The sequence below is a fragment of the Bos javanicus genome, chromosome 17 (genome assembly GCF_032452875.1).
Source record: "Bos javanicus breed banteng chromosome 17, ARS-OSU_banteng_1.0, whole genome shotgun sequence".
Classification (NCBI taxonomy): Eukaryota; Metazoa; Chordata; class Mammalia; order Artiodactyla; family Bovidae; genus Bos; species Bos javanicus.
In genome coordinates this window covers 25,461,699-25,596,864 of record NC_083884.1, presented here as the reverse complement: position 1 = coordinate 25,596,864, position 135,166 = coordinate 25,461,699, and the positions used below count along the sequence as shown (strand labels likewise).

At 36.5% G+C, this 135,166-nt stretch overlaps 1 pseudogene; it reads right to left on the bottom strand.

The window, feature by feature from the left end:
* Nucleotides 1-20,636: 20,636 nt before the first annotated feature.
* LOC133229272 (large ribosomal subunit protein bL9m-like) lies at nucleotides 20,637-112,038 on the bottom strand (annotated as a pseudogene).
* Nucleotides 112,039-135,166: the final 23,128 nt, after the last annotated feature.

The following is a 135,166-nucleotide window of genomic DNA, read 5'->3' as shown; positions in this document are numbered from 1 at the left end:
CTATCCTGCTCTTATTTATGTTTTTTTCTTTTACTCCAGAAAGCCTCAAATTACTATCATCAGTATTGTAGCCTCCCCCAAGGCATTACAGAATGCAAGGATCCTCTTAGCTTTGCCATGGATGTTCTTCCCCTATCATCCCGAGAATCAGGATCTTTCTTGCAATGGAGAAAGAGAAAACAGAGTGGCATAGTAGAAGAGTTCTAGGCCCAAAATCCAGAGGTCAATTATTTAAAATCCGCCTTTGCTATATTCCTATGCGCTTCCTTCTGTTTTGTTTTTCCTTTTCCCTCTGTATAATTTTTTTCAATGTATTTTTGATTTATAGACATGTTAAATAGTCATGACTTTCAATGTTTTCCTCTATCTGATCACCCTTGGGGCAGACCTTCTGGGCTGTTGAGGGGAAAGAGCTTGCAAGCTGCCCCCCTGTAGGTATCTATCTCCTCCTCCAGAGAGCATCAAGCAATGTCCCCGGGGTCAGGGACCGCTTCCAGTAAGGCCATTTTGTCTACAGTGTTGATTAGGCAAACAAGCCCTGTGATCCTATTACCCCTTTGGCCTACTGGTAAGGAGCAGCACTAAGAAAAGCCCAGGCACATTGCCTTGGGGCTGTTTATCAGTAAACAGTTTTGTCATTGCCTCCATTTTCTTGGGAAGAGCTGGTACCCAATGCGTCTTCCACTTAATCTCATTATTATTATTGTTTTTTCATCAGTCCCTGGGCTGTGAGTTACCACAGATATGTACACTTTGGGCTCAGGAGAATACATGGGACAGCAATAAGGGAAACAGTAGCACAGGTTACCTTACTTCAATGATTCTTGGCAGATGATCTGAGTGCCAAGCTTAAGTCTCCATAGATGGTGATCTCCTTCCTTTCCACAAAATTCACAATGAATCATACCTAGGTCTCTCCTGAGGGTATACAATCACAAATAATATCCATAGTGGCTGTCCCAAGCAGCTAGTGATGGTTACTAAGTTAGATGCAGCGACCAGCAAGCTCTAGCTTATCCTTGGTAAGGGGGACTCAGGCACCACCTGACCAGTTAAGGTGCTGTATTGCCTTTTTAGCTATGTGAGAGCCAAAAACAGACTGAATCTGAAAGAGCCCCATGCCAAGCTACAATGAACAATTCTGCTCTTGAGGATAAGATCATTTTAATGTGGGAAGAGAGGGTAACACAAGAAAAAGGCAACACGACACCCAACAGGCCAAAACACAAGTCCACTCTGCCAGCATTTGGCTGTTGGGTCCCAGGTAGACTGCCCTGTGCCATTAAACCACTCATCTACCTAACAGCAGTTAGTTCAAGTTGAGTGTGTGTCCTTGGTCATGGTTGGACCATTCTGTCAAAGGTTGTCATAGCTGCCTCCTGTTCATCCTGTTGGTGAGGGAAGGAGTCCCAGCGTAGTGCCAGAGGGATGGAGAAGACCAAAATCTTCAAGAACCCTCAAAGAATTTAGCTTTTGGTCAGGCTTGATTCAAGCCAAATTTGTCAGACGTGATGCTTAGATTCCTTGAAAAGTTTTCCATATTGTCTTCCAAAGCAGAATATTTTCATAAATACACTTTTCATAAATTCATGTGATTTGATGTATAATCATTTCCAACCACATTGCAGGTACTTAGTAACTCTTTCAGTGGGTACTTAGTAACTCTTTCAGTCTTTAAATGCAAGTCTTTCAGTTTTAGGGGAATTTTTCTGAATTATTTGTTTCATCATTTTTTCACCCTATTTTCTTCATCTTTTTTTGATTCCTTATTTGTAAGTTGAAACTCTTTCACTGACCTGTACATTTTCTTCACTTTTTCTTCCCTATTTGCTATATTTTAAAAATCTACTTTCTAGGAGATTTTTCTCACATTTGTCATCCAAGTTTCTATTGAGCTTGTTATTTAGTTACTTCATTATTATTTTAAATCTAAGAGATCTTTTTGTTTTCTGAATATTTCTTTTTAAAGCTATTTTGAACTCTTTCATGCAGGCAATGTGCTGTCTTGGTGATCCCACATTAAACTGGTCCTTCTGCCTTCCAACCTAAGAATCTCTATTTTTACCTCCTTAAAGAATATATCTCCTATCTTCTAAACAGAGGGGATAATTGATCACTTGCATGTGTGGTGTTGATGAGGGCAACTTGGAAGTCTAATGCTTCTTAATGACACTTTTGATCCTTCTTTTTATTTGTATATTCACTCCCACTTCAGAACTAATTTGTTCTATCAATTCCTGAGCCTTTGGAATTTTCTATGGGATAAATCAGATTTCTTCTTCACACTCTAAAGTTCCAGTTAAAGATTAAATATTTTCAAAACCACTGAGTCAATTATAGTTTATTGGTCTACTTCTAAACTTCCAAAATATTGTTGGGATTTCCCTATAGCTCAGATGGTACGGAATCTGTCTGCAATGCAGGATACCGGGGTTCCATCCCTGGGTCAGGAAGATCCCCTGGAGAAGGGAATGGTAACTCACTCCAGTATGCTTCCCTGGAGAATTCCATGGAAAGAGGAGCCTGGTGGGCTACAGTCCATGGGGTTGCAAAGAATCGGACATGACTAAGTGATTAACACACACACAAAATGTTGACACTGTTGTTTTTCTTCCTTATTTGTCTTTTATTTGTTCTTTTAGGTTTTACCTCTAATTTTTTTATTTTAGTGTTTTAGGAAGAGTGAAGGTTAGTGCATGAATTCATTGTTTCTCTCTCTTTAAATGGAACCTTGAAATGAACTTTGGGTTCATGAGTGAAATCTTATGAGTATGACAGAGAATGTCATGAAGATTCACTAGATTAGTGAGAGTTTGTGGGATTCTTGATGGTATATTTTTTGTTGTTACTAAGTCTGTATGGAGGGCACTGATATGTTTGACATTTGGTCACATTTGGAAATTGATAATCTAAATACAAAATATAAATAATTTATTTCTTTCATTACAAATCAATAAATGAGATCACAAAATATAATATATAATCCAATTTTCCCCCAAAGCAGCTATTATAATAAATTACTTTTCACTTTGATTAAAAACCATTTTATCCTTATCTTGAGATTGAGTGGAATTTTAGTTCAATAATGATAATATCAAATGTGATATGCATTTGTTATATTTGATATAGATTAGAATGGTGATTATTTATACAATTGTCTTTAAGGCTATAATTACACACAAAAATTCAATTTAAAGCCCAATAGAGCTTTTCTCTCATTACTTTGGTTTACTCAGCATATTACTCTAGTTTGAATAGCATCTGAAATTAGTGTCCAAATAGTATCAGGCAACTTGCAAGCTTCAGTACTTGAGGTCAATTTAATTACACTGTGCATGACAGAAACTAGGCCATTTGGGTATTGCCTTTGCCACCAGCAATTGACACCTGAGTGTTAATGAGCTGGTAATTAAGAGCTGGCACATACAGACACATTTTACTGTTTGGGACTAGGATAACCATATGCTACATAACTTCAGTGCTAAGTATTTTGTTAGCTCCAGTATTTACACAATTATGTTTGTGAGGGATTTATTTTTTATCTCAACTTTTTCGTAGTAAAAAAGGACAGTTATTTTAAAGATTTAAGGAACTGTACTCACCATTTCCAAGTTGTGAAACTTCCTGTAACTAGCGGGATTATAATTGGAGAGCAAATATTCAAAATAAAATAAACTTGCAAAATTTGTGTAATAGCAATTAAAGTTTAAAACCACATTTTCAGGACTTGTATTTTGGAAATTCTTTGGTGATATTAAAAAAAAGATACCAAAAGTGACTTAATCTGAGTATATCTAAGTGGGGAAGGCATCCTCTAGGATGGCCCATAATGATTTCTACCACCCGGTAATCACAGACTTGTGTTTAGAGGTTCACAAGTGTGTGATTATCCCTTCCCTGAAGGTAGATGGGAGGGAGCAATCCACTTCGAAGAGGGCTTCCCAGGTGGCGCTAGTGGTAAAGAACTCACCTGCCAGTGCAGGAGACAGAAGAAATAGAATGCGGTAGAGTGAGGGGATGTCACTTCTGACATTAGTTATAAGAGGTGATGGTTTCCATCTTGCGGACCTTCCTGTATCCTCTCTCACTCTCTGTTGGATTGCTTGTGGAGATGTCATAGAGGCAGCTCTGTGAGACCCAGATGGCAAGAGATTGAGGCCTAACAACCACCATGTGAGTGAGCCTGGCAGTGAACCCTCTCCCTCGGGTGAGTTCATCTTCAAAGGACACCATGGCTCCTGCCAAGAGCTTGACTGTGGATCTCAAGAGAAACCATAGTTAGGCGCATCCAACTTAGCTGCACCAAGAATTTTTAAACCCCAAAAATTGCAGGCTAAGACCCTGGACACAACTGAATACATGGTACATACAGACACACACACACACACACACACACACATGATTATGAGATAATAATATGCTTGGGGGTATATTTTTACGCAGCAATAGATAACTAATACAATATATAAGTTAGAATGCTAATGCCTGCTACACAGTGCTAAGTATTGATTTTTCTGTTGTGATGTGGCCATTTTCAATAAGTAATTTGTATAATATATTCATACCACCTCATTGGTTTCCTCCTCAGTTTTCAGGTATCCATCCCTCTTCTCCTCCCTATGTCACAAAAAGTCCCCATCAGTTTCTGTATTCATCTTCTAGAGGCTTAGGAAAAAAAACAAACTTCTTATCAGATAAAAAATGTATTAACGTTAGTGAATTTTGGTTGTGGGAATTACTTCTAATTTTCTTCTTTGAAAGAGTTTGCATTTCCATCCAACCCTCTGTAGGACATATAGCCTTTTATATGCAGATTGGTATAATTATGCTTTGAAATAGCTTTGAATTCCCTGTAGCTGAAACTGAGAACATGAAAGGCCAAATGTTATATCGAACTGAAGGATATAAAAGTGCACGTACATCAGTCCAAAATGAGATATAGAAATGAACAGCTCTTTACACAGTGATGTCAGTTTTTGACAGATTATTGAAGGATCTTTATAACTGCCGCGACTTCCTTGGGTAGGATGAAAACTCCGCCTGGGGATAGGCTTATCGTTTTGTATTTTTTATTCTTTTAGTACCAAGAGGTGAGTAGATGTTAAGAGAAACAAGAGAAATACTCTGTGACAAAAGCTTTAGCTCTTTTCTCCGAAGATGACACCTGGCCCCAAATGGTAAAACACAGTGTGATCCGATGATGGAATCATCTACCCAATCTGTCACGCTAGAGATGGCAGCCTAGATGAGGAGGTTACATTTTAGGAAGTCGATAGAAAACCCACATGGCAATCTTCACCTTCGAAGAGATCCCAGTGACAGACAAGGGCCTCCTCTGCACAGGAGGAGAGTTTATTGTGCTAGTGACAGATGCATCCAGAGGATTTAAAGCACCCGCATTCTTTCTTATCACCAGCAGGAAGATAAAAGAAACACAGTGAATTTTTGTATGTTTAAAACCTTGAAACCAACACCATGTTTATTAAAAACAGATTCTTAAAAAAACCTGAGTTTATACTGAAAGAGTATGTCCTGTGAACATTTAATATCCTGACTGCTACAAGTTAAGTGAAAGTACCTCTTAGAATTTTCTTTTGTATCAACTATGAATAAAGATTTTTTTCCCTACTTAAAGGGCATATCTTCTCCTGAAATTATAATGCAAACAAAAGAATGGAATATCCACCTCATCTCAGTTTGTAAAGTAGAAACGAATATGTCTTAAAATTGAAGATAAAAATGCTCTAAAATTCTGGTGTTTCTAGAATGTACAGATATTATGTACAATTGAAATTATAACAAGAGGGGTTAAAACATTGTTTCACGAAATATATAGTTCAGACGATAAAGAATCTTCCTTCAATGCAGGAGAGCCAGGTCTGACTCCTGGGTTGGGAAGATCCCCTGGAGAAGAGAGTGGCTACCCACTCCAGTATTCTTGCTTGGAGAATTCCATGGACAGACAGAGGAGCCTGGTGGGCTACAGTCCATAAGGTCGCAAAGAGTCAGATATAAATGAGCGACTAACACTTCCACTTTTAGACACTTTGAAACTATACTGATTCCATCAGAACTGAGTAGGTTATGCATGTAATACTTGTGTATTCAACCTAGTCCAGGAAATTTTACTGTGTTTGGCACTTTGCAAAGCAAACCACTTACTAATTTGCAAAGTAGTTGTTGAGAAAAACGTAATTGTTAATTAGCTCTGACACTGCAATTAAAATAATCTAAAATGCCTCTTTTCTGAAATAATCAGGATGAATTTGAAAACAATTAAAGGCTTTAAACATATAACTCAATGTAGACATTAGGTTAGTACCACTCTCCATTAACTTCAATAGTGTAGATAATATTATATACAGACAGTGTGTAAAGGACAGTATGCTGTCTCTGAAATTATTTAAAGCTGGTGTTTTATTCTAGTTCTACCGCTTAAAATGATGTGACCTTGGTAAAGTTTTGTAGTTAATTTGGAGACTGAAATCAGTTCTCATATCTAAATTAGGGTCATGAATTGAATTTAGTTGGAAATGATGTTAGACAAAACAATCTCCATTTTGTAGGAAGAATCTTCTATGTTCTGGGAAGGGGGAACATACTCATCCAATAAATTCACATGCATTTCTCTGTTCAGTGGAAGTTTTGGGTAGAAATAAAAACCACAACAGCCTCCCCCCAACTACATTCTGAACAGTCTACTAAAATGTTTCTAGTTATTAGTGATAGGGAATAGCAACTTCTACATTACACTGGCAGGTGTTACAGGAAAACTTTTCCTGACAAAGATGATAAAAATGCATTTCTATCACAAATTTTTATACAAATCCAAACTGTAGCGCAAACCAAGATAAGCATAGAGGACTTGCCTTAAAATCAAAACTAAGTTGCGGTGAAAGCTAATGTTTACTGGGTGTTCCATGTGACAAGAATTGTGCCTGTTATTACAACAGTTATGTGAAAAAGATGATCGTTTTAACCCATTTACAGATGATGAAACTCTGAGAAGCTTATATACTTGTCTATTAATTATAAGGGTAGTGAGTGTTGGAGCTGGGAGCTAACTTCTGCCTTAAGGAACCCTGCTGTTAGCTACCTTAAATAGTATGGAATAAGATAAAATAAAATGAAGCAATTAAGCAAATAATATTTCATTAGAAATGTACAAAATAGATTTATCATATACTGAGTTTTAAAGAGAAACTATTTTTAGATACATAAATTCCTCTCACATTTAAACCTCAAAGCCTTGTGATTTAAACAAAGCTTATGCTCCAAGTATCAGAAATGATAAAAAGACTTTAAGATATAAATGGTAGGTTGTATTACTTTTTCTCACATTTTCAAGCTATAATAGTATGTCTCACACTACACTGAGTGTGTGTGTGTGTGTGTGTGTGTGTGTGTGTGTGTGTGTGCATGCACGCTCCTGTGTAAAATGAGATTGGGATTGGATGGTCACAATATTGAAAATAAAATATTATAGACTAGCATATGATGGAGTATACCAGAGTAAAATAGGATTTAGAGATCTCCTTGTCTAAAATTCCTAAATCAACATTCAATGAACCCTTACCTAGATTGAAGGTGGGAGAAAAAGGAGTATAAGAATGTTCATTTTCAACAAATGGATGTTCAGCCTAATATTCCTTACAATTGACCACAAAAATAGTTTTTTTTTTTCCTACAAAATGAGCATATCAAAAGGAGAGTTTTGAGGTACAAACGTCAGGAAATGTTAATTTATCATTTCACATATTTTGTGGAAGAGGAAAAGCAAGCCCTGCGGAGTGTGAATTAAAGTCTTGTAGCAACCTAGTTGCAGAAATGAACTATCCACAGGCAGTGCATTTTATACACATGTCAAACAGGTTATAAAATTAGATGGTCTGGGTTAAAATCCATTTTATAATACTTTAAATCTGTGTGGCTTTTACAAAATCACTTAGGCAATGTTTTTTTTTTTTTTCTTTGTAATTTGCAGCTGTTGATTTAACTTTTTGATTTAACTTTTAACACATTCTATGTTTTGATTCTTATGAAATTTATATTATTGAACATATGTATAATAAGTGTAACATCCATATTACTTTTTTATTGTAGTACACTATATGTGTTTATATTATAGAAGTGAGAAGAAACATTACAAGGCACTTTGTGCTACATATTCTATATACCTCTTTTTCCTAAATCTTACAGACAGAGGTCTAAGATTTAATTTTGTTTTATGAAGAATATAGAGACTGTCCTATTGAATTTTTACCTTAAAAAAGCAAAACTTTGGGCACTACCTTAAAAGAATTTCATGTCTGACACACTAGTAGTAATCTGGCGGTAATTAAAATGGTGACATGGACTTTGAAATCCATGTATGTGGATTCTAATTTTGGCCAAATGACTCATTGTAATGGACAAACACTGACTGTTGGAGGATTAAATAAGTCCCTCTGTAAATAGCATTTTTAAACAATATTTGAAAAACATATCCGTTGGTTCTGATTATCATACTTGTAGCAATGATTTTTCTTCTAGAAGTCAAAATGAATCAGACCACTTATCATGGACTTAATAATGTCAGTGGTGTTTGAATTTCTACTGAAAGTCTTATTGGAGAAGAATATTGAAAAGAAGGAGATGGATTGTTAAGTCTACGTGAAGATAATAGAAACGGTTTATCAGTTTAAGAATATTTAAGAGTAAAAGAGAATCCAAAATGACTATAATTATGACAATGGTGAAACACTTTAGAATCTGTTTTTCACAAGTTTTACTTTTTCAGGAAAATAGTGCTTATCTTCAACTGACTACCTATTTCCTCCTCAATAGTACAGATTTGATAGGAGTAAGACTCTGATGCTGGGAGGGATTGGGGGCAGGAGGAGAAGGGGACGACAGAGGATGAGATGGCTGGATGGCATCACTGACTCGATGGACGTGAGTCTCAGTGAACTCCGGGAGTTGGTGATGGACAGGGAGGCCTGGCGTGCTGCGATTCATGGGGTCGCAGAGTCGGACACGACTGAGCGACTGATCTGATCTGATCTGATCTGATGTCAATAGGTGAATGTTATGTTTGAATTTTATCTAACTAGACCTTAAATAGGCTTCCCTGCTGGCTCAGACCATAAGGAATCTGCCTGCAGTGTGGGAGACCTGGCTTCGATCTCTGGATAGAGACCTTAAATGGGTTTTCCAGGTGGCACTAGTGGTAAAGAACCCACCTGCCAAGGTAGGAAATGTAGGAGACGTGGGTTCAATCCGTTTGTCAGGATGATCCCCTTGAGGAGGGCATGGCACCCCACTCCAGTATTCTTGCCTGGAGAATCCCATGGACAGTGGAGACTGGTGGGCTGCAGTCCATAGGGTCACAAAGAATTGTCCATGGGAGTTGGTGATGGACAGGGAGGCCTGGCGTGCTGCGATTCACGGGGTCGCAAAGAGTCGGACACAACTGAGCGACTGAACTGAACTTAACTGAAGTGACTTAGCACGCACGCACACCCTAAGTATTCATATAGAAGAGCTTTAGCTGAGTGTTTGGTTTGCAACAATGTTGACTTTCATAAAATTATTTTGTATTATTAACATACACAATTTCAACCACTTGAATGCATTGTTTTTATATGGTGTACAGGGAACCTGGCAATGCATCTATAAGATTATGTCTATAAAAGAAGTGCCATGTTTTAAAAGTTCATCTTAAGTAAAGGAATTATTTGGAAGTTGGGGACTGTTGAACAGCAAAGTTTTTAAAATATTTTGAATAGTACCAATGAAAGCAAAATTAAATGATTTTTATTTCCCTTTCTGCATATGTAGATAAAAAACTTTTATTGATATGATTTTTAGAAAATTGCTTAGTGGTGTAATTTCTTTAACATAGAAATACAACAAATACAGGCATGGGATTTATTTTTATTTTCACTTACTGATATGTTTGAACTCTCATAATTTCTAAAATCAGAAAATTTAAAAAAAAACGTTTTTACAAAGTTATGTGTAGAATATATACACCCATATTCCATATTTTAGGTGTTGCTGCTTCTGCTGCTAAGTTGCTTCAATCATGTCTGACTCTGTGACCCCGTAGACGGCAGCCCACCAGGCTCCACTGTCCCTGGGATTCTCCAGGCAAGAACACTGGAGTGGGTTGCCATTTCCTTCTCTAAATATTTTACGTGTATGTGTGTATAAATACATACACAAACATAAATATAGAGACTCCTGTGTTATATTTATGTATCTTTACACACATATATAATTTATAGATGCTTCATCAAATGATCTAAAACTATATCTATCATCCTTCAGAAACCATGTGAAAAAACAATGCTCTTTGTTTAAAAACAGATTATTAGTAATCAATGTGCATGTAATCAAGGCCAATAAGGATCTCTTTAAGACACTGATAAATTGTATTCATTATTTATTCTTAATTTAAAAAGGATTGAAAACACACCTTGAGGGAGAGGGGGGAATTAACATAAGCATTTGAAGGAATCATTTTTCCCCTTTCTAATAAGGAGCTTTTCTAACATGATTTACCTGATTAATATTTGATGTGAACAATTATCAGTGATAGCACATCATGTAACTATTTTTTTTCAAGTTTGAATAGTTCATGCAGAGGAAGAATGCACACATTCCCAATTCAAAAAACAAGAAATATGAAAACAAACATAAAACTAGATTTAAGAAATTTGTTCTGAGAAATATTTTTCACTAAATTTGGTTTATCTTACATAGTTTGTTAAATTTTATCAAATCATTTAACACATAGTGTAAATATTGCTCTGCAACCTCATTGTGGTCTATTTTCAGTTCCTTTCCTTTTCGAATGTTATAACTACTTTTCTCAAACCTGAAATCCAAGCCCGCCTCACTCACACCTTTCAGTGGACGATCTTACTTCTGAGTTCAGAGAAATAGTTTAGGCATCATAAAAAAAACCTTGCAACTTCTTCTAAGAGTCTCATAATCTCAACATTATCAGTCCTCATCCTTACATCTTAAAAGGAAAATTTATTTCACCATTTGTATTCATCATGACTGCTGGGATTACAAGCCACAGAGTGTCAACCCATGTTGCCTTAACAGAAAAGGACCACTTTGGCTCAGGTAACTGAAAGAGCTATACGTGGGTTCAAAGATTCAGATAAGAAAACAAATTATCTAATTCCAAGGCTGATGCAAACACCAGTGTGTTTAAGGTCATTTCTTCCTTCCTGTCTGCTTTCTTTGAAGTCATTCTCCATCTATCCTCTCTTTAACTTCCTCTCCAATGTTTTCTACCCTCCATATAGGGTATTCAAACTTTCCTAACTTAAAACTATATCCTTCCATATCTAGATTCATTTCCATGTGTATCAATACACTCACTTTGTTTCAATATACCCCAACTGAAGTACCAGGTGTACCTTTACCTCAAACCCTCAAGTTCAATATATCTGAAAACTAATGTCTCTCCTTGGACCCTACAGAACTTTTCCTGGGTGCTACTAACTTACTTCTGCCACAGAAGTGATTAAGGTATTTTTTAAAACCAACACGACTCATAATTTAATGTCTGAGTACCCTTGGCTTCTAACTCCTCGGGCTCACTGTTTAAGAATATTTCAGACTTCACTTCTAACTCATACAAGCCAAGGCCTCCTCTTCAGTTCAGTTCAGGCACTCAGTCATGTTTGACTCTTTTTGACCCCATGGACCACAGCACACCAGGCTTCCCTGTTGGGGGCCGGTGTGAGGCACTCCGCCCATGACAAAGGTCATGAGGAAGGAGGCTCGACATACGCAAAGGCGGGATCAAGCCTCAGGAGTCCCCCTGGAAATTCTTGAGCATCTACCCCCATAACTAGAGCCTGCCTACTTTACTACTTTGTGCTCTCCCCTACACCTCTGACTTTACGGGGGGCTGTCCCCCACGACCTCTTTTGGAGAAGGAGTTAACTTAGAGCTCCAGTTAATAATAATTCCTGGGCGTGACAGGAGTGTTTCAACCTACAAACTCCTCTGAAGGTTCTCTAGCCTGCCTGACAGGCTTGTCTGGCCACGTGTGATTGCTCACAGCCTCCCAACCGTGAGAGGCACGAGATGCTTTAAACCTTCTAAAAACAGGTTCCTTAGAAAAGTTAGAAAACTATTAGTATAAGTATAATGGGCTGATTAGAAATTGTATTGGTGAAGGGTTTTTGATTTGTTGAGCCAATGTTTGTTGCTAAGACTCCACATCCCCTGCCCTTACACACATTAATGAATATATAGAAGAAATAAGTATTAACCTTTGATATAAATCACATTAGACCTTAGGCTAAGTAAATTCTTTCCTTAACTAAAACCCACTACACCCTCACCCTATAGGAATGTAACTTTATTTGGGTGGCGTCTGTTTTAAGAATAATCACCCTTGGAGAAAAAAGTGTTCTGGTTGACTGACCACTGTCACAAGGAGAGGGTCATAAATTGTCAGCAGGCCCCCCTGGCCAGAAGATGATGTAACACCTCTAAGACCTCTGTATACATTTGTGTGAAGCACCTGACTTTAATAAAAGTCAGGACTGCTGTCCCCACATGACTTTTGTATAACATCTCAGTGTATAAAAACAGACTCTGGAAAATAAAGAATGGGGATCAGTTCCTCGAAATACTGGTCTCCCCATGTCTTTTTCCCTCTCAAACTCTGGCTGAGTCTCCATCTGTAGCGCAGAACCCACCAAACTTACTAATTTTGCCTGGGCTTCTAAGATCCGACTGGGGAGGCCTCAGTGTCTCCTCTCCTTCGGGAGAGCGGAAGGACGCCTGTGGCCTACATAAGTGGTGCAAACTTCTTGTCTTGAAGTTTTATTGGTCTCCCGCGTAAACCAAGCTACTCAGCCTCTTTTCTCCACTGAATTTTCCTGCTGAGCTATCCTCATTCTATTACTCTTTATATCTTTGATGAGTATTTAAATAGTCACCGAAGCCATCTCCCCTTCGAATTCCCTGGATCAGCCGGGGCTGGACCCCGGCACTTCCCTGACTATCATCAACTCCCTGAGCTTACTAAAACTTATGTCCATTGAGTCAGTGATGCCATCCAACCATCACATCCTCTGTTGTCCCCTTCTCCCACCTTCAATCATTCCCAGCATCAAGGTCTTTTCAAATGAGTCAGGTCTTCGCAACAGGGGGCCAAAGTATTGGAGTTTCAGCTTCACCATCAGTCCTTCCAATGAATATTCAGGACTGATTTCCTTTAGGATTGACTGGTTTGACCTCCTTGCAGTCCAAGGGACTCTCAAGAGTCTTCTCCAACAGTTCAAAAGCATCAATTCTTCAGTGCTCAACTTTCTTTAAGTCCAACTCTCACATCCATCCATGACTACTGGAAAAACCAAAGCTTTGACTAGATGAACCTTTGTTGGCAAAGTAATGTCTCTGCTTTTTAATATGCTGTCTAGGTTGGTCAAAACTTTTCTTCCAAGGAACCAGTGTCTTTTAATTTCATGTCTGCCATCACCATCTGCAGTGATCTTGGAGCCCCCCAAAATAAACTCTGTCTCTGTTTCCACTGTGTCCACATCTATTTGCCATGAAGTGATGGCCCAGATGCCATTATCTTAGTTTTCTGACTGTTGAGTTTAAGCCAACATTTTCACTCTCCTCTTTCATTTTCATCAAGATGCTCTTTAGTTCTTCTTCATTTTCTGTCATAAGGGTGGTGTCATCTGCCTATCTGAGGTTATTGATATTTCTACCAGAAATCTAGAGTACAGCTTGTGCTTAATCCAGTCCAGCATTTCTCATGATGTACTCTGCATATAAGTTAAATAAGCAGGGTGACAATATACAGACTTGACATACTCCTTTCCCTATCTGAAACCAGTCCAGTTCTAGCTGTTGCTTCTTGACCTGCATACAGATTTCTCAGCAGACAGGTAAGGTGGTCTGGTGTTCCTATCTGTTTAAGAATTTTCCACAGTTTGTTGTGATCCACACAGTCAAAGGCTTTGGCATAGTCAACAAAGCAAAAATATATGTTTTTCTGGAACTCTCTCTCTTTTTCAATGATCCAGTGGATATTGGCATTTGATCTCTGGTTTATCTGCCTTTTCTAAATCCTGCTTGAACATATGGAATTTCACAGTTCACGTACTGCTGATGCCTGGCTTGGAGAGTTTTGAGCATTACTTTGCTAGTTTGTGAGATGAGTGCAATTGTGCAGTAGTTTAAGCATTCTTTGGCATTGCCTCTGTTGGGACTAGAATGCAAACTGACCTTTTCCAGTCCTGTGCCCACTGTTGAGTTTTCCAAATTTGCTGGCATATTGAGTGCAGCACTTTCATAGCATCATCTTTAAGGATTTGAAATAGCTCAAATGGGATTCCATCTCCTCCACTAGCTTTGTTTGTAGTGATGCTTCCTAAGACCCACTTGACTTCGTATTCCAGGATGTCTGGCTCTAGATGAGTGATCACAACATCCTGATTATCTGGGTCATGAAAATCTTTTTTGTATAGTTTTTCTGTGTACTCTTGCTACCTCTTCTTAACATTTTCTGCATTTGTTAGGTCCATAATATTTCTGTCCTTTATTGTGCCCATCTTTGCATGAAATGTACCCTTGATATCTCTAATTTTCTTGAAGAAATCTCTAGACTTTCCCATTCTGTTGTTTTCCTCTCTTTGTTTGCATGGATCACTGAGGAAGGCTTTCATATCTCTCTGTGTTATTCTTTGGAACTCTGCATTCAAATGGGTATATCTTTCCTTTTCTCCTTTGCCTTTAGCTTCTCTTCTATTCACAGTTATTTGTAAGGACTCAGACAACCAATTTGCTTTTGGCATTTATTTTCCTTGGGGTTGGTCTTGATCACTGCTTCCTGTATAATGTAAAGAACTTCCATCCATAGTTCTTCAGGTACTATGTTTATCAGATCTAATTCCTTGAATCTATTTGTCACTTCCACTGTATAATTATAAGGAATTTGATTTAGGTCATACCTGAATGATCAAGTGGTTTTCCCTACTTTCTTCAATTTAAGTCTGAATTTGGCAATAAAGAGTTCATGATCTGAGCCACAGTCAACTCCTGGTCTTGTTTTTGCTGACTGTATAGAACTTCTCCACCTTTGGCTGAAAAGAATATAATGAATCTGACATCAGTGTTGACCATCTTGTGATGTCCATGTGTAGAGTCTTCTCTTGTGTTGTTTCAAGAGAGTGTTTGCTATTAACAATGTGTTCTCTTGGTGAAACTGTATTAGCTTTTGCCCTGCTTTGTTCTGTACTCCAAGTCCAAATTTGCCTGTTACTCCAGGTATTTCTTGACTTCCTAGTCCCCTATAATGAAAAGGACATCTTTTTTGGGTGTTAGTTCTAGAATATCTTGTTGATCTTCTTATTGGTCAGGGCATAGACTTGGATTACTGTGGTATTGAATGGTTTGCCTTGGAAACGAACAGAAATCATTCTGTCATTTTTGAGATTTCATCCAAGTACTGCACTTCAGACTCTTTTGTTGACTATGATGGCTAATCTCTTTCTTCTAAGGGATTCTTGCCCATAGTAGTAGATATAATGGTTATCTGAGTTAAATTCACCCATTCAAGTCCATTTTAGTTCACTGATTCCTAAAATGTTGACGTTCCTTCTTGCCATCTCCTGTTTGATCACTTCTGGTTTGCCTTGATTCATAGACCTAACATTCCTATGCAATATTGCTCTTTACAGCTCAGACTTTGCTTCTATCATCAGTCACATCCACAACTAGGTGTTTTTGCTTTGGCTCTGTCTCTTCATTATTTCTGGAGTTATTTCTCCACTGATTTAAAGTAGCATATTGGGCACCTATTTACCTGAGGACTTCATCTTTCAATGTCCTATCTTTTTGCCTTTTCATACTTTCATGGGTTTCTCAAGGCAAGAATACTGAAGTTGACTGCCATTCCTTTCTCCTGCTGGTAAGTCGCTTCAGTCGTGTCCGACTCTCTGCGACCCCATAGACGGCAGTCCACCAGGTTCCCCTGTCCCTGGGATTCTCCAGGCAAGAACACTGGAGTGGGTTGCCATTTCCTTCTCCAATACATGAAAGTGAAAAGTGAAAGTGAAGGCACTCAGTCGTGTCCGACTCTTAGCGACCCCATGGACAGCAGCCTACCAGGCTCCTCCATCCATGGGATTTTCCAGGCAAGAGTACTGGAGTGGGGTGCCATTGCCTTCTCCAATTCCTTTCTCCAGTGGACCGCATTTTGTCAGAACTCTCCACCATGACCCATCTATCTTGGGTGGCCCTACATGGGCATGGCTCATGGTTTCATTGAGTCAGACAAAGCTGTGTCCATGTGATCAGATTGGTTAGTTTTCTGTGATTGTGGTTTTCATTCTGACTGCCCTCTGTTGGAGAAGGTTAAGAGGCTTATGGAAGCTTCCTGATGGGAGATACTGACTGAGGGGCTAATTAGGTCTTGTTTTGATAGAGTTATCTCCTCTCCTCCTCTTACTGAAGGCCATTTCTAAGAATGTGAAGCCACTATCTCAACATAATATCATTTCCTTAAACTTAGAGGATAGAGCTGCTTGTGTTAAGAGAGGCTACTGTGATAGGAGGATAGACAACACAATCTTTGGATATTTAGGTCACCATTTCAACTACTGGTATTCCCCATGTATCTGTTTTATATCTAAGGTACTAAACTATATTTTAAATACTTTTACTGTGAAAGACTATTTAAACACCATTGCTTTAAAAAGTTTTTTTATTTGTTTATTTGTGACTGTGCTGGTTTTTCACTGCTTCTGGGTTTCCTCTAGTTGCAGTGAGCAGGGGCTTACTCTCTGGTTGTGGTGCACAGCCTTCTCATTGTGGTGGCTTCTCTTGTTGCAGATCATGGGCTCTAGGCATGTGGGCTTCAGTAGTTGCTGCACGTGGGCTCATCGTTGTGACTTGTGGTCTCTAGGGTGTGGGCTCAGTTGCTGCACTGCATGTGGAATCTTCCTGGACGAGGAATGGAACCCATGTCCCCTACATTGGCAGGCAGATTCTTATCTACTGCACCATCAAGGGAGCCCTGAATATCAGTGTTTTACTGGGTAAAATATAAACAACATCAGTTCATACTCTGTCCAATGAATTTAACCTTCCTTTTTATATTTTTGCCTTGTATTTTTCAGTCTAGGAACCCTGTATTTCCCATGGAAAACCCTCCCTCAACCACTTTGCCTTACACTTGATGTTCGTTTTCTGTGGAACATGCTCAGTCACATTTTTGTTTGGAGAACACCTCTTCATCCTTTACTCCTTTATGATGCAAGTGTTAATTTCTCTGACATCTTTGCCTTCTATAGATAGGTGTCTACACTTCTTTTACTTGATTCCCCTCTACTTCTTATGGAAGTGACATCAAAGTGAATCCCAGCATGATTTTTGCCTTTATGGTGTCTATAATCTGGAGATATCTGAGAATCTTAAACAAAACCGCTTAGGAATGAGTAGGACTATATACAAGCATTGTCTAAGATATGCTTGTGAGGTAAGAGCTTACTGAGTGAAGTGTATGTAAAGTTTATTGGAGACTTTTTTTCATAGAGATTAGTTCAAGTAGAGATCAGAGAAGACAAATGAAACTATATCAAGCATGAGTTGATTATCTTTATTATACTGTAATTTGTCAGTAATAATCTGTATGTTCTTTATAAATGTGGTGGTGGAGACCACCTCACTTTATTTTGTTGATTCAATAATGCCTACATATTAAAGCAATATGTTGACAAATGAACAATTTAATATAACAACCATAGAGGAATTTTAAATTATTTTATAAATAGTCATTTGTTGTTAAATATGTCAGTTACAGTCTTATCTACATACTGCCATCAAGTCAAAGCCTAAACTTTTCAGAATATTTAAATAGAAGGTATTTTGGGTTTCTCCCTCAAGTTCATCTAAAGTACTTGGGAAGTATTTTTCTATTTTTAGGATTTAGTTTGATGGTTGTGTTATCAATATTATTAGCTATGAAGAATTCACTGTTTTTTCATCTCAAATGTTTAGCAACATGCCCAGCATTTAGTGTACTTAGTTTAATAACTTAGTATACTTAGTATAGATAAATATAGATTGAAAGGCTTTATTAATGAAACTACTCAATTCAGATTGATGTTCTCCATTAATCAGAGAAGTATTGTACTTTTTTTTCATGGAATGCAGAGACCAATTGATTTGGGAACAGAAGGGATATCTGGAAAACTTTTCAAGTTAAGTCTTCATAGTGTGACTTAACTGCTTTTAATGAAATGTAAATTCTTCAAATAATTTACATATCTTATAGAGAAAATTGCACATGTTTGAAAACAGCTATCAAAAAATGTTCACTATTTTTTATTTTTCATGGTATATTTAACATAAAAATACACAAAATATTTGTGGTTGGGTTTTTTGTTTTTCTGTGGAGTCTGCATTTTTCAGTTTAGATGCATCTTGTTTTCTCTGATATTCCTCTATTTCTTCAGTTCAGTTCAGTTCAGTCGCTCAGTCATGTTCGACTCTTTGCAACCCCATGAATCCCAGGACGCCAGGCCTCCCTGTTCATCACCAGTTCCCGGAGTTCACTCAGACTCATGCCCATCGAGTCAGTGATGCCATCCAGCCATCTCATCCTCTGTCATCCCCTTCTCCTCCTGCCCCCAATCCCTCCCAGCATCAGAGTCTTTTCCAATGAGTCAACTCTTTGCATGAGGTGGTCAAAGTTTTGGAGTTTCAGCTTTAGCATCATTCCTTCCAAAGAAATCCCAGGGCTGATCTCCTTCAGAATGAACTGGTTGGATCTCCTTGCAGTCCAAGGGACTCTCAAGAGTCTTCTCCAACACCACAGTTCAAAAGCATCAATTCTTCGACGCTCAGCCTTCTTCACAGTCCAACTCTCACATCCATACATGACCACTGGAAAAACCATAGACTTGACTAGACAGGCCTTTGTTGGCAAAGTAATGTCTCCACTTTTTAATATGCTGTCTAGGTTGGTCATAACTTTCCTTCCAAGGAGTAAGTGTCTTTTGATTTCATGGCTGCAATCACCATCTGCAGTGATTTTGGAGCCCGAAAAAATAAAGTCTGACACTGTTTCCACTGTTTCCCCATCTATTTCCCATAAAGTGATGGGACCGGATGCCATGATCTTCGTTTTCTGAATGTTGAGCTTTAAGCCAACTTTTTCACTCTCCACTTTCACTTTCATCAAGAGGCTTTTGAGTTCCTCTTCACTTTCTGCCATAAGGGTGGTGTCATCTGCATATCTGAGGTTATTGATATTTCTCCCGGCAATCTTGATTCCAGCCTGTGCTTCTTCCAGCCCAGCATTTCTCATGATGTACTCTGCATATAAGCAGTGTTATTTTGTTTTCTAAATATGATTATGTAATTTAATCACAGAGAGAAAATAGGCTTCAAGCAGGAAATTCCTATGGGATGTCTTTTTTCTTTAAAACAGAGGAGATACTTGAACAGATACAAAAGCTTTAGTTGCAGAAGCAGAAGAATCAGTAAATCCCCATTGTGCTTAGTTGATTAAAAGGATAGTTGGGAAAGGCAAATAATGGCAACACCTCTAGAATGCCATAGTAAAAGCAATATTTTACACTAAAGGGGCTTTGTTATTCACTCCTTGAGTTTTCTTAAATAAACCTGTGTTTAATGTTTGGTTTTGCCATTTTCAAAGTTTGTAACCATGGATGATGTCTCAGCCTCTGAGTCCCCATGGGTAAATTTGGGTTTGTAGTACTCTTCTCCAAGCCTTCTTATATGGACAAACTATAAAGTGAGAACAATAAAACAGCAAAATAATAAACTTTATAGTAGAGTTTTTACTGTTTCTAGGATGTTGATGACAAGAGTGGTGATTTTTAAGTGAGTCACCATACCAGGTTCTGAGCTAAGACTTTGGATGCAATGGTTAAAAGGGCAGTTCTGAAAGTTAACCTCACATTCTAATGTTCCTATTACACACACATACACACACATACAACTCTTCCATACTTTTGAAAATACTGTGATGTAAACTAAGACTGAATTGTTTTCATATGGTCTAAATATTTCACTTTCTTATATCAGATGGAGCAGAATAATATCCTTTGCCTTGGAATCAATACTTAGATGAGTAAGCTTGGAGTACATCTGAAAAGAAGTTGTGTTCACCATTCAATCATCAAGTATATCATGTGTTCTAGTCTCTGTTCAAAAGCCAGTGATCATATATATATATATATATATATATTTAAGAACAAAATCTATTTTTTCTTGAGATACAAATGTTCAGTTTGGATGATTAGAATGAACTAGCTCTACCATTTACTCCAATGAATTCCAATGGAGGCAGAGGCTAAATAGGCTCTAGACTCTTCTGGTCTATTAATATTCAGCTTATCAAATCTACAGCCTGGTATTTCTGTAGTAGGACTGACCCAACAAGGCCAGATGTGACAAGTGTTGAAGAAGATGGTGATATGGATAGTTCAACATGTACATGCAGTCTAGTCTGCTATCTCCATATGGAGAGCTCCAAAATTCTGTATTCGGTCAGAGCTGGGAGTGATATCATGGTGCTGGCCCATCCTAGCTCCATTGCTTTTCTGAATCTACTTTGCTATTTTTGGAGAATAGATTCAGATCCTGTAGGAGCTGGTGGAGACCATTCTTTTGGCAGCTTGCTGGGCTAACCAGTACTTATATCTTTTGGTCTTGGGCCTCCCAAAGTTCAGGACAGACATAGGCACCCTCAGAGTGTCATTTAGCAATTGAGACAAAATTCATATTTTATGGCAAGACAAGAAAAATATAAACATAAAATTCTTCTCTGCCCTTTGGCTTCCCTTCTCCCCACACTATGGTGTATTTGCATTGTGTATTGACCAAACTTCCCCCATGAGCAGGTATAAATGGCAACATTCTCCTAGCACCAACAAGGCAACTCCTTAAGAGATAACATTACTTCTTGATCTTTTAAGGGGTCATATGACCCACCAGGATGTTGCTTAGAGCTGAATTATATGAACAGTCAATAATACATCATTTGATGTTCAGTCCACTGTCTCAAAAATTTTTACATAACCGTGCCTTGATTTCTAACCGGCAGAACCGTTCTCAGAACTTTCTGATATGCTCTTCTCAGGTTATAATCCTCAAATTTGCCTTGAATAAAATTTTCTAATTATTTCTTAGATTGACTGATTAATTTCATGAGCAATTGCCATCTCACACCAATATTCATCCCACTCTGTGATGGGCTCTTCTGGTAACTTGTGGGGTGAGATTTCTGTGGAAGTGGCAACAACTATTTCAGAATTTATCTCTCATTCGACATTGTTCTTCACCTCCATCTCCAGGTGACTTCTTTTTAGAAATTTCACTGTTATCTCACCTGCTTCGGCTTCCCTGGAGGCTGAGCCAGTAAAGAATCTGCCTGCAAGGCACAAGACCTGGGTTCGAATCCTGGGTCCGAATCCTGGGTCAGGACGGTCCCCTGGCGAAGGGAATGGAAACCTACTCCAGTATTCTTGCCTGGAGAATTCCATGGACAGAGGCTACGGTCCATAGGGTCGCAAAGAATCAGAAACGACTGAGCCACTAACATTTTCACTCTCCCCTGCCTTGGTCTGGATTTTCTCTAAATCTCCTTCTGAGCAATTTCTCCTCTTCAAACAGATTCTTTTTTTTTTTTTCCTTTTTAGGAACTGTATATATAGCCAGTCCTTGAAGAATAGTCCATCAGAGCTCACAGATTATTTTCATTGAACCCAGATAACCTGGGATTCCAAGTTCCTCCTCCAATTGCGTGAAGACGAGCTCCAGGTTGTCTCTGGGCTGCTGTTTCCCCAATCCTCCACCAGATTGTGGACCGGTGTTGCTGATATAGGCTAGGGCTACTGGCTCTCTCTAGGGAAAGCGGCACTTTCCACAGGTGCAAGTAGCAATGCCAGTTCCTCCAAGAAGAGAGAGGCTGAAGTGGAATCTGAAGACATAGGCGGGGGCAGGCCGATTCAAGCAGCCGCAGGAGGCGCTCCCCACCTCCTGCTCGCAGCAGCTGTTCCGCCCCGGCCAGGCCGCGAAGGCGCTGCCACCGTGTTCTCTGCAGGGAAGGTAGACCGCACAGAGGTCTGGTAAGAGTGTCTGATCTGTAACTGAGGAGGAAAGCATCAGAATCTTCCGCAAGGATGAGGTCAACATCCCCAGATTACAATACATTGCAATAGATAATAAGGAGAAATTGCAAAAATTGGCCAGGAATTCCTCAAATTCTCAGGAATTTCCTTGCCATTTAACTTTGGTCACAAGTGTTTCTATTGGCTTCTGTGGTGGCTCAGAAGATAAAGAATCTGCCTGCAATGTGGGAGACCCAGGTTTCATCTACAATTGCTTTATATCTGTTGACTGGGGGGAAAAAAAAAAAGCACTGCCTGAAAGTTGAGCATTATGTTTTATTCATGCTTCCCAGGTGGCTCCCTGGTAAAACAATCTGCCTGCCAATGCAGGATTGCAGGTTCCATGCCTGGGTTGGGCAGAGCCCCTGGAGGAGGAAATGGCAATTCACTCCAGTATTCTTACCTTGGAAATTCCAGGGACAGAGGAGCCTGATGGACTACAGTCCATGGGGGTCGCGAAGAGTCAGACACTGAGCGTACACACGTTTTATTCATTGGACATTCTTAGGACTTCAGGCTCTGGAGATGGCATCTCAGCTCTGAGAGACTGCTCCAAAGAGGAAGGAGGGCAGGGTGTATAGGATATTTTTGCAAAAGAACCAGGTAGTCGGAACATCGGAACATCAAAAGATTATTGTAAACAGAAGAAAACCAGATAGCTCAAGTAAAGCAATTTAGCACTTTTCCTTGTATGGGAAATTGGAGGAGTGTGGGCTCACTGAAATCATTCTTTTGATATGCACCCCAGCTATCTGGGGCCAGTATCCTGTGTTTTCTCATTTGGAGTTTCCTCAAGGCTGCACCTTAAGGAGTGGCTTCAGGATGAAGCCTGCTGAAAGATGGGAATTCCTTGTATCCTTCCTGAGTTGCCATTCAGCATCTGTAATGTGATAGTTGATGGCTGTGACATCCTTTGTTTACTGATAGGGTAGGCAATAATTTAGTTCTCATCCTGAATACATATTTGAATTCTCAATAATTGTGATACAAACATTTGTTGAACATTGATTATCTCTCAATCACTGAGTTAAACAGTTTATGTTTCATTCTTACAACACACACTATTGGTCAGATTACCATGAGAAGGAAAAAAGTCCCTCTAACTATGTTAAGCAGAAAGGAATTTATTATATAGATTAAATATCTCACACAATCCTGGGCAGGGTTAAGAAAAGAGAGATTGCTGATTGAAATAATCCTTTTCAAAACTATACAGTAGGAATGAGTTTCTAGGGGAACTGTTGTCTATGTTCAATACATGCATCAACAGTACACTGCCATAATCAGGAAACTGCCTCAATGAGGAAGCCATCCGAACTTTGTGTATGAAAAACTTTAGTAAGCAAATCACTTTTACATAAACAAAACAAACACACCCTTTTGTGCTTACGAGATACATGTTAGCATAAGGCCACTAAAGAAGAACTTCTGTGTATAAGGAGGGATTGTGTGCTATTATTTCCTAAAAACTGGGAATATATGTGTCTTGAACAAATTCTCTGCTTTGAGTTTTGCAGTGAGCTCCACAGTATACAAAGCATCCTTTGAGTTTGAAGTCAAATCTAAAATGGAACATACTATGAGTAGCCTGATGAAATTTATATAGGTAACAAATGTTGACTTTTTCCCCCCACCAAAGTTAAGCATCAGTGGTAATTGATCTACATAGTTCAGATCTAAAAGAAACCACTAATAATGACATATTTGTTGATTCCTTTAAAAGTTAACTGGGCTTTTTCAGAGACAGATTTTTTTTTTGAGACTTTATGTTTGTGTATTACAAATAATTTGAAATCATCAGTGTTATTTCACTCATACACATGAAATAGTACAACTTGATATCTTTTGTTATTTACTCTAAAAATATCTTGGGTCATCTAATGAGTTGAGGACCTAATAATGTGTTCAACAAGAGAGCCTGCTAAAAATCTCTCATGCAGATCTGCTTCTGATATTATGTTTGTCATTTCACATTCACTAAATTTCTTTACATTTTCAAACATTGTATCAGACTACATGTCCTTGGCAAGTAACATGATGGGATATATATTACAAGGCCAACATAGATGACATCATTTCTAATATGTACAAGAACCAGAGAGAGAAACAGAGCTGCCACATTGATTAATAATGATGTATTCCCAAGTTAATATTCTTTAGTGGACATCATTAGAAATTTACTAAAGATTTTCGTGGGAGAAAACAGAGCAGAATGTTTAATAGGATGTAGTGTCCATGCTTTCTTTTGAAAAACCTCCTCTAACTATGTCTCTTTTATAAATCTCTCTACTTTGCCTTCCAGCCTCTGTGTCTTTGTTTGCTCCTTTTCTTCAAAGCCCAGTGTTTTTTGTGTGAGTATCCTTCTCTGGGATAACTTCCATGAGGATGCAGATTTAGTTTGTGATCTGTGTTCAGTTGTAATTAACTCTCTGTAGTAGGTTTCAGGATGGCAAGGGTCTTCTTTTATAGTAATATTATATTGCTTGTTAAAACAGTAAAAAAAAAAAAATCCAAAGATTTAAGATTTGGTACTTAGAAATAATGAGTTATATAACACTTAGCGGTAAAAACTATCCATTTACATTGTGTAAGAAAAAACCGAAATGAGTAGAGTCAGCTGGATACACTCTTGCTTCACATCTTACACAAGTTGATTATAGACTGAATGAGTAATTTAGAAGAAAATATCATGCAGTGTCTTTGTGACTTTGGAGTAGATAGGATTTCTTAGACATACTAATGATAAATGGAAATAATAATTTATACGGCATTAAATTATTTGACCTTCCAGATGTTCAGGCTGGATTTAGAAAAGGCAGAGGAACCAGACATCAAATTGCTAACATCTGCTGGATCATCGAAAAAGCAAGAGAGTTCCAGAAAAATGTCTATTTCTGCCTTACTGACTATGCCAAAGCCTTTGACTGTGTGGATCACAACAAACTGTGGGAAATTTTTCAAGAAGTGGGAATACCAGACCACGTTACCTGCCTCCTGAGAAATCTGTATGCAGATCAGGAAGCAACAGTTAGAGCTGGACATGAAACAATGGACTGGTTCCAAATTGGGAAAGAAGTACGTCAAGGCTGTACAGAGTCACCCTCCTTATTTAAATTATATGCAGAGTACATCATGAGAAATGCCAGGCTGGATGAAACACAAGCTGGAATCAAGAATGCCAGGAGAAATATCAATAACCTCAGACATGCAGATGACATCACCCTTATGGCAGAAAGTGAAGAACTAAAGAGCCTTTTGATGAAAGTGAAAGAGGAGAGTGAAAAGTTGGCTTAAAACTCAACATTCAGAAAACGAAAATCATGGCATCCGGTCCCATCACTTCATGGGAAATAGATGGGGAAACAGTATCAGACTTTATTTTTGGAGGCTCCAAAATCACTGCAGATGGTGACCGCAGACATGACATTAAAAGACACTTACTCCTTGGAAGAAAAGTTATGACCAACCTAGACAGCATATTAAAAAGCAGAGACATTAATTTGCCAACAAAGGTCCATCTAGTCAAAACTATGGTTTTTCCAGTGGTCATGTATGGATGTGAGAGTTGGACCATAAACAAAGCTGAGCACTGAAGAATTGATACTTTTGAACTGTGGTGTTGAAGAAGACGCTTGAGAGTCTCTTGGACTGCAAGGAGATCCAACCAGTCCATCCTAAAGGAAATCAGTCCTGAATATTCATTGGATGGACTGATGCTGAAGCTGAAACTCCAATACTTTGGCCACCTGATGTGAAGAACTGACTCATTGGAAAAGACCCTGATGCTGGGAAAAATTGAAGTCAGGAGGAGAAGGGGATAACAGAGGATGAGATGGTTGGATGGCATCACTGACTCAATGGACATGAATTTGAGCAGGTTCTGGGAGTTGGTGATGGTCATGGAGGCCTGGTGTGCTGCAGTCCATGGGGTTGCAAAAAGTTGGACATGACTGAATGAACTGAACTGCATTAAAAATAGTAATATCAGCCTTCATGAGACACTGAACATAGGGTTACAAAGCACCCTACAGAAGGAAGATGATTTCACAGTACATGTATCCAAATAAAGTACTTTTATCCAAAATAAATAAAGACCTCCTAAAAACTAATAGTAAAAAGACAGAAATTTGGTGGGTGAAGGTTTCAGCAGACAGTTAGAAGAAAAAAATCCAAATGACCAATAACAGTAAACCTATGAAAAAATGCTAAGTAAATTGGTCATCAGACATTGTATAATTTTGTTTTGAATAGCATAAGAAAAGAGGCAAATTTGAACTATTGTGTATAGTTCAGGTTAATGGTTATCATTTGTTCTGTAATACCTAAAAGGGGATCAAGAGGAATTCTAGAGTGCTAGGATAATTCCATTTCTTGATCTGGGTGCTGGTTATTTCAGTTCAGTTCAGTTCAGTTCAGTCGCTCAGTCGTGTCTGACTCTTTGCGACCCATCGACTGCAGCATGCCAGGCCTCCCTGTCTATCACCAACTCCCAGAGTTTACTCAAACTCATGTCTGTTGAGTCTGTGAGCTGTTTATTTAGGTGTTTTTGTGAGCCATGAAATTAAAAGACGCTTACTCCTTGGAAGGAAAGTTATGACCAACCTACATAGCATATTAAAAAGCAGAGACATTACTTTGCCAACAAAGGTTCGTCTAGTCAAAACTATGGTTTTTCCTGTGGTCATGTATGGATGTGAGAGTTGGACTGTGAAGAAAGCTGAGTGTTGAAGAATTGATGCTTTTGAACTGTGGTGTTGGAGAAGACTATTGAGAGTCCCTTGGACTGCAAGGAGATCCAACCAGTCCATTCTGAAGGAGATCAGCCCTGGGTGTTCTTTGGAAGGAACGATGCTAACGCTGAAAGTCCAGTACTTTGGCCACCTCATGTGAAGAGTTGACTCATTGGAAAAGACTCTGATGCTGGGAGGGATTGGGGGCAGGAGGAGAAGGGGATGACAGAGGATGAGATGGCTGGATGGCATCGCTGACTCAATGGACGTGAGACTGAGTGAACTCCAGGAGTTGGTGATGGACAGGGAGGCCTGGTGTGCTACAGTTCATGGGGTCACAAAGAGTCAGACACGACTGAGCGACTGAACTGAACTGAATTTGTGAGCAAATCTGTGATTATGACAGATACATTTTTCTATATGCAGTTTAAATTATAGCCAAAAGTTAAAGAAACTGAAAGAACACAATTACTCATTAGACACACACAAATAAGGCTTTTCTCAGAATGCTGGATAATTTTGTTGTAGGGATAAAATGCATCAGATGTGCAAACTGGTAGTAGTCAAGAAACAAAATGCAAAATACCTGTGATAGAGATGAATCCTTTGTGTACAAAATAGCATAAAACATTTACTCTAAATTAGAAATACCTCTTATTAAGTAGAGGGGAATTTTCTCTCATATTAAAACAATTGATACATGCCACTCCCAGTTGGCTCCCAACTCAATAGCATTTACTATTAGTTGTCTTTTTTTTTTTTTTTAATTACTGAAAATGTAAAGAATGGAGGGATTGTTCCTGATGGAGTTATATGACTGATAAGTTGTCTTCTATTTTGTGCTAGGTAGTCATATTCAGTTCTGCTATTGATTGAAGTTCTGTGTTGTAGGTATAATATACTCCAGTACCTGTGTGTGCCAGAAACAGAACATTTTCTGATTTCCTAAATTAAATTGCACTTGACTCTACTATCACTTTTACCAGAGTGACTAGATGTCCAACTCATGTAGACTCTTCCTCTTTTGATGCTGCTCTTCTTTTGACAAAAGCTGTAAGTTGTGTGTGTATACTCAGATCAGTAGAAAAACATGTATACTTAACAGAAATTTTTCTGTTGCTCTAAAAGTACATACATCATAAAAACTAAATCCAGCATGCCCTTTGATTTTGTTTGTTAACTTGATATTTTGATGGCATTTAAAATATTTTCTCACCAGATGCTTACATGTTTTTTTAAATTGTATTCTGAAGAATTATTTTTTTCTGATTTTCTTAGGTCTTTATAATTTCTCCATCTAATTTTTTAAAATGCTGTCTTATTCAGTATTGAGATAGACTTATTGTTACATTTGGCTTGAAATAAGTATGGTCTCAGGCAATGGCACCCCACTCCAGTACTCTTGCCTGGAAAATCCCATGATGGGCTGTAGTCCATGGGGTCGCGAAGAGTCAGACACGACTGAGCGACTTCACTTTCACTTTTCACTTTCATGCATTGGAGAAGGAAATGGCAACCCACTCCAGTGTTCTTGCCTGGAGAATCCCAGGGACGGGGGAGCCTGGTGGGCTGCCGTCTATGGGGTCGCACTGAGTAGGACACGACTGAAGCGACTTAGCAGCAGCAGCAGCATCTTCTATACAAAATTTTGAGCAAGAAGATAGGAAAGAAGCATACTGAGTAGGCAACTATTAGTGAATGCTGTAGAGCTTAAGGTTGAGAAACAGTTGGTCATGTCAAGCATCCCAGTTGGAGAGAAACTCCAGGGGAAAGCTTTTGTGTATCCGAGGAATAAAGTAAGATTACTGCGGCCTGATAGAAGTGAGAAAGATGGGGTTTGGTAGGTGATGGATTCAGAGATACAAAGTCTAGATAATATCTATTTCCTTCATTGGATCTTCAATTAGTCAAGTTGAATATCTACTTTTTATGCATTTCTTTGTTCTAAGTACCTTGCAGAGTTCTAGGCTAATAGTAAGCTTCCTTTTTTTTTTTTTTTTTTTGATGAGTGAATTTTGGGTAACACTTTATATAAATATGTCAAAGAAATCTGTGATTTACTTTTTTATAAATAGTTTAAACTGTATTCACAGGAACATAAGTAAATTGGTCAAAATCTTATAATGGGTAGTCTTTGTTTTAGCATCAGTTCAGTTCAGTTCAGTTATTCAGTCATGTCCGACTTGTGACCCGATGGACTGCAGCATGCCAGACCACTCTGTCCATCACAAACTCCAGGAACCTGCTCAAATTCATGTCCATTGAGTCAGTGATGCCATCTAACCATCGCATCCTCTGTTGTCCCCTTCTTCTCCCACCCTCAATCATTCCCAGCATCAGGGTCTTTTCTGATGAGTCAGTTCTTCACATCAGGTGGCCAAAGTATTGGAGTTTCAGCTTCAGCATCAGTCCATCCAATGAATATTCAGGACTGATTTCCTTTAGGATTGACTGGTTTGACCTCCTTGCAGTCCAAGGGACTCTCAAGGGTCTTCTCCAATACCACAGTTCAAAAGCATCAATTCTTCAGAGCTCAGCTCTCTTTATAATCCAACTCTCACATCCATACATGACCACTGGAAAAACCATAGCCTTGACTAGATGGACCTTTGTTGGCAAAGTAATGTCTCTGCTTTTTAATATGCTGTCTAGGTTGGTCATAGCTTTTCTTCCAAGGAGTAAGCGTCTTTTAATTTCATGTCTTCAGTCACCATCTACAATGATTTTGGAGCCGAAAAAAGTAAAGTCTGCCACTGTTTCTACTGTTTCCCCATCTATTTGCCATGAAGTAATGGGACTGGATGCCATGTTCTTAGTTTTTTGAACGTTGAGTTTTAAGCCACCTTTTTCACTCTCCTCTTTCACTTTCATCAAAAGGCTCTTTAGTTCTTTACTATCTGCCATAAGGGTGATGTCATCTGCATGTCTGAGATTATTGATGTTTCTACCAGCAGTCTTGATTCCAGCTTGTGCTTCACCCATGTGTGAAGAGTACATCTCATGATGTACTCTGCATATAAGTTAAATAAGCAGGGTGACTCTGTACAGCCTTGATGTAATCCTTTCCCAATTTGGAACCAGTCCGTTGCTCCATGTCCAGTTCTAACTGTTGCTTCCTGACTTGCATAGAGGTTTCTCAGGAGGCAGGTCAGGTGGTCTGGTATCCCCATGTCTTAAAGAATTTACCAGTTTTTTTGTGATCTACACAGTCAAAGGCATTGGTGTAGTCAATAAAGCAGAAGTAGGTGTTTTTCTGGAAGTCTCCTGCTTTCTGTGATCCAGCAGATGTTGGCAATTTGATCTCTGGTTCCTGCGCTAGCATACATTTCTCTAAACTTAATCATATTTGAAAACACAAAAGCCTACCTTTCATTGTCAATGGTTCTAATGTTATAATTTCTGCCTACATATGTTATTTTGTTTTGTTTGGCAAAAGAAGTCATATGAAAAATATATCAGTATGTTGGTCTCAACTATCAAAAGAATTTCACAAATTCTGTTTAATTTTAACTGTGGAGCTGTGATCATATTTGATATTTCACAACTGTGAGAGATTCACAAATATCTTTGTTCAATAATATTTGATTTAAAAATTATAGATTCTGATTTTTAAAATTGGGCACTGAATTTTGAGTAAATGGTCTATTTAACCAAATGTTGCATTGAATATATGATGCATTAGCCCTATTTTAGGTGGTGTGCAGTTTTTAATCATATGACCTGAAAAGAAATGATTGACCCTATGATTTTCAAAAGTAATATGCTAAATTGCAACTAGTTTTACACACCACATCAAGCAAGACATATTTTTCTTTGTAATTGTTCTTTACAGTTCTTTTTAAATACAAAGTACAAGGTCCAATGAGGAAAATATTAGCAGTAATTTTTCTTATAGTCATAATAAACAGCTCTTTGTGGAAAAGTTGATAATATGCTGCAGTTTATTTATATTCAGTAACATGCTATGTGTTATAACATTCAGAAAGTTTTTGTGATTTATTTATTTTTCAAGATCTATGGAACCACTCAATAGTTTCCATTTTCTGTTTCACTTCATTAGGACCAAAATACATTTACATATATATATATATATGTCTCTCTCTATATATGTCTATATATATATATATATATATATATATATATATATATACAAACACACACACACACAATTTTTGGTTTAATTTTTTTCCCATCCAGCACTAATTGAAAATATCTGGTAAATTTTCTGTAATTAATAAATTTTTATAAAACATGGAGTTATTCTCAAGGCTCCCATGTACCTTATACTGAATTATTTTGAAAGTATAATTTTTGTTTCTTGTGTCTCACATCTGATCTTCTTACATTATCATTCTATGATCTGTTTCCAAAATAATGCTGGGAAATGGAGTGTTGATTTCTTCTTTACTAAAATATATTTTCATTATTTTTGAAGTAATGAAAACATTTCTATTTTTGTTGAGTGAGCTGACAACACCTTTTTCCATTATTTTATTTTTAGCTGGCTAAGTTTAAACTTGACTGTGTGCCTTTTAAAATTCAAAGTGAAATAATCAGACCATTTTACTTCCATTTGCCATCAGCTGAAAGATTAGATACTTCAACTAGAGGACAATATAATCAATAATGACTAAATTTATGCCCAAGATGACCATCCTTGAAGATATCTTTTTCCTTCTTGGAAGCATAGTTAAGTCCATCATAAATTTGGCCAGGAAAAATATCCTTGATTCTTTTTAAATATCTTATTCTCCTAGAGTCCATTTTTATGAAAGGGAGGTAAAATAATAAATCACAAACCATTAGTTATGAAAGGTCAATCATATCTTTTGAAAATATTCTACTCTACCACTTAAGATCTAGATAGTTTTTATACATAGCCAAGAAAGCAAACTTTTTGCATTTTCATTCTAATGGAATCACCAAAATGTGCATAATAAAACTTGGAATTTCCAGGATAATTTAGATTTATATTATTTTCCTGGATCAAAAAAATAATTCAGTAGGCCTGTACTGCCTTTTGTTACTCTATTATAGTTTCAGTCTTCATATGGTTCCAGAGTGTATGTCACAGTACCTGGTAAGTATTAAATAATTATTCTAATGCTTATAATAGTTCTAGATTCAGAATCAATTGAAGATAAAAGCAAGATTTTACTGTGCTCACCATACTCATTCTAGAAACATGAAACTATTTCAACAGTTGAAGTACAGAGGAAATGTAGAAGTGACACAGTATTACTCTCTTATTACTGGAAGCCAGGCCTGCTTATTCTCTGTTAAAAGCTATAGTCAGGTAGTCTGCAAACAGAATCATGCATATTTACTTTTTCTGACTACAAAACTTCCAAAGTACTTCATTAAGGCATTATTTTTCTCAATTAAACATTGCCATTCCCTTCAGTACCATAATGTATGTCTTTATAACATCTCCTTACCCCTTCCCTTTTCAAACAAATTAAAGTACGTATTTCTTTTTGTTAGTCACAGACTTGTTCTATCCTCCCAAATTAGAATACAGCATGTCCCAGTGAAATATTATTCTGTTCTTACCTTCTTAACACCCCATGGTGTGTTCCAGAGGAGGTGGTCAGTGTAAGAGCCCTTCACATAAGTAAGGACAGCTTGGGGAAGTACATTAAATTATCTTTTCTACAGACTGAAGATCTCTATTTTCTCCATAATCTTCTATTGCTCTGTCAAGTTTTCAATCATTCTAACTAACGTTAAAAACTTCCCCAAAGAACTGCCTCTTAAATTACATTGCTCAAAAGTGTACGCACACTCCTAGCAAAATCTTGACCATTGCTCATGATGGCAGAAAAACTGTTGGATTCTTTTCCTTCAGTATATCAAAACATTATATCATGACATAATTTAAATGTTAGCTTTTAAATTTATAATTGTGTCATCTGGCATTACTGATTCTCCCCTCCTCAAAATACTCTCCTCTCTTGTATATATTCTCCTTTTATGACACTGCCTCCCATTACTTTCACATATTTATCTCTGTCTGTGATCACTCCTTCTCCTCTGTTTGTGTACTTTCTTTTTTTTGTGTTTTGCTTCTGGTGTTAGTCTCTCTTTACTCTTGCTGGCTTTTCATAGTCACAGTCATATCATAAACTACCATCAATATAACTATACTTTATGGGTTGCATTTCAACCTTTGTCCAAATCCTTCCATCCTACTAGACATCCCCATTTGGAGGGCCCAATCTTTCTTCCATCTTTCCCTCAGCACTTCCAGGTGAGTGAATGGTGTTATCTGTCTCCAAATGTTGAAGTCTGAAACTTGGAAGCCCCACCTTATCCAGCGTCACTGTCTTAGTTCAGGGAGTTCACTTAGCTTATTCAACTGGCTCCCTTATTCTTTTATTTCTGTCTCTAATCTCCTATGATCTTCTCTTGTCCCTACTACTGACCTTTTCAATTTATCTTTAAATATTGCCACAGTATTTTCTATAATATGCCAATTAGATAGTACACTGTTTCTCTTGCCTGGACTGTCCTGTCTTTGGTTATTATTTTCGTGTAAAATATAACAAGCCAGGATGTCTCTAGACCATCCCACTTCATGTTTCCACTAAACTTTGTATGACTGCCACTTTATTGAGTGTAAAGCTCTGGTTGTAATTCCTGTAGTATGACTAGCCTCTATCACTGGACAACAAGGTGAGGCATTATCCTCTGATGCCATGCCTTACTAAGTTGCTTCAGTAGTGTCCAGCTCTTTGTGACCCTATGGACTGTAACTTGCCAAGCTACTCAGTCCATGGGATTCTCCAGGCAAGAATACTAGAGTGAGTTGCCATTTCCTTCTCTAGAGGATCTTTCATACCCAGGGATTGAACCTGTGTCCCTAAACTGCCACATTGGCAGGCAAGTTTTTTACCAATAGTGCCACCCACCTTGAATGTCTAGTAAAGTGCTTGTGGCAGGTAAAGGCTAAATAAATATTAGTTAGAAATCAATGAATGCATGCATGAACACAAAAAAGAATGCATATGTTCTTCACAGCCAGAGACTCTCATGATAAATAGCTATCAAAGACATTTCAGGTGTAGCATTGGGAACTTAAATTTTCTTAGTCATTCAAGAGATTTTTATACTGTAGATAAGAATGAATGCTATTTCAATTTACATGAAACATTTCAATTTAAGAATTTATTTAAGGAGTTCTTTTTTCAGTATGTGAAGTGCTCAGATTTCCTATTTATAACATCATTTCTCCTCATGTGGAATAACTTGGAAGATAATAAATGATGAACTAATTAGAAGACTACATGAAGAGTAAAAAGTAAGAGATGTAGATTCTTCATTCATTTATTTACTCAGCAAATATTCATTGAGTGTATATGGTGGGTCAGGCACTGTTAGGTTGTAGATGTACAAGAGAGATAATATACTCCCTCCAAGTTTCCTTACAGCTGCAGATGTGTCTGGGCTTGCCAGGTGTCTCAGTGGCAAAGAATACACCTGCCTGTATTGGAGCCGCAGGAAATGTGGGTTTGATCTCTGGATCAGGAAGATCCCTTGGAGAAGGCAATGGCAAACTGCCCAGTATTCATGCCAGATAATCCCATGACCAGAGGAACCTGGTGGGCTACAGTCCATGGGGTTGCAAAGAGTCAGACACAACTGAGCAGGCACAGATGGTCTATCGAGCTTCATACTCAGAATTCCCACTCAGATGTTCAATATGCAACTAAAACTTTACATGTCTAAAACCAAGGTCTTGAAAACATTTTCCAAACTCCTATTGCTGTCAAAGTCTTTCTTATATCAGTTAATGGAACTACTGTCTACATAGTTTCCCTTGCAGATATTAAATACCTGTAAGTCATTCTTTATTAATTTTTCTTCACATCTTAAATCCAATGCAACAGTGAATGTATCAACTCTATATTCAAAGTATTTTCTTTTGTTAACTTCTTCTAATTCATGCCTAGACTCCTACAGTAGTCCACTAACTAATGCTTCCATTTTTGTTCACTAAGTATCACCCTTGTACAGAGACTAGAAAGTTCTTAGAAATTTAATTTGAACATATTCAGTTCAGTTCATTTCAGTTGCTCAGTCGTGTCCGACTCTTTGAGACCCCATGAACTGCATCATGCCAGGCCTCCCTGTCCATCACCAACTCCTGGAGTCCACCCAAACCCATGTCCATTGAGTCGATGATGCCATCCAACCATCTCATCCTCTGTCGTTCCCTTCTCCTCCTGCCCTCAATCTTTCCCAAAATCCCAATCGGGGTCTTTTCCAATGAGTCAGCTCTTCATATCAGGTGGCCAAAATATTGGAGTTTCGGGTTCAACACCAGTCCTTCCAATGAACACCCAGGACTGATCTCCTTCAGGATGGACTGGTTGGATCTCCTTGTAGTCCAAGGGACTCTCAAGAGTCTTCTCCAACACCACAGTTCAAAAGCTCTTTCAAAGGAAAAGTGTTTCCTTTACTAGCTTCTTTTTGTCAGTCAACTCTTAGGTAAAAAGTCACTTCTGGGAGGCCATTCTTTGATTCACTAAAATTCTAACTTCCTTTTCATGAGTTGAACTTCCCAGCTGTCTCAGTGGTCAAGAATCTGCCTGCCAAGCCAAAGAAGTGAGTTCCATCCCTGGGTTGTGAAGATCCCCTGGAGAAGGAAATGGCAACCCACTCCAATATTCTTTCCTGGAAAATTCCATGGACAGAGGAGCCTGGCAAGCTACAGTCCATAGGGTCTCAAAAGAGTCAGATATGATTGAGCGTGCATGCACTCACACATACACACGCACTCACAAGTTCCTTTCTGGACCGTTTCTTTAATTTTGTTTCATAATACATCATAATACATCATAATCAGAACTCATTCTTGTTTATTTTATTTATCTGCTTGGTCTTTCTATCCAACCGGTGGTATGGATAAGCACTATGCAAGCAGAAATTCTCAGTTTCATTCATATTTTCAGTGTGCAGAAGAATATTCTTGTGAAATTTAAATTTTGGAAAAGATCTCCTAAATCTTAGAGAAGACACTTTAATGTTCATACTCTAAAATATTTGATCTCCTTTTGAGATTCTTTTTTTTTTTCACTGTACTGGGTCTTCATTGTGGCATGTGGGCTCCAGTGCACCCATGGGTGCCCACTAATTGTGGGGCACTGGCTTAGTTGTGGTGTGTGGGATCCTAGATCCCCACCAAGGATTGAATTTAGGCCCTCTGCTTTGGGACCACAGAGCTTATCCATTGGACCACCACAGAAGCCCCCCTTTTGATATTCTTGATTTCCAGACCTGGAGTGCCTCTCCTATTGAAAGTATTCAGCTCAGGCTGAAAACAATTTTGCATGCCCATAAAATTAGCTTAGTTGCCTATATAGAATTGCATTTGGTTAGATACATCATATGAATCTGTGTTCATGGGGTTCTCAAGGCAAGAATACTGAAGTGGTTTGCAATTCCCTTCTCTAGTGGACTATGTTTTGTCAGAACTCTCCACCATGAGCCATCCATCTTGGGTGGATGTACATGGCGTGGCTCACAGTTTCATTGAGTTAGACAAGGCTGTGGTCAATAAACAGTATGGAAAGGCAAAATGATAGGACACTGAAAGATGAACTCCCCAGGTCAGTAGGTGCCCAGTATGCTACTGGAGATAAATGGAGAAATAAGTCCGGAAAGAATGAAGAGATGGAGCCAAAGCAAAAACAACACCCAGTTGTGGAAGTAAAGTCTGATGCTGTAAAGAGCAGTATTGGATAGGAACCTGGAATGTTAGGTCCATGAATCAAGGCAAATTGAAGGTAGTCAAACAGGAGATGGCAGGAGGGAACATCAACATTTTAGGAATCAGCAAACTAAAATGGACTGTAATGGGTGAATCAGATAACCATTATATCTACTACTGTGAGCAAGAATTCCTTAGAAGAAACGGATTAGCCATCATAGTCAACAAAAGAGTCTGAAGTGCAGTACTTGCATGCAATCTCAAAAACGACAGAATGATCTCTGTTCGTTTCCAAAGCAAACCATTCAATATCACAGTAATCCAAGTCTATGCTGTGACCAGTAATGCTGAGGAACCTGAAGTTGATTGCTTCTATGAAGACCTACAAGAACTTATAGAACTAACACCCAAAAAAGATGTCCTTTTAATTATAGGGAACTGGTATGCATCAGTAGGAAGTCAAGAAATACCTGGAGTAACAGGCACATTTGGCCTTGGAGTACAGAATGAAGCAGGGCAAAGGCTAATAGAGTTTTGCCTAGAGAACACACTGGTCATAGCAAACACCTCTTCCAACAACACAAGAAAAGACTCTACACATGGACATCACCAGATGGTCAATGAAAAAATCAGTTTCACTATATTCTCTGCAGCCGAAGATGGAGAAGTTCTATACAGTCATCAAAAACAAGACTGGGAGCTGACTGTGGCACAGACCATGAAATACTTATTGCCAAATTCAGTCTTAAATTGAAGAAAGTAGGGAAAACCACTAACCATTTTGGTATGACATAAATCAAATCTCTTACGATTATACAGTGGAAGTGACAAATAGATTCAAGGGATTAGATCTGATAGAGTATCTGAAAAACTATGGATGGAAGTTCATGACACTGTACAGGAGGCAGGGTTCAAGACCATCTCCAAGAAAAAGAAATGCAAAAAGGCAAAATGGTTGCCTGATGAGGCCTTACAAATAACTGTGAATAGAAGAGAAGTGAAAGGCAAAGGAGAAAAGCAAAGATATACCCATTTGAATGCAAAGTTCCAAAGAATAGCAAGGAGAGATAAGAAAGCCTTCTTCAGTGATAAAAGCAAAGAAATAGAGGAAACAATAGAATGGGAATGACTAGAGATCTCTTCAAGAAAATTAGAGATACCAAGGGAATATTTCATGCAAAATGGGCACAATAAACGACAGAAATGGTATGGACCTAACAGAAGCAGAAGATATTAAGAAGAGGTGGCAAGAATACACAGAAGAACTATACAAAAAAAGATCTTCATGAGCCAGATTACCACGATGGTGTGATCACTCACCTAGAGCCAGGCATCCTGGAGTGCAAAGTCAAGTGGGCCTTAGGAAGCATCACTACGAACAAAGCTAGTGGAGGTGATGGAATTCCAGTTGAGCTATTTCAAATCCTAAAAGATGATGCTGTGAAAGTGCTGCACTCAATAAGCCAGCAAACTTGGAAAACTCAGCAGTGGCCACAGGACTGGAAAAGGTCAGTTTTCATTCCAGTCCCAAAGAAAGGCAATGCCAAAGAATGCTCAAATTACTGGACAGTTGGACTCATCTCACATGCTAGTAAAAGTAATGCTGAAAATTCTCCAAGCCAGGCTTTAGCAATACATGAACTGTGAACTTCTAGATGTTCAAGCTGGATTTAGAAAAAGCAGTGGAATCAGAGATCAAATTGTCAACATCCATTGGATCATCAAGAAAGAAGAGTTCCAGAAAAACATCTATTTCTGTTTTATTGACTATGTCAAAGCCTTTGATTGTGTGGACCACAACAAACTCTGGAAAATTCTGAAAGAGATATGAATACCAGACCACATTACCTGCCTCTTGAGAAATCTGTATGCAGATCAGGAATCAACAGTTAGAACTGGATATGGAACAACAGACAGGTTCCAAATAAGGAAAGTAGTACATCGAGTCTGTATATTGTCACCCTGCTTATTTAACTTATATGCAGAGTACATCATGTGAAATGCTGGGCTGGATGAAGCACAAGATGGAATCAAGATTGTGGGGATAAATATTAATAAGCTCAGATATGCAGATGATACCACCCTTTTGGCAGAAAGTGAAGAACTAAAGAGCTTCTTGATGAAAGTGAAAGAAGAGAGTGAAAAAGTTGGCTTAAAACTAAACATTCAGAAAACTAAGATTATGGCATCTGGTCTCATTACTTCATGGCAAATAGTGACAAAATCACTGCAAATGGTGACTGCAGTCATGAAATTAAAAGACACTTACTCCTTGGAATAAAAGCTATGAGCAAGCTAGAAAGTATATTAAAAAGCAGAGACATTACTTTGCCAACAAAGGTGCATCTAGTCAAAACTATGGTTTTTCCAGTAGTCGTGCATGGATGTGAGAGTTGGACTATAAAGAGAGCTGAGCACCAAATAATTGGTGCTTTCGAACTGTGCTGTTGGAGAAGACTCTTGAGAGTCCCTTGGGCGGCTAGGAGATCCAACCAGTCAATCCTAAAGGAAATCAGTCCTGGGTGTTCATTGGAAGGACTGATGCTAAAGCTGAAACTCCAGTATTTGGCTACCTGATGCAAAGAACTGATTCGTTGGAAAAGACCCTGATGCTGGGGAAGATTGAGGGCAGGAGGAGACGGGGATGACAGAGGACAAGATGGTTGGACGGTATCACCGACTCAATGGACATGAGTTTGAGTAAACTCCAGGAGTTGGCAATAGACAGGGAGGCCTGGAGTGCTGCAGTTCATGGGGTCACAAAGAGTTGGACATGACTGAGCAACTGAACTGAACTGTCTGTGTGTTTATTTGCAGATAGCAGTGATTCTCAAGCATTTGGTCAGCAACTCTGAAATACTCCTGAAAATGACTAAGGACACTGTTGAGCTTCTGTTTATGTGGATTTTGTCTTTGGTATTTTCTGTATTAATTAAAAGCAAGGGAGTTCCTGGCAGTGTTGTTGTTAAGATTTGATGCTATCACTGACATGGGCTCGGTTCTGTCTTTGGTCGGGGAACTAACATCCTATAAGACATGTGGCATGGCCAAAAAAAGGGGAGAGAAAAAGATAAAATTTTAAATACTTCTGTCATAATTTACTATGAGAGTAAAAATCATTACATATTACCATAAATGATATGTTTTAATAAATAATAACTTTATTTTCAAAACAAAAGAATATTGACAAGAGTCATCTTATTTCACAACTTTGTAAAGCTTTAATGTCTAGATATTACCAAATGGATTCTTATAAGTGCTCCCACATTCAATCTCTAGCTCTATAATTCTGTGATTAAAGAACATAAAGTAACTATCTGGAGAAGGCACACAGATGTGTAGCTGGAAAGGGGTGTTTTGAAAGTCTTTTCAGATGTTGTGGATATTTTTCTTTGATACTACACTAAAACTTTGTGAATTGTTTCTATGTTAGTGGCAGTGTAGGAGCTGAGTCAAAAGCATTTTTAAACTCATATTATTATAAAAGAGTTTTGACATTGTAGACCCTATGGAAGTGGCTCAGGAACCCCAGAGTTCACGAACTGTGTTTTCAGAACCACAGGCATATAGAATCATGATATTTGAGAATTGGTTTTATCATGTACAAGCATGGTATTAGGTGCTCGGAAGAGAACAAAAGGGACGGCTAGTCAGTTTCAAGGCCACACCACTACAACCATGAAAATGTTAGTTAGGTCAGGAGCTGAAACATTATAGGTTGTAGAATGCTGGTTTCCACAGGGTGTAGATTGTATTGGATTTAAGAAAGAAAAGATCTCTGAGCTCTCAAATTCTAATATTTTAGACAGTGATTTTTTTTTTAAACTGGAGGTATGGTGGCAGCTTTCAGTTAATAGGTCCTTAGTTTTCAAAACTGCTTCTTAAATGTTGTTTTTTTCATAGATCTGTAACTATTCTGGTCACACTTTGCTGGAGGAACTCTAATTTGATAACGTTAAAATGTGATACTCAAAAAGAAAAAATCCAAAAGTGTTTTAGTACAGAGTATATCTTACATACATAAATAGTGTGAAGAAATTTAAATTTCTCATTGATTTGTAATAAATTGTTAATTGTACCCTGGAAAACATTATTTAATCTATGACTAACTCAGTTTTCTCATTAGTAAGATAATATTTTACCTAGCGATGACCTCTAGGCCCTTTCTGGTGTCTTCATGTATTTCTATGGTATTATGCTATAGGGCCAGTGTCACATATTACTCAATATTAATGATATTTTAATAATTTGTTATATAGTACTTAAAAAAATCTCATTGATTAATGTTTTACTTAGTATCATGTGTTGTCAGCAATACATCAAGTAGGCTATTATATTTTGGATATTATTCACATAAAATTGACTCAAAAATTTGTAAATTAAATCAAAAGCTAGTTCATTCAATAATTGACATTTTTCTAAAACATTCATTTATTCTATTACTGATCAAGATGATCATTTATTTTAGCTTAGTTTCAATGACCTAAAATAAAAATGGAGAGAGTACATCTGTTTTTAAAAAATTGTTAAGCATGCAATCATTAATAAAAATCTTTTGGTACATAAAATTCCTCTTTATAGCTTTTAAGACAGTTATCATGGCTTTAAATATTCTGAGTGCTACATAGTTTAGGAAGCCCTAATTGAATTGTTCTTCATTAGTTATGTTTTTAAAAATCTTTGTCTGAAGTCAAGTTCTGTTCAGTTATTACTTTGGCTTAATATTTCTAATGTGGCCTTTGGAACTACAGTGGCTCCTCTTCTAACAAAAAGTCCCTTAAGGATTTTTTAGGGATGATTAGGGATCAATCCTGTCCCCCTTACATTGAGAGTGCCATCTTAACCAGGGAAATTCCAGAATGGCTTCCAAAAGTGTCTATGCTTTTACTAGGCAATGATCTAAGTTTCTGAATCAACAGACTAATTTACGAAGCTAATTTACACACACACATCTTAGGTTTTCTAATATAACATGATGTTAAAATAATTTCATTTTGAGACTCTTCTATTTACTTAGAAACTACTTCAGTGGGAAATTAAATTTTCAGATAGTGCTTCACTAATACTGCAAGGAAAAATATACTTCCTTTATTGTATATAACATTTTATATAATCAACATTTTTACATCTTATACAAAGGGGGGAAACTTATTTGTTGATACTTCGGTTATTGCTACTATCAATCCAATTTGTTGTGACTGGCACAAATTGTTCATAATTGCCATATACTAACAAAATGCTTTATTTTTATCTTACATGAAGTTAGAGATTTTTAAGGCTTTTCATTTGCAAACTATCTGATTTTAATTTTCTTCGAGTCTATAACTCCTTTTAGGATTGACTGACCTTTTCTTACTTATTGTATAGGAAATGTTCTCCATTTCTATAATTTTGTCATTTCAAGAGTTTTCTACAAATAGATTCATTTCATATAGTATGTAGCCTTTAGAGGAAGTTAGAAGTGTTAATCACTTAGTTGTGTATGACTCTTTGGGACCCCATGGACTGTAGTCAGTCAGGCTCCTCTGTCCATGGGATTCTCTAGGCATGAATACTGGAGGGGGTTGCCATTCCCTTCTCCAGGGGATCTTGCTGACCCAGGGTTTGAAGCTGGGTCTCCCACATTTTAGTTAGATTCTTTACCATCTGAACCACCAGGGAATCCCCATGTAGCTTTTGGGGATTTTTTTCCACCCAGAATTATTCTCTGGAGATTCATCCATACTGTTGCATATATCAGTAGTTCATTTCTTGATTATTTCTGAGTGCTATTCCATGGTATGGGAGTACTATGGTTTGTTTAGTCATTCACTCATTGAAGAGCATCTGAGTTGTTTCTATTTTCTGGCAGTATGAATACAGTTGCTATAAACATTTGTGTACAGGTTTTTATGTGAACCCACATTTTTATTTTTTCTGAGCTAAAATCCCCAAGAGTATAATTCTTTGGCTGTAAGGTAATTGCATTTTCAATTTTTTAAGAAACTGCCAAACTCTTTTTCAGAATGTCTATATGATTTTATATTCTAGGCACCAAAATATGTGACAAGAGTTTCATTGTATCCATGCTGGCATTTGTTATTATCAAATGTTTTAATTTTAGCTGTTCTGATAGATGTCTAGTGATACATCCTTGCTGCTAAGTCACTTCAGTCGTGTCCGACTCTGTGTGACCCCATAGACGGCAGCCCACCAAGTTCCCCCATCCCTGGGATTCTCCAGGCAAGAACACTGGAGTGGGTTGCCATTTCCTTCTCCAATGCATGAAAGTGAAAAGTGAAAGTGAAGTCTCTCAGTTGTGCCAGACTCTTAGCGACCCCACAGACTGAAGCCTACCAGGCTCCTCCGTCCATGGGATTTTCCAGGCAAGATACATCCTTGGGCGGGGGTTAATTCCCATTTTCTTAATGCCTAATGATATTGAATATTTTTCCATGCACTTACTTGGCATTCATGTCCTCTTCAGTGAAATTTCTCCTCATGTCTTCTGCCCGTTTTCTAACTGATTTTTAAAATATAATTTTTCTGTTGAGTTTCAAGACCCCTTTGTATGTTCTAGACATAAGTGTTTTGTGAGATATATGGTTTACAAACTTTTTCTTCCAATCTTTAGCTCACTTAATTTTTCTAGTTTCTTTGAGTTCAAATTTAGCAGTTTTTGCTCTTATGGCTAGTGCTTTCTGTGTTAAGCTACAGAAGTCTTTGCTTATAGTCCTAAATCCTTAAAATATATTTACTATATTTATATGTATATGCATATATATGTATGCACATATATGCATGTGTATATGCATATATACACATGTATATGTGTGTGTAAATAATACATTACATGTGTGTGTATACATATACGGACATACATATATGTGTCTATATGTATATGTTCTTGGTAATTAGCTAACTCTGATTTTTGGCCAAGAGAACCAAGGATATTGCTGTATTCTCACAAGAAATTACAAACTTCTTATGTGTGTGTATCAGAAGTTGGTGAAACAGATCTAGCTGAAAGTGATATTGGCAGTGAAATTCGGAGCAGAAAAACAATGCAATGACAGAGATGGGTTTGTGTTGGATGTAGGGCCATAATGACACTGAAGTGGTACAAGTACTATGACATACAGTGTTCCAGCAAATACACACCAATCCATGTGAGTCAATTGACTGTACTTTCTTACAAGAAAGAGGAGGGAGATACATCCTTCAATTCACAAAGAAATGTGGACTATTTATAGATTTGTTTAATTAAACATAGTACCTGCCTCTTCCTAGCTACTACATGTAATTTATCCTAGTAGAAAAGATGTGTGTGTGTGTGTATGTGTGTTAGTCACTCTGTCATGTCTAACTTTGTGTGACCTCATGGACCATATAGAGCTTGCCAGGCTCCTCTGTCCATGGAATTCTTCAGGCAAGAATACTGGAGTGGGTTGCCATTCCCTTTTCTAGGGGATCTTTCTGAGATAGGGATCAGACCCAGGTCTCCTGCACCGCGGGTAGATTCTTTACCATCTGAGCCACCAGGGAAGCCCAGAAGAAGAGACAGGTGTACAAAATATAGGGAACACCAGAAAGATAAATAATGATAAAACTGGCAAAGTCGTACTGTAAAAATATTGAATCAAAGGTGATGGTGATGTGGATTGCAGGTAAGAACTTCAGGCATGCCTGAACCTTATTTCTTTTCCAGTTAAATTGCCTTCACTTCCAAGTGAGTGAGGGTAAACACTCATAGACTGTGATGGAGTTTAAGGGTTAGAGAAGGTTACCTAAATAAAACATATTGATCTGTCCTCTGCTCTGCTCTGTATAGCTTCTTTTGTAGAGAAAGTTTTTAAAAGTCCTTATATTAAAGTCTAACCTTTAACCTCTAATCTTTCATTGTTTTTGTTGGTTTTCTACAGTCAAATGTTGTCATTCCTGTGACAAAATTGCTATCAAGAAATAATCCAGAATGGCATTCTAAATAGTGACTGGCATGGCAAAGTGACTTCATTAGATTGGAGTGTAAAAGAACAGCTTCTCATGAGAATGTCATTGGAGTTAAAACCTGAAACCATTCAGTACAGAACAATTGAGTGGAAAATTCCAGGGAGATTGAAGCATAAAGAGGAGAAAGAAGAGCAGTATGCATGAAGCAAAATGTATAAAAGGGAGGAAGTAGGAGAGCAGGGAAGGAAGTGACCAGGGTTTTATATAGTGGAATAGTATTCAATTGGCTGCGTAGAAAAAGGGTTGTAGGGGTATCAACAAAGCTCTGTCTAGTCAAGCCTATGGTTTTTCCAGTACTCATGTAAGGATGCAAGAGTTGGAGTAAAAGAAAGATAAGTGCTCAAGAATTGATGCTTTTGAACTATGGCATTGGAGAAGACTCTTAAGAGTCTCTTGGACTGCAAGGAGATCCAACCAGTCCATCTTAAAGGAAATCAGTCCTGAGTGTTCATTGGAAGGACTGATGTTGAAGCTGAAACTCCGATACTATGGCCACCTGATGCCAAGAGCTGACTCATTTGAAAAGACCCTGATGCTGGGAAAGATTGAAGACAGGAGAAGAGGGCAACAGAGGATGAGATGGTTGGATGGCATCACCAACTCAATGGAGATGAGTTTGAGTAACCTCTTGGAGTTGGTGATGGATAGGGAGGCCTAATGTGCTGTGCTCCATGGGGTCGCAAAGAGTTGGACATGACTGAGCAACTGAACTGAATATGAACAGGGCCATCAAATAAGTGAGTTGCATGATATCAGAGGAAGTCTGAGCTTAGGGTACCTGAATCACTTACAATGGGCAGTAAGCATGTCTTCTATTTGCACCTGAGGTACTCAGATTTAATTATGCTGAGCAGCAAACCCACCTGTCATTTGCCCGAGGGAGACATTATCCCATCTTCTAAGGCTTTACTCAAGACAAAAATACCAACTCTACCTTCCAAGGTTGTTTACTATATAATACTTTGAAAAGCTGATGAAGAACAATGGACAGACAGAGCCAACGCCTCATCCATCAGAGGGGCAGAAATGTGAGAAACATGTGGTCTGACTTATTTTCAACCCAGAGAACTTCCATTAACACTTCCAGAAGTTATGGTGGTCTCTGTGATATATTCTTTGTGTCTGGAACTTTTTGCTTTTTTGTTTTTTTAAAGCTTACTACTCCCCTCTCTTCTAGCATGTCCCTTATATCTGACAAAAAGTATACGATCATTCTTATAGTTTTCTCTAGGAAAAATGAAGCTTTTTTCCATTTGATTGATTTGAAGACTTGCTTTTTATAACCATTTTTAAGTCATTTGATATTGATGTACCTTGGCATAAGTTTCTTTGTGTTTCATTTCAAAGTGTGTTGGGTTTTTTGGATATGTGGCTTTATAGATTCAGTTTAGTTTGAAAAATCTTGGCCATTAGTTCTTCAAACATTTTTCTCTCCCACCTTTTTCTCCTCCCCATTGGAGAATACAATTATATTTTCTCCTCCCCATTGAAGAATGCAATTATATTGCATTTAGGCGGCTTTTTGATGATCCATTCATTTCTTTCTTATTTCCTTTGTTTTTCATTTTTGGTAATTTCTATTTCTGTTGCTCTTCAAGAAGCTGGTAAGAATAGGAATTATTATCAGCCCTATGCAATACACAGATAGTGTTTCCGTTAATCTTTGATCCCACCTTGGATATTTTCCTCAAAGGCATGTCTAAAGAGTATTCATCTGTAGACTCAAGAGCGTCTCTCTGCAGATCTAAAGGCTCCTCATTATCTCTTCTCTGATATTCTTCCTTCAATGGACTTCAGCTCCCTTGTTCTTTCTGGATTCTCGACTTCATCTCCTTCCCTTGCGGAAGCTATCAGATTTCACCTGAATACTCTCTTATCATGGCCTTAAAAATGCAATTGCAAGGGCAATTGAGGAGTTTAATCTTGTTTCCCACTCTCAGGGATTAGTGTCATTCATTGTCCAATGTCTTGAACAATCATGCTTCACATATTTTGTCAAGTTTTTAGCCATTTCAACTGGGTGAGTTAATCCATTGCCTGTTACTCCATCTTGACTGGAGGCCAAGTTTCCTGGATCATTCTGATTCTAACTGTTTTTGGTTAGGTTCCTATGAAGTAAAATGTAGACAGGGATTCAGATAAAAGTGACTTTTTGATGGACTATGTATTTGGGGGGAAAAAATAAACTTTAAGGGAGTAAATGGATTCTGACTTTTTAACAGTTGTGTGCTAAGATATGAGAAGAGTAGAACCCATTTAACTTTCAGTAGAGAGAAGCAGGGTATACTCTGCAGGAATGAGAATTCAAATTAAGAAACTGAGTAAACATTATAAGATTTCATTTAGATAGTTAAAAGGCAGTAATAGCAAACCTCAACATAAAAAACCATTGCCTCAATTTTCCCCATTGAATTGGAAGTCTGAGTGGATGTACTATTTTAAAAGCATAGATTCGATATGTAAAACTTCATTAAAAAATCTTGTTAGATAGCTAACATAATTGTAAATGATATTCTCAGAATATATATATATATATAAGTTTATTTCATAGTCATGTATCTAATTGTGTGTTGGAAGGAATGAACTTTTACATTTTGTAGGTAAGTGCCTAGATAACTTTCATTTGTTTTTTCCTTATTCCTACAATTCCAGTCACAACTATGAGTTCTCTTTTCAAATCAATAAATTTTTATGTATCTGATTTAGTGAATGCTAAAGTTTTCAGCAAAAGTAAGAGACACGAAATTAAAGAATGTTTGTGAAAACCGATGTTATTTCTTACTGTTACTTTCAGATATTTTCAGGTAATTTTCTAATTTAGTGTCTTTCAAAAACAGCTTTATTAGAAATATAATTTACATCACAGTCTAGTACCTAAATACATATGTAGAGACATAGAAATGAACATAATCAAAACATAAGTTTCATAAAGTACTTCTTGGCTCCACTACATGGTATTTATACATCTAGTATTTATTGGTGCATTTTCTGTTTTATAACCTTTTATGCTGAGGAAAAAAGAGATAATGTATGTCAAATCCACAGTTTGGAAACATGAATTTAATAAATGCCAAAAACAAGAATACGGTTAAGCAACTTGGGCTTGTAAATTTTGTTCACACTGTTCTTACCAACTATTATAATTATTCATCCAAAGGGTGGACAAATTACTAATTCTTTGGAAGAAAGATGCTTCTTCATTAAGCGTATTGTTCTTTCTCAGTAGAATGGCATTTTGGGCCTCAACTAATAAGTGGGTAATAGGTAACTCTAATACATATTAGTAGACTTTAGTGAAATTCATTTTTAAACAATAAACAAAGATTCTACAAAGTTATTTCTTTTTCCTTTCAGAATAACAACAGCAACATACCTTTTGCATCAATTTACAGAAAATAGAAGCAAATTTATATATCATTAGTTTAAAATACTATTCTTATCTGCAAATAGGAGCCCTTTATATCTATCATAGGTAACTTATTTAACCTACCACAATTTTAATGCTTTTGATCATATTAAAATATCCAACTAGACTCCAAGGAAAAAATTGTGCACAATTTATGTTTAACATTGTGCTTTCCACTTGGCTCAGTGGTAAAGAATACACCTGCCAAGCAGGAGATGCATGTTTGGTCCCTGGATAGGGAAAGATTTCCTGGGGGAGAAAATGGAAACCCACTCCAGGATTCTTGCCTGAAGAATCTCATGGACAGAGGAGCCTGCTGGGTTACAGTCCATGGGGTCGCAAAGAGTTGGACATGACTTTAGCGATTACACAGCAGCATGTTTAACATTAAACATAGGCTTCCAAATGAGTTAGAAAAAATAGTTTTGAAAATGTTTGAATTAGTTTTATCAGCATTAACATAAGTATATTATCTTCCAATGGGTTTATGAGCCATCATAAGGACTTAAATATCACATGCTGATATACACCATACTCAATAAACATAAACACACATCATAACACATATTTTTTTTGATCTATGATTTTTCCTTCGTTCCCTAGCAACTAGCTCTGTCGACCTGGCATAGATCTAGATCTGGCATATAAACTGGCATAGACTATGTACTCAATAAATAGTTTTACTTAATTGAACAGCACTGTAACAGTTTTATATAATCATATTCTCATAAATTATGATATACATTGAATGTTATATTGACCAAGAGGAAATAGCTTTGCAAAAAAGTAAAAACTTCAAGAAGGAAACAGTGCTATTTTAATGAGTTATTGATGAATTGCTCCAGGATAGCAGAAAAGCATTTATATACTGTAGCTAGTTTAAAGACAGGTGACCTTTTAAGGGATTAGTTAACCTTTCTGAAATTTTGGAGAGTTACTGTTTTGAAAGATAAAGGTCAGAGTAGAACTCAGAATGCAGTTATTGTCTCCTCTGTTTGTTGCTATGCCTCTTAATTTCCGATAAATTAATTCAAAGTGTTGAGTCTTCAGAAGTAGATCCAAATTTAAGATGAAAGAATGGAATTGGTTCAAGTATTTTTCAGGTACTAGAAATAATCCGAACACGAAAGCTCAAAATCCTAATTTACTGGTGAATTTTGTCTTTAATTTCATTTTGTCCTAAACGTTATTAAGACAAAATGTGTTGGATTGAAAGATAAAAAGCATGATGCTTGTAGCTATTATTTTTGCCCATGAGGCATGTGGGATCTTCCCCAATGTGGAAGACCACCTGCCGCCTGCATTGGGAGCGCAGAGTCTTAACAATTGGACCGCCAGGGAAGTCCTATTGTTTCTCTTTAAAAAAAATTTATCCCATCTTTCACCCCTAAAATCTTTTTTCCCCTGCACTTAGTCATCATAATTCTTTTCCTATAAGCCCCTGAAGTTATAAACCCAGTGTTTGCATATTTCCTTAGATGTGTTAACACCAAAAAGAAAATTGGGTGGAGTGTTTAGAAAACAGTGTATAAAATAGCACTGCTGTGCTAAGCTTTTGAATAATTGAAATACTTCAGGAAATAACGTAAAAATATTTTATAAATTTTGGTCAGGTTGTGATAAGCAAAGGATCATTAACCTGACCTACATGCTCTCTTCTTTGTAGTTTCCTATATCCATATTTTAAAATGCATATAATTTGCTTCTTGACTTATTTATTTCCAAAAGAAAGTACCCTCTAGTTTGGAAATGAAGAAAATGTGTTTTTCTGCTATATTTGATGATATTTACAAAGAGGTCAAGCCAAATTTATACTACCTGAACATATAACTTAGTTTCTGATGTTTTATTCATACTCAACTGTGAAACAAATGTAGATATTACACTTCCCAACTTAAGAAAGCTTAAAAAAATCATTGGGTAAAACACCATAGTGAAACAGCGATAGTCCTACTTGAATGAGCTAGCAGTATTTTGGAGATGGCAATAAACATACTGATAGAACTTTCAGCTATTCAAAAATCTGTCCATATTTTTACAAAAAATTTCACTTTATATGATAATTATTCATTAGTTCTCATCATTTCAACATCAATATAATCTTAAAAATGAAAGAAACCTTGATTGATGTTTGAATTGTCTGGACATTCATTAAATAAACACAGAGAGGAAAGGAGAAGAAAACTGAACTTAGGTGAAAGATATTTTTAATTAATAAGATTTTTTTCCAGTGTAATTCATGCAAAAGTCTGTTTGAGTGGTGGAATAGTATTAAAAACGGGCATAATCTTTATTGGTACACAATTCTGTAAGGCCATATTGAAGGCAACTGCCAAATCTATCTCTCATTGTTAAAAAGTCAGGTGGTAACTCCTGGTTTAGTAAAGAGATTCTTTCATGTAACAAATGTGATATCTCTGAATGTGAGCACTTTGTGCTTCTGTGCTGAGATGATCATACTGTATGAAATTATATCATATTCTAGGCAGCGGAACAGAGGGATGGGCAAAGACACAGTGGCAAGTTGGCCCACCATATGTCTTTGACCCTCAGTATACTCTTAACGAGTGAAAGTGAAAGTGAAGTGGGCAGTCGTGTCCGACTCTTTACTACTCCATGGACTGTAGCCTACCAGGCTCCTCTGCCCATGGGATTTTCCAGGCAATAGTACTGGAGTGGATTGCCACTTCCTTCTCTTAATGAGTAGTGTGTTTAATTTTAGTTTTTGCTTCTATTTTTGAACATTTTAAACTATTTGCCATGTTTAATATTTTCTGATTATCTTTTGAGTCTTTTGAAGATCAGAGAAAAATATCTTTAAAATATTTTTAACATTTGAATAAAATTCACTGTACCTTACAATCACTTGTATGGGTTTATTGGATCCTCTTTATATCAAATGCATTGTGCTCAATTGTGCAGTCGTGTTTAACTCTTTGCCACCCCATGAACTGTAGCCCACCAGGCTCCTCTGTCCATAGAATTCTACAGGCAAGAATACTGGAGAGGGTTGCCATTTTCTATTCTAGGTTATATACATTATGGATTCTTAAATTTTTTTTTTTATGTCTTGAAACTTTTGCTGTCATCTTAGGAATTATTTTATCACTCATCAGTTATTCTAAAACATGCTAAAAAAGATGCACATGAAGAGATGTCACCAGGTTACTATTCAGTTGCCCCAGGTATTGCCTTATTATTTAAAGAAGGTACAAAGGAAACTGATAGCCTGCTTTCAGCTTCCATTGAACACAACTGAGAATTCAGAGTTTCTCATTTCCACCCATAAGAGCAAAGAGAAGAAAATTCGTGAGGTTAGAAGTTTTGTAACTCTAGAAGATAAAAACAAGGGAACATTGAGTTGTCTAGAGCTATGACTCTGATGCTGGGAGGGATTGGGGGCAGGAGGAGAAGGGGACGACAGAGGATGAGATGGCTGGATGGCATCACTGACTCGATGGATGTGAGTCTGAGTGAACTCCGGGAGTTGGTGATGGACAGGGAGGCCTGGCATGCTGCGATTCATGGGGTCGCAAAGAGTCGGACACGACTGAGCCACTGAACTGAATTGATGCTGTCCTGTATGGCAGCCACTAATAGCCAGATGTAGCAAGTAAGCCCCTGCTGCTACTGCTGCTGCTAAGTCGCTACAGTTGTGTCCGACTCTGTGTGACCCCATAGACGGCAGCCCACCAGGCTCCCCTTCCCTGGGATTCTCCAGGCAAGAACACTGGAGTGGGTTGCCATTTCCTTCTCCAATGCATGAAAGTGGAAAGTGAAAGTGAAGTCGCTCAGTAGTATCCGACTCTTAGCGACCCTATGGACTGTAGCTTACCAGGCTCCTGCATCCATGGGATTTGCCAGGCAAGAGTACTGTAGTGGGTTACCACTGCCTTCTCTAAAATGTGATCAAATTAAGATATTTGTAACCTGGTGGTGGTTTAGTCGCTAAGTCCCCTCGGACTACTGTGACCCCATGGATTGTAGCCCATCAGGTTCCTCTATCTATAAGATTTTCCAGGTGAGAATACTAGAGTGGGTTGACATTTTTTTCTCCAGGGGGTTTTCCTGACCCAGAGATTGAATCCAGGTCTCCTGCACTGCAGGCAGATTCTTGGCCAACTGAGCTACCAGGGAATCCCATTTATTACATATAAACTACATACAATGTTTTGAATATTTGCATAAGGAAAAATCAAAATAAAACACCTCATTATTTATATTCATTTTGGATTGGAATGATAGTATTTTGGATGTATTAAATTATTTTATTAAAATAATTTTTGGGGGAGGGATAAATTGGGAGGTTGGGGTCGACATGTACACACTATACTGTATGTAAAATAGGGGCCTTCCCTGGTGGCTCAGCAGTGAAGAATTTGCCTGCTAATGCAGGAGATATGGATTTGATACCTGGTTCAAGAAGATCCCCTGGAGAAAGAAATGGCAACCCGTTCCAGTATTCTTGCCTGAGAAATCCAATGGACAGAGAGGCCTGGCAGGCTACAGTCCATGGGGTCCCAAAGAGCTCGACACTCCTTAGTGACTAAACAACAACAGCAGCAAGAACAACAATATGTATGAAATAGATATAAAATAAGAACCTACTTTATAGCACAGGGAACTCTATTCAATCATACTCTGTAATGACTATATGAGAAATAATCTGAAAAAGAGTAGATATATGGATACATATAACTGATACACTTCTATGTACAGGAGAAACCAATACAAATTGTAAATCAACCATACTAAAATAAAATTTAATTTATAAAATAGTTTCATCCATTTTTTCAAACATTTTCAATGTGACTCTAAGAAATTTTAAAATCAGACATTTGGCTGATATGATTTTATTAGACAGCACTATCCTAGGCTCTAACACTCATAGTGAAATTGACCCCATAAATGCAATCTCAGACTACAAATTTTCAGGCTACAGTGTACTAGTTACATTTTCTCAAACTCAAGAATCAGTTTGTAAAATATGTGTCTTAGTAAATATATATGATATCCTCATCCAGGTAGTCATTCAACAGAAAGAATCTACTCATATAATACATTTCTAAAAGAACTGGACCATCCTTTTTTGTTATATGGAAGAATGGCAATGTCCTTTCAGCCTTTATGATATTTGTGCTCCAAAATATACCTGGTACAAAAAGGTTTGCTTATTTTTTTAACTTTTAAAAACATTTATTCATATATAGTTGATTTACAATGTTGCATATTATACTTATTTTTTATTAAAATTCCTAATAAAGAATTTTTTTTCATTCTTACTCTACAATATTCATAAAATGATTTTTTAAAAACTCAAAGGTTCCTTTACAGCCAGGTGGTAACTGGTGATAACTATTTCCAGGTATACTTAGGGTTAAGAATTTCTTTGCCAGAAGATGTTGCTCAACAATTCATATATTTCACTGTCCAGAACTTTGTCACATCTACTGGTAAAGTAGTTACCAGGAATTGCAGTGTCCATTTAGAATGATTATGTGCTTCGCTAAAATACTTAGAGGTTTTTGTTTCTAAAGCAGTAGGAGAGAGTAGATATTGGGCGAATCTCTGCCAAAGTGTCTACTCACATTTTTTTCTCCAATTTTGGCTTAGAACATTTGACAAAAATGCTTAAATACTTACCTATTATAGGCATGATTTAAACTGCATTACAATCCAAAATTTTATATTCTTCACTTAGATGGGAAGGAAAAAATTACTTTTTATTAGTATTTGTTATACATTTTCTAAACCTACTCTCAAGAATCCCTGTCCTTTGTTGCTGGAATGAAGGAATTCTTAAAGTTTCTGGTTAAGATATTCTACTCTGTTATTAGTTGAAGCAGTTTCTCATTTTAACAAGTTTCTTTATAGCTACTTCCTTCTCCTTTTCCCTATTGTGTTCCAGAAAGCACTTGAGTGTAAAAGTTTCTGTAACCCCTGGATGGAGGAGACTTCATAACATAATGCAAAGCTTTTTTCTTTGACCTTGAGTTGGACTCAGCTGCAAGATTGTTGGCTTGAGTGGTCTCCAAATTGCTTGTACTTGTATCTGTCAAGATGACCACTGTTGAAAATTTCCATTCCCTTGTTGGATGAGTGCCCAGTGCATCTCCCTGCCAACCCAGTTTTAATCACACAGAGCTGGCAGACTCTTCTTGAGTTTCAGCCATGTCCTCCACCTGGAGCCTGGGTTAGGGTGTCCATCTATTATCACCCTTTTGGATAAGGTCATCTTGCTCCTTGCATGACACAGCTATGGATCTCAATTCAGCCTTGAGGTGTGCTGGAAATCTGAGATGTATTTTCCTGATGAATAGAATTTATAAAAAACCTTTGGAGTACTACTCTAGTACTCTCTCAGCCTGTCAGGTCATTTTTAGTTTGTTTTAGACTTTCTGGCTTAATTTGGGAGTGCATGCTTGGTGGACATCTCCCGAAATGCCAGAGGTGGATTAAGGTACAATTTCTTGATTTTCTATCCAAATTATGTAACATCTCACTTTCTTAGATTTTGTCATAGGGTATTGGAACAGGAAAAAATTTGTTGGATATTATGAATTCCCTACAGCTATCCCCCCCATTCTCTTTCTTTCCTGCTAGGAACAGGTATGCTGTTTTACTCTTCCTTTACATTTGGTGGGGACATCCTCTATGTCATCAGAGCCTTCTCCTTCCCTGAGTTGAATTCATCTCTCTCATTCCTTGAAATAAAAAATTTAAAAAAAAATCACTGAGCAGATAGATGGTAAAACCTTAGCTAGAAAACTAAGATGATTACTTGAGAATATTTTAATGCCCCTATAAAATTACCAGTAATTAATGAATAAGATCACAAGCAAGTAAGAAAAAGTAAGTTGTTTTTTCTTTTCTTTTTTTTTTTTTTTAATGAGGATCTATAGCTAAGGCAATTGGTAGATGTTCTTTGGTATACAAAAAGTTGAAGACATAGTAGCTAACCTCATGTCTCAAGTATATAGACAAACAGTCTTGAAAAGGATAAATATACAACCCTTAGATGGCACCTATCACATTAAATGAGTTCCAAAAGTGTGCAGAAGTAGAGTCAATGATTTCTGAATGACACAGATAAGGCATCACAAAATGTTGAATGATATTCAAGATCAGATCAGATCAGATCAGTCCCTCAGTCGTGTCCGACTCTTTGCGACCCCATGAATCACAGCACGCCAGGCCTCCCTGTCCATCACCAACTCCTGGAGTTCACTCAGACTCATGCCCATCGAGTCAGGGATGCCATCCAGCCATCTCATCCTCTGTCGTCTCCTTCTCCTCCTGCCCCCAATCCCTCCCAGCATCAGAGTCTTTTCCAATGAGTCAACTCTTTGCATGAGGTGGTCAAAGTTTTGGAGTTTCAGCTTTAGCATCATTCCTTCCAAAGAAATCCCAGGGCTCATATCCTTCAGAATGGACTGGTTGGATCTCCTTGTAGTCCAAGGGACTCTCAAGAGTCTTCTCCGACACCACAGTTCAAAAGCATCAATTCTTCGGTGCTCAGCCTTCTTCACAGTCCAACTCTCACATCCATACATGACCACTGGAAAAACCACAGCTTTGACTAGACGAACCTTTGTTGGCAAAGTAATGTCTCTGCTTTTGAATATGCTGTCTAGGTTGGTCATAACTTTCCTTCCAAGGAGTAAGCGTCTTTTAATTTCATGGCTGAAGTCACCATCTGCAGTGATTTTGGAGCCCCCCAAAATAAAGTCTGACACTGTTTCCACTGTTTCCCCATCTATTTCCCATGAAATGGTGGGACTGGATGCCATGATCTTCGTTTTCTGAATGTTGAGCTTTAAGCCAACTTTTTCACTCTCCATTTTCACTTTCATCAAGAGGCTTTTTAGTTTCTCTTCACTTTCTGCCATAAGGGTGGTGTCATCTGCATATCTGAGGTTATTGATATTTCTCCCGGCAATCTTGAGTCCAGCTTGTGTTTCTTCCAGTCCAACGTTTCTTATGATGTACTCTGCATATAAGTTAAATAAACAGGGTGACAATATACAGCCTTGACGTACTCCTTTTCCTATTTGGAACCAGTCTGTTGTTCCATGTCCAGTTCTAACTGTTGCATCCTGACCTGCATACAGGTTTCTCAAGAGGCAGGTCAGGTGGTCTGGTATTCCCATCTCTTTCAGAATTTTCCACAGTTTATTGTGATCCACATAGTCAAAGGCTTTGGCATAGTCAATAAAGCAGAAATAGATGTTTTTCTGGAACTCTTGCTTTTTCCATGATCCAGTGGATGTTGGCAATTTGATCTCTGGTTCCTCTGCCTTTTCTAAAACCAGCTTGAACATCTGGAAGTTCACGGTTCACATATTGCTGAAGCCTGGCTTGGAGAATTTTGAGCATTACTTTACTAGCATGTGAGATGAGTGATATTCAAAGGGGTCCTTAAATAAGTTCCAATTTACTTTAATATAGAGTAGAATTTGAGTTTCTTTGGATTAGATAATATTGCAATTGATAACTGATATTAATTATATTAAAGATTATATTAAATATCTACCTTTCATCAGGAAGTACAAGAAAATGGTATACAAGTGATCTTATTTGGTCCTGAAGGTTTTTGAGGATGGGTGCCATTTTGAAATGATTTGTATGAACACTGATATAACAGGAATCTGAAGGAAAGACTGAAAGGAGGAGAGGCTTGGAGAAGACTACTGGGTGTATCCAGGCATCAGGTAATAAGAACAAGAATGAGTAGTGCAGAGGACAACAGCAGTGAGTTTGAGAAGTATTTGAATGCTGTAGTAGCTGAAGTGTAAAGAATGATGGACAACAGTGTGAATCACAGCTGTGACTGAAACTTACATGCTTCTGAGTTGTGTGGCCCTGGAGAATTTCTTCAACCTGTCTTACTTCAAAAATGAGAATAAAAGTAACTGACTTATAGGTCTATTGTCGTGATTAAAAAAATTTAATGAGAAAATTTAAGCATAATATAACATCTAGAAAATTGTAAAGGCTCAAAATGCTCTAAGTATTGATAATAATAAGTGATTCAATGGAAATAAAAAGGGAAATGAATCTTTGGATCTACAGTGAAGGCACTATGAAAATATTGATATTATCATGAGGAATCATGAAGCTTAAACAAGTAAACTTTTGAGATGGAAGTGCACAAAATGGCAGCTGGAATAATCAACCCCCTACTCTGGGTTAACTCTCAGACCAGAAATGTGTTTTTGAGGCATTATTCCCAGGTGGCACTACTGATAAAGAGTACCCCTGCCAATGAAGGAGACCCAAGAGATACAGGATTGATCTCTGAGTCTGGAAGATTCCCCTGGAGGAGGGCATGGCAACCCACTCCAGTATTCTTGCCCGGGAAGTCCCATGGACAGAGGAGCCTGGCTGGTTACAGTTCATAGGATCACACAGTCGGACACAACTGAAGCGACTGAGCACGCAGGCCCTGGCTTGCCTGTTTATTTGCTTTCACTCTCCCCTAGAAGAGGGATGAACATGGCCTTCCGATCTTCGATCGTGTGTAACTCTCCTGTGAATGCCAGAAAGTAAATTTGCCAAAGCATTATAGTTTGCTGTCAGGACAGTACAAAGAGAACAAGAAGGAAGTAGCTTTTATAAAAAAGCTTTAAATGGATGTATTGACTAATTCTAGTTAATTTTAGATCACTTTGCAGAGAAATAGCCTTGGTTCTTCCCTTCACATATTGACATTGTTATATACCTGTAGAAAATATCCCTCTGAAAAAGACGTCAACTTATCTTTGCCTCCTTCAGTTATTATATAATCCAAAACATCTTGCAAAAGGCTATCTATAATTTTTTTCTGACAAAGACATCACCCTTTGAGTCAGGAAACTTCTCTTAAGCATGGGATTTAGATGGGAGATTTTACCTTAGAATCCTCTGCTGTCTTGGATGTGAGTAGACGCTTGGAAGCTAAGGTAGTCATATTAGCCTTCCCTAAACACAGGTGTTTAGCCCAGGCCTGAACATCTGACTCAAACTGGGCTGATCTGCCCTCTTTTCCAGGGTAGTGACCTGTACGTCCTCCCTGCTAGTAGTGATATGAGGAAATAGAGTTTTTGATAGTCCCTGTTTGTGCTGTGTTGAAGAAGGTGGCCAGCATCAAAAAGAAGGAAGGTCTAGAAATGACAAAGGAGAGTAGTAGGTGCCAAAAGGCATGGGGAGCTGGGAGAGAGATGCAGGAGAGAAAGAGGAACAGAATTATGGAGGAAGGAGGGAGGAAAGGAAAGGAGAAGGGTGGAGGTGGTTCTGTGAAATTCCCTTTTTGTTTGCTCAAGGACGTATCAGATTAATTTTATCCCATTTGTAGTTGAATAAGAAAATTTACACAATTATGTCTGTTTTCTGGACTTTATATTCCCACAGTGTCCATGATGATTTTTAAATGATGGTTTAGCTAATATCTTTGTCAGAGATTATATACTACTTTTTTCAAATTAAATTCATACTTTAGTCACCAAGAATTACTAGGCTCTGATATCAAATACAGACTGAATATTTATCATGTGAATAAAAAATTATTCACCTCAAATCACTGACCTGGGATCTGCATTTGAAAACAAGTTGAAATAAGGATATTGCAGGAATTTTTCTCTCTCTCCTTATATAATTCACAGCCTTTCTTAATATTTTCTATGTAACTTTTATGCACTTTGTGTCTTATATTCTGAGTCTAACTTCTGAAATTTCATATTAGTGAGATAATTTAACTTAAGTGTTTATACTTACTATCATCACCTTATCTCTGAGATTTTCAAATTAAACAATGCTTTGTAATAATGAATCATGCAGTAAATTACTAGCCTGCAGATGACTCTTATTGAGTTAATAAAAATATTGAACAAATGAGCAAATATATATGTTTTACAATTTTATCAGCTCTGTTCCATTAAATACCTGACGATAGCACTTAAAGTAACAAAGTTTTAAAATGTTAAAATGTTGTGATGTTACTAACAGAAAGATATCAAATAGCTTGTTTTCTACTATAATTGTAATTTTATTACCTGGTATATATTTTTTTTAATAAGAACTAACAAAAGAAAAAAAAAGTTAAAAAGCTGCCTGTAACTTTCATATATTGAAAAATATTATTGGTGGTCATTCCTAGCTTATGATTTTGGGAAAGATGAAAATATGTTTCTGTTATTAAAGGTGATACTATTGTTATTAGAAGTGAGTTAATTCTTACAAATGAAGCATAGGTTGATAACTTAGCTAAGTACTTCTTATTTGATTAAAATATCACTTTCTTACTTTTCTCTGCTTTCGTTTTTCTTTTTGATTTTTATTTATTTATTTCTTTGGTTGATCCAGGCCCCCTCTTCCTCCTTTCTTCACTTCCTGCTTCCCTCCTTTTTCCCATTCCTGTTTTTCCTCTCACATCTTGTATTGAGTGTTCACTCTGTGCTTAAGACTGCTAGGAGAAGGGAACAAGTAAATAAGAAATCATAGAACAGGACAAGTTCTCTTACAGGAGTAGGGACTTGGTCATAAGGTTGCATAAATTCACCTATGAAATGTTCAAAACGGACCTTGCTGGAAGTCAGAAAACATGATCCAAAGAAGGAAAATTTAAATTGATGATTAGTGAATGTCAAAGAAAGGAAGGTGATTGTGAGGAAAAATATTTCCTGGAAAGAAAATAGCATGCTCAAAGATAAAGAGGTGAACATTGTGAATGTGACACTTTAATGGTACTGAAAATAATTTAGAAATATACTTAGCATGCTGCACTGGTTGTTGACTATGGGTGACTTGTAAATCAAGAAGTTTGAGTTAAATGGCAATAATTAAAGGGATTAAATAAGAGATTGGTATACTAACTTTGGTGACTGGGTGAAGAATGGATTGAATGCTGGATTGAACAATTTGAGGTTGTTTCTGTAAGGTAGATGAGATAGGCTGGAATAGGACAGCAACAACAGACTCTGAGAATATTAAATGACATTTGGAGAAATTGGGGACGTGAAATTGATAAAAATTAATAACTATATTAGGAATTAAGAGCCTGGAGAAAGTGATTCCAAAGTTTATACCCTAAGGAACAGTGACTTTTGCCATCATAAGTTTTGAAGGTAAAATGATCCATACAGGTATATGGGGATGTGAAAGTAGACATTTAATAACATTTAGAAAGAAGATAAATATTTTATAGAGCATAGAGATAAATGAACACCCTATGTGTGTCTGGAGAGGCAGGATATAGAAGACTAAGGGCCAACGCTAAGGATGAGAAGGGTCAGCAGTGTTTGTTCTCACTAAATATTTTGTCACATATTTTGTTTTTCTCTGAAAATGAGAAGTTTATATTGCCTATGTTCTAGAGTTAAGTTCAAAGTTTAGTGCTTATTATTAATATGTATCAATAAGCAAGTGAAATACAAAGCTATATTAAGATATTAGTGGAAAAAGACTGTGAAGCTGGGAAAGGTTGAGAGTAGGAGGAAAAGGGGATGACAGAAGACGAATGGTTGGATGGCATCACCAACTCAATGGACATGAGTTTGAGCAAGCTCTGGGAGATGGTGAAGGACAGGGAAGCTTGGCATGCTGCAGTCTATGGGGGTAGCAAAGAGCTGGACAAGACTGCATGGCTGAACAACAACAAATAGTACTAGGCACTCGAGTTGAAGTTATGTCACTGAACAAGTGACAGCCACTGGAATTCTTGTCCAAGAACAAGAAAACCAGTGTACAGAACTGAAAATGCTATCAGATATTATTAGAGTTGGAAGAAACCATAGAGGGGAATCAGTCAACCTCTTCTGTCCACTCCCAGAACCTCTCCAGAATTGTGACAGATAGCTAGCTGGTTTGTATATTATTTCTTGAAAACATGATCTCCTATATCCAAGACTTCCTTCTGATTATAAAGTAGGAACTTCACCTGAAAACAAAGTGAATGCGATTTGGTGAAATTGGTTTTTGATAAGTTCATATTGACTATTGAATCAACTAAGGAAGTACTAAAATTACTACAAAACAAGGAGAAGAGAGAATATAAATGCCGCAAACTTAAAATGGACTTTCCTTCAGAATGCAAACATGTTTCCAGTAATGGTTAAGTTGCATAATGCAATGTTGAATTTCATATTTACTTTTAGCTTTGTCTGTGTAGAATACTGAACATAATTATGTTATATTTGATATGGAATATTGAATATTCTATATTATATAACTCCACATAATAATTTAGAAGTCTATAACATGCCTAAATCTGTATTAATATATGCACATTTAAATGTATCTACAAATCAGAAATTTTCAGTAAACTATTTTGACATTTCAAGTAATTTAATATAGAATAATACTATTGGTCAATAGTCAAGAAAACTTGCTTACTAAATTACTAAAAAAATTTGTAATAAAATATGCCTTCCTAAAAGGAAATCTCCTTCCCTATTAGATTGTATCATGATGAGTCTCCATAAGTACTTTTAGTGTTTTTACACTTTTCATGTAAAGTATTTTAAAACAAATGCTTTCAACCTATTTCCTGCTGGCTGTTATATTTCATATACATCTGGCTCTCAGGGTTGAGGGTATACAAGTAAAATATTGAAATTTGTAACTTTATATATTGAGTATTGTTTAATATTTTGTCTATGAACATGAATGAAAGCTTACAAGTCTTAATATTAAAGTTATAAATTGTGTGAAAAGTAAAGTAATTATCACAAACATTTTAATTTGTTCATAGTTTGTGATTTAATTAGGTGTGCAGTATAATTTATTGGTCACTGTATACAAAATTATATAAGAAATAAAAAATATAAATGTTTTTGAAATGTTTACTAGTTTAACATTACCCTTCTTAGTTCACTGACATCAATATTTCAGCTTCATTTTATATATCTAGATTATGCAGAAAATAGAATACACTAGTTGGAAGTAGGGGTGAAAAACAAAGAAATATCTGGGTTTAATCAAGGACTCTAGTACATCATTTAAGAAATGATTATAGGAATGATTAAGAAATTTTGCTCATTTGGTCCTGTAGAATGTTCATATATTTACAAATTTAAACTCAAATAATTTTTTCGATTTTGGTAGAGAGCTGTACTTGATGGCCACTATGGTAATGAGTGTGGTCATGTCCTTAACTAGCATTTAAAACCTGTATCAGCTATAATATAATAATTAATTCATGGCATATATAGATTTATTGAATAAGTAAGTTGATTATCTTTCTATGTTATGTATACTTCATATTAATTCAATAGGAATTAGAGTATTATATCTAATAACAGGCTGTCCTGCTTTTATCTTTTATAAGACTGGAATCATGTTAATCCAATGGTTTTAAGTTTTTCAGTTTTAATAATATTCAGAGTTTACAGAATTCTTATTTAACAAATATCTATTTTCTGGCCTAAATAAATCTACCTTATTTAACCTTATGAAATATATTTTATTTTCTTATCCCCATTTTACACATGAAGAAAGTAAAGATCAGGAAGTTTAAGTATCTTGCCCAAGGCCACAGAACTATAAAATGGAAGGCAAGACTCCATGCATAGTTCTTTTAAATTCATATCCAGTACTATTTCCATAATTCTGCTGCCCTGCTAATTAATTTTTGTGAAAGTCATATTAAAGTTAGAATGCTAAATTATTAATTTATTATAAATGATAATATTATCAAATGAAAAAATTAGTAGTTAATAAATTCTTTCTCTCCCTAGCAAAGACCCACAGTTTTACTTTTAATGACCCTGGAGTATTAGGTTTCAAGAGTTGTTGTCATGAGGCCGTTAGTAATTTAAATTTTTGTTTTTGCATTATAGAGCAATAACTGCCAAGTCCGGCCCATGTATTGTGTGTTGTTTGTATAATTGCTAAGCTATGTCTGACTCCCATGGACTGCAGCATGCCAGGCTTCCCTGTCCTTTACTGTCTCCTGGAGTCCATTGAGTCGGTGATGCATCCAACATCTCACCATCTGTCGCCCCCTTCTCCTGCCCTCAGTCTTTCTGGGCATCAGGGTCTTTTACAGTGAGTCAGCTCTTCGTATCAGGTGGCCAAAGTATTGGAGCTTCAGCTTCAGCATCCATCCTTCCAGTGAGTATTCAGGGTTGATTTCCTTTAGGATTGACTGGTTTGATCTCCTTGCTGTTCAAGGGACTCTCAAGAGTGTTCTCCAGCACCACAATTTGAAAGCATCAATTTTTCATTTTAGATGGCTTGAATTTCTTTTCAAATTGCAGTTTTTAAAGTAATGCTCACATTTTGGTCAAAATTCGTTATTCTCTAAGTTCTGTGAATTCTTAAAGACACAGTTTCAGGTTGAGATTATTTCTTAGGTGTGATGGTTAATTTCATGTTAACTTGACTTAGGCTAAGAGAGAGCTCAGGTGTTTCCAGAAGAGATTAGCATTTGAGCTGGTAGCCTGTGTAAACAATAATGCCCTTACCAATACAGGTTATTATCATCCAGTCTTTTGAGGACCTGAATAGAAGAAAAAACTAGAGTAAGGGCAAGTTTTCTCTCTGGTGGAGCTGGGGCATCCATCTTATCCCAACCTTGAACACTGGCACTCTTGACTTTCAGGCCTCTGACTCAGACTGAATTATAACACTGGCTTTCCTGGATCTACAGTTTACAGGTGGTAAATCATGGAAGGTCTCAGCCTCCATAATTGCATGAGTCAATTCCTATAATAAATTCCTCGCTGTCTTTTTCTATATATGTATCCTCTTTTTGTTCTGTTTTTGCGGGGAACCCTGGCTAATATACTAGCTCCTACAGTTACTCTGTGATTTAAACCTTTTTCATTGTTTCCAGAATTATTTATTGATGTTTGTTAATACTTGATTAGGTTGTTAAGCTCTTGTACATTAGAGTTAAAAAAAATAGCCCCTTTACCCATTTCTCCCACCTCCTATTCTATTTTTGGATTTAATACTCACTTAAAATCATTCAATTGGATGATCTTTTAAGATCTCTTAGCAGTTTTTTAGTTCAAAAAGCTTTTAAAAATATTTTATATCCCACTTGTGGAAAATACAAACTTTTATCATTAATATATGCTAACATAAGACTGAAAGTTGAGATTCTTTTCTCTAATTGTGCAATGTTTTATAATTTTAGTGGTTTCATAATTTTAATAGTTAAATGTTGCAGAGCAAAGTGCTTCAAATAAAATGATTTAAAACAGTCTTTTAATTTTTGACGTTTTAAATATTTTGTATAGTTTCATTATTGGAATCGGTGATTTTTTCAATTATAAGTTCATGTGGAAATTACACAAAAATCACTATTTCACATATGTATATTACTTTGACATAATTCTTTGTTTGAATGTCCCAAATTGATATTATGAGAAATTATGTAAAATTTCTAATTCATCAGAAGTTAAATTCATTACCTTTTTAAAACTCCATCTTGTACTCACTGAAATTTATCTATATCACATTTTTAGATCAAACACATTCCCTAGAAATCTAGGTAAGAAAAAGATTAAACAAGTAACTGTGAAAAGACTAATTACTGTATTTTACCTTTATCATCAAACATAAGTAGAGAAGTGATCAAAACCTTTTAATGACCAGAAGTGGGAGTTTGTGGGCATTATCTTTTATCTAAAATAGCTCTCTTCTGCATTATTTCTGAAGGTCAGTTTTTGGCCTTGTTTGGAATAGGTTCAAAAATTTTAGATTTAAAATAAAATTTTAGAATGATATTTTTAAAACTTTACTTCATGCATACATTTTTCATAACGTGAAGTATATGAAAGAACTTCAAAAGTGGGAGAAATTAATTCTACAGAATTATTAAAAATAATATAAACTGTTGTAAAATTAGCCATAATTATATTTATAGTTATTTATTTTGTGTGTGCACCTGTGTGCTCAGTGGCTTCAGTCATGTCCAACTCTTTGCGACCCTGTGGACAGTAGCCCACCAGGCTCCTTTGTTCATGGGATTCTCCAGGCAATAATACTGAATTGGGCTGCCATGCCCTCCTCCAGGGGATCTTCCTAACCCAGGGATCGAAACTGCGTCTCCTTTGGCTCCTGCATTGCAGGCGGATTCTTTACTACTGTACCACTGGGGAAGCTGTTGAAGTGTAGCCTTGAAATATATAAAGACTCAAATTAAAATGAAAGAAATTATGAACCAGTTCAAACATGGATATAATTGAAAGACTAGATGATTTAAAATCCAATAACTTATGATATTAATCACTTACTGCTGCTAAGCCAGTTCAGTCGTGTCCGACTCTGTGTGACCCCATAGACGGCAGCCCACTAGGCTCCTCTGTCCCTGGATTCTCCAGGCAAGAACACTGGAGTGGGTTGCCATTTCCTTCTCCAATGCATGAAAGTGAAAAGTGAAAGTAAAGTCGCTCAGTCGAGCCCGACTCTTAACGACCCTGTGGACTGCAGCCTACCAGGCTCCTCCTCTGTGGGATTTTCCAGGCAAGAGTACTGGAGTGGGTTGCCATTGCCTTCTCAGTAATCACTAAAAGTTACTATTAAAAAAGTCACTTTCATTTACGTAAATTAATTCCATTAATTGCCATACTATTAGTATTTCCCATATTTGTAAATGAGAAAATTAAGTAAATTAAGGCAAACTACAGTTATGGTTCAAGATAACTGTCATAGTCATGATTTAAACATGTGTTGTTTGTACTGGTGTAAAACATTTTTGATCACTACATTGTGAGGTGGTGCCTTATATTTAACTTGATTTTGAAAAAAGAAATACTATACCAGTTATAGAGAATGAACTGATTCATAAGATTTACTTGCAATTTGTGACTGACCAAATTTGTTTCTTTCCAGAGATAGCTTTGAACACAGCTACATGAATTACTTCTACAATTACATACATTACTCTTGCACTGATATATGCATATAAATACCTACGTATATATATATATACATATTTTGTCCATTTATTTTGATCAAGTTTGTGTTCATATGTATGTACACATTGGGTCCTTGCTATCTGCAGGTTCTGCATCCTGGTATTCAAATATATTCAGAAAATATTCAGGAAAAAAATTCCAGAAAGTCCCAAAAAGCAAAACTTGAATTTGACTTGCACTAGCAATTGTTTCGGAGAAGGCAACGGCACCCCACTCCAGTACTCTTGCCTGGAAAATCCCATGGATGGAGGAGCCTGGTAGGCTGCAGTCCAGGGGGTCGCTAAGAGTCAGACACGACTGAGCGCCTTCACTTTCACTTTTCACTTTCCTACATTGGAGAAGGAAATGGCAACCCACTCCAGTATTCTTGCCTGGAGAATCCTAGGGACGGGGAAGCCTGGTGGGCTGCCATCTATGGGGTCACACAGAGTTGGACACGACTGAAGCAACTTAGCGGCAGCAGCAGCAATTGTTTGCATTGAATTTACATTGAATTTGCAAATTTTTTTTTATAACATTTATGTTGTATTAGGCATTGTAAGTAACCTAGAGATGTTTCAAAGTATATGGGAGGATATGTGTAGATTATATGTGAATAGCTGCCATTTTATATAAGGTGCTTAAGTATTTGTGAATTTTGGTATCCTGGACAGTCCTGGAACCAATTCCCCACAGATACCAAGGAACAATTGTGTATATATATATATATATGTATGTGTGTGTGTGTGTGTGTGTGTGTGTGTATGTGTATATATGTTGGAGAAGGCAATGGCCACCCACTCCAGTACTCTTGCCTGGAAAATCCCATGGACAGAGGAGCTTGGTGGACTGCAGTCCATGGGGTCGCAAAGAGTCGGACACGACTGAGCGACTTCACTTTCACTTTTCCCTTTCATGCATTGGAGAAGGAAATGGCAACCCACTCCAGTCTTCTTGCCTAGAGAATCCCAGGGATGGCGGAGCCTGGTGGGCTGCCATCTATGGGGTCGCACAGAGTCGGACACGACTGAATTGACTTAGCAGCAGTATATATATGTAGATTTTAAATGATTTAAGTATTGTTATTATTATTTGGGATCTGGAGAATTTCTAAAGATATTGTTTGTCAACTAAAACAAAAGAAAAATTCTTAGCCAGAAATAATACAATTAAATTAAATGCACCGCCTGCCAGTGAAGGTGGCACATAAGACAGGGTTCAATCCCTGGGCCGGGAAGATCCCCCAGAGCAGGAAATGGAAACCCAGTCCAGTGTTTCTGTCTGGAAAATCCTATGGACAGAGTCTGGCAGGCTACAGTCCATAGGACTGCAAAGAGTCAGATATGACTGAATGACTGAGCACCTGCACACACATGCACCATTTAATAAGCAATTACAGGATCAACTCCAGAATTGCTTTCGGAATTGAAAAGACCACTGTGTTCTAGAATAGGAAGTTAGAAGAAAAACAAACAAAAAAGATGTTCTTTAAGAAATTTACAACCTAATTGAGGAGAAGAAATAAAATACTTGGGAGTATAAGTGATATTTTTAATAGCTGACAACATGGATAAAAACATCATTATTTCCTTGATCTTAGAATTTAAATATGGAATTTTTCTAATCCTAACTAATCTTAACTTGAATACATTTTGAAATGCAGGATATAGTTTTTAAAAACCTGTATATTCTGGCATTACTCATGTATACTGATTCAGAATTTCTGGGAACTAATTATTTGCATGTTTCAAAAATTTATGCTAAGTGGAGAAATTTTATTTTTGAAATTCTTATTATAAATACATTATCTTTTTTTGTGAAATATTCTACTCTCATTTTTTATTAATTTATTTGGGCATATAATTCTTGATTGACACCTATATTCATTTAGTTCTTTAAAGGTATTATTTAACTCTTTTATGACTTCCTTCTGATGTTTTGATTTTTTATAGATAACACACTTCAAGTTCACCTATTGCTTTTATTTAAAAACATTTTATTGAAACATATTATTCATTTCATATTTAAGTATATTATTAATAACTTGAAATAAATAAACAGAAAGATATAAGTTTATAGCTTCATGAATTCCACAAATTAAACCACTGCAACCAATTCTCATACATGAGTAAACAAGTCAATACCAACACCCCACAACCCCTGCTCAGGTTCCTTTACAATTATTAACCTCCTTCCTCTAACTGTACATATTTTTCAGTCTCCTATTAAGCTTTATTAGTTTTTGCTTGCTTTTACATTACCTAAATGGGATTATGCATTGTGTACACTCTCTTTGTCAATATTGTTCATGAAATTTATACATATTGATTCATGTGTTCAATGTTACTGCTATATAGTATTACATTGTGTGACTAAATTAAAATATCTCTCCTCTCTGCTTGTGATGACATTTGAGTTCAGAATAGCGGTTATGAATATTCTAACACGTGTTTTATTTTTATTTGGTGAACAACTGTATGTAATTGTTAGGGTTATACCTAGAAGCTCAATTTACTGGGCTATAGGTTAGGCATATTCTACCTGAGTAGATACCTTAAAAATATTTTCTAAAAGAATTGTATCAATTTACATTCTCACCAACAGTTTATATGAGTTCTCGCTGCTTTGTATGTCACAAATACTTGGTACTTTTCACTATTTTCATTTTAGCCGTTTTGGTATAGTGAATTGTGTATAGTTTTCATTTGATTCCCCAGTGACTAATGTGATTATCTCAATCTTGCTGGCCATTGAGTTATCTTCTGTGACTAAGTGTATCTTAAGGCTTTTGTCCACTTATTTCCATGATGTTTGTGCCTTTTTCTTGTTTTCTGCATATTCTTGATAGAAGTCCTTAAATAGATAAATGAGTAGCAAATTATCAGACAGATTTTTTTGGGTCTTCTAATTTCCTTCTTTTTTAAAATTTATTCTTCAGGGAAACTGCCATGTGTCTAGATAAACACTCTAGTTAGCATCTTAAATTTAGTGGCATAAAACAACTATTTAATGAAGCTTACAGGGATTATGTGGATCAGGAATCCACAGAGGGCACAGCAAGGCTGGCTTCTCTGCTCCAAAATGGTTAGGGTCTCAGCAGGGAAGACCTGAACATCTGGGGCCTCGAATCATCAGGGGGCCTCTTCCCTTAAATGTCTGACACCTTGGCTATGGTGAGGCTAAGTCTGGGCTGAGTGTGAGCAGTTGAGTGCAGCACCTATGTGTGGCCTCCCGTGTGGCTTTGAGGTGGAGCAGCTCACATCATTGGGCTGATTTCCAAGAGGGAAATTCATGAGAGGAATCTTGCCAAGAGTAAGCATCTGAAAAGGGGAAGGAGCCCCATGACCTTTTCTCACCAAGCTGTTGCAGTCAAATAGCACCTTGTTCTCCAGGTTTGTCAGTTTAGCAACAAATTGCAAGACCATCTCAGATTTAGGAGGAAAGGAATTCAGTTTCTGCTCTTAGTGAGAGAGGGGTATATTTGCATTATAGGAAAATGTGTGGAGTGCAAGACTGAAGCAGTCATCTTTGTAAAAGTAGTCTCCTGTAGTACCTGAGTTTTTTAATGTGTTCTGTTTGGGATACACTGAACTTTCTAAAGAAGGTGGTTTTTACTATTTTGCTTTTTTTTTTTTTTTAATCAATCAATATGGGTCATTCACATATATATATATAAATATGTATGTGTGTAATATACATATATATATTAAATACAGCATGCACATCGTTTTCTCTTTTTCCTTCTCTTTGAAATCTGGTAAGGCAAATTTAGGATCCTCTCATTTTATCATCTGTTATTTTTATCACCTCTTATTTCTGCTTCTCATAAAAATATGCTGCAAATCTGAGTAATTTCTTCACATCTGTATCCAGCAGCATCAATTATCTTGTCATCCAAATCTAGGTGACTGACTTAGCTCTGGATTCTTACTGCTAATATTTGTCAAGTCTAAAAAGCTCATTTGATTCATTATCAAATATACTTGGACCTGTTTGATTATATCTTATTCATAAATCATGGACATCACTCTTTTAAACATTTATATGTACCTATTTGTATTTTGTATCTGATTACTAAATACCTAAAGGACTTCCCTGGTGGCTTAGACGGTAAAGCTACTGTCTACAATTTGAGAGACTGGGTTCGATCCCCGGGTTGGGAAGATTCCCCGGAGAAGGAAATGGCAACCCACTCCAGTACTCTTGCCTTGAAAATCCCATTGATGGAGGAGCTTGGTGCAGGCTACTATCCATGGGGTCGCAAAGAGTTGGGCATGACTGAGCGACTTCACTTTGACTTTCACTAAATACCTTAATACTTTGAGCAGATTAATTGTGCTATGTGTTGTTTCTACTGATTTTCACTCATAGCTGCTTCCTTGTATGTTTGATGATTTAGGATTTTGAACCTTACAAACAGGATGCTATCTGTAGAAATCCTATGAAGCTTGGTTTAAATATTGTGTCTTCAGAGAAAATTTGCTTTTTCAGGTGAATCGAGATGACACTATCTCAATGCCATTTTAGATTAATCTCTTAGTTTGGAGTTCCTTGCAATATATTCATACTTTAAACTCCAACTCTAGAGCTACATGGGAAGTTAAGGCAGTTAGTTTTCAAGTTTTATGGCTATATGTTTTTCCATACAGTGCTAGTACAAACAGAAGAGATACTAGTCATAGACCTTTATAAGTGGGTATATTTTTCTTATTATCCTTATGGCTAAATTGTTAATTTTGCATGAGTCTCAGTTTTAACCCCGAATTTTGGTAGACCCAGGATACGATTTCCATTTCTTGAACAAGTATGTAAACTACAAGCCTCTTGGTTCTGATATCAGAAAATCCTCCCAAGATAGCTGTAGTTCAGCTATATTTACCACTATGTTCTCTACTATCCTCTCTACTTGGGGCCCCAAAGGTGTTAATACTTTTATAAAAAATTTATGAGTTCAGCTATTTTAAAGTTTATTTTTCAATACAGATATTTTGAGTCAGGATACTTATCAAGATGTCAATTTATCTGCATTATCTGTATGAGATATCAAGGCTGCATGACTTTATAAACGTTACTCAACTCTCAGTACAGCAAGGTTTTCTTTGAAAATTAATTCTGTATATGACATTTAATCATTAATGTAAGTGTTTTGAGATAAAAAATCTTGAAATATGAGCATGTTTTGAATTTTCTGAGGACTATTTGAATATGCTTCTGCATGATTCATTTTGTGTTAATTATGGGTTATTTATTCAAAAGATAGAATTGAACTATAATAATTTTCACAGCTCTTATGTAACTAGAATATATAGGTGATTCTGCCTCGTTACCATGTGTGCCGGACCTACACGGGTAGCCTTCAGCAGAATCTATTACGTTATTTCTAGTGATGATAGCTTGTATTGCAATACCCTAGCCTTGACCCTTTCATAAAAGATTTATAAATATTGCCTAATGAGCGGCCTGCAGATTTGGGTTTCTGGGAACCACTAAGGGCTTTTTTGATGGTGGAGACCTGCTTCAAGAAATCTTTCACCCTCCCTTTTTAACAAACCCATTGACCTTTGGAACCTGGGGCACGCAGTACTAATCCTTTTCATCTGACATTTCTTAGTAGGAATTCACTAGAATTTCTTCTTTCTGGAAAATTTTAGTAGATAAAATTAGCAGAAGTGCTGAAACTGTATTTTGTATGTATATACAGAAGCCATAGCGGTATAAGTACTTAAAATAAATCTTAACAGTTTGCTTCTCACATGTGAGAGGGTTTGTCCTATTAAAGAGAGTTACATTTTTCTATGTACTGCTAACTGCAGAATTAGGAAAAATAAATGAAAATTATGGGGTCTCCTTTTCAACAGAAGCAGAATATTTTTAATAACTAAGACTATTTAAAAATGGAGTAAACACACATGTGAGAGAATAAGATACCTGGCATTCAGTACAGTAAATGTATTTTATAGCAGTTGTTCTTTTTTTTCTTTTTTTTTAATTTTATTTTATTTTTAAACTTTACATAATTGTATTAGTTTTGCCAAATATCATAATGAATCTGCCACAGGTATACATGTGTTCCCCATCCTGAACCCTCCTCCCTCCTCCCTCCCCATACCATCCCTCTGGGTCGTCCCAGTGCACTAGCCCCAAGCATCCAGTATCATGCATCGAACCTGGACTGGCAACTCATTTCTTACATGATATTTTACATGTTTCAATGCCATTCTCTCATATCTTTCCACCCTCTCCCTCTCCCACAGAGTCCATAAGACTGTTCTATACATCACTGTCTCTTTTGCTGTCTTGTACACAGGGTTATTGTTACCATCTTTCTAAATTCCACATATATGCGTTAGTATACTGTATTGGTGTTTTTCCTTCTGGCTTACTTCACTCTGTATAATAGGCAGTTGTTCTTTATAAAAGGAGTCTTTGCATTTATCCAGAGATAGACCTAAAAACAGTTCCATTCTAAGTCAGGGCATAACAGCATAATATGCGGTGGATCAGTTATCTATTATTCCATTTAACAAATCACCATAATAATTGCAGGTTAAAACAATAAGGTTGTATTATTTCACACAGAAATGGTTTGCCTGTCTCAGTCCTACAATTCAAAAAGTCAATACTGCTCTGAATTTCAGTTTTATCCTATTTTAAATATTATTTAAATGGAATCATATATTTTATACTCTTTCATATGAGTCTTAAACCATCTAAATTATTTTTTCTGGGATTTTGCCATGTTTTATATGTAACACTAGTTCATTCATTTTAAATTTCTAAATAGTGATAGTGGGAATATACTAGAATTTATCAATTCTAGTGATGATGGACATTTGGATATATATATATACATATTTACGCATTTATGCAAAATTTTTGAGTATGTTCGGCTTAATATATACTAACACTCTTCCAAAGAAGTTTTACAAATTATGCTTCTGTTGCTGATGTGTGGGTTCCCTTTGCTGTATGACTTCAGCAAAACTTGCAGCCTTTTGTTTTCTTATGTTGCTTTTTTTATGATGTTTTTATTTTTGTTTTGCTATTCTTGTGTGTGTATACAAGTGTGTGGTTGTATACTCATTGTGGTTTCAACTTTCATTCCTCTGACATAACTTGAGCATCTTCTCAAGGGCTTACTGACCATTTAGATTTTTTTTTTGTGTGTGAAGTACTTGTTTAATTCTTTTGCCTACTTATCTCCTAATTTACACATTTATTTAATATTTATATATTTTCTTATTAATTTGTAGGATTTTTATAAATATTTTGTGGGTGCAAGTTCTTTTTGTTTTTATGTAATAAAATAAATCTTCTTCCATTCTATAGGTTCTCTCTTATGACCTGAATGGTGTCTTTTTTTTGTGCAGAAATTCCTATTATAGCCCAAGTTTTAAGTACTTCATTTTATAGGTAGTGCTTTGTGTATCATGTTTAAGGAACATTGTTAAAGCTTGAGTAATGAATATATTCACCTGTGCTTTTCTCTAAAAGCTTTACTTTTTTAACTTTGAATTTAGATCTATAAACTACCTATCTGGATTTCACTATATACTTTTCTTTACAGGTCAGAGCCATTTTTTTTCATGGAAGATAATACCTCAGGGGTCCCAAGTGAACACTTGAAGTCTTTACCGGACTATCCTTTTCTAGGAATGGGAGGAAGAGGCTGGTTGGGTGTATTAATATAGTCACATGCAAAAAAGTAGAAGAGTGTACTAAAACAGTACTAGACCATGGGTGCTTTCTAAATAATAATGAAATATTAAGGAGACACAAATCTGAGCAGTATGAATAAAGACCATGTTCTTAAAATGTTAATTACTGTGCAGACATTATTTCATTATTTAGCAGTGCATATAACATATATTTTGTTACTTAAGTTTAAATGTTTTTACATTCTAATTTTGTATTCTCTGCAGTTTAACTTTCTTAAAAAATGTGTTGAAGAATATTCTTTGCAATAATCTAACTACACAAGTTTTTATACTTATAAACAATGTATGTAAATAGTAGTTAATATTTCAGAGCAAATCATGTTTTGGTCATTTTGCTATAATAAAACTATAAATTAATTATTGTTCATTTTTAACAGAAGTGAAAACTTCCCTGGAGAGATGACAGGATTGACAGAGGCTATATTTCTTGTTAGAAACAGGGGTCTGGAACATTGTACCTGACATATATGCATGATATATTTTCTAATGAAAGCAAAATGACATTTTAGCATGAATCTGTGTGTGTGTGTATATATATACACAGAGAAACATAATTCATCTCTACACATACATTTGGGAAATACATTTTTGGGAATTAATAGATAAGTATAATGAATTTCTACTATGTTGTCAATATTCAATTCTTTTTAATACAGTATCACATTTAGGAAAATAAAAACAAAATTTATACAATGATTTTAAATTATTAAGTAAAAACATAAAATAAACTAATGTACATGTACATGAATTTTATATTAAGGGCTGTAGAGCAGATTTCTCTCTCGGTCTCTTTAAAGCCACTCATTTTCCAAATGAGGAAAATTTTAAGTGAGAAATAATAAAGGTCTTATCTGGTATAGAATTTATCATTGGTAGACACACTATACGATTTCACCTATTTATATAAATATTTGCTTATATGTGTGTACAAAGTCAAAATTTTACCCTAACTTTTTTTTGTGCTTCAGTTAGATAATAGATTTCTCTGTAATAAAGTTGGAGGAGGTGATTTTATTATTTATCCCATTGTTATATTGTAAGCTAACAAATGTAAAAGGATCTAGCAAGTAGTAAAACATGTCTAGTTAGCAGTATTATTATAAATATTATCATTGAAATGTATGGAGATATATCTATAGAAATCAAAATATAGGAAAATTTACATAAATGTAACTATAAAAAGTTACATAAAAGAACAAGGACTTTACTTCAATAATTTCAGTTCTTTTCAGCCGCTCAGTCATATCCGACTCTTTGTGACCCATGGACTGCAGCACGCCAGGACTCCCTGTCCATCACCAACTCCCGGAGTTTACTCAATCTCATGTCCATTGAGTTGGTGATGCCATCCAGCCATCTCATCCTCTGTTGTCCCCTTCTCCTCCCGCCTTCAATCTTTCCCAGCATCAAGGTCTTTACTAACGAGTCAGTTCTTCACATTAGGTGGCCAAAGTATTGGAGTTTCAGCTTCAACATCAGTCCTTCCAATGAACACCCAGGACCGATTTCCTTTAGGATGGACTGGTTGGATCTCCGTGCTGTCTGAGGGACTCTCAAGAGTCTTCTCCAACACCACAGTTCAAAAGCATCAATTCTTCGGTGCTCAGCTTTCTTTTTAGTCCAATTCTCTATCCATACATGACTACTGGAAAAACCATACTTTTGACTAGATGGACCTTTGCTGGCAAAGTAATGTCTCTGCTTTTTAATATGCTGTCTAGTTTGGTCACAACTTTTCTTCCAAAGAGTAAGCATCTTTTAACTTCATGGCTGCAGTCACCATCTGCAGTGATTTTGAGCCCCCAAAATAAAGTCTGCCACTGTTTTCATTGTTTCCCCATCTATTTGCCATGAAGTGACAGGACCAGATGCCATGATCTTAGTTTTCTGAATGTTGAGTTTTAGGTCAACTTTTTCACTCTCCTCTTTCACTTTCATCCAGAGGTGCTTTGGTTCTTCTTCGCTTTCTGCCATAAGGGTGGTATCATCTGCCTATCTGAGATTATTGATACTTCTCCCTGCAGTCTTGATTCCAGCTTGTGCTTCACCCAGCCCAGCATTTCTCAGGGTGTACTCTGCATATACAAAATCACTGCAGATGGTGACTGCAGCCATGAAATTAAAAGACGCTTACTCCTTGGAAGAAAAGTTATGACCAACCTAGATAGCACATTCAAAAGCAGAAACATCACTTTGCCAACAAAGGTCCGTCTAGTCAAGGCTATGGTTTTTCCAGTGGTCATGTGTGGATGTGAAGAGAGTTGGACTGTGAAGAAGGCTGAGCGCCAAAGAATTGATGCTTTTGAACTGTGGTGTTGGAGAAGACTATTGAGCATCCCTTGGACTGCAAGGAGATCCAACCAGTCCATTCTGAAGGAGATCAGCCCTGGGATTTCTTTGGAAAGAATGATGCTGAAGCTGAAACTCCAGTACTTTGGCCACCTCATGCGAAGAGTTCACTCATTGGAAAAAACTCTGATGCTGGGAGGGATTGGGGGCAGGAGGAGAAGGGGACGACAGAGGATGAGATGGCTGGATGGAATTACTGACTCGATGGACGTGAGTCTGAGTGAACTCCGGGAGTTGGTGATGGACAGGGAGGCCTGGCGTGCTGCGATTCATGGGGTTGCAAAGAGTCGGACACGACTGAGCGACTGAACTGAACTGAACTGACTGACTGCATATAAGTTAAATAAGCAGGGTGACAATATACAGACTTGATATACTCCTTTTCCTATTTGGAACCAGTCTGTTGTTCTATGTCCAGTTCTAACTATTGCTTCCTGATCTGCATACAGGTTTCTCAAGAAGCAGGTCAGGTGGTCTGGTATTCTCACCTCTTGAAGAATTTTCCACCGTTTATTGTGATCCACACAGTCAAAGGCTTTGGCATAGTCAATAAAGCAGAAATAGATGTTTTTCTGGAACTCTCTTGCTTTTTTGATGATCCAGCAGATGTTGGCAATTTGATCTCTGGTTCTTCTGCCTTTTCTAAAACGAGTGTAAACATTTGGAAGTTTACAGTCCATGTATTACTGAAGCCTAGCTTGAAGAATTTTGAGCATTACTTTGCTAGTGTGTGAGATAAGTACAATTGTGCAGTAGTTTGAGCATTCATTGGCATTGCCTTTCTTTGGGATTGGAATGAAAACTGAGTTTTTCCAGTCCTGTGGCCACTGCTGAGTTTTCCAAATTTACTGGCATATTGAGTACAGCACTTTCAAGCATCATCTTTTAGGATTTGAAATAGCTCAACTGGAATTCCATCACCTCCACTAGCTTTGTTCATCGTGATGCTTCCTAAGGCCCACTTGACTTCACATTCTAGGATGTCTGGCTCTAGGTGAGTGATCACACCATCCTGATTATCTCAATCATGAAAATCGTTTTTCTTTTTTATTTTAGTTCTTCTGTATTCTTGCCTCCTCTTCTTAATATCTTCTCCTTCTGTTAGGTCCACACCTTTTCTGTCCTTTATTGTGCCCATCTTTGGATGAAATTACAGTTCCCTTGGTATCTGTAATTTTCTTAAAGAGATCTCTAGACTTTCCCATTCTATTGTTTTCCTCTATTTCTTTGCACTGATAACTGAGGAAGGCTTTCTTATCTCTCTCTGCTATTCTTTGGAACTCTGCATTCAAATGGATATATCTTTCCTTTTCTCCTTTGCTTTTCACTTCTCTTCTTTTCACAGCTATTTGTAAGGCTTCCTCAGACAGCCATTTTGCTTTTTGCATTTTTTTTCCTTGGGGTTGGTCTTGATCCCTATCTCCTGTACAATGTCTCAAACCTCCATCCATAGTTGTTCAGGTACTCTATCAGTTCTAGTCTCTTAAGTCTCTTTCTCACTTCCACTGTATAATCGTAAGGGATTTGATTTAGGTCATACCTGAATGGTCTAGTGGTTTTCCCTATTTTCTTCAGTTTAAGTCTGAATTTGGCAATAAGGAGTTTATGATCTGAGCCACAGTCAGTTCCAAGTCTTGTTTTTGCTGACTTATAGAGCTTCTCCACCTTTGGCTGAAAAGCATATAATCAATCTGATTTTGGTGTTGACCATCTGGTGGTGATTCATTTGTAGAGTCTTCTCTTGTGTTGTTGGAAGAGGGTGTTTGCTATGATCAGTGCGTTCTCTTGACAGAACTCTATTAGCCTTTGCCCTGCTTCATTCTGTACTCCAAGGCCAAATTTGCCTGTTACTCCAGGTGTTTCTTGACTTCCTACTTTTGCATTCCAGTCCCCTATAATGAAAAGGACATCTTTTGGGGGTATTAGTTCTAGAAGGTCTTGTAGGTCTTCATTGAACCATTCAACTTCAGCTTCTTCAGCGTTACTGGTCGGGGCATAAACTTGGATTACCATGATATTGAATGGTTTGCCTGAAAACCAACAGAGTTCATTCCTGGTTTTTGAGATTGCATCCAAGTACTGCACTTCAGACTCTTTTGTTGACTATGATGGCTACTTCATTTCTTCTAAAGGATTCTTTCCCACAGTAGTAGATATAATGGTCATCTGAGTTAAATTCACCCATTCTAGTCCATTTTTGTTCACTGATTCCTAAAATGTCAATAATTTATGTAACGTAAATTCCTCAGAAGTTATTAGAAACCTCTGAAGACTCTTTCAATTTTTTAATTTGTAACTGAATTGAAGCAATTCAGTTACAATATCTATTTCCAAATTGCCAGGCTAATCATTGTTTTAGGAAGGCATGGCTATAAATCTCTTTTGGAAGTACAATGAAATATGCTACAACAACAGAAAATCTGTTACAACCCCCAAAATTATATTTGGCAGACACTACAGCTGAATCTGGAAACAGAGCTATCTGAAAGATCAAAGGTAACAATCGGTGTATGTTCTATTGCCTGGGTCATATACAAAGATTTTGCAGTTAATTTAAGGTTGTGTGTACTGATTTCTAAAGGGAAGAATCAGAGCTTAGTTATTTTCTTTCCGAGAGTTTGGCTTTCTTGTGTATTCTATTGTATGAGAGGGGGAAATCTGTTTTAAATGATATTTTAATTTATGCTCATTTCCATTACGGATTCAAAAGTAATATTTTTCATGACTAAGGTCAAGAAAAAAAAATCTAAGTTCTGTGATGTATTTTAGTATAACAGTTTATCTGGTGAATATTCTTAATGTTTATAAAGGGTAATTTACCTGTCAATCCAGTACTACAGTGGCATACAAATTAGTGCCTGCAGAGAAAATATTTAAGTGAAGAAACAGCAGGAGAATTGAAGAAAAGTAGGCAGACTCCAGAAATGGTGCTATTGCATTTTGTTATTAAATAGAAACAGTTATTGAGAGTCAAAAGATGCCATATATATAATATTCCTGTTTCTTGAAATATTTGCTAGAATATTTATAGACTATGCATGTTGATATCACTATATGGTACAGAAATATATCCAAATTAAAGTAATAGTCTAAAATAATAATTTTTTTACTTTAAGACCATGACTGAATTTTCTGTTAATGACTTAGCTTCCCAACAATTTGGCCAAGTTACTATCTCTAAAATAAAAGCACCAGTACAGTTTGTCCATTCAGTTCTTGATTTTTTCCCAGTTCTTTCACAAGATGCTACTCTTTTATATGATGACATTCTAAACTTATTCCAACTTTATTCTGAAACCAGTGTAAGTGTAGCCTAGCTATCACACAAGTAGAAAATCAGTAATTAGGAGATCATCAGTTTTAGGCCCCATCTAATAATCAAAAGCATTGTCTTTTCACTCAGCAGTAATTTATAACTTTAAAAACACCTTGTAAAGTTTAAGTAAGATGTTATTAATTAAGGGGGGAATTCTAATTTGAATACATTTGCTTATTTCTTTTACTATTGTTGAGAATTCAAATAAAGATATATCAAATTCAAAATATACAGATATTTTTAGGAAGAATTCATTCACAGATGCCTTTAGCACCTGGGGATAGGCGCATATTATCTATATGAAGTAATGTAAATATAAATAAAATACTGACATCTAAATATCTTGTGGCCCAAACATTAAAGCAATGCTTATTTTTGATTTATTAATATTTAGACCAAAATATATTTATGGTATGTGCATGCCCTCCTTTATAACATACAGTCCATCACTGAATACAGATTTTCTTCACTATTAGTTCCTAGCTACCTTTGACTTGTTAGTTTTGTCAACAACATCTGTGTTTTCCCAGGTCAGCACGTAAAAATGCATTGCAACCTTAATGCTTCTAAAGAGACCTCCTTTTCCCACTGGATCATCACTAGCATTTTGGAAGGTTGAGCAGACATTCATCCAGTGTGCAGTACTAAGCATTTCAGGAATTTACTTGCAGCTGAATCAATTATATGGTACCATGGAGAGATGTGACAATAGAGATAATCAGTCTCTCAAGGCTATAATGCATTCTTTGTATGCATGGTTACAAGTCAGGGCGCCAGAGAAGAACACTAGGGCTAACACACAGAGCACCTGCCATTACAAACACATAAAAGGATGAGGAAACGTTTCAGTATGATCTAGTAAATGGATGGTACAGCTATTTCATCAAGTTTAGATCTAATTGCTTTAGCCCTTGTCATACTAATGGCAATGCTGTTCCTGTCACTGCTGATTCAGAAACAATGCTGCAGTGTCCATTATGGCAGTCCCTCAATCTAAAATGAAACACTATCTGTGTGCTTTTATAAGATGGGTATGCAAAGTGTAGCCAGTTAGAAAACACATGGGAATCTTTCTCTCATTGTTAGGCAAATTTGAAGCATTAATAAGCTTTGAAACTCAATGAAACACACACAATGTATATTGAATCAGAAAGGTAGCAAATATATCAGAGGAAATGACAGCCATGCATTTGGGAATGCATTCCATCGTTTTGGAAAATATTTATGACTTCATTTTTGTTTGCTAATGGATACAGCTTTCTCTCTGTGGTCCATTTTACCCAGCCATAAAAGGCACTTGACAAAAGTATCAACTTAAGGAAACTAGTCAATAAGTTTATGATTTAATAATAGTCAATTTTGTATCAAAATGAATATAGGATTATAGTTCTTCCCTTAGTGTTTTTATTCACTTATTTAGCAACTGAACTAAGCATGTATGCATTCAGCATGCATGCACTTTTTTGAGTATATATTCTATACTAGGCAATGTGATGAGGACTGCATTTTTAGTCAGGGTTCACACAGGCATCCTTGCTCCTGTCTTCATAGGGGTTGTAATTAATTAGAAATTTTTGTCAACTTTTTTTTCTCAAAACATGGAGCTGAGCTTGACATAAAGACATCCTTTTTTTATGTGTGTGTGGAAATTCAGGGTACCATTTTTGTTCTGAAAATAATATGTTACTGGTGACCAGAAGTATTTAACATAGATCAATCTCTGTTACTTTCGCTGCTGGGGAGACTGTCCCCCAGGATTGGAATAGTGTGGGGAGATATATTCCTAACATTTAAGTATGCTGAGTCATCAAATTTCCCTCTCCCTTGAATTCTTATGAAATAATTGTACAAATTTGTTCAGGTATACTTGAAATTTGTATTATTAGTATTTCTAGATATCTAGTTAATAACAAAACAGATAATTACTTTTATTAAAAACCAGTAGGAATTCCTTGGTGGCCTAGTGGTTAATAATCTGCCTGCTGGTGCAGGGGACGCGGGTTTGATCCTGGTTTGGGAAGATTCCACATGCCTCAGAGTATTTAAGTCTGTGGACCTCAACCACAGAAGACTGTACACAGAGAGCCTGTGGTCCCCAAAAGAAGCCTCCACAATGAGATGCCTGCACACTGCAGTGAAGAGTAGTCCCCACTCTCTGCAACTAGAGAAAGTCTGCATAAAGCAGCAAAGACCCGTTGCAGCCAAAAATAAATCAATAAAATCCATAAAATGACCATAAAGAGCCATATTGCCATGGATTAAGCTAAAATTTAATTTTTGTTCTGAAATAGAAGGATCTCAGTATCCATAACATATAAATGTATATCTATTTTTATATATAATTACATATTCAATAGTCATATGATGATATTTTCTGCAATAGAACATTTTTATATTTGTATTTGAATGTGGCATTATAAGGAGTAGTACATGAGTCTTGTTTCATTGTCTCTGACTTGGTCTCAGTATAACTGAGGGAATTTTGGGAAGGGGTTAATTTCATAAAAGATTATTTTTCAATTATTAATTTGAAATTTATTTTGAGTCCCTTTTTCATAAAATGCAGAGCATTAATAATCTTGGGATAGTCTAAAGGGGGTTCAATCAGAGCCAAATAATAATTTAAAAGGATTCATTTACATTATACCAAATGAGAAAAGACAAAGTGTTAAGTCCTTACCCTCACCAAACTCTAGATATTAAATTATCTTGTTTGAGCTCTCTTGATTTTTGGTCTTGAAACACTGAAATCTAGTTTTTGAGGTATTCTCAATTAGAAAGAATTATTTAGAAAGAAACTGCTAATGCCATGTTTCTCAAATCAAGGATGTGAAAATGTTATACAACTTAGTAGCCCAAAGTTTTAATCTTGATAAACTGACTCACCATGGATTATTTCTCTGGAGCATCTCTCTTGCATCTCTGGCTTATGTAAATTCTGGTCTGCTATCTGAACCAGTGATAATAACCTGTCTTTCTTCATCAGTCAACACATGAGATAAGTTTATTTTAACATTCTTCTAGTTCTAGCCCATACTTTCCCAGACTGGGGCAGGACTAGTATGAACTGTAGCTACACACTTTCCTTTCCAATTTATCCCTTCTCCATCCTTGATTAGAACTTGATACCTCTCAACTCAGGCAATTATGTCTGCCTTACCTTTGTTTATATCACTCCTGCTTGACTACTATGACCTGTCAATGGTGACTTGAAAAGGAATCCCATCTCTGCCAAAACTTTGTCCAGCTTCCTTATATTGCTGATTTTCAGTTGGGTCCTGTTTATATTCAGGATGTACTGTGACTGATCAATTCTGGAACAACTGATGAAACCACATGGAAGGTCTAGGTAATATGATACTGGAGTTCAGAAGGAAGAAAACAGTATTCTAGTTGACAGTTTTATGGAGGAATGGACATGAAGTTGCATTTTGAGAGATAGGATTTGAATCTGTATAACTGGAAACTTTGGCCACCTAATGGGAATAGCTGATTCACTGGAAAAGATACTGATGCTGGAAAAGATCAGCATCATTTGAAGGCAAAAGGAGAAGAGGGGATCAGAGGATGAAATGAATAGATGGCATCACCGATTCAATGGGTATAAACTTGGGCAAACTCTGAGAGATGGTGAGGGACAAGGAAGCCTGGTGTGCTGCAGTCCATGGGATTGCGAAGAGTCAGATACAACTTGGTGACTGAACAACAACTGGAGACTTCTTCTAATACAAAAACAAACATATCTATATCAATATAGGTAGGTAGAGATATTATCTATATGTAAACATATAGTAATATCACCTCTCACTGCAAACAACTTTAAATAGAATTTTTAGAAGGCACCTCTATGTAGCAATGGAGAAGATATTCATGACAAGAAAATGATATAGATTTACTCCATACACTTGAACATATAGAGTATCAGCAGATGTGTAGCCATTAAATCTTATTTGTGGGGAATACAGTATGTTTTCTTATAAGGCTCCTTTCTTCCAATTTGCCTAAACCCTTCTGGTTCAAGTACAAAGCGAGTAGGAAACCTAATTCGGTGGTTTGAAACCCCAGCATACAGAAGATTTATTTTGAGTTCTTGTTAAAAATTCTCAGGCCCTTCCTCCAGAGTTCTGGTTCTGGCAGCGGTTTCGATGCACATGGTTCATATATCACACCCTACTGGATGTTCTGGACTTTGGTCTCCTATGGAGACCACTTTGCTGTGGAAGCTCAGTTCTGCACTATCCCCAAGTGTTTTTCACTTCACATTGATGCCTTGCTTTCCCAGGTTCAGGCATTACCACTATGGACTCTGGGTGTTTTCTCTTGGAATTGAAAGTATTTATAACATGCATATGTTAATGTACATGTTCACCATGTTTACAACCATTCCTCAAAGCACAACACTGCTGGGCCACAAGGGACATCGACCTTGTCCCTTCATAGAACTGGACAATCCCGTGAATCCTGAGATATTTCTCTGAGCTGCCACTGCCTGAAATCTAACATTTTTGAATTGGGTAAATAAATCACTGAAAATGACAATTAAATACTAAAACTACTGTTAACAACCATAGCCACAATCACAAATTTGTCTTAAAAATCTTCTTTTAGGACAGTAAACACCTACTGTGTTTATTAGCTTAATTAATAAGGTCACTTAAGTGACTGTAGGACCAAGTAATCTAGACTTAAAAAAAAAAACAAACCTGTACTATATATATTGTATATGTATGTGTGTGTGTGAGCGAGCAAGAGAGAGAGAGAGTGAGTTCTTCATAAATCTTTTCTCATCAGACTCATTTTATTCTGTGAAAGATCAACAATAGCAGAGAAAGAATAATAGATCCATCTTCTCTTTTTTCTCATCTCAGTATCTGTTTCTTACTGAAATGATAAAAGTGAAAGAGGAAAGTGAAAAAGTTGGCTTAAAGCTCAACATTCAGAAAACTAAGATCATGGCATCTGGTCCCATCACTTCATGGGAAATAGATGGGGAAACAGTGTCAGACTTTATTTGTGTGGGCTCTAAAATCACTGCAGATGGTGACTGCAGCCATGAAATTAAAAGACACTTACTCCTTGGAAGGAAAGTTATGACCAACCTAGACAGCATATTGAAAAGCAGAGACATTACTTTGCCAACAAAGGTCCATCTAGTCAAGGCTATGGTTTTTCCAGTGGTCATGTATGGATGTGAGAGTTGGACTGTGAAGAAAGCTGAGCACCAAAGAATTGATGCTTTTGAACTGTGGTGTTGGAGAAGACTCTTGAGAGTCCCTTGGATTGCAAGGAGATCCAACCAGTCCATTCTAAAGGAGATCAGTCCTGGGTGTTCTTTGGAAGGACTGATGGTGAAGCTGAAACTCCAATACTTTGGCCACCTCATGCGAAGAGTTGACTCATTGGAAAAGACCCTGATGCTGGAAGGGATTAGGGGCAGGAGGAGAAGGGGATGATAGAGGATGAGATGGCTGGATGGCATTACCGACTCGACAGACAAGAGTTTGGGTGGACTCTGGGAGTTGGTGATGGACAGGGAGGCCGGCTGCTGCTAAGTCACTTCAGTCGTGTCTGACTCTGTGAGACCCCATAGACGGCAGCCCACCAGGCTCCCCCGTCCCTGGGATTCTCCAGGCAAGTGGGTTGCCATTTCCTTCTCCAATAAATGAAAATGAAAAGTGAAAGTGAAGTCGCTCAGTCGTGTCCGACTCTTAGCGACCCCATGGACTGCAGCCTACTAGGCTCCTCCATCCATGGTATTTTCCAGGCAAGAGTACTGGAGTGGGGTACCAAGTGTGTTGCAATTCATGGGGTCGCAAAGAGTTGGACATGACTGAGTGACTGAACTGAACTGAAAGAATTTTTTGATATTTCTTTTATATGTTTACGATGATTTTGGAAAACTGTAAGCATTGAAATATAATTCCTAGATTTAGGGTTTTATTTTGTTTTTGATTACTACCAATTTTTCACTAGTAGGAATTATGATAGAGTAAGGATGATAGAAGCAGTTCCTACCAATATTGTTAGCATTTATTTAGAGGAACCTGGAGTCCATATGGCATAAAAGGGGACTTTCCTAAAACCGCGGTGTAGAACTGTGCCCCTGAAATGTCTATATTATATAAAATGCAATTTTACAATCATAATATTCTTATTCTGTGGGAAAAAAGAAAAGTTTTATTCCTGATTTACTGTGGCTGCTATATTGTAGTTTAGCTTTTTAGTTTTTAGTTCAACTGAAAATTTGTGTATGAAATTTCTGAAATATTTTGGGAGCATTGCACTCAAGGGGAAAGCGAAAGGATTATGGAAATTTGGGGGGAAATGTATTGATACTTGTGGTTCTCAAGTGTAGTTCTTTATATTTCTTGTTCTTTAGTAAGTAAACAAGGGAGTATGTTTCTGAAAAAGCTTTTAAGGCAGTTTCATGACAGTTTCATGATTTTCAATGAATAAAACACCAAGTTTGGCTTTTACATGCTATAAATGATGTGTTCATTTGTGAATGTGTCCCATGGCTACCTTTTACTGAAAGGTAAGTTATTTAAGGAGTCAGAGTTACCATCCTTGGAAAAAAAAAATCTAAAGCCCTAGTGCACTGTTTCTCTTAAAGAAAACACTTTTATTAGTGTCTGAAATAGCATCTTAGGATTTATATAGAACTTATAAAAAATATATGACTTTTGAACAGCAATTGAATCAGACTCCTCTTTTGTCCTTGAGGAGTTTTTCCTACCTTAACATAGCAGTTGTGATCTTAAAAAATGTGGTAAAAATAAATAGAGTCCTTTCCTTGCTGCAAGTCATATATTCCATTATTTTGACTTTTCATCACTTTATCACATTCAAGAGTGGAAATCTTTCTAGACTGCAAGATTTTTCATTTCTCTGAGAAATGATTACAGATCAAAGGGAGTAAGGGAAATCTACATTTCAAAACTAATTTTGGAAGTTTACAAAATGAAAAAGTGAGCAAATCTTAAAGAAAAAATTGTTTTTCATTTTCCTGGGAAGTTAAAAGTTAAACCAAATCAGTGATCATTTTTTTTTTTTTTTGAAACATCATCACCACTTTCATACATGACTGGCATGATTAAATAATTTATTTGAGCTGGGAGAAACACCTATATTGTCAGAAATACTTCTAAAAAAGATAATTACTGAGAGAAGAGAGTTGTGGGAGTCTATCACCTGATCATGTAGCTATAGAATTCTGAAGTATTTCTGATAGATGGACAGAAAAACCAACATATGGTAGAACTTTTTAAATTTCCCATTGAATTTTCTACGAATAAAAACAAAAAATGTATACCCTGCAAGGTCTAACAATAAAACTAATGGTAAATCTGTTGCTAAAATAGGAGATAAATGGTCATATAGTTCAAAATCTATTATGTTGAGAACTCCGTTCAGTGGTTTAAACTTACTATGCTAAATGAAATAGAACAAAACCTGCCAGCCTTAGAAAAGTTGAAAGATTCTTGTAATCTCACTCAGTGTTCCAGATCAGAGTTTCTGTGCATCAAAATTCCTAACTGTTATCCTATTACAGCAATATATTGTTTTTTGAAGTAGACAGAAAATTACTGGACCATTTGAAGGAGCCATCATTACAATTTGATGGAAGAAGTATTGGGTGAGGGCTTCATAATTAAGTTTTAATGATGGTGGAAAAAAAAGTGTTTTGGCAACAGACATGTTACATGTTGTAAATTTTTGTTTATCTCTTATCGTATACAATGAAAACAGGTAACGAGGTATAGAAGCAGGTCTTTTATCATCCAAGATAGGTGAATCTGCTCTGTGACTTGTAGACACAGGAAATGAGCTGCAAAGTGTGAGTCAACTTGTCCTTCATCTCTAAACATTTGCTTGTGTTTCTTTTGTACCTTTATTCTCTCAACTCTCATATGAAAATAGAGCACCCAAGGAAAAATCCATGCCTGTTGTCTGTTAGCAGACACAGGGTCAGAAAATTTTTCTCATGGTCCAAAGGAGACAGTCATTATGATGAAGAAACATTTCCTTCCAGCATTGAAGGAGAAGACAAAGCAATATGAAGTACTTGGAAAGGTAGAAACAAAAGGCATTTAATATATACAGAAACCAAATTATACAAATAGCAATACACTGCATTGAAAGCGAGACTTGTGAAGGCAGGGGAAGAAGGACTATACTTACCTTAAACTGATACTCATGATATAACTGGAATAACAATGATTCAGGGAAATTATGTTTGTTATGAGGCAGAAAAAAATTGAAATTCTCAAAGAATATAAGTAAAAAAAATTAATAATCTAAGTTACAGAAATGATAATAAGGAACTTGTGTATATTGAAGTTAAATAACGAAGTTTCAACAAGTCAAATCTAAAAATAATATAAAGAATAGATGAAAGAAACAAATGTCATGTGTCTGGCTCTGTTCTCATAAGTTTACAAAAACTGATTAATCTCACAAAACTATATGAAGTAGCTACTGATATCATTATATTAACTTTATAAATTGAGGCATTAAAAGACTCCAAAGAGGTTGTTAATGTTAACAGAAATTCATAGAATTAGGATATTAACCCAGGTTATAGTATCATCTTCCTTCAAGAACACTCAGTTGGTAAAGATTCATTTTTATATTTAAAAATCTTATAGATGAGCAAAGAGTAGGACCATTAAAGACCTGAAAAATGTGTTATAAAATAAATGCAATGTAAAAGTATGAAAATTATCTTCTTTAAATTTTCTGAGATTTTAATTTTTCATATATTATTTTTAACCAAGTGCACACACCTATGTATATGTATGTATACATGTTTGGATATGTACATATATATGCTTGTGTATGTGTGTGTGTATGTGTGTGAGACAGAGAGAAAGAGAGAAATGATATTTATAGGAGAAATTTAGAAAGAAAAGGCTTCCCTAGTGGCTCAGACAGTAAAGAATCTGCCTGCAATGAAGGAGACCTGGGTTCGATCCATGGGTGGGGAAGATCCCCTGGAGAAGGGCATGGCAACCCACTTCAGTATTCTTGCCTGAAGAATTCCATGGACAGAGGGATCTGGTGGGCTACAGTCTATAGGGTTGCAAAGAATCGGACACGACTGAGCAACTAACACTTTCACTTTGAAAGAGAAAATTTCCTTATATATTTCTGTGCATCTGTGACAGGCTTTTATCTTCAATCACAAAATGGAGACTGAATAACAAAAGAAAATTGTGGTGTGAAGGTGAATAGCAGCTATGTTATAAAAGCTAATGAAAATAAATCACTGAGAATATTTATAAATCCTAAATTACTCATCGAACTTGTGAGTTACATTTCTGACTATATAGAATTCTTAAATACATGCTTTCTTTTCTGTTAAATGTGTTTGGATTACTATAAAGTGATTGTTGCTTTAATCATGCTATTGATATTTAAAATTATTTCAGGTATTTGAGAACAAATATATTTACACAGGAAAAATTGTAAGTTAATAGAGTTTGTGTGTGTCTTTGAATTATTACTGAAGAATAACATTTAACAATAATAATAACTGAAATGGGACACTTATGCTCTGAAATTTCAACAGATGTGGCTTCAAATCTTGACTCTGACATTCTTGGAGTAACTTGGTCACAGTATTTAATATTCTTGAGCCTCAGTTTTTTCTTCTGTAAAGAAGTATGATATTGTATCCCCAGTGTAAAAGTTGTAAAGATTATATATATAAACGTTTGCATGTATTAAAGATACTCTTTAATATTGTATCAGGCGTAGATGAAACAAATGCTTCTTATATATTAGATTTGAAGTGATTTATATATTAAATGCTTGGAGAAGGAAACAACAACCCACTCCAGTATTCTTGCCTGCAGAATCCCATGGACAGAGGAGCCAGATGGGCTACATAGTCCATGGGGTTGCAAAGAATCGGACACGACTGAAATGACTTTACACACACATGTATTAAATGCTTACAATAATCTATTGAAATACTTTCTAATACTGCCTTTATTTTACAGATCAGAAAACTAAGGGACAGAGAAGCTAAGTAACTTGTTCAAGGTGACTTATTTAGTTAAACTGAAATCTGAATTTATTCTGTTGAGCACTTCCTTATACAGCTTTACCAGATTGTTTCTTAAATATGCAGAAGATGAGATGCTGCAGAGCTGTGAAGAACAAAGCGGTCACTTCCCTGTCCAGTCCAACCTAACTGATCAAAGACCAGGTGGGGACAGGGGAGGACTAGTGTGAACAGGGATGAAGACTCGTGAACCAATGACCAAGTAAGCTCCCCTCAAAGCAGCCCTCTTTCAGGTTTGATGAGAACATTAATTTCTAGGATAAATATTAAATTGAATTGATTAAATTTAGCAGGAATTGATTATAACTGCATATCTGAGTTTTTGAGATTAGTAGTTACCTGGTAACTGTTATCAGACCATTAGACAATTTTGTGATGTTTATTAGGGGATTCAGTGGAGGTGAGAAAATGAATATAGAGAATAATACATTCCTTCTTAACAATTAAAAATTTATTTATTCATTTATTTTTATTGAAGTATAGTTGATTTTCACTATTGTGTTAGTTTCAGGTGTCCAGCAAACTGATTCAGTTAAATGTATATATATATGGTCTTCCCTTGTGGCTCAGGTGGTAAAGAATCCACCTGCCAATGCAGGAGACTCAAGAGACACAGGTTCAGTCCCTGGGTTGGGAATATCCCTGGAGAAGGAAATGGCAACGCACTCCAGTATTCTTGCTTGGGAAATTCCATGGACAGAGGAGCCTGGCGGGCTACAGTCTATAGCTTCACTGAGTTGGACACAACTGAGCATGCACACATACAGACATGTGTGTGTATGTTTATATATATATGTTTCATTGAGTTAGACAAGGCTGTGGTCCGTGTGATCAGATTGGCTAGTTTTCTGTGATTATGGTTTCAGTGTGTCTGCCCTCTGATGCCCTCTCACAACACCTACCTTCTTACTTGGGTTTCTCTTACCTTGGATGTGGGATATCTCTTCATGGCTGTTCCAGCAAAGCGCAGCCGCTGCTCCTTACCTTGGACGAGGGGTATCTCCTCACGGCCGGCCCTCCTGACCTTGAACGTGGAGTAGCTCCTCTCGGCCCTCCTTTATCCGCGCAGCTGCTGCTCCTTGGATGTGGGGTTGCTCCTCTCGCCACCTCCCCTGACCTCGGGCGTGTGGTATCTCTTCTCGGCCGCTGCCCCAGACCTCGGACGTCGGGTAGCTCCTCTCGGCCGCTCTTGTGCCATTGCAGCCTGGCACTCTCAGTCGCCACCCCTGACCTTGGGCAAGGGGTAGCTCCTTCTGCAAGCCAGGCTTCAGCAGTAGGTGAACCGTGAACTTCCAGATGTTCAAGCTGGTTTTAGAAAAGGCATAGGAACCAGAGATCAAATTGCCAACATTCGCTGGATCATCGAAAAAGCAAGAGTTCCAGAAAAACATCTATTTCTGCTTTATTGACTATACCAAAGCCTTTGACTGTGTAGATCACAATAAACTGTGGAAAATTATGAAACAGATGGGAATACCAGACCACCTGACCTGCCTCTTGAGAAACCTATATGCAGGTCAGGAAGCAACAGTTAGAACTGGACATGGAACAGCAGACTGGTTCAAAATAGAAAAAGGAGTACGTCAAGGCTGTACATTGTCACCCTGCTTACTTAACTGCTATGCAGAGTACATCATGAGAAACGCTGGGCTGGATGAAGCACAAGCTGGAATCAAGATTGCTGGGAGAAATATCAATAACCTCAGATATGCAGATGACACCACCCTTATGGCAGAAAGTGAAAGGAACTAAAAAGCCTCTTGATGAAAGTGAAAGAGGAAAGTGAAAAAGTTGACTTAAAGCTCAACATTCAGAAAATGAAGATCATGGCATCTGGTCCCATCACTTCATGGAAAATAGATGGGAATTTTTCAGGGCTCCAAAATCACTGCAGATGGCGATTGCAGGCATGAAATTAAAAGATGCTTACCACTTGGAAGGAAAGTTATGACCAACCTAGATAGCATATTCAAAAGCAGAGACATTACTTTGCCAACAAAGGTCCATCTAGTCAAGGCTATGGTTTTTCCAGTGGTCATGTATGGATGTGAGAGTTGGACTGTGAAGAAAGCTGAGTGCTGAAGAATTGATGCTTTTGAACTGTGGTGTTGGAGAAGACTCTAGAGAGTCCCTTGGACTGCAAGGAGATGCAACCAGTCCATCCTAAAGATCAGTCCTGGGTGTTCTTTGGAGGGATTGATGTTGAAGCTGAAACTCCAGTACTTTGGCCACCTCATGCGAAGAGTTGACTCAATGGAAAAGACCCTGATGCTGGGAGGGATTGGGGGCAGGAAGAGAAGGGGACGACAGAGGATAAGATGGCTAGATGACATCACCCACTCAATGGACATGAGTTTGAGTGAACTCTGGGAGTTGGTGATGGACAGGGAGGCCTGGCGTGCTGTGTTTCATGAGGTCACAAAGAGTCAGACACAACTGAATGACTGAACTGAAATATATATGTATATGTTTCAGATTATTTTCCATCGTAGGTTATCATAGGACATTGAGTATAGTTCCTTGTGCTATATAGTAAATCCTTGTTTTTTAGCAATATTATATACAGTGGTTCTTATCTATTAATCCCATAGTTCTGGGCTTTCCTGATAGTTAAGTTGGTAAAGAATCAGCCTGCAATGCAGGAGAGCCTAGTTTGATTCCTGGGTTGGGAAGATCTGCTGGAGAAGGGATAGGCTACCCACTCCAGTATTCTTGGGCTTCCCTTGTGGCTCAGCCGGTGAAGAATCTGCCTGCAATGTGGGAGACCTGGTTTAAATCCCTGGGTCAGGAAGATCCCCTGGAGAAGGGAAAGGCTACCCACTCCAGTATTCTGGCCTGGAGAATTCCATGGACTGTATAGTCCATGGGGTCACAAAGAGTTGGACAAGACTGAGCAACTTTCAAGAATCCCATACTCCTAATTTATCCCTCTTCACTCCCTTTCCTCTTTGGTAACCATGAGTTTTTTTTATGTCAGTACATTCCTTTTGAAAATATTAAACCTTATTAATATTGCTTTGCCTTAATTCTATATTACAATATTAAGAATTGGGGTTGTTGTGCTTTCTTCAATTTTGTCTTTCTTTTTGTAGAAATAAGCACCTTATCTGTGATAAATAAAGCTAGCATTCTTTCAGGTTTTCTGGCAAATGGGTTCCATTTTCATAATGTTCCATTCAAGCCATTAATGAATTATTTAGTCATGTGCTCATCCCTTTGCCTTGCCACATCTCTCTCAGACACTATAAATGTTTCCCTGATAGAGACCATTATACTCTTTGACTATATCCATAATCATTACCTATATTATTCCATAATCTCTTAAAGGGAAATGTTAGAAAATAAGAATCTTAGAGTTTGGAGAACACTCAACCAGATGTGGGTGCAGAAGGTGTCAAGTTAAGGCATTCTTTATATGTCACCACTGGTGTCTAATGTGATATATCTGTTCTCAGTGATAATGCCAGGGCAACTAGTGTATTACTTGCTGTCCAAGCACAAAGGTATTTGTTGTTTTGCAGTGATAAAAATGTTGAACCATTCTGACTGGCGTGAAATGGTACCTCATAGTGGTTTTGATTCGCATTTCTCTGATAATGAGTGATGTTGAGCATCTTTTCACGTGTTTGTTAGCTATCTGTATGTCTTCTTTGGAGAAATGTCTATTTAGTTCTTTGGCCCATTTTTTGATTGGGTCATTTATTTTTCTGGAATTGAGCTGTAGGAGTTGCTTGTATATTTTTGAGATTAGTTGTTTGTCAGTTCCTTCATTTGCTATGGTACCATTTCACACCAGTCAGAATGGCTGCGATCCAAAAGTCTACAAGCAATAAATGCTGGAGAGGGGGTGGAGAAAAGGGAACCCTCTTACACTGTTGGTGGGAATGCAAACTAGTACAGCCACTATGGAGAACAGTGTGGAGATTCCTTAAAAAACTGGAGATAGAACTGCCTTATGATCCAGCAATCCCACTGCTGGGCATACACACTGAGGAAACCAGAAGGGAAAGAGACACGTGTACCCCAATGTTCATCGCAGCACTGTTTATAATAGCCAGGACATGGAAGCAACCTAGATGTCCATCAGCAGATGAATGGATAAGAAAGCTATGGTACATATACATAATGGAGTATTACTCAGCCATTAAAAAGAAAACATTTGAATCAGTTCTAATGAGGTGGATGAAACTGGAGCCTATTATACAAAGTGAAGTAAGCCAGAAAGAAAAACACCAATACAGTATACTAATGCATATATATGGAATTTAGAAAGATGGTAACAATAACCCTGTGTACGAGACAGCAAAAGAGACACTGATGTATAGAACAGTCTTATGGACTCTGGGAGAGGGAGGGGGTGGGAAGATTTGGGAGAATGGCATTGAAACATGTAAAATATCATGTATGAAATGAGTTGCCAGTCCAGGTTCGATGCAGGATACTGGATGCTTGGGGCTAGTGCACTGGGACGACCCAGAGGGATGGTATGGGGAGGGAGGAGGGAGGAGGGTTCAGGATGGGGAACACGTGTATACCTGTGGCGGATTCATTTTGATATTTGGCAAAACTAATACAATATTGTAAAGTTTAAAAATAAAATAAAATTTAAAAAAATAAACTTATGCTTCAAAAAAAAATGAGTTCATATGTAAAAAAAAAAAAAAATGAATACATTTGAATCAGTTCTAATGAGGTGGATGAAACTGGAGCCTATTATACAAAGTGAAGTAAGCCAGAAAGAAAAACACCCATACAGTATACTAATGCATATATATGGAATTTAGAAAGATGGTAACAATAACCCTGTATACGAGACAGCAAAAGAGACACTGATGTATAGAAGTCTTATGGACTCTATGGGAGAGGGAGAGGGTGGGGAGATTTGGGAGAATGACATTGAAACATGTATAATATCATGTATGAAACGAGTCGCCAGTCCAGGTTCAGTGCACGATACTGGATGCTTGGGGCTGGTGCACTGGGACGACCCAGAGGGATGGTATGGGGAGGGAGGAGGGAGGAGGGTTCAGGCTTGGGAACACATGTATACCTGTGGCGGATTCATTTCGATATATGGCAAAACCAATACAATATTGTAAAGTTTAAAAATAAAATATAATAAAAATATGTTGAACCAAACTGCAGTCATTGATAAGGTGTCAATTTATAATCAATATTGATCACCTGGCATTAGTACATTAAGGATTGTTAGCTGCTTACAATAAAATAATAAAGTTACACCTGTCACAAATGAACATGACTTTGACAGATCAATAAAAATAAGGTTTTACAAAGCAGATGTTTATAATTTGGAAGAGATGTGACTACTTGACAATGATACTCTTAGCTGATTTACCCCCACCTGGCTACTTCCCTAACTCTATAGCTGCAGCCGTTTTATTAAATATAATGTGAGGCAAATAAGTAATTTATTTTTCATTTTTTTGGCTGCGTACAAAGTGTACAGTGGGATGGTACTTCCCTTACCAGAAATTGAACCTGGACCCTCAGCAGTGAAAGCTCAAAGTCCTAAACACTGGACCACCAGGAAATTTCTCAATTTTAAAATTTCTTCTTAAAATTAAAGGAAAATTAAAATATGAAATATAGCTTGCCCTCTCTATCTGTGGGTTCCTCACTTGCAGATTCAACCAACCTTGGATTGAAAATAGTCAAAAATTCCAGAAAGTTCTGAAAAGTAAAACTTGAAGTTGCTGCATGTTGTTAATTATTTATATACCATTTACATTGCAATTACAACTATTTACATAGCATTTATATTGTTTTGGTACTGTAAGAAATATAGAGATGTGGTTGCCAGTGGAGAGAGGAGTGGGAGAGGGTTGGATTGGGAGTTTGGGATTAGCAGATGTAAAAGGTCCTAGTGTATACAGGGAACAATAATCATATCATGTGATAAACCATTATGGAACAGAATATGAAAAAATGTATTTACTTATATATGTATAACTGAGTCACTTTGCTGTATAGCAGTAATTAACACAACATTGTTATTCAACTATCTTTCAATGAAAAATAAATTATAAAAGAAATATAGAGATAATTCAAAATGTACAGGAGGATGTGTGTAGGTTATATGCAAATACGACAACATTTTAAATAAGAGACTTGAGCACCCTCAGAGTTTTGGTATCCAAGGATGGTCCTGGAACCATTCCTCAACAGACTGTCTTCACCATTAATATTCACACAATATTATAAATTTAAGTACAGAGAAAATCTGGATGAATAAACCATATGTGTGTTTGTGTGTATGTTTGTGGGTGTGTATTTATTAGTTTGTGTACATTTATATACTTTCAATTACTATTTACTAGGTGCCTGTTTTTGCCAAATTCTGCTCTTGGTGCTGAGGATACATCAGTGAATACAAATACCTTCCTTATGGAGCTCACATCTTAATGGATGTAAAGTCCGCACATTCAGTGAATAAGTAGAGTGCATATTATATTAGAAACTAATAAAAGTTATGGAATATAAAATGGAGTGGCAGAAACAAAATTATGAACACATTGTGTGTTGTGAGGTTGCAATTTTTAAATAGAGGCGAACAAGGGGACTTCATTAGCTGTTGACATTTGAGGAATTATTTCAAGAAGATAAAAGGAATGAGACTTATGGATAAATGGGAGAATGTGCTCCAGGCAAAAGAAAAGCCAATTTAAAGACAACAAAGTGCTTGATTATTTACTGAATATTTGGAAAAGGAAAATGAAATGAAATGAAATGAAAATGAAGGGCCAAAGTGTCAAAAGCAGTTGGGCACTGGAGAGTGTAGTATGAGCTAAGATACATGTGAAGGGCTATAACTCACCATTTTATCAAAATGTTTGAAAGGACATAAGTATGTGTGCTATGAAGAACAGGAATTCTCCCCACAGTCTTCAGAGTTTGCTTTAATACTTTTAGTTAGAGGGCATCCTGTTAGGTAGAAGAGCACTTTTGATTTGTTGGTTACTAAGAATGTTTGTCACCAGCCAGAATATCTCCTCATAACTTTTACCACCAGATGTAGTTTTCTAACATCAAAATTAACCATCAGAAAAATACACCTTTTTCTTATGCCTGCCCTTCACATAATGATGGCATTTATCATGCTTTTGTTTTCCATAAGTATGATTCTTAAACCAAATTATTTTTAATTCATCCAAATATTTTTTTAATTTCTTTCTTTTTTATTTATTTTATTTTATTTTTTAACTTTACAATATTGTATTGGTTTTGCCATATATCAACATGAATCTGCCACAGGTATACACTTGTTCCCCATCCTGAACCCTCCTCCTTCCTCCCTCCCCGTACTATCCCTTTGGGTCGTCCCAGTGCACCAGCCCCACGCATTTCTGACCTTCACAGAGCGAAATCACCTCCTCCAGAAGGCTTATGTTTTGTTTGAATCAGGAATCAAGGACCTTACACCAAAGATTTAAATATTGTAACAGTGGTGGAGAATGAAATGTGACTTCTCTTTTCCTGAAAATCTCATTTTTATTAATATTTTTAGCCATTCTACTGTACATATTGTATGTGGTGGCTGAGCTTTTATGGAAACATATTGCAAATCAGGTAGATTTCTCCAATTGTTATCTATAGTCCCAAATTTTGCAGCTCAGAGCAGGAGTATTTGTTCATATGAAGTATATTTTTCTATTTACCATATTATAGTAATTTTAGTAGTATTTGTGGGATCAAGTATGTTACTTAGCTATTTAGAATTTTCATCATTAACAAGATTGATATACAGTCTTATATATCTTCAGCCTAGTCATTGATTAAATATTGAGCATAGTCAATGAAAGATACGTGTAACTTATTACTACTAGACAATCACTCCAGATTAACTTTCATACAATGATTATCAAACTATAGGGTTGTATTTTTCAATCACTAATAAATTCATATTATTTTATTGGTAAAATTAATAACTTTGTTTTTTAATATTTTTGAAAATTTAAATTGGATTAATTTTCTCTGTTAGTTCCAAGGGTGAATTTGGTGGGAGGAGGAGTATCACAAATTCTTATATGCCAAATTTATTACAATTTAATTCATATTTCATAAAGTTCTAAAAAGTATACACATTGATGGTTAGTACGTTTACAGAGTTGTACACCCATCACCACAATGAATCTTGTAACATTTTTATCACCTCAGAAAGAAATCCCACTCAAATTAGTAATTTCTAACTCATTCATCCCTAGTTCCCTAGCCCAAACAAATCCACTTCCCATCTCTGGGCTTCTTTCACTTAATATTCTGTTTTCAAGGTTAATCCATCTTGTAGCACGTGTAGGTACTTCATTCTTTTTTATTGCTGAGTAACATTGCATTGCGTACATATATCATATTTTATTCATCAATTAATGGATATTGGGTTGTTTCCAATGTTAGGCTATTATGAATAACCTAGCTAGGATCTTTTATGAACAAGTTTTTATTTGGATGTAAATTCTCATTTCTCTTGTGTATGCACACAAGATTGGAAGGTTTCTGGTGACTGTGTACTGTGTGTGGAATTGTCAAACTCTTTCCCAAAGTGGCTGGATTACTTTGCACTTCCATGAGAAGTGGATGACTGTTCCAACTTACCTATATTGTCACCGTTACTGTCATTTTGATGTTAGCCATCCTGCTGAGTACAAAGTGATATCTCACTGTGGTTTTGCCTTTCTATGATAGCTAATGATGTTGAACATCTTTTCATATCTTTACTGGTCACTTGTATACCTTCTTGCAGAAAGTCTATTCAGATACTTGCCCAATTTTTGGATCTGTTGTCAGTGGTTCAGCTCTCTTACAATGACACCTCTCCTGTATGGCTAGCATGCTTTGTTGGGTGGGGATATAGCCTCTGGTCTTCACAGCTTGCCTTTCTTCATGTTGAATCTCTGCCCTATGAACAAATAGGTGTGAGGGCAATAGAGACCCTAGTATTCTCAGCTTACCATATCTGGCGTAGATACTTTGCCCTAAATGTGGGGTCTTTGTGGAAGAAATAAGACCTCCACATTTTGGTTGCACTTCCTTGAAGTTTAGTCTCAATAACACAGAGGTGGGAGCAGTGTGAAATGCTGGTCACATGTACTCCCAGGGAGATGCCTGTAGTCCTCATCTGGGAGCAGGAACAGGAGCCATCATCTTCTTGAATGGGTGAAGCAAGATGGAGTGAAGGGAGCAGATTATGGCTCAAGTGCCACAGATACTTTTCTTACTGAGATGTACTCAATTTTCTTAAATAAATGTTTATTCATTTGCTAAATGCCCTGATAACCTTTTTAAAAAATTAATTTATTGATTTTAATTGGAGGCTAATTACTTTAAAATATTGTGGTGGTTTTTGCCATACATTGACATGAATCAGCCATGGGGGTACATGTGTCCCCAATCCTGTACCCCCCTCCCATCTCCCTCTGCATCCTATCCCTCAGGGTCATCCCAGTGCACCAGCCCTGATACCCTGTCTCATGCATCGAACCTGGACTGGCAATCTATTTCACATATGATAATATACATGTTTCAGTGCTGTTCTCTCAAATCACCCCACCCTCACCTTCTCCCACAGAGTCCAAAAGCCTGTTCTTTACATCTGTGTCTCTTTTGCTGTCTCACATACAGGGTTATTGTTACCTTCTTTCTAAATTCCATATATATGCATTAATATACTGTATTTTCCAGTGGTCATGTATGGATGTGAGAGTTGGACTGTGAAGAAAGCTGAGCACTGAAGAATTGATGCTTTTGAACTGTGGTGTTGGAGAAGACTCTTGAGAGTCCCTTGGACTGCAAGGAGATGCAACCAGTCCATTCTGAAGGAGATCAGCCCTGGGATTTCTTTGGAAGGAATGATGCTAAAGCTGAAACTCAAATACTTTGGCCACCTCATGTGAAGAGTTGACTCATTGGAAAAGACTCTGATGCTGGGAGGGATTGGGGACAGGAGGAGAAGGGGATGACAGAGGATGAGATGGCTGGATGGCATCACTGACTTGATGGACGTGAGTCTGAGTGAACTCCGGGAGTTTGTGATGGACAGGGAGGCCTGGCGTGCTGCGATTCATGGGGTGGCAAAGAGTCAGACACGACTGAGTGGCTGAACTGAACTGATACTGTGTTGATGTTTTTCTTTCTGACTTACTTCACTCTGTATAATAAACTCCAGTTTCATCCACCTCATTAGAACTGATTCAAATGTATTCTTTTTAATAGCTGAGTAATACTCCATTGTGTATATGTACCACAGCTTTCTTTATCCATTCGTCTGCTGATGGACATCTAGGTTGCTTCCATGTCCTGGCTATTACAAACAGTGCTGCGATGAACATTGGGGTACACGTGTCTCTTTCAATTCTGGTTTCCTCAGTGTGTATGCCCAGCAGTGGGATTGCTGGGTCATAAGGCAGTTCTATTTCCAGTTTTTTAAGGAATCTCCACACTGTTCTCCATAGTAGCTGTACTAGTTTGCATTCCCACCAACAGTGTAAGAGGGTTCCCTTTTCTCCGTACCCTCTCCAGCATTTATTGTTTGTCGGCTTTTTGATAGCAGCCATTCTGACTGGCGTGAGATGGTACCTCATTGTGGTTTTGATTTGCATTTCTCTGACAATGAGTGATGTTGAGCATCTTTTCCTATGTTTGTTAGCCATCTGTATGTCTTCTTTGGAGAGATGTCTGTTTAGTTCTTTGGCCCATTTTTTGATTGGGTCATTTATTTTTCTGGATTTGAGCTTCATGAGCTGCTTGTATATTTTTGAGATTAATTCTTTGTCAGTTGCTTCATTTGCTATTATTTTCTCCCATTCTGAAGACTGTCTTTTCATCTTGCTTATAGTTTCCTTCGTTGTACAAAAGCTTTTAAGTTTAATTAGGTTCAATTTGTTTATTTTAGCTTTTATTTCCATTAGTCTGGGAGGTGGGTCATAGAGGATCCTGCTATGATTTATGTCAAAGAGTGTTTTGCCTATGTTTTCCTCTAGGAGTTTTATAGTTTGTGGTCTTACATGTAGATCTTTAATCCATTTTGAGTTTACTTTTGTGTATGGTGTTAGAAAGTGTTCTAGTTTCATTCTTTTACAAGTGGTTGACCAGTTTTCCCAGCACCACTTGTTAAAGAGATTGTCTTTTCTCCATTGTATATTCTTGCCTCCTTTGTCAAAGATAATGTGTCCATATTATAGCCTTTTCTGGAGATTTTAAGTGGTTGCTTTTTAAAGTAATGTTTTCACTTTTTGTTTGTGTGTGTGTGTACTGGGGAACATGTCTGCAGAGATCCTCATGCCCACTCCAAAAGTAGATCCTACTACTATATTTTAGCTTGTGGGAGAGGAAAAGAACTCCTCCAAATTCCTTCCTCAAAATGTATAATCAGCTGGAGAATTTTTCAGAGGCTGATATTTTTACTAGTAGTTTATGAAGTTCATGCTTTTAAAAAAATTAGAAAGATATTTGGTTGTCTCTGACCATTGGTATATCTATTTTCCATGTCTTTCTAAAAGTATTGAATGCTTTAGGAAGGATAATTTCAGTGTAAATTGGGGTTTCCTCTTGAAATCATGGCAATCTTTGATAAAATTGCAAGGAGTTTTGTTTGTTCACCAGGATCACTGGAAGTAGGGTTCTTCAGAAGTTTCACTGTAATATATTCAAGGTAGTCATTTATGCCCTTTCACTTCTGAGTCTCTGTAGCACCTGTAGTAAAAACTGTGGTTGGTTCTATTTGTGTTATAATAGAAAATATTGAGCTTCAATATATTATAGCTGTGTTGTTATGTTTTGAGATGCTCTGGAAGATGTATTGGTTTAATAATAGCAGTTATACTTGCACAATAATTGAAACACTGGACCTTAGCTTGATAATGCACTTCATATGTAAATCTATGCCACTGGTGTTTGCACCCTAGCACAACTCTCTCTTAAATGAACAGAAATAAATGTATTTGTTCCAGGTTCACACACTGTAAATCATCATATACAATAGATACATCACCCTTTCTGTCTCTTGATTTCTTTTAATTTTAGGTTAGAAATGTTGACTTTTTAATGAGATTACCATCTTACTTTGAAAGGTAGGGGATTAATTGAGAATAATTTGGCTTGGCTTTTATTTACTATTTTAAGATTAGACTTTCAAGAAGTTATCTTGAGTACTTTTGTATTTATTGAAATACATTACTTTACAATTTATGTGGAAATAACTGTCCTACATAATTATCTTGTCTTTAGGATGAAGTATCAATTTTTCCAAATGGACATGTGGACATGTTTTGTAGTATGTTGTTATTTTTATGTCCTCTAAAATAATAGCTCTGTGTTTAACTGTAAGAAGAACTCACTAGTTACTTTAGAGAGAATTCACAAAATTAATTTGAACAGGTTGAAAGTTATACTTATGGTGTTCTATGTTTTAGGCAAATAGATAGCTAGGCTGTGGCTTTTTTTTTGTTTTTCCTATTATTACCATGGACAGAGACAAGTATCAGAAGCTAACATTTATTCATAGGATAATCATTTTGAAGAAAAGTAACATAGTTCTAAAAATTGAAAGCTTAGAGTCCCTTTCTCCCACTGAGCAGTGATCCCCAAAAATACAATATGGAGAGTTGGACCAAACATTTGTGATTAATACCAAGCTGATACGGTGTTTGTTTTTCTGCATAGAAACCTTTAATAACTATCACATGGAGTTGAGAGTCTTAAATATGGTCAAATTTTTTCAATAAATTACTAAATGTAGTAAGTTGGATTCCTGAATTTGATAATTACAGGAAATATTCTTTTAATTCTCTTTATTTAAGACATCATGAAAAGTAATTTTTATTACTCAAATCTAAGTAAGTTGTCACAAATTTAACTAAGTGAAGACAAAAATGTATATCGCACTTAAACATGATTTTTAACAATATGTGAGAATGTTAAGTTCTCTCTGTGTACTATTTCAGGTCATACAAACACTAAACAAACTTCAAAAGAGTATATAATTTGCCTAATTAAGGTAGTTACAGTTTAGATTTGAATCCAAGATTGTTTGGTTTGAAAAGTTTAATTTCTATTATTTTATCTTAATTAAATATGAGGGAAGCTTATGTAAGATTCAGATACAAAAGTAAAAACTCTTAAAAAGAAGAAATCAAAATGTGAAGATGTGGGAGGATTAAATGAGAGTAAGCATGCTGTTGGAAGACATGGTCTTTGCTCTTGGAAGACATGGTCTATAGTCACATAGCATGCATTTGGGACAATTCCAGAATTCTTGAAAGTTAACTTCCTTCTCTACCCAAAGGGGGATTGTAATTGTCCTGGGTTTCCCACAAAATTTCTGTTTGCAGATCAGTGAGATAATTTATGTGTTATGTACATGTAAGAAAACACGACTATTGTCACTGAGAAGCCAGGAGTGAAAGGCTAGGCATTTGTCTTCAATAAGATATTGGAATGTGTTTGCCCTTTTTCAGGTGGTAAGAAAATGTCAAATTATTTAACACTCTCCTTCTTTTACTTCTGCCCTTCTTTAGAAATAAATTTTTAAATACAGCATGCTACTAACATCACTGAGATGTCTGTGGATGAATAAGAAAATAAGATACTGAAATGAAATGCAAATAAGTTCTAAGGAAACAAAAAAAAAGAACATGATGACTATGGATTTAAAACCTTCTATTTCATTATATGTTAACATGCTATTTAGACGTCAGATATGGTGTCATGGAAAAGTAGAACAGATATTCTTGTGCTGATCAACAATGATTTGAGGGCAGAGAAAGTCTGTACAGTATAATAAACCAATTATGTAGTAAAAGAAAGCAATATATGAATACTTTCTTGAATAAAGGGTGTACTGGAGATGCATTATGGGAGAAGATGTTTATTAACACCTTGAAAACCTGAGGAGGGCTGACTATTGCTTTGTAGTTTAATAATAAAATGGCTTTCAAAGGGATATAGTCAGAGAGCAATTCATTCTTGTAACTGGCAACAGGTATTTCAGATTTGAAAATTATTTAATAATTCTTGCTCTTCATACTAAGAAGGAAACAAAGGGAGACACAGCTATGTATCTTCATTTTGAGGACAGTAAGGTGATTCAAATTTACCAGACTTAATAAAGGTCATTGATGTTGGAGTGGGGTTGGGGGGTGCATCGCTGAGAATGTGGCTCATGTTTAATAGTCCAAGTTATTCTTTCTGTCTATTCATAAGGAAAGTAAGCAAACTGTCTGTTGCAGTCATAATGCTCTTTAGCTGAAGGATTTTACTATGGGCTTCCCTGATAGTTCAATTGGTAAAGAATCCGCCTGCAATGCAGGAGAATCCGGTTGGATTCCTGGGTCGGAAAGATCCGCTGGAGAACGGATAGGCTACCCACTCCTGTATTCTTGGGCTTCCCTTGTGGCTCAGCTGGTAAAGAATCCGCCCACAATGTGGGAGACCTGGGTCCAGTCTCTGGGTTGGGATGATCCCCTGGAGAAGGGAACAGTTACCCACTCCAGTATTCTGGCCTAGAGAATTCCAGGGACTTAATAGTCCAAGGGGTCTCAGAGAGTTGGACACAGTTCAGCGACTTTCACTTTCACTTTACCTTGACTCTGGAATAGAATTTTATAGCTAAATACAGGGTCTGGAGTTAGAATAGATTGGAACTCTTCTTCTGTGAGTTACAAACTTGGTGATCTCAGCCAAGAGTTCTTGTCTTGTTTATTTTTCTTCCACCATACTGCAAAAATTATGCATGTAAAATATTTTGCTAAATATCAGTACCAGAACTAGTTATTTCTACTATAGGTTTTATCTACATTTTTCAACATTGCTGTAATGATCATTTTCATTAAAGTACATTTGATTCTCCATACTCTTTAATAGGTGCTTAAAAATATCTGCTGAATGAATGAATGGATAGATAAGTAGATGGAAATTACTTTCAAACTTGTTGTAAGTAGAAAGGTTGTGTAACACTGTATGTGTAAAATTTAAGCTTACATTTTTTCCCAAAGCTTTTTATCTGTAGTGCAGAATTCCAGAAATGCATGATCTTTTTGCTCAAATCCTTTGCTACATAAAACTCCAAAGAGTTCAGGGATTAGAAATTTTCAAATTATACAGATAGGAGAATACTTTCTATGGAATGAAATTGACTCAACATTTGGCCCTTTATATATTTGTGATAATGAATGTATATTAGCCCTTTAAAAAATTCAGGCTTTTATTATTCAAAGATGTATTATTATTTATGTAGTCTACAGCACTTTTTTATGAGCAATAAGCAATCTAGTGTATTATATTAACAGTGTTATTTGGGAGAAGAGAAATCAACACATGTAAGTTCATTAAAACCAGATGCTCTTTTTTCCAAACTAGCCTTTAAGTGAAAGATATTAATAAAATAAAATAGATATAGCATGTAATATATATATGCATATGTATATGCATATATACATATTTCAGCAGTGAAATGTGACATTATTCACCAAATTCCTCATGGTATTTTATTTTTGCATCTTATAACCTAGACTGATGTTTATTGGATAAATTTAGAAAGCTAATGCCTCATTTTATGCAAGAGAGGTGTAAGATTAAGTAGAGTAGAAATCTTGCTAATTATCACTTCTCTGATCTACACACCTGATACTTTTTGCAAGAAGATTTTAGCAAATCTTAAAAGGAGGTCATATATCAAAGCATTCTTTTTATACTGTCATAGTTAAGTAGAAATTTGAAAAAAATATATGTATTTGCCATTTTTGAAAATAGGCTTGGTATATATATTTTATAATGTTACTGATTAAATATAACATCAAGAAATGAATTGCTAGGAAATATCTTATATGATTTCACTCTGTTCTCTTTACTATTCTTCACAATAATATTTCCATATTTATTTCCAAACTTTTGTAGGAAAGTTTGGCATTACATATACATCAAAACCTGTGTGTCTCAGAAGGTAAAGAATCCTCTTGCCAGTGCAGGAGATGTGGATTTAATCCTTGGGTTGGGAAGATACCCTGGAGAAGGGAATGATAACCCACTCCAGTATTCTTGCCTGGAGAATTCCATGAACAGAGGAGCCTGGCAGGCTACAGTCCATGAGGTCACAGAGTCAAACATGACTGAGCAACTAAGACATACATTATAGATATTAAAAAAAAACTTTGTATATATATATGGAATATGTAGTGTTTAGATGCTCACAAAAGATTCACACAACTAGATGTTACAGAAAAACCTGAATGAATATTTTGGCCAAGCCAATATTTTTATATTCCAAAAGGTAGAAATCATTCCAGATGCATTCTTTACTACAATGCAATAATATTTTGAACTTATCAAAAGAACTGACAAAAAGGAATCCATGGCCAGTAAATCATCTAAAATGCTTGTAAAAAAAAAAGTTATTAAAAGCAAGTCAATACTGGGGGTTATCGCTAAACATTTAACCAGAGTGTCTGATGCCACATGGGCTAATACTCCTGCTCCATATTTGGTCAGCTGTGGGTTTGAATCCTATATCTGCTCTTACTACATGTTACTTTGACTAGTTTACTTCACTTTACATAAGGTAATCAGCATCATCTACATAACCAGTAAATATACTTAATAGAATGTCTGTACAAAGACACCCAGGAAATATATTTATCAGAGGAAAACAGGTACTCTTAAGCACACTAATTAAAAATATGAAAGACAAGAAATAAACATTCAACGCAAGTACATTTAAAAAGAAAATGCATTAAAAGGACAGAAGAATGGAATTAATGAAAATGGAGTCATTAATGAAAAAGATGACTAAATACCACATTGATTTGATCAATAGAATCTAAGTCTCTTTCTTTGGAAAGATCAATTAACAAACAACCAAGAAACTTTAAAATCTAAAAACAGAATTCATTAACAAAATATTAGAGGTGAATGTACAATAAATGTATTGTCTTTCCTATATATCGGTAGCAACACACCAGACAATAAGATGGGGGTTAAAAGAACACATTCACAAAAGCAATGATAACTACAAAAAATAGTCAGGACTAATCTTAATAAGTAACTTGCAAAACCACATAATTGTTGTTTAGTTGCTAAGTCATGTTCTACTCTTTTGTGTCTCCATGGACTGTAGCCCTCCAGGCTTCTCTATCTATGGGATTTCCCAGGCAAGAATATTGGAGTGTGTTGCCATTTCCTTCTCCAGAGGATCACCTGACCCAGGGATCTAACCCTTAATTCTTCCATGTCTCCTGCTTTGCAGGCAGATTCTTTACCACTGAGCCACCTGGGAAGCCCTTATATACAGAATGTAAAACTAAAATCACTGCAGATGGTGATTGCAGCCATGAAATTAAAAGACATTTACTCCTTGGAAGGAAAGTTATGATCAACCTAGACAGCATTTTAAAAAGCAGAGACATTACTTTGTTCACTAGAGGTCCATCTAGTCAAGGCTATGGTTTTTCCAGTAGTCATGTATGGATGTGAGAGTTGGACTATAAAGAAAGCTGAGCGCTGAAGAATTGATGCTTTTGAACTGTGGTGTTGGAGAAGACTCTTGAGAGTCCCTTGGACTGCAAGGAGATCCAGTCAGTCCATCCTAAAGGAGATCAGACCTGGGTGTTCATTGGAAGGACTGATGTTGAGGCTGAAACTCCAATACGTCGGCCACCTGATGCAAAGAGCTGACTCATTTGAAAAGACCCTGATGCTGGGAAAGATTGAGGGCAGGAGGAGAAGGGGATGACAGAGGAGGAGATGGTTGGATGGCATCACCGACTCAATGGACATGGGTTTGGGTAGACTCTGGGAGTTGGTGATGGACAGGGAGGCCTGGTGTGCTGCAGTTCATGGGGTCGCAAAGAGTCGGACACAACTGAGAGACTGGATTGAACTGAACTGAACTGAAAACTTTGTAATGCATACACACTGAGAACTGGCTGCATAAAGAAGATACACACTAGTGTTCTCTACTCTTCCAAACTAAATTGATTAACTTTAGTCTATTTTCATTTGTTGAAGATATAGGGATTTGCCTAGGAATGTTCTTTTCTGTTAATGATTGTTAATATTTTTAAGATGTTTAATATTAATCTCTTGCTTGGTCTCTGATATCTTCCATGCAGCTGATACTCATGAAACCCTATATGCTCTTTACCAAACGACAGTCTAAATTTATGCTAGATTTCAAGATATTGAAAATGTATTTCAAGGATCATTAAACAAGAGAGAACATAGATACACAAAGTTAGCACACCCTGTCTATGTCTGTTGTTTTGATAATAGTGATGATAGGAGCAGCTTCAAAATATCGTGACAGTTTATTCAGGGGGACAAAAATTAAATATCCAAAATTTGTAAGTTCTTTAGAAAGTGACAAACAGACAGGGTTTCCTATATTAAGGAAAATAAAGATACTTAAAATGGTGAAGTTTGGCATAAATATCGTATTTGGCACACTTAAAAATATCCAATATAACTTATGGACTTAAATAAACTTTAAGTGGCAAGTCAAAGTCAAGATAACACCAAAAAATTGTGGAACATTTATTCTGCTATCACCAAAGTGCCATCTTTTTAAATACAGGATGGTGGGTGATGATATAACAGTTGGGTGATATAAATGATCCTCTTGAGTTTCCACATTGTGATTAAAAAATAATCAGAAGCTCGGGAAACAGAATTGTTTTAAGTAGACTAAATGAGTCAGGCTCCAGAAATTTGCTTCAGTTTAATTGTCTGAGAAAGACAGCAGCTGAGTGTGACATGCAGTTGTAGGAAATGAGACCTTTATTTTGTTGCTGTTTGCAGGGTTTTTGTTCGTTTTTGGTGGTGCTTCTAAGCAATGCTTGTTGAAGAATGTTTGTTCAGCAGGCAGTTTACTAAATGTTCTTGACACTCATTAAAATAGCAATGGTTGAAAAATCAGTGGAAGAAAAGGTCCATGTTACAGTCATCCCACAACATGTGGATAGTAATCGGAGTAGCTAAGGATCTATTATGAGTATGTAGCCACAATATATGTGCTTTCACACATATACCCTGTATCATAAAATCTTTCATCTGTATTGCAAGGTAAAAGATTTAAAATTAATGAAAAATAAAGTTCACTTAGATCTAGCTTACTTTTTAAGTGGAATGAAATCTGGCTGTACCACAGTTTTGATGTCAATCTGCTTTTTCTTCCTGTTTACACTTTGCAAGAAGAAGAAGCCTCAGCTGGAAAATTGGCCCATAATCACAACTTATTAAGCTTTTACTGATATTGCAATAGAAGTAATGGGTTTTTAATGAGCTTATCCATTTTAGCACTTATGTAATTTATTAACTCTTTTCTTTTCCATGTTTTGTATATGAACTAACAAGTTGGATTTAATACTTTTCTTTACCGAACTTTTGAATTCTCAGAATTCACTAACAGCACTGTTTCAAGTTATTGTTGATTATTTTATTAAGCATAGTGAGTAACTTGGATGTTATTGTAGGGCTAGATGTACTATTCATATGAAGGAATAGTCAAGTTCAAAATGCTTGTCCCACCTGTGGCATGATACCTGCCTTATACAGATCTGACAGAGGAGAAATATCAACTTTCACAGAAACAAGGGTAGGATTACTGTTTTCAGGAAAGTAAATTTAAAATATTGCATGTTGCATGAATTTTTCTTTGAGTCCACTGCTGGCACAATTAGTAGATAAACAGTAAGGCTAAGAATCTCCATGGGGATTAACCATGGCACTAGAGAAACTAGAATGAGAGCCTTGGAGTTGGGGTTCAGCCCAGTGGAATATCTGAAGTGGATGTCTTGAAGATGAGTGAGAAGAGGTTGGGAATGGGGAGCCATGGCAAAGGCAGACAAACACCATAGTTTTCTACAATATGTTTTATTCTGGTGGATAACTTACCAAACTGAAAGAAACCATTTAGGAAACTTTTGGCTATTAGTTTGTCCATGTCATGTGGGAAATAAATTATTGATATTCCAGAAAGTATTTTATGGAGATTATAACTAAATAATAATGGGCGTACTTGTAAATTAGTATTCTTAATTGCCTTTGTAAATTTCTGTTTTTCTTAAGAGAAATACCAGCCATGAGACTGTTTTATATGTGTATATAGCCTTTTTTAAAACATTGAAGTAGTTGATTTACAATGTTGTATTAATTTCTGCTATAGAAGAAAGTGATTGAGTTATACGTGTGTGTGTGTGTGTGTATATATATATATATATATATTCTTTTTAAATATTCTTTTCCATTATGGCTTATCACAAGATATTTAATGTAATTTCCTATGTTACCCAGTAGGAACTTGTTGTTTATCCATATTATATATATAGTAGTTTGCATCTGCTAATCCTAAACTCCTAGTCCATCCTTCCTCCATCCCCCAGGCAACCATAAATCTATTTTCTGTATCTGTGAGTCTCTTTCTGTTCTGTAGATAATTTCATTTGTGTCATTTTTTTTTAAATTATTTTTTTGAATTTCAGAATTGCTTCTTCATTTTTATTTTGCATTACTGGCCATTACGGAGCATAGAGTTCCTTGCGCTATACAACAGATTCTTATTAGTTATCTGTTTTGTCTGTCATATTTTAGATTATACATATATATATATATATTTTATTTTTACAGTTTTGTTATTTACATGACAGCTATATCTGTTGCCTTGTGAACAAAGATGTCAAATATTGCAATAAGTAAATGGAAAGTGTGTTGACCTTTTTGTTGAAACTAACAAATTAGTCCATTTCCATAAAAGTTCTTTTCAGAAAAGTTTTTTATTTTGAATTGGTACCACACTGATTAGGTCCTTTGATTTTCTCAAAGACCCTGCAAATTAAATCCAATAATTTCATCATGTCTATATGCAATAGGGTACCAGATCTTATATGATTATATTATCCACATCTTTAAGATACAGGCATTCACATCAAAGCTATGATCACACTCCAAAAACTAAAGGACTTCAGAAAGATGTGTATCTTCAATTCTAATGTTATGTCCTTTACCCTCAAGGCATGCACATGAACAGGAGCATATATTTATTAAGAGTTCTATTAAAATAGATAGACAATTAAAAGTAATGTTTTGGGGTAATTCAGAATTTGCAAAATGCCATTCGAAGAAATTTTAAATCCTTTCCTAAACAAAATAATCTAGCCTACTTTAATGAACTGAATGAAAATTTCTAATAGCTTGTTCATGTTATGGAATAAAAGCATAGGTGTTAAATCCCAGAGTGTGAGAGTGAACCAGTTAATCAGACATCTGATTTTACACGCCATACTAAGATCCAGGTGTTAAAATGCTCTGGAGAAGAACTTGGTCAGGCAGTATAACTTCTATTCATTAGGTCTCTTACACCACTTCTTGGCGGCTGCCCTGCCGCCAGTATGAGTCATTAGCACGAGTCCAAAATTGTGTGAAGAGAGATCCATGCTTTTGTCCTGTGAAAAGTCTTTTCAGTACAATCAAATTTGCTTCATGGTGTAATCTCACAGCTTGTGCAGTAGTCACTGACAGCTCACAGCACTGTTGTTATTCAAGGCTAAGCAGATGAGAGAGACATAAATGACTAATAACATGCAGGAAGTTAAGGTCTTCAAAGTAGCAGACTAATTGTGCATCTTCATGTAGTGAATGGTTCAAAACAAATTAAAATTTCCTGACCACCGGAGGCAAAAACGATGCCAGGCAGATCGGTTATATCAAATTCTTGTAGAGTGGAAATTTCCTTAATAAAATGTCACAGAAGGAAAGAAAATAGTGTGAATAATGTAAATAGACTAGAATGTAAAATACAATATCAAACCCAGTAGAAATCAAATAAATATAAACAAAATAATACGTTTAGTTTGACTTTGCCTAAAATATGGCCAAAATAAAAGAATCTTAAGATTTCATGTTGGTGAACACATAGAAGTGGATAATCTCATGTATTATAAATTAAGTGTAAATTTCTCAATATGTATGTTTTTCTTTAAAAAATTACAGTGTCTTTTGGTCCACTGACTACACTTCAATTATCCAAAAAGACTTGGAGAATGAATTTATGGCTGCTTGAGGTGAAGGATGCAGGGAGGGATAGTCAGGGAGTTTGGGATGGACATGTACACACTGTTATATTTAAAATTGATAACCGACAAGGACTACTATATAGCACATGAAACTCTGCTCAGTGTTATGTGGCAGACTGGATGGGAGGGCAGTTTGGAGAAGAATGGATACCTGTATATGTATGGCTGAGTCTATTTGTTGTCCACCTGAAACTATCACAAAATTGTTAATTGGATAAACCCTAACACAAAATAAAAAGTTTTAAAAAATAAAAAGGCAAAAACAGGTACTAATAAAAGATGCACATATATTTTTACCATGATGCAACACTGTTTTTAAAGCAGTAGTAAATATGTTGTGACTTGAATGTTTTAACATTCAAAGGAGGGAATTGACTTCTTTCTTTACGGAGTGAAGTTTTGTAAATGTTAACACATGCATAACACCTGTAATCAGGATACAAAATGATTGTATTACCTCAAGAAACTGCCTTATGGTATCCTTTATATTCATTTCCTCCCTTCACCCCAAACCTCTGGCAACTACAGTGTTCTCCATCACCAAAATTTTGCCTTTTCGAATGTCATATAACTGAAGCATCCAGTAAGCGATCGGTTGAGACATGCTTCTCTCGCTCCGCATAACGCCTATGGAATTTATCCAAGTTATTGTGCATAACAAAAGTTTGTTCTTTCTCTTTTTTACCTCTCAATATTATTAAATCATTCAGACGTACAGCAGTTTGTTCATCTATTCCCTTACTAGAGGCCATTTGCATTGTTTGCAGTTTTGGACAATTACCTAATTGTTATAAAAAAATAAACTGCCCTAAACAATTTTATGTGTTTTTTGTGTGGACATAAGTTTTCACATCTGTAGAGTAAATACCTTGGACTGAGATTTCCAGATCTTAAAATTAAGTGCAGGTTTAATTTTGAATAAATTGCCAAACAGTTTTCCAAAATAACTGTACCACTTTGAAGTCCAACCAGCAGTATATAAGAGAGCCAACCAGAACACCTGGAATTGTCAGTATGATATTTTATTCAGAAAGTCTAATAGGTGAGTAGTGGAGCACATTGTGGTTTGAATTTTTGTTTGCCTGATGGCTAATGATGTTGAATATATTTTCATGGTCTCATTTAACATCCTGATCACATATTGGTGATGTGTCTGTTAATATCTTTACCTATTGTTTTGTTGAGTTATTTTCTTATTACTGTTTTTAAGAGTGCTTTGTATATTATACTTAGATATGTGACTTGCAAATATTTTCTCACAATATTTACCTTGTCCCTTTCATTAGCTGTGTCTTTTCCAGAAAGAGATTTTAACTTTGCTGAAATCCAATTTATTATTTTTAATGGATGATGTTTCTTATACAATGTATAAATGTTTAATAAAACAATTTATGGCATAACTTTGTCTTATCAGAAAAAGATTGGTTAAGGTATAATACCCATACATTATTTGATCGTATGCCATCACTCTAAACAGAAAATTCTCATTATATATTAAGTGAAAAGCCAGTGTCTGCAAAAGTTTCAAAAATTTTAAAAATCATATTAATTTGCATATATATGTATGTGTATACAAGGAGTATATATTTGTGAAGTGTGTACTAAATGTTATTCTCTAAGTATTGAGAATAACCACTATAATATTTTTCTGAATTTTCTTATTTTGCAAAGAAAAAATATTGGTTAAATCACTCATTATCAGAGAAATGCAAATCAAAACCACAATGAGGTACCACTTCATGCCAGTCAGAATGGCTGCTATCAAAAAGTCTACAATCAGTGCTGGAAAGGATGCGGAGAAAAGGAAACCCCCTATGCTGTTGGTGGGAATGCAAACTAGTACAGCCACTATGGAGAACAGTGTGGAGATTCCTTAAAAAACTGGAAACAGAACTGCCATATGACCCAGCAATCCCACTGCTGGGCATACACACCAAGGAAACCAGAATTGAAAGAGACACGTGTACCCCAATGTTCATCGCAGCACTGTCTATAATAGCTAGGACATGGAAGCAACCTAGATGTCCATCAGCAGATGAATGGATAAGAAAGTCATGGTACATATACACAATGGAGTATTACTCAGCTATTAAAAATAATGCATTTGAATCAGTTCTAATGAGGTGGATGAAACTGGAGTTTATTATACAGAGTGAAGTAAGTCAGACAGAAAAATACCAATATAGTATATTAACGCATATATATGGAATTTAGAAAGATGGTAACAATGACCTTACATGCGAGACAGCAAAAGAGACACAGATGTATAGAACAGACTTTTGGACTCTGTGGGAGAAGGTGAGGGTGGGATGATTTGAGAGAATAGCACTGAAACATGTATATTATCATATGTGCAATAGATTGCCAGTCCAGGTTCCATGCATGAGACAGGGCGCTCAGGGCTGATGCACTGGGATGACCCAGAGGGATGGGGTGAGGAGGGAGGTGGGAGAGGGGTTCAGGATGGGGAACATGTACACCCATGGCTGATTCATGTCAATGTATGGCAAAAACCACCACAATACTGTAAAGTAATTAGCGTCCAATTAATATAAATTAAAAAAAAAAAGAAAATGTATTGGTTAGAATTAGCAAACAGAATTACTTTTATAGAAAATTAATATTTTATGAATCTATACTTGTACTTCAAGAAATCCACACTTTAAAATGTATTTGAATACAGAATCATTTTAGTCACTACAAATTTTTTTAAACTTCATGCTTCAGTTGACACATTTTATGTGTTCACTGTAGGTTAACTGCATGTATCCTAGAATCATTTAAATGTAGAACAGACATGTTTCGCCCATTTTTGTGTATGATTAGTATTTCCAATATCCTTAGGGTTAATATAGCACATAATTTTGAAATATATAATGAAAAACTTCCCAATAGTTTATATATATATATATATATATGTACACACACACACACATATATATATATATAAAATTTTCAGCAAATATATTTTTTATGTGGAGCAGAATATAACTTAATGAAAACAAATAACTGACTTTTCAGACTTAAATTTTTAATTCATAAATGAAAGAATCACATCACTTTTTTTACCTAATGTGCATATTAGCCATATATTATTTTTGATCCAGTCTCACTTGAGGTTAAGTAGTTTAGAAAGACACTTTAAAAAATACTGCATAAAACAATAGAACTTGGGTAATAAAGTTACAAGTAACAATTTCTTGTTCTTCAGCTTCTCATTTCTTCTGTGAAATATGTAAGACAGTTAATTTAAATTAATTCCTACTTTCTCCTCTAGTGATCTGCATTGATTTTAGCATTTGTTTTAGTTTAAATGCAGGTATGCTGTTTCTAAAACAAGGCTCTCAGCCCTGAGAAAAAACTACACCCTCTCATCTGTAATCTAAACTGTAGTCCTGGCTATACCAATCATGTAATTATCATGGCAGCCACTAGGGGGGAGAGTGACAAAGTATTGTAGCTGAGATACCCTGAGATGCCTAATTTAGATGAGGCTCCAGCGCACGGTGATGTCTGTCTCAGCGTCCTTTTGCCTTCAAACTATAAATCATTGACATCCATAAAATAAAACTCTCTTACACAATGTCTTAAACTGCTTAAGTGCATCTGTTCCCTTCCATCTAAATAATATTGCTGTTTAGAAACTAAATATAGAAAAATATAAACTAGATATAGAAAATACTCTTGTATTCTTCCAGATTTTCATGTTCTGAAAATTATTATCTATTTGTAGGTTTCAGGCTTCTACCTAACTTTAAATCTAAACCATGTTTTGTTTTGTTTTGTTTCTTAAGTGTTGGTGTAAAGGAAAAGGCGGTACTCAGAGACTTAAATTAACTGAGAAAAAGAATCAGTAAAGTCATAAACATGTATCAGTTCTGTGCATGATGATTTGCATATATAATTTCATTAAAAACATTGTAGAGCATATATAATTTCTGTGCTTTAGATGAGAAAATATAAGTGCAAAACTCGTCTAAGCTTACACAGATGTTGTAAATGTTAAGAAATAATGTCTTTTGTTAAAGATTTGCAAATTGGACTAGAATAAGGACCAGCAGAGTTACAAAGTCATAAAACAGATTCTTACAGAAACTCCACTAAGTAGATGTATCCAGTCAAATTGTCAAAGTACATAAATTATGTCTTATGAAAACATCTGGAATATTGTTGAATTTTTTAGATTAATAGAAATCCTTTGTCCAAAGACTATATATTGAGTTTTCCTCTAATAGTTAGTGGACTTCCCTGATTTGCCTGCCGTCCAGGAAACCCAGGTTCAATTCCAGGGTCAGGAAGATCCTCTGGAGAAGGAAATATATAAAACAGAAGCACTTTTTACAAAATATTTAGAGGCTAATTTTAAAATAGTAATTTTTGTCAAGGTGTTTGATAGATAATAAACATCCATCATAAGGATATAACTGAAAAGATTAACAAATTCCAGAGATTTTATTTAGTTAGTTGATGAAATCACATTTATTGATGAATCACACTAAGAAATCACACTTATTCTCACAGAAGCAGGAGGAAAGAACAATAACAAGGAGAAATTCAAAGATGGTTTAGGAGAACACGGTATTTATGAAACAAAACTCTGGATGAAGGAGAGGAGGAATCAGGATGAATTAGAAGGATAAGACACTAACAACTTTTGAGGTGCAGGGTGGTTGAAGTTGTATAATCTCATTATGAAAATACTGAGAGGCTTCTCCTTCCCCAGAGTGCTAATTTGAAGTGGGGAAAATCGTAGGTGGGTGCAAATTTTGTCAAGAAATGTCTTCCAATTTAGAAGCCTATGAAGAAAGTGGCATTATTTGGTAATAAAATAAGGCATTATTTGGTAATAAAAGTGGTATTAGTATTCATTCTTATTGGGTAGATGTTTATTGAGCACATTTCTTGTGTAAACATTGGTGACCTATATACACTCTGCTCTCATGAGTTCCATAAGAGAATGAAAGAATAGAATGTCAGAAATACTCAAGACCTGCTTTTTATTCATTTATTTTAAATTCAGAAGTCACCCTGCTCTCTCTCTAGGATTTAGACTAGCTCAGAAGGCAATGGCACCCCACTCCAGTACTCTTGCCTGGAGAATCCCTTGGACGGAGGGGCCTGGTGGGCTGCAGTCCATGGGGTCGCGAAGGTCGGACATGACTGAGCAACTTCACTTTCACTTTTCACTTTCATGCATTGGAGAAGGAAATGGCAACCCACTCCAGTGTTTTTGCCTGGAGAGTCCCAGGGATGGCAGAGCCTGGTGGGCTGCTGTCTGTGGGATCGCACAGAGTCAGACACGACTGAGGCGACTTAGCAGCAGCAGCAGCAGCAGCAGATACCCTCACTTAGATCATGTGGGTCATCCGGAGCCTTCCCTAAAATGTGTTGTCACTTCCTAAGGGGTTTCATTCTCTGCAGTTTGAAGTTTCAGTTTCTGTTAAACTCCCTTTCTCAGACATTTCTTACTCATCCGGTTACTCATCTGGTTGTTAAATTTTCTTAGTTCCCTCACTGAGTCAGACCAGAAACCCAGCCTGATCCTTGATTTTTATTCTCTGAAATACTTACACAAGATACTTGTACATGTGACAAATTATACAAGGTTTTAAGAAGCTGGAGAACATTTACTAGGCAGCAATGCAAGCAATGTAAAAATGAAAATTAAACACACTTTTCCTAAAGAGTCTATTTAACATCCTGACCAAATTTCCCCTTAGACTCTGCCTCTTGTCTTGCTACATTTTATCACTCTCTCTCTCCTTTCCTCTTTTTATCCTAACCCTTCCCTAAGCCTCCCTTTCCTTTCATCCTTTCAAATTCTATTTCTTTTTCTGAGTATCTTTACTCCCCAGGTCTGCTAATAGAGCCTGCTCTGTGTATAGTGTGAGGAATCAGGAGGGGAAATGCAATTGTTTTTATTTCCTAGTTTTATCAAAGGGCCCAGTAAGGCTCTGGATACAGCCAATGATGATTATCTTTCCTTTTCATGAACTCGTAACATGTTTTCTGCAGTACTACCCTTGCAATTTAATATTGGGTTACTCAACGGAGAGACCGCCCCTTAGATCTTTCACTGGTTTGTTTGGTGGTCAGAGTCTCAGTAAGACACAAATGGTATCTTCCCAAGTTGTTGGTTGATTTGGAATATTTCAATACATTCTTGCTTTATATTGATTGATGTTAAAATTCTTAATAAAGGCCCACAAGGCCTGGGATAATCTTTAACAACTGATACTTCTTAAACTTTAGCCTTTCAGTTTTTAGAAAATACTAAGCTATTTTGTTTTCTTCCCACCCTACTCTTCTGGATGTTCACTAAAGCCATTCCCTTTATTTTATTTTATTTTTTTAAGAAAATTTCTTTTTATTATTACCAATGTAACAGAATATTTGAAAACAATACTGAAGAAATGAGCTATGATTCCTAAGAAAAATATAATATCATTAATTTATTAACTAGCTTCGGTAATTTGTGTTTTTTTGTTGTTTTTTTTTTAATATTATTATTTTTACTTTACAATATTGTATTGGTTTTGCCATACATCAGCATGCATCCGCCATGGGTGTACACGTGTTCCCCATCCTGAAGCCCTCTCCCACCTCCCTCCCCGTACCATCCCTCTGGGTCATCCCAGTGCCCCAGCCCCAAGCTTCCTGTATCCTGCATCCAGAATGGCTGTGATCCAAAAGTCTACAAGCAATAAATGCTGGAGAGGGTGTGGAGAAAAGGGAACTCTCTTACACTGTTGGTGGGAATGCAAACTAGTACAGCCACTGTGGAGAACAGTGTGGCGATTCCTTAAAAAACTGGAAATAGAACTGCCTTATGACCCAGCAATCCCACTGCTGGGCATACACACTGAGGAAACCAGAATTGAAAGAGACACGTGTACCCCAATGTTCATCACAGCATTGTTTATAATAGCCAGGACATGGAAGCAACCTAGATGCCCATCAGCAGATGAACGGATAAGAAAGCTGTGGTACATACACACAATGGAGTATTACTCAGTCATTAAAAAGAATACATTCCCTTTGTTTTAAACACTATCATCATGATTTTTTTTTTTTAAACTATGGTAAAATTTTTTTTTAAACTATGGTAAAATTTAGCATCTGAATCATTTTGAGGTGTATAGTTCCGTGGTGTTAAGTATATTCACAATGTTGTTCAAAAGATCCCAAAGGCACTTTTTCAACTTGCAGAACTGAAACTCTGTACAAGTTAAGGAGCAAGTCCTCATTTCCCCCTGGCTCCCAGCCACTGGCAACCACCATTCTTACTCTCTGTTTCTATAAATTTAACTATACTAGATGCATTATGTAAGTGGAATCATAGAGTATTTGTCTTTTTTGGTGGCTGGCTTATTACATTTAGGATAACATCCTAATATCCTTAAGATTCACCCATGCTGTATTCTGTGCCAGAATTTTCTTCCTTTTTAAGATCAAATAATATTCCATTGTATATACATATCATAACTTATTTATCTGTTGTCCACAGGCACTTATCTTAGTTTTTGACTCTTTGAAGAAATGCTGCCATGACTATGGGTATGCAAATAACTCTTCCAGACCTTACTTTCAATTCTTTTGAATATCTTTTGGATACTCAGAAGTGGAATTGCTTGATCATGTAGAAATTCTATTTTTAATTTTTTGAGGAACTGTCAGTATTTTCCGTAATAGCTATACTATTTTACATTTCTTCCAACAGTGCACAAGAGTCCTAATTTCTCCACATCCTTGCCAACATATCATCATGCTTTTTTTGCATAACTGTTTCTATTTGTTTATATCCATTTGAAAACTAACACCTTAGAAAAGAATTGATGATCCGATCTAAAAATATTGCCCAGTGCCCACTTTGCCCAAATTATGTCTATTAGGGTACCTTATTTGTTAGGTGCATCGTATTTATAATTTGTTCTGAGTATAAATGATTTGTTCCTTTTCATTTTTTGTTTTCTGTTTTTCCCAACAGACTATTGACAAGATGCACATGTGAAGTTGGGACTGTATTATTTTGCCTTGTGCCACTCTCTGAGGTGTGATCATTCTCAAAAGATTTATTAATAAATACTCTTTGCATATACTATCTATCATATATACTTTGGAGAACCTCAAAGACAGTAATAACAGTCAGGGTTTTTGATAAATACACTATAGTTAGCCAAGCATTTTATTATTATTATATAAGATCTACAATATTAAAATTTATGCATTTTATTCCTATTTTATGATTAAAAAACTGAGCTTCTAAATATCAAGGCGTATGAGCAGTTGGTGCAAAACTGATGTTAAGAAAAAGGTTTACTTGACCAAGGTCAAAATATTAGTTTGTGGTCCTTGGGGATAAATAGTTAACTTTATCTAATTCTAACCCTATGTACTTTCTTGATCTCATACTAGAAAAATAATTTCCCAGAAAATTATGTTCCTATATCCTCTACAAAGTCATCTTTTCTACAATAAGTTTGCCATTTAAGTCTGCACTTTTCCTAACAGGCATAGCCACTTCAGTGTTGGTTTCATAACTATCATGATATTAAATGACTGGTGCCATATGTATGTATCACACAGTGTAAAGCTGTGTTTAGCTTCCCTACGAAACTGTACACTTAACTACTACAATGTTTGTTGCACTGGTTAAGAAAATGTAAAATTACACAGATCTATTGCTTAGGGAAAAATTAGAATGATCTGATTTGGCCTGATGAATATTATAGAAAACTAAAACAAATAAATATGTCACTACTTTTGTATAATATCATTTGAATCTATATCTTTATCAAAACCATTTTCAGTTTTTATGCTATTGAAGAGTTAATATGTGAAGCACCTGTGGTGTAGAATCAATGATATAATACATAATTCATGAATAAGGAAATTTTTATTTCTCTAGTCATACTCATGAACTGACTACATGACAATCATTTGACAGAATGATGTTAAAATCACAATGGCATATTAATCTCATAAATTTTAACAAGTTTTGTTAAACCTTGTAACTTAGATATGCATCATGATTTCCTTCATGTATATATATATATATTAATTACTACATTATATAGCTTGCATGTTTATGTTATAGTATAATATTTCTAAATAGAATACAGTCATTAAATATCATAGATGTTATATTTTGTTTGTTAATATAGTCTTCTATATGTCTTTGAAATTTAAATATGTATATGTGTACTTATATGTGTGTGTGTGTGTGTATATAATATCTTCAATTAATAAGAAAATTTCCTTCAACACAATTGGATAAATAAGTCAATCTGTACCCTTAAAAATACACACATTTAACTTTTTCATGACATAAGTTTTTTTGAGTCATATTAAGAAGAGGTGGCAAGAATACACAGAAGAATTGTACAAAAAACATCTTTATGACCCAGATAATCATGATGGTGTGATCATTCACCTAGAGCCAGACATCCTGGAATGTGAAGTTAAGTGGGCCTTAGAAAGCATCAGGATGAACAAAGCTAGCGGAGGTGATGGAATTCCAGTTGAGCTATTTAAAATCCTAAAAGATGATGCTGTGAAAGTACTGCATTCATATGCCAGCAAATTTGGAAAATGCATCAGTGACGACACGACTGAAAAAGTTCAGTTTTCATTCCAATCCTAAAGAAAGGCAATGCCAAAGAATGCTCAAACTACTGCACAATTGCACTCATCTCACATGCTAGTACGGAGAAGGCAATGGCACCCCACTCCAGTACTCTTGCCTGGAAAATCCCATGGACGGAGGAGCCTGGTAGGCTGCAGTCCATGGGGTCGATAAGAGTCGGACACGACTAGGTGACTTCACTTTCACTTTTCACTTTCATGCATTGGAGAAGGAAATGGCAACCCACTCCAGTGTTCTTGCCTGGAGAATCCCAGGGATGGGGGAGCCTGGTAGGCTACCGTCTATGGGGTCACACAGAGTCGGACACGACTGAAGTGACTTAGCATAGCATAGCACATGCTAGTGAAGTAATGCTCAAATTCTCCAAGCCAAGCTTAAGCAATATGTGAACCATGAACTTCCAGATAGATGTTCAAGTTGGTTTTATTTATTATTCTTTTTCAGAGCTTTTGTGTAATAAAGTTTTATTAAAGTATAAAGGAGATAGAGAAAGCTTCTGACATAGGCATCAGAAGGGGGCAGAAAGAGTACCCGCTTGCTAGTGTTAACAATGAAGTTATATAATCCAAAGAATATCTGGAGGTTGTAAAGACCTCATCAGACCTACTCCCATAATTTACATTTTAAGATAACACTGTCCTCAGGCCAGATACATCCTTGTAAATACCAGGTCTACTCCCATCAAGTTGGTTTTAGAAAAGGCAGAGGAACCAGAGATCAAATTGCCAATATCCACTGGATTATTGAAAAAGCAAGAGAATTCCAGAAAAAACATCTATTTCTGGTTTATTGACTATGCCAAAACCTTTGACTGTTTGGATGACAATAGACTGTGGAAAATTCTGAAAAAGATGGGTATATCAGACCACCTGACCTGCCTCTTGAGAATCCTGTGTACAGGTCAGAAAGCAACAGTTAGAACTGGACATGGAACAACAGACTGGTTCCAAATAAGAAAAGGTGTACGTCAAGGCTGTATATTGTCACCCTGCTTATTTAACTTATATGCAGAGTACATCATGAGAAACGCTGGACTGGAAGAAGCACAAGCTGGAATCAAGATTGCTGGGAGAAATATCAATAACCTCAGATATGCAGATGACACCACCCTTATGGCAGAAAGTGAAGAAGAACTAAAGAGCCTCTTGATGAAAGTGAAAGAGGAGAGTGAAAAAGTTGGCTTAAAACTCAACATTCAGAAAACGAAAATCATGGCATCTGGTCCCATCACTTCATGGGAAATAGATGGCGAATCAGTGGAAACAGTGGCTGACTTTATTTTGGGGGTTCCAAAATCACTGCAGATGGTGATATGCAGGCATGAAATGAAGAGATGCTTTCTCCTTGGAAGGAAAGTTATGACCAACCTAGACAGCATTTTAAAAAGCAGAGACATTACTTTGTCCACAGAGGTCCATCTAGTCAAGGCTATGGTTTTTCCAGTAGTCATGTATGGATGTGAGAGTTGGACTATAAAGAAAGCTGAGCGCTGAAGAATTGATGCTTTTGAACTGTGGTGTTGGAGAAGGCTCTTGAGAGTCCCTTGGACTGCAAGGAGATCCAACCAGTCCATCCTAAAGGAGATCAGTCCTGGGTGTTCATTGGTAGGACTGATGTTGAAGCTGAAACTCCAATACTTTGGCCACCTGATGGGAAGAGCTGACTCATTTGAAAAGACCGTGATGCTGGGAAAGATTGAAGGCAGGAGAAGATGGGGATGCCAGAGGGTGAGATGGTTGGATGGCATCACCGACTTAATGGACATGAGTTTGGGAAGGCTCCGGGAACTGGTGATGGACAGGGAGGCCTGGTGTGCTGCAGTCCATGGGGTCGCAAAGAGTCGGACACAACTGAGTGACTGAACTGAACTGTTATGACTTTAATGACTCAGAGACTAGGCTAAATATATTCATATTTCTCCCACAAGTTATACCTATATCTAATTCTATTTTTTCACATGGGCATTTTTAACATGACTCTTTACATGAAAACGAGAAACTACTTAAGGAAGTGGTCCTCTGAGATTGCCAACTAGAATGTAGACCTGCAACAAAGCATTCAACTGTATAACCCTCCAGAGATTTTACTGTTTGAAGGCTGAGGTAATGGCATGCAAATTTCACTGCCACTGACATTTCTTTACTTGAGAATTAACATGTATAAAACTCAAATTTTTTTGGTATATTGAAAGAAATAATCTCTCTACCTCCTACTACTATGCCTCCTTTCCATTTGACTTTACCTTTTCTATTAATGTTGAGTTTATATTGCATTTTTACCAAGAAAAGATTAGCTCTTTTGAAGAAAACTGTTATTGACATATAATAAGCATATATAAAAGTACAGATATGTTAAATATGTTGAATCATTTGGATTTTTGATAAGTGAATCTGCATACATTTAAATATTTTACTCAGCTTTTTACATTGTCAAATACTTTTAAAATATGAGAAAATGATAAATATATTAAAAATGATATTATACGACAATTTTATTAATCATGAAAGCCACATTCCAGATAACAAGACTATATATATATATTTTTATTTCAGTTGCTATAAATAAGTAAACAAAATTTTGTAGATGAAAAGGTAGATAACATTTATGGTTAACAGAGTTATAATCTCTATGGTTGTGAGAATACATTAAATTTCTTTAAAATATACAACTTTGTAAGGACTTTTCGAAGCTTTTATTTAACATTGATGTTGAGGGAAATGAATAATATGATTTGGTATTTATAGATGCTTGTTGTGTGCTGGGGAGACTTTAATGCCTTCTGCATATATTAACTTATCTAAGCAATGCAGCAATCTTACGATGAAGTTATTGACAATATCCTGATTGTGTTAGTTGGTACACAGACAAATCTGATTCCAGAGACATTCTTTTTTACCCACAACATTATACTGCCTCCCAGAGCATTGAGTCAGTTCTATACAACAACTATAATTTTTGATATTTTAGTTAAAATCTTAGAAGAGAGACCAACATTTTAGATTGTGCTCCTAATGTTTTGGTCATTTTTAAAAATTTGTTCATATGTGTGTATATGTAATATATGTTATATATTATAAATAATATAGTATATATAACAGAAAGTATTTAGTCACTCAGTCATGTCCAATTCTTTGTGATCCCACGCACTGTAGCTTCCGAGGCACCTCTGTCCTTGGGATTCTCCAGGCAAGAATACTGGAGTGGGATGCCATTTCCTTCTCCAGGGGATATTCCTGACCTAGGCATTGAATCCAGGTCTCCTGCATTGCAGGCAGATTCTTTGCCATCTGAGCCACCAGGGAAGCCATATACAACAATATCTATGTAAATATTTATATGCAATAATGTATACTCTTAGATTTTAGAGTCAGTTGTGATTAGAGTTTTGTTCACCATTCACCTCGCTCTATAAATGATAATATGAGAGCCAAAGTGACAAGTATCTCAAGCTAAGTTACTAGGCAGGGTCAAGAACAGGACTGTTTTCTTCATTATACGATCCGGCACCTTCTGTTATTAAGTGAAATGAAGTGAAGTTGCTCAGTCGTGTCCGACTCTTTGCGACCCCATGGACTATAGCATACCAGGCTTGTCTGTCCATGGGATTTTCCAGGCAAGAATTCTGGAGTGGGCTGCCATTTCTTTCTCCAGGAGATCTTCCCGACCCAGGCATTGAACCTAGATTTCCCACATTGTAGGCAGACGCTTTACCATCTGAGCCATATAGTGGCCACCAAATCCTTATAATTTCTATTACAGTTGTTTATATGTGATATATAATATCGAGAAACATTTTGGATCCACAGAAAAGTTCCCTAAGGAACATGGACAGCAGCTCAGGTATAATTTAATTACTTTGGCAAAATACAGGGTGTAGATAAAGTTAGCCAAGTTTGTGTATCAAACAGTAAACTATCATACATAATAATGAAGTTAGAACTTCCTTGAAATCCCTGGCAAATTTTTTCTTAAAATGCTGTATTGAATAATATCTATGGCAAAAGTAAATCTTAAACCAGTTAAATGTTTCTTTATCTCATTAGAGTTAAGGGCCAGAAAAAAAAATGCATCGTGCCTCTAGCCACACTGTGTAAGGTGTTAAAAGTAATATTAAAAAACCACTTGGGTTGAAATTTCTTTTATATTACACATATAAGACACATCTGGATTTATCAAATGAAGTGAAACATGCAATAAGTGTCCTTTGAGTTTACTAGAATACTAAAATTAGTGTTAATTTTCACAAACTGAAAAGTAAACATGCCTGCATTATATTACTTCAAGTGATAATTATTAATAGTTTGACTAATTGACCTGTCTCTTGAGAAACCTGTATATACATCAGGAAGCAACAGTTAGAACTGGACATGGAACAACAGACTGTATCTAAATAGGAAAAGGCTGTAGTACGTCAAGGCTGTATATTGTCACCCTGCTTATTTAACTTATACACAGAGTACATCATGAGAAACGCTGTGATGAAGGAAGCACATGCTAGAATCAAGATTGCTGGGAGAAATATCAATAACCTCAGATATGCAGATGACACCACCCTTATGGCAGAAAGTGAAGAAAAACTAAAAGCCCCTTGATGAAAGTGAAAGAGGAGGGTGAAAAAGTGGGCTTAAAGCTCAACATTCAGAAAACTAAGATCATGGCATCCTGTCCCATCACTTCATGGCAAAAAAATGGGGAAACAGTGGAAATAGTGGCTGACTTTATTTTTCTGGGCTCCAAAGTCACTGCAGATGGTGATTGCAGCCATGAAATTAAAAGACACTTGGTCCTTGGAGGGAAAGTTATGATCAACCCAGATAGCATATTAAAAAGTAGAGACATTTCTTTGCCAACAAAGGTCCATCTAGTCAAGGCCATGGATTTTCCAGTGGTCATGTATGGATGTGAGAGTTGGACTGTGAAGAAGGCTGAGTGCCGAAGAATTGATGCTTTTGAACTGTGGTGTTGGAGAAGACTCTTGAGAGTCCATTGGACTGCAAGGAGATCCAATCAAGTCCATCCTAAAGGAGATCAGTCCTGAGTGTTCATTGGAAGGACTGAAGCTGAAGCTGAAACTCCAATACTTTGGCCACCTGAGTCATTTGAAAAGCTGACTCATTTGAAAAGACCCTGATGCTGGGAAAGATTGAGGGTGGGAGGAGAAGGGGACGACAGAGGATGAGATGGTTGGATGGCATCACCGACTCAATGGACATGAATTTGGGAAGGCTCCGGGAGTTGGTGATGGATAGGGAGGGCTGGCATGCTGAAGTTCATGGGGTTGCAAAGAGTCAGACACGACTGAGAGACTGAACTGAACTGAATGAATTTCCAAATAACGTAGAGAGTTTTTTTGTTTTTTTTTTTTGTCACAAACTTATCTACAGTAGGGATTGCTCTTCCCCTTCAAATCATTTTGAAAGTCTGAGATGATATACTTTGGGATTTGTATAGTCAAAGCATATATTGTCAGTAGATGGAAAAAGTCAACATTATTGGAAATTTCCAAAATTAATATCTAAAAGTAAGAATAGTTATAGAGGTATGGTTATATCTTATGATCACACACAAGATCACACTTTTGCTTCTTTAGTTTTCTAACTAGAACGTCATTTCTACACTTGGGACTCTAGTCTGTTTTTGTTTTTCTGCCTTCATCACCATTGTGAGGTAAATTCTGTATGTTCGTTTTCTGATATGATAGTGTATCATAAAATTTCTTTTCATTTTGAGATGAACATAATTGATTTTAATTGAACTGCAAATAGTAATAACAAAGCAATAGCACACTAGAGACTAAAACTCCAATTGAGCATATTTAGGGGCCTATTAACTTGGATTCACTTAAGTACTCGATATTTTAGGCAGTGAGACACACATAGTAAGTAGATTCAGTGGAAATCAAAACATCACAAGCTAAGTTAGGAAGCCCGACTTCAAAGACTTAGATGTAATTAAATAAAACTTTAAAATGTCACAAAATAGAAATTTTGGCATCTTAGATTGCTGGGAGAAATATCAATAACCTCAGATATGTAGATGACACCACCCTTATGGCAGAAAGTGAAGAGGAACTAAAAAGCCTCTTGATGAAAGTGAAAGAGAAGAGTGAAAAAGTTGGCTTAAAGCTCAACATTCAGAAAACGAAGATCATGGCATTTGGTCCCATCATTTCGTGGGAAATAGATGGGGAAACAGTGGAAACAGTGTCAGATTTGATTTTTTGGGGCTCCAAAATCACTGCAGATGGTGACTGCAGCCATGAAATTAAAAGATGCTTATTCCTTGGAAGGAAAGTTATGACCAACCTAGATAGCATATTCAAAAGCAGAGACATTACTTTGCCAACAAAGGTCCATCTAGTCAGGCTATGGTTTTTCCTGTGGTCATGTATGGATGTGAGAGTTGGACTGTGAAGAAGGCTGAGCGCTGAAGAATTGATGCTTTTGAACTGTGGTGTTGGAGAAGACTCTTGAGAGTCCCCTGGACTGCAAGGAGATCCAACCAGTCCATTCTGAAGGAGATCAGCCCTGGGATTTCTTTGGAAGGAATGATGCTAAAGCTGAAACTCCAGTACTTTGGCCACCTCATGTGAAGAGTTGACTCATTGGAAAAGACTCTGATGCTGGGAGGGATTGGGGGCAGGGGAGAAGGGGCCGACAGAGGATGAGATGGCTGGATGGCATCACTGACTCGATGGACGTGAGTCTGAGTGAACTCCAGGAGTTGGTGATGGACAGGGAGGCCTGGCGTGCTGCGATTCATGGGGTCGCAAAGAGTCGGACACGACTGAGCGACTGAACTAAACTGAACTGATGCTAAGAAATGATCTTTACTTAATTAATATTTACTTTCTTTTTTGGAAAGCCCAAATTTGAACGTTGTCCCCAACTCTCTACATTCTTGAAGAAGCAACAGAAGAAAACTTGCTCTCTTATTTACTTCATTCTCCTTCAACATCTTTTATTCTCAAATGAAAGACAATTACTGTCCCCCCTTTCCTTCAAACTTTGAGTTCACTCACTTTGGAGGAATAAATAAGCTTTCACTGGACACTTTTGTCCCTAGCTTTATGTCAAAATTCTTTATATATTTTGCTTTTATTTTATGTAACCTACTTATCATGGGTAATCTGACTTTTATCCCTTCTGAGACTCTTCTCTTCCTTCACACTTGAATTACTTGTGGTTTAATGAAGAAATTTCAGTAAATCCCTCTTGATTAATCCCTAATCTAACGGTACCTTAAGATTCATTGTTGCTGTTTAGTTACTAAGTTGTGTCTGACTCTTTGTGAACCTCTGGACTGTAGCCTGCCAGGCTCCTCTGTCCATGGGATTTCCTGGGCAACAACACTGGAGTGGATTTCCATTTCCTTCTCTGACAGTCTTTCCTACCCAGGGATTGAACCTGTGTCTCTTGCATTGGCAAGTGGATTCTTTACCCCTGAGGCACCTTCCAACTTTCCTTTGCCTAGTATATTTTATAGAAACCCTACCATCATTCAGGAGCCTATGCAATCTGTATATCTTCCAAAAAGACTTTCCTGGCTATTTAATCCTACAGAGATCTCTGCATTCATAGAAATTGATAGCACTTTAAATATTTTTGTCTTGTATCCCTTGTTATTTGCCTAATCATATGACTTTTGTCTTTAATGTTTTTGTTTATTTTGTTGTTGTTCAGTCACGAAGTCATGTCCAACTCTTGTGGGCTGCAGCATGCCAGGCTTCTGTCATCTATTTTCCAGAGTTTGCTGTCATCTATTTTCCAGAGTTTGCTCAAATTGATGTCCATTGAGTCAGTTTCTTATATTCCTGCCTTATTTTTAACTACATTATAATCTCACTGAGACAGAACTGTATCATTCATTTCATTTATATCCCTACCCAACAAAATACTAAGGATTGTAGGTTTAAGTATGTATTTGATGAAATGAGTTATTAAAGGAAGGCAAGATGGAGGGAAAGGAGGAAGGAAGGAAAGGAAAGGAGGCAGGGAGGGCAGAAGAGAAAGAGGGAGAGAGGGAAGGAAATAGATAAGATCTGCCTGAGACTCTGAAAAATAGTCAGCCAGTATTCTGCTACTTATTAAAACTTAAAAAACATTGATTTTATGCAATGCTGTAAATTTAATGAAATAACTCCATCATCTTTCTTAAAAGAGAAAATAATAAAATATTACTGGAAAGCATGGGTGGTCACTGAGTCTAATATATCATTGCCCTTTTCTCTTGGTAAATTATTTTATGCATTTGTAGGACATGGCACATAAAATTGGTTAAAAAAATAATGCAACTCAGGTCCCTGTAACACTACTTGTATCCTTCTACAACTTAAAAAATATTAGAATGCATTATCAAATACTTTATAGTACCCATAGATCTTGTCAAATGAATTGATTGTTTTGGTTTCTTTAAATGATCCCACCATGGTTAATCAAGAAACAATTTGAAAACAATTGTTTATGTCATTATTTTTCAAATGATAAATTTCAGGTTGTCAATTTAGAAATGGCTTAGATGAAAATAGCTTTATATTAAAGATTTTCATTGACATAGACTGATGTTATTTTGTCTTCTGTATTCAATCAGTTTACTCATTTGAGTTTATGTTCTTTTAATTCTTGATATTTTAAAAATGTTCATCACTCTATCAGTCTTTCCTTATGTGTTACATCTGTTATCAAATAATTCTTCCAAAAGAAGCTCATTCCCAGGTTGCTTTTGGCTGACTCACTAAACAAAGGGATGATAAAATGTTTTTGTTTAGAATGCTGCTGCTGCTGCTGCCAAGTCACTTCAGTTGTGTCTGACTCTATGCGATCCCATAGACGGCAGCCCACCAGGCTCCTCTGTCCCTGGGATTCTCCAGGCAAGAACACTGGAGTGGGTTGCCATTTCCTTCTCCAATGCATGAAAGTGAAAAGGGAAAGTGAAGTTGCTCAGTCGTGTCTAATTCTTAGCGACCCCTTGGACTGCGCCCTACCAGGCTCCTCCATCCATGGGATTTTCCAGGCAAGAGTACTGGAGTGGGGTGCCATTGCCTTTTCTGTGTTTAGAATGAGTACTTCATAAAATGAACACATATGTAGTAATAAGTATTTATCCTATTTTCTCTTCCATTATGTACCCCCCAAGCAGATATACTTGTAACCACTTTATGTGTAATTTAAATACTGAATACAAATACACACTCAAATAATATTTCCTTATTGAAACATTTTATTCTATTAATTCAGTCAATATCTACTATATTATGTGTATTGTTTCAAGTGCTCAGAATACAAATTTAGAAGAGATATGGAATCTGTCTTTAAGAAATACTCAGGGTAATGGCAATATAGACTTACAATTTTGTCCTGATCTCATTTTCATGAGATCAGGGAAATCTATTTAAAATTTTTGAATTATGAATTAAAAGAAAAAAAACATTTCATTGAATGAACAATTAACAAAAACATTCCAAAATGTAATACCATGTGAAAAACAGGAATGGGAAAGTTTGGGGTGACTTTTGGTTGATTAGAAGTGTAATATTACTGAGATACGGTGCATGATATGGAAAAAGAGAGATAAGAAAAAAAATTGGTATGGCTTAAACTCTTAAGCATTGTGTGCACCAAGGTAAAATTTTTGCACTCTTTTATTCCTCTTACAGTGGGAGATGTGAAATAATACTTGTAGGAAAGTAATTATAATAATAGTAGAGAGATAAAATTGGATACATTAAATTAGATATGATGGAGCTTAAAATCATAGAGTTAGGAGTTTTTCCAGTAGTTTGAGTGAAATTACCTGGATTTAGGACTTGGTTCTGTTCTCTTTTTTTTCTTTTCTGTCTACATTCATTTACAAATTGATCTCATTTCAACTTAGAGCATTACATCACAACTTTCTAGATATTTGTCCTCAACTTCAGATTTCTGTATCTTACTATCTAATCTTCATTTCCTCATAGTTGTAGAACTGCCATCTCACACTGTTAACATGCAAAAAAACTGAACTCTGGTACCATCTACCATACTCTATCTGAAATCTTCAGATGAAGCAGTTTTTTCCATCTCCATTGAGGATGAACCCATCTTGGTTGCTCAGGAAGAAATAATTTGAAGTCATCTTTTTTCTCCCATTTACATTTCCAATTCAGAATCTGATGACATCTCGGATACAACTGCTACTATACTCTTAGAAGCAACACCTCATTTTGATTAAAGACAGAGGAATGAATAAAGAATAGTGGTACATATATACAATGAAATACTGCTCAGCCATAAAAAAGAGTGAAATGATGCCATTGGCAGCAACATGGATGAACCTACAGATTGTTATGCTGAATGAAGTAAGTCAGAGAAACACAAATATCATGTGATATTGCTTATATGTGGAATATAAAAAAAAATGGTACAAAGAAATCTATTTATAAAACTGAAATAGAGTCACAGATGTAGAAAACAAACTTATGGTTTCCAGGGGGATAAAAGGGGAGGGATAAATTAGGAGACTGGGTTTAACATATATGTGAAAAGTGAAAGTGAAGTCGCTCAGTCGTGTCTGACTCTTTGCAACCCCATGGACTGTAGCCCACCAGGCTCCTCCGTGCATGGGATTCTCCAGGCAAGAGTACTGGAGTGGGGTGCCATTTCCTTCTCCAGGGGATCTCAAACTCAGGGATCAAACCCAGGTCTCCCGCATTGTAGGCAGATACTTTACCATCTAAGCCACCAGGGAAATCCTCCTTAACATATATGTACTACTATATATATATAATAGGTAACTTATAAGGACCTACTATATAGCACGGGGAACTACACTCAATGTAATGGTCCAAAGGGGAAGAGAGTCTGAAAAAGAGTAGATATGTGTCTGTATGTATAACTGATTCACTTTGCTGTACAGCAGATACTAATACAACATTGTATATCAACTATGTTTGATTTTTAAAAAAGAGAGCCACCTTAGTGGCTTACTTGTCTCCATCCTTGCCCTTTTAGATCATTTTCTCACAAAATGGTAGTCAAAGGATTTATTAAAAATATTATTTGCATCCTTCAAAGACTTTCCATTTCATTTGGCATGAAATTCAGTTTGGCAATGACCTCCTAGATTCTGCATAATTAACCCTCAAACTCCATGAACTGTTTCTGCTCACTCCATTCTCAGCACGCTGACCTTTATTTTCTTTCTTCAGCAAATCAGAGACCTTTAAGTTTTAGGGCTTTTCTATACCTTTTCCTGATGTTTGGCATGTTCCTCTATCAGATAAATTCATATTAACTTTCTCACATTCTTCAAGTATTTTCTCAAGTGTCAATCATCTCACTGAGGTCTATCCTGACCATTAAACTTAGATTCTAATTTTTTTTCAATGATTCCTGGTTCTCCTTGTCACACACACAAAGCATCTCTACCATGTAATGTCCTTTACCTCTTACTATGCTTATTATTCATGATCTTTCCTCCTGCTGGGAAACCAATTTCAGGTGTGTCAGCATTTTTGTCTGCATGGTTCATTGATATATCTATAACACCAAGAAGGTGTCTGGTATATAAGAGGTTCTTGCTGTCTACTTTTTCAAATAATGAATGAATGACTTGCATTAATGTGATGGGAACTGTGATAGAGAGAAGACAGATGTGATAGCTGTTTATTATGGTAATGTAACCTAGTGGCAAGATTCTGGGTTTGGAATTTATGATGTACAGGTTGTATTCCCATGTTCTTATTTACTGACTATGTGATTCTGGGTGACGAGGGAAACAAAATAGTGAAGCAGCTCAAAATAATTATTAGAAAATGAGAGAAGAGCTAGTGAGAATGGTATCCCAAAAGTAAAAAAAAAATAAATAAATAGAACTCAAAAAATTGAAATAGCCAATACTGAAGTATACTATAAATAAGTCAAATAACTGTTAATTTCATTTGAAAATAAGGATATCATTAAAAATTAATTATTTAATTAATACATTTATTTAATGGGGAGAGATAATGACTCATTTTCTAGTAAGATTCATATAGTTTATTTAAATAATTTTGAACAGGGTACATATGTGGGTGCATAAAATTTTTGAAAAAAATTTGCATTTATAGCTTGCTTTTTTCATTAGTCTTTAATTCATTATTATTACTTAAGATTTAAACCCAGTTCCATATATTTTATGTCAGGATTATTGTAAAATTGCACAAAAACTTTTTGTTATTTAGTCTATGCACTTGCTGCTGCTGCTGCTGCTGCTGCTGCTGCTGCTTTGTCGCTTCAGTCGTGTCCGACTCTTTGCAACCCTGTAGACGGCAGCCCATCAGGCTCCCCCGTCCCTGGGATTCTCCAGGCAAGAACAGTGGAGTGGGTTGCCATTTCCTTCTCCAATGTATGAAAGTGAAAAGTGAAAGTGAAGTCACTGAGTCGTGTCCAACTCTTCGATACCCCATGGACTGCAGCCTACCAGGCTCCTCCGTCCATGGGAGTTTCCAGGCAAGAGTACTGGAGTGGGGTGCCATTACCTTCTCCACTATGCACTTGGGATACAGCCAAATAATCTGTACAATATAAAGAGTTTTATATACATATAAGACCTGGAGAAGGGCATGGTAACTCACTCCAGTATTCTAGCCTGGAGAATCCCCATGGACAGAGGAGCCTGGCAGGCTACAGTCCATGGGGTCACAAAGAGTCAGACACAACTGAATAAGCACACAAATACATATAAAAAGATAATTGGAGCTTAATTTGAGTTGTGTCCACTAACATTCACTTTTATGAAGCAATTTTAAATGTACAGTACTTGTATAAAAATTATTGCTACTGGTTTTCATATAATATGATTTGCACAAATTTAAGACAAGGTAATTGATAATACTCAGAGCTTCAAAGTCTAGTCTGTCCTGAATAAATATAGTATCTTTTTAAAATAAGATTATCTCAGCTGCTGGTTTTATACAATTTTTTTCCCTTGTATAATTCAATAGTGTTAGTTGCCCACAAACAAAGAGTACTTAATGATTTAGGAGACAATCTGAAAGACATAAAAATCATTTAGGTAGTTAAAAAGTATGTAATAGTCTAAGTAGATCTTCCGTTAATATATTTAAAGATACATTATTTAACCATTTTAAGTTATACTTTCAAAAATAAAAAGAAAGCCACCAAAACTTCACCCAAATCACATAGAATTTGCATATTTTAAAGTAGGCATTGACTGAAACATTTTTTTCACTCATAGCTTCTGAACTTTCCTGTGCTTTAAAACTAATATTGACAATTCCTGGGTTAGAAATAATATGCACAATACTGTCTAGTTCTTACTCAGGGATTAAGTATACATTATTAATCAACAATTTATATCCATAAAGATATGCAACTAGTTATAGTCCTGATCATAAATCTTAACAAGACAGAGTATTAATATAAATATTGACTTTTTAAAAGATAGTTTTTACCTGGTTTCTACTTTTTTCTCAATTCATATACCAAAAAAGGAAAATCCTTGAGAAAGATACAGGATATTTATCAGTGTTGGTGAAATGTAAGCCCCAGAAGGACAGTATTGTCTGCCGTTTCCTTGTGCCAGGCACATAGTGAAGTTTGCAATAAATGTTTGTTGAGTGAATTGCTGAATAAATCCAGTGTCTCTGTAAAAGTAGTGGAACATGGTTAACTCAGATAAATTATATTTGCTATTGTGGATTACAGAGATATTGCCTGATTCTTGACCAAATTCAGGTCTTGTTTCAAAAAAAAGCAGCATTAACTGGTACATTTAAGCAGCCAATAGTGCTTGCCATGCACATGCTGATTAGAATACCTAAAGAGTGACCTTGAATTGTCTACTTAAAATTTAAACATGTGGAAACCATGGTATAACAGTTCGTAGAAGTAAATTAAAGCATCTGGAGGATAATTTATAGCTCTTATAAGTGAAAGTCAGAGCTTTCACATTTTGTTGAAATCATAAATTAGCAATTTGAAGACATTAAATAGCATTTAAAATAACTTTATATTTTAAGAATGTAGTGAAAAACAAACTATATGAATAGAGACATATTTTCTTATGGTGATATGGGGGGTATAACTGAAAAAAAAGATGGTGTGATAGGAGCAAAGAAATCTAT